Raw genomic sequence first — 128,526 nt, forward strand, 5'->3', positions numbered from 1 at the left:
TTTTTTTATTTATGTAAGTTTTGCACAATATTTTGGAAACAAAAAATAAATCATGTTATAGTGTCCCCATATTTTTTCTTTTTTTTTTCTTTGGGCCATTGTCTCATGTAGGGGCTCATTTTTTGCGGGATGAGGTGACGTTTTGATTGGTACTATTTCGGCGTACATGCGACTCTTTTGATCACTTTTATTACCTTTTTTGGGAAGTAAGGTGGGCAAAATTTTAATTTCCTGATTTATTTTTATGGCGTTCACCGTGCGGGAAAAGTAACATGACCGTTTTATAGATCAGGTCGTTACGGACGCGGCGATACCTAATGTGTAGTGTATTTTTTTTTTTTTTTTTTTTTTTTTATTCAGTGATAAATGTGATTTTATTATCTTTTTTTTTACATTTTTTGGACCCAGACCCACTTGGTTCTTGAAGATCCAGTGGGTCTGATGTCTGTATAATACAGTACAGTACAATATATATTGTACTGTACTGTATTTTACTTACACTGAACAGATCTATGCTTTTAGCATAGATCATTTCAGCACCATGGATAGCAGAACGCCTGAGAATGCGTCCTGTTGCCATGGGAACCTTCCCAGTCTGCCACAACTGAGCAGACGGGGAAGGAGGGGAGCTCCCTCCCTCTGTCCCCCCATCCATCTGGGGGCTGCAAAGGCACAGCAGCCCTCCGATGGCAGAGGGGGGAACTCCCTGACAACCCTTTCCATACCGCTGTCCGAGGGTGAAACGGCTGACATCGCAGCGATGTCAGCCGTTTATACCAGTGTCAGCAATGTGACACCAGAGTGACACCAATGAAAATTTAGCGGGAGGCGGGCGGGGGATTGCGATCCCGCCTGCCGCACCGCCCCCCCAAAAAACGCCCACAAACCGCCCCCCCTGCACCCCGCTGTCATAATTGCATTCAGGGGTGCAGGGGGGGTTAAAAAAAAATTAACTTTGGCCATTTTGAAGTTTCAGAAACTACATAAAGCGCTGCAAACCGCAGGTCTGAATTGACTTGCGGTTTGCAGCGATCGCCGATATGAGGGGGGTCACAGGACCCCCCTCGGCATTTAGCCTGAGTGCCTGGCTGTGTGTAACAGCCGTCACTCAGCGCTGTCACCATGTCTGCAGACATGGTGACAGTTTAATGCCAGGACGAGTATACTCATCCTGGAGCGCTAAGTACCCTTGCTCCAGGACGAGTATACTCGTCCAAGGTCCTGAAGGTGTTAAAGGTACATGTTAAATTTGGGTATAATTACTGTGTGGCGATCGGACAGAAGAAGCAGAATACAGAAAAGGACACCCACCATTAGTACCTTCACCTCCTAGCCATATACACACTCTGGGCACCTAATGTAACTGTTTACTTGATTTTTATTTATTTTTTCCCCCCACATGTTAGAGTTGCATACACTTACATATGAATGGCATGCCTCTTTCAGGTATACACCGTTGAGTCACGTTATTATGACCACCAGCTAATATCCAGCACGGAAAGCAGCTCGATGGCCTCAGAGTGACTTAATAAGGTCCTGGTAGGTTGTCACATGCTGCCTGCAGTGCATCCCACAGCTGCCGGAGGATCCATAGAGTGAACACAATGATCGAGGTGGTCCCACAGATACACATTTGGTTTCAACTCCAAGGAATTAGGAGGCTAGGTTAGTACTTGGAAGTCTTGGTCATGCACTTCCTAACAATGTTGAACATTTCTAGCCATGTGACATGTCGCATTGTCTTCCCTGGGGCAGATGGGATCTTCCAGCAAGACAATCTGCATGTATGGGAGCAATCTGCAAGGATGGATTCATACTCAAATCAGTTTTGAGTGCGATCCACATGGATAAGTGGCCCAGAGAATGCCACGAAAACATTCCCCAGCCCATAACACTGCCACCACCAGCTTATGTCCTTCCAGCAATGGTCAAAGGGTGTTTGTTCTCTGATGTTTCTCTCCTGACATGCCAACGTCCATCCATTTAATGAAGTAAAAAATGTGACTCATTGGAGAAGGCAACCTTTTGCCAATCAGAGGAGGTCCATTTCCGATACTGCTGCGAAAACTGAAGCCTTTTCTGCCGATGCAACTTCTTTAGCAGAGGTGCAGTGACCTTCCGTCTGCTTCGAACCCCCATACGTAGTAGGGTTCGCTGAACTGTTTTAGACACGTCTGGTAGCCACCTGGTTCATTTTGGTGGTGAGCGTCTCCATAGTAGCTGATGTTCAGTAGCAAGTGAACCATTCACAAACTACACCGTTTCAGAAATACCGCCACCCCTGACCTGAAAGCCAATAATCATCCCAAACTCCTATGATCACACGCCTTATCTACCCACCAAGCCAGCTCACGACAAGTGACTTCCTTACACGCTGCCAACGTCAAATGTAGCAAGGGGCCATAATAATGTGACTCCGGTGTGTTACTGTAAAGAAATTTCTGTGTCTTGGATTAGTAGTTGGATGATGCAGCACTATCCACTTCATCTCTCCCGTTCCGAGTTGTCTTGGGAGAAACCGTGTTAACCGCTTGCCGTCACACTAACGCCGAAAGGCGTCAGTGCGGAGGCTCTCTCAGGTCACACTAACTCCAAAAGGCGTAATCTCGTGAGACCCGAGATTTCCTGCGGCGCGCTGTTCGGAAGTTATACTACAGCCTGCCAGCGATGATCATTCGCTGGCAGGCTGTAGATGTTAAAATAATCACATCAGAAAGGTATATCAGACGCTGTTTTGTTAACAGCGTCTGATATACCTGCTACCTGGTCCTCTGGTGGTCCCTTTTGCTTGGATCGACCACCAGAGGACACAGGCAGCTCTGTAAGTAGCACCAAGCACTACACTACACCCCCCCCCCTGTCACTTATTAACCCCTGATCACCCCATATAGACTCCCTGATCACCCCCCTGTCATTGATCACCCCCCTGTAAGGCTCCATTCAGACGTCCGTATGTGTTTTGCGGATCCGCAAAACACGGACACCGGCAATGTGCTTTCGCACATTGCCAGAACTATATATAAAATGCCTTTTCTTGTCCGCAATTGCGGACAAGAATAGGACGTGTTCTATATTTATGCAGAACGGAAGTGCAGATCCGCAATTCCGGATCCGAGCGGGACAAAGTCTGTCCCCATAGAAAAAAATGGATCCGCAATTCCGTTCCGCAAAATGCGGAACAGAATTGTGGACGTGTGAATGGGGCCTAAGGGTCCCTCATCACCGCCAGTTAGTTAGCTACTTTTTTCCACAAGTTAGCGGAAATTATTATTATTATTTTTTTTCTTCTTACAGAGTCTCATATTCCACTAACTTGTGCCAAAAAATAAAATCTTACATGAACTCGCCATACCCCTCACGGAATCCAAATGCGTAAAAATGCCCTGTGAAATCCTAAAGGTACTCATTGGAATTTGAGCCCCTTTGCGCATCTTGGCTGCAAAAAAGTGTCACACATCTGGTATCGCCGTACTCGGGAGAAGTAGGGCAATGTGTTTTGGGGTGTATTTTTACATATACCCATGCTGGGTGAGAGAAATATCTCTGTAAATTGACAACTTTGTATAAAAAAAATTGAAAAAGTAGTCATTTACAGAGATATTTCTCACAAACAGGATGGGTATGTGTAAAAAGACACCCCAAAACACATTGCCCTACTTTTCCTGAGTATGGCGATACCCCGTCTGACACTTTTTGCAGCCTAGGTGCGCAAAGGGGCCCAAATTCCAATGAGTACCTTTTAGGAGGACATTGTTTGACATTTTGATTTGACATTTTGATTCCAGACTTCTTCTCAAGCTTTAGGGCCCCTAAAATGCCAGGGCAGTATAAATACCCCACAAGTGACCCCATTTTGTAAAGAAGACACCCCAAGGTATTCCGTGAGGGGCATGTAAAATTTTATTTTTTGTCACAAGTTGGTGGAATATGAGACTTTGTAAGGAAAAAAAAAATAAAATATCATTTTCTGCTAACTTGTGCCAAAAAAAATAAAAAATTCTATGAACTCGCCATGCCCCTCACTGAATACCTTGGGGTGTCATCTTTCCAAAATGGGGTCACTTGTGGGGTATTTTTACTGCCCTGGCATTTTAGGGTCCCTAAAGCGTGAGAAGCAGTTTGGAATCCAAATGCGTAAAAATGCCCTGTGAAATCCTAACCCTAAGTTCACACCTGAGCGTTTTACAGCGCGTTCAAACGCGCTGTAAAACGCTCAACACATGAAAACCAATGCTTCCCTATGGGAATGGTTCTCACCTGGGCGTTTTACAGCGCGTACGATCGCGCTGTAAAACGCCCGATGCATAATCAAGTACTTGAGCTTCTTTGGGGCGTTTTGACGCGCGTTTGTGGCCATAGGACACTGCAGTCAATCACACAAACGCGCGTTTACTATTACTAAAAACGCGCGACAAAAACGCGCATAAAACACGCGTTTGAGAAACGCTCAGGTGTGAAAGCAGGGTAAAGGTACTCATTGGAATTTGGGCCCCATTGCCCACCTAGGCTGCAAAAACGAAGGTTTAGTCTTACCGGTAAACGGTTTTCCAGGAGTCCGACATGACAGTACCCACTGGAGGATGTCCTATTGGATCTCTGTAGGGACAGGAAGCGTGAGAGGTTAAAAGGCCCCTCCCCTACCCTCCCACCAGTGTTCTTTCCAATTACTACACCAGATAGGATCCAACGTATTTATTAAACTTCCATGTTAGACACACATCGGAAAGATAATTTTAAGGATCCTGGCAATAACCGAAAAGAATTATGGGGGGGAAAATAACGGGTACTGTCATGTCGGACTCCTGGAAAACCGTTTACCGGTAAGACTAAACCTTCGTTTCCAGGACGTCCCTCCATGACAGTACCCACTGGAGAACTACCAGCTAAACAACTAGGGGGGGACCACAGCCTGAAGGACCTTGCGACCAAATGCCAGATCCTGGTTGGCCAGGGAATCTAATCTATAGTGCTTAATGAATGTAGAGAAACTGGACCAGGTTGCGGCCTTGCAAATCTGCTCTACAGAAGCATCTGCTTTCTCTGCCCACGATGATGCGACTGCTCTGGTGGAGTGGGCTCTTAAGGGAAACGGACAAGGAAGTCCTTTCTGTGAGTAAGTCTCTCGAATCAAGTCTCTGATCCAGCGGGCTAGAGTTTGTTTCGAGGCCTTGTTGCCTCTGTTCTTTCCCCCAAAGGAAACTAAGAGGTTCTGTGATCTTCTCCACGGCTCCGTCCTTTGGAGGTAAGCGAGAATGGTTCTTCTTACGTCGAGGCAATGGAACCTTTCTTCTTTCGCATTCTTAGGGGAGGTACAAAAGGAGGGAAGAATTATTTCCTGCTCTCTGTGAAACGGTGATACCACTTTTGGCAAGAAAGATGGGTCTAATTTCAGAATGACTCTGTCATCCAGAATCCTCAAGAATGGTTCTCTGATGGAGAGGGCCTGAATCTCCCCAATTCTACGAGCTGTGGTAATGGCTAGTAAGAAGACAGCTTTAAGGGAAAGCATTTTATCCGATAATTGGTCAATAGGTTCAAAGGGGGACCTACAAAGACTCTCTAAGACTACATTTAAGTCCCATGGGGGAACCGTCTGTCTAACAGTGGGTCTTAACCTGGAAATCGATTTAACAAACCTCCTAATCCACCTGTGGTCGGCCAGAGGGGTGTCAAGAAAACTACTCAAAGCCGAAATCTGGACCTTAAGGGTACTGGGCTTTAGGCCCAGGTCGAACCCTGCCTGTAAAAAGTCCAGAATGCAGCCTATAGATGGGACCGAGATTCCTGGATGAGTGTCTGCGAGCCATGATAAAAACCTTTTCCATATCTTTAAGTATATGGCAGAGGTTACCGGTTTTCGGCTCTGCTGCAAGGTTGAGATTACCTTATCCGAAAGGCCTTTACTTCTCAGGATCTGCCTTTCAGGATCCAGGCTGTTAGCTTTAACTTCTCGAGATTCGGGTGTTCCAGGGGCCCCTGAACGAGAAGGTCCTTCCTTGCTGGAAGGGTTATTGGGTCTTCTAGGAGTAAGTCCGTCAAGAGCGGAAACCAGGCTCTCTTTGGCCAGGCCGGGGCTATCAGGATAAGGGTCGCTGAGCAAGCCTTTAGTTTTTTCAGGACCAGCGGAATTAAAGGAAACGGAGGAAAGGCGTAAGCTAATTCCATGTCCCATTTCTGGGATAAGGCGTCTACCCCCCTCGGATTGTCTCTGGGGTTCAGGAGAAGAATTGATCTACCTGGGTGTTCCTTCTGGAGGCAAATAGGTCTATCTGTGGGAACCCCCATTGATGGCATATTTGAAGGAAAACTTCCCGGTTTAGACACCATTCGCCTGCATCGAGACAGTGTCTGCTCAGAAAGTCTGCCGCGGAGTTCTCTGCCCCCTTTAAGTGGACCGCTGTCACCGAGAGGACTTTCCTCTCTGCCCAGTGAAATATTTTTTCGGATAACTCCAGAAGTAGAGGGTTCCTGGTACCCCCCTGACGCTTCAGGTAACATACGGTGGTTATGTTGTCTGACAGCACTCTGATGTGGTGGTTGGAGAGAATATATTCGGCTGACATTAGTGTCTTCCATACCGCCTTCAGCTCCCTGTAGTTTGACGATCTGCGGCTGTCCAGGGTGGACCATTTGCCCTGGAAGACATGTCCTTCCAGATGGGCCCCCCAACCCCACTGGCTTGCATCCGTGGTGATGACTATAGAAGGAGAGAGGTTCCAGGCAACCCCCTTCTTTAGGTTTCCGGGATTGGTCCACCAGGATAGAGAATCTAGACACCGCTTTGTAAGTGTTACCTTCGAGTCTAAGGACTGATGATCCCTGTCCCAAGCTGCCAGCACTGCGGACTGTAGGCTCCTGGAATGGAACTGGGCCCACGGGATCACTGAGATGCATGAAGTCATTAGGCCAAGGATCTTCATTGCCTCCCTTAAAGTATGACCCTTCTGTTTCTGGAAGGCCAATATCTTTCTCCTTATCGTCTCCTGTTTGGATTCTGGAAGGAAGGAGAACTGACTTTCTGTGTCCAAGAGAACCCCTAAGAACTGTTTTTTGGTGTTTGGTACCAGGTCGGATTTGGGGTAATTTATCACCCAACCTAGATCCTTGAAGAGGGCTAAGGTCTGATGAATACTGCCCTCTAGATTTTGTTTCGTGTTGGCCATAAGAAGAAAATCGTCCAAGTATGGAACAATCCTTATTTGCTGCTTTCTCAAATGCGCCACAATTTCCGTGATGACTTTTGTAAAGATTCGAGGGGCTGAAGAGATTCCAAAGGGGAGACACTGGAATTGATAATGAAGGACCGTCCCCTCCTGAATGACTGCAAACCTGAGATATTTCTGGTGTAGGGGGTGAATCGGGATGTGGTAATACGCATCCTTCAGGTCCAAGGTGCATAGAAGGTCTCCCTCTGAAATCAACGGAATTGCCGACTTTATGGATTCCATCTTGAACTTGTGATAGGTTATTGATTTGTTCAGGGACTTCAAATTGATAATTGTCCTGTAGGATCCGTCTGGTTTCTTTATTAGAAAGAGACTTGAGTAATGACCCAGAAATTTCTGATTTTCCGGAACCTGGACGATAGCATTTAATTTTAGTAGCTTCTGCACGTCCAGACCTAATTGATTCTGCTGACTCACCGAATGGACTTTTGTAACCAGGAATCTTTCCGGGGGAGGACCACGGAAATCTAATTTTACCCCTTCTCGGATGGTTTTTAGGATCCACTGGTTTTGGGTAATCCGAGTCCAGGATTCCCAAAATAAGCGGAGCCTGCCCCCTACTGGCCTGATGTCATTGCTTACTTGGGCCTGAGTTGGGATTGAAGAGGAAACCCCTACCTCTCCCTCCTTTAGGGTAGCTCCATCTACCTGTTTTACCTTTCCCTCTCTCTGAGGGTGTATACTGTTTGGAGGTCTTACGAAAGGGCTGCACAGGCTTTTTTGCTTTTTCCTCCGGAAACCCTTTCTTTTTGTCGGCTGCGCTTTCCAAAATGGAATCGAGGACCTGGCCGAAAAGGTATGTTCCGGTGAAGGGAATTGCGCATAATTTGTTTTTAGAGGCAATGTCTCCTGTCCAGGATTTGAGCCAGAGGGCCCGTCTTGCAGTGTTCGTAAGAGCGTCGTTCCTGGCAGCGAAACGAATGGACTCTGCTGAGGCGTCCGCCATGAAGGATGCAGCAAATTTTAATAAGGGTAAGGACTCAAGAATTTCCTCCCTGGAGGTCTTCATCTTGAGATGCTCCTCCAGTTGCTCCAGCCATAAGCACATTGCTCGAGCTACTGAGGTTGCTGAAATGTTAGCATTAATAGTGGCCGCTGAGGATTCCCAGGCCTTCTTCAGGAGTCCATCCATTTTCCGGTCCATGGGGTCTTTTAATTGTGAAGAATCCTCGAATGGAATAGATGTCTTCTTCACCACCTTGGCCACCTGGATGTCGACTTTTGGAATTTCATCCCAAAGTTTAGTCTCCTCTGGATTGAAGGCCAGTCTGCTCTTGAATTCCCTGGGAATATAGAGTTTTTTGTCACCTTCTTCCCATTCCTCTTTGATCAGATCTTGAAGGTAAGAATTCACCGGGAAAATCTTTCTTTTCCTGGCCCTTAATCCGCCGAACATCTCGTCCTGTATAGAACGTTTCGGCTCCTCCTCCTCAACTGCCATGGTCTGCCTTACTGCAGTAAGGAGCGAGTCCAGCTGATCCGAGGAAAACAGGTATTTCCTAGGCTCCTCCGACACCGAAGGGGGGATCTGATCCTCCAGATCGTCTGAAGGGTACCCGGTTTCTTCCTCTGAATCCGATACTAAGTGTACCCTGGTACGCTTGGACGGAGGGGAAGCGGGAACTGGAAGAGAAGGGGGCTGATTCATTCCGGCCGCCTGTACTTCCTCCCTGACGATGGTTCTCAGCTCTTCCAGGAAGGATGGTTGTTCTTCCTTCAGGATCCTTGCTAAGCAATCCATGCAGAGGGCCTTTCTATACGACTCAGACAGCTTTTTTGTGCATGTCGCACACTTCTTAGCTTTTTTCTTGGTGTCTCCATGCGGTCTATGTCCCGCCTCCTTTTCCACCTTAATAGGGGGAGAAGGAGATATAAAAACCAGCCTAGGGGGAACTATACACCTGCCAGCCGGATACTACTTACATTACTCTGGACGAGGGGGTCAGCTACCGCATCTAGCTTGCTCACACCTTGGGCCTCCATGATGCAACCGCCACTTAAGCACACATCATAGCATTTAAATAAGGTTCCTACCTTACAGGCCCTCCCCTCATCGCCGCCGGGACCGCCTCCTCTTCTGGGGGACTCTTCCATAGAAAAATCAACCCCACATGCGAGGCCCCAAACCGAGGCCTCCAGCATGTATGCGCGCCGCCATCTTGGACGCGTCACTTCCGGGTCGCACAGGAAGTGACGCCGATCGCGTCATCGAGGAGGGCGGAGCCGCTGCTGAGCGCAGAGCTCCGTCGGAGAAGCCGCTCAGCGTCCAGGTACCTGCGGCCTGCTTCAGGAAAAAAAGGTACCGGACAAGCTAGGGGACCCCTTCCCAGAGGGGTGCTGGCTTTTAGGCCTCACGGAGGCTGAAGAGGAGAGGCAAGAGCCCCCCGACCAGCCTCGGCCTAGTGTTTGCTCCCTACATTTAGCAGGGATCCACTCACTGCTCCTATCCCTGTAGGGACAGGAAGAACACTGGTGGGAGGGTAGGGGAGGGGCCTTTTAACCTCTCACGCTTCCTGTCCCTACAGAGATCCAATAGGACATCCTCCAGTGGGTACTGTCATGGAGGGACGTCCTGGAAAAGTGTCACACGTGGTATTGCCGTACTCAGAAGAAGTAGGGCAATGTGTTTTGGGGTGTATTTTTACATATACCCATGCTGGGTGAGAGAAAGATCTCTGTAAATTGACAACTTTCTATAACATTTTTTAAAAAGTTGTCATTTACAGAGATATTTCTCACACACAGTATGGGTATATGTAAAAATACACCCCAAAACACATTGCCCTACTTCTTCTGAGTACGGCAATACCACATGTGTGACACTTTTTTGCAGCCTAGGTGCGTAAAGGGGCCGAAAGTCCAACGAGTACCTTTAGGCTTTATAGGGTTGCTCACAATTTAGCCCTGCCCAAAATGCCAGAACAGTAAACACACCCAACAAATGACCCTATTTCGGAAAGTAGACACCCGAAGGTATTCACTGAGGGGCATAGTGAGTCCGTGGGAGATTTTTATTTTTATTTTGCCAGAAGTTAGCAGAAATGAAAGTGTCATTTTCCGCTAACTTGTGAAAAAGAATAAAATCGTACATGAACTCACCATGCCCCTCCGCGAATACTTTGGGGTGTCTTCTGTCTAAAATGGGGTCATTTGGGGGGTATTTATACTATCCTGGCATTCTAGCACCTCAAGAAACATGACAGGTGCTCAGAAAGTCGGAGCTGCTTCAAAATGCGGAAATTCACATTTTTGTACCATAGTTTGTAAATGATATAACTTTTGCGCAAACCAATAAATATACACTTATTGGATTATTTTTTTTTATCAAAGACATGTAGCACAATAAATTCTGACACAAACTTGTATAGAAATGTAATTATATTTGAACAATTTTACCAGAAAAAGTTAAAAATACACTTTGTTTTTGAGAAAATTGCAGTCTATTTTGATTAATATCAGAAAAACTAAAAATGTCAGCAGCAATCAAAAACCACCAAAGGAAAGCTGTATTTGTGAGAAGAAAAGGAGGTAAAATTCATTTGGGTGCCAAGTTGCATGACCGAGCAATAAACCGTTAAAGTTGTGAAGTGCCGATTTGTAAAAAAGGGCCTGGTCACTAGGGGGGTATAAACCTGTGGTCCTTAAGTGGTTAAGCAATAAGGGTAAAAAATAAATAAAAAAAATGCAGCTTTTTTTAAATTTTATATGAAGGTAAAATACCCTTCTGACTTGAGCTAATGATAAATCTGGCCCATGGTCTGTACTGTACTCTGGTGCACATCGGGACCTTTGTACCCAATTATATGACAGAGTAGGAGAAATGTTTTGTTTCAGCTTTTATGGGTACTCCTAATCCTGGTAAGCAAATGACACACTTAAAGAAGCACTCCCACAAAAATGTTTATTCTCGGACCTGTTAGAAAGGTGCATGATGTAAACTGTAGTGAAGGTAATCTTCTTACCAGTAACTATTTGTGAGTCATCCCCTCCCTTCTGATCCTCAGCTGTGTCATGTGAACAACACTGATCTCCAACTGACATAGAACAGGAAGTCAGTTACTTCTCTATTCATTCCTGAGACTGACATTGAGGCTCCCTTAGGAATACATAGAGAAACTGTCTTCCTGTCCACACATAAGATGCTCTGGTTAGGTCATTAGTGTCTGATCAGTGGGGGTCCATAACCCGGGACCCCTGCCGATCAGCTGTGAGTGCCGCGGCCTTCTCTTTGCTTTTCCTAGGCCGTTCATGTGTCACGTGGCCTAGGAGCAGCTCAGCCCGATTCAAGAAATTGGGGCTCAGCGCGATACCAAGCACGGCATTATTTATATTGACTTATGATGCTATGTAACCCTTACAGTTCTGGAATGTATTAGATGTCACTGACATAAATCAATATAATGCTATAGTGCTGTGAGTCAGCAGCAAGACACTCGCTCTTCTGGAAGGGGCCTAAGTCAGAGTGCTGGTAACATGACACAGCTGAGGATCAGAATGGAGGGGATAACTCAAATACAGACACTGGTAAGAAGATTACATTTACTACAGTTTATATCTGGTACCTTTCTATTAGGTCAGAGAATAACTTTTTTGTGGAACTGCTACTGTAAGAATTGAATGTGGGGCTTGAAGGGAATATTAATAGAAAATAACCTATTTAAATCAAGTTTTTATGTCAATAGTTTTGGGATACGGCCTAATTTTGTTTCATTTTCAATTATGTTTTTCATTTTGTGTTTATATATTCGCCTACAGAGCTGCATCAGGGCTTGTTTTTTGCAGGTCCAACTGAAGTTTTTATAGGTATCTTTTTGGGGGCATGTACAACTTTTTGATCATGGTGGGGGATAAAGTGGCAAAAAATGGCAAATAGTGGATTTATTTTTACTATTATGGCGTTCACCGCACAGAAAAAATTATAGTTTGGATGTTTTGGGATGTGGCGATACCCATTGGGGGAGATTTATCAAAACAGGTGTAAAGGAAAACTGGCTTAATTGCCCATAGCAACCAATCAGATTGAGCCTTTCCTTTTTCCAAAGTGTGAAAAATTGTGGAATCTGATTTGTTGCTATGGGCAACTAAGCCAGTCTTTTGCACCAGTTTTGATAAATCTACCCCATTATGTATAAGGCTACTTTCACACTAGTGTTTTTGCTGGATCCGGCAGGGTTCAGCAAAAACACTTCCGTTACTGATAATACAACCGTCTGCATCCGTTATGAATGGATCCGGTTGTATTATCTTTAACATAGACAAGACGGATCCGTCATGAACTCCATTGAAAGTCAATGGGGGACGGATCAGTTTTCTATTGTGCATCCCATGACAGAAAGAAAACTGCGGTTTGCTCTCCGGTATGGGAATGCAACCAAACGGAAGGGAATGCTTTTTAGAGCGTTCTGTTCAGTTACGTTTTGTCCCCATTGACAATGAATAGGGGCAAAATGAAAGCGTTTTTCTCCAGGATTGAGGCCCTATGACTGATCTCAATACCGGAAAATAGAAACGCTAGTGTGAAAGTAGCCAAATTTTTTTATTGTTTATTTTTATGTCAACTAGGGAAAGGGGATCGATTTAGAATTTTTATCTTTTTTTGTTTTTAAGTTCCCCTGGGGGACTTGAACTTGTGATTATCTGATGGTAAACCATTCACAATTCAGTCACTATGGTTCTATGGAGCCCTGACACAGGGGTTCATAGGAACCTCACGGTGGTAAGCCTGGTACCCTCTAGCAGGCTCGAGGCTACCACCATCTCTGAGTAAGCGAGACATTTGGGCCGTGGGAGTGCAGCACTCCTGGGAAAACCCGCCTGAGATGCTGTGGTCACAATTGACCAGGATTGGCATCACAGCTGGTATTTCATTCAGCAGAATGTCAGGGGAAACAGCCTTAGACATTGTGATTTTAGATAAAAATGCAGACATAATGTGGCTGAGTTTTTTTTTTTTTTGCTTTTGTGGGTGGTGTGATGACAGGAGACGAAGATTCTCTTTCCATTAATAGCACTGTCTTCAGAGGTTAAAACAGAACATAAATCTGATGCTGATTCAAATTGGACAATATATCACAAGACCGAACAGATGAACTTCTGTTGGATCATTTCTATAGTTTGGGAAGAGTTAGAGGTTGTCCGGTCCCAAAATCAAAATTCACCATGCATACATATGCCCCCAAACCTCTTTTTTTTTATGTCTGAGCTCTCCTTCCCCCCTGGAAGACATCACATTATCCTGGCACTTCTGTTTACTTCCTCCACTTCTTGTTTTGTTGAATACATAACTTTATTGATACACAAGCCTGGCTGCACAGCACAGTGATGAGTCACAGGCTGGCCACGCCCCCCCCCCCCCCCCCCCCCCCACTGCTCTGTCTGCAGCAGCTCCTCCATCCATCACTCCTGTGTCCATCTTTCTACACCCAGACATGAATCTACTCATCCAGTGCCTAAATCCCTTCACTGACCGTCCACGGGCTCTGCCCTCACCATCTCCAGAGTGTAATAAACAGCTGGAAGCAGCAAGCACATCCAATCCTATCCTGTGTGATACAGCCTGCTGAGCGGTGTATCTAATCCCATCATTGACCGTCCACAGGCTTTGTGGCTTTATTCTGCGGAAAAACAGGTTTTACTAACCTGTCAATCATTAAGGTGCCCAAGCAGGGGAGGTCTGTGGATGCATGGTGCCCGGCCGCACGCATCGCCGTTCGTGCCCGGCGCCGCCTTCTACTCCTCAGTGCTGCCTCTCTCTCCCGCTTTGAGATCCCGCGCGTGCGCACAGGCTCAGCCTGATGTGCCGTTGCGGACTGCTGGCATCGGCTTCTTGCACTGTGCGCACGCGCCGAGAAGGGGACACTGCTACAGGTTGCCGGAAAGGTTTACTGCGGGATATATTGTTTCACATGCGGGCGTCAGGGAGCCGCTATCTAATAGCGGGAGACTCCCTGAACGTCCGGAAGACTTGAGATCCCTGAATTTTGAATGATCCTGCCTGCTGAGCTGTGTATCTAAACCCTTATGCACACGACCGTATCTATTTTGCTATCCACAATTTTGGCAGTCCCATTGAGTTCTATGGATTTGAGGTCCTCATTTTGAGGACCAGAACAGGACATGTTCTGTCTTTACTGGAACTGACATACAGATGTAAAAAACACACCGACGACGTCCATGTGCTTTGCACATCCGTATGTCAGTTCTGCGAAAGATAGAACATGTCCTATTCTGGTCCTCATAATGCAGATCTAAAACCCATAGAACTCAATGGGACTGCCAAAAAATGTGAATCGCACACGGACAGTACCCTTATTTAGTGGATCCGCGACTTGCAGATAGCAAAACAGATACGGTTCTGTGCACTATCACTTATACTCAGCGCCCATAACAATGACATCCACAGTGCCCCCATAACAGTGCCATCCATTACCCCACTTGTGCCATCCAGTTTCCCTATTGTGCTGACCATTGCCTCCTTGTGCCATCCAGTGCCCCCTGTACAGTGGCAACTCTAGGAACAATATATATATGAGATGACTGACTGGCACTATTTTGGGGTGCGTATGACTTTTTGATCGCTTGCTATTACACTTTTTGTGATGTAAGGTGACAAAAAAATGGCTTTACAATATTTCCTATGAGGTAAAACTGACCTATTTACTTTTATTTCGGGATCTGCTGCCCAGGAACAATGATTTTCTATGTAAATGCCACCCTCCTCGACGCTGACATTTGCCTGATATACCAGCCTGCGTAAAAGGACCTTTAAGGGGTTGTCTGGGAATACATCATTTCGAACCAGTTGCAGCAGCTTGCCTCCTCTACAGAGAGGATGATACTTACCTGCTCTCTGCCGCATTTTCATCTTCCAGTCCAGCATGGGCATGGTCATCCTCATCAGCGGTGATGTGTCCAGCAGGTGGCTGAAGAGGATCGGGTGATCCTGCCAGACCAGAAGTTGGAGATGGACGCCAGCAGGGAGGCAGGAGTGATGGGTAAATATGATCCTTTCTGTAGGGGAGGAAGGCTTCCGGCACCGGTTAGAAATTAAGTATTCCCGGAAACCTCTTTATGTCTTCTTAAACAAAAAAGGAGAAAAGGCATTTTTTACTGTTAGTTTCATGCACTTTGGAACATTTTTATTTATTTTTTTGTTCATGGTTGGGCCCGACACAGATGAGAGTTCAATGCGAGAAACTTGCAGCATGTGTCAGTGCGAGTTCCTGTTCTGAACTCTGCTCCTCTGACATGGCAATATGATTTATAACGCTGTGTGACCCTAGAATCAACTGAATTAGGCCTAGTTCACACGAACGTATGGCTTCTATAGTTTTTTGCGGTCTGTTTTTCACAGATCCATTCTTACGTTTTTGAGTTCCGTTGTGTTTTTCCGTTCCGTTTTTCAGTATGGCATATACAGTATACAGTAATTACATAGAAAAAACATTTTCAATAGATGGTTCCGCAAAAACGGAACGGATACGGAAGGCATACGGATGCAGTTCCATATGTGTTCCGTTTTTTTTTTGCAGACCCATTGACTTAAATGGAGCCACGGAACGTGATTTTGCGGGCAATAATAGGACATGTTCTATCTTTCAACGGAGCGGAAACGGAATGCTTACGCTCCAATTACACGTCCGCATCCGTTCCGCAATTTTCCAGAACTGGTGCGGACCCATTCATTCTCTATGGCGACGGAATGGATGCGGAGAGCACACAGTGTGCTGTCCGCATCCGCATTTGCGGAGCGCGGCCCCGATCTTCAGGTCCACAAAAAAGATAGAACATGTCCTATTCTTGTCCACAGCTGCGGACAAGAATAGGCATTTCTATAGGGGTGCCGGGCAGGTGTGTTGCGGATGCGCAACATACCACGGACGTGTGAATGGAGTCTTACGGAACACATTCCGTTTTTAATGCAGAACCATTGAAATGAATGGTTCCGTATACGGAACACAAAAAAACGGCCCGTTCATTCGCAAAAAAAAAAAAAAACGATCGTGTGAACTAGGCCTTACACTGACAGCATTAGGTCAGTGTAATTCAATAGATTCCAGGTCTCGCTGAGTAGAGGAATAGGTTCCTTTTTTTTTTTTCCTGTCCTTACTTGTTTTTCTCCTCTGGGCAAATCACTGAGGTGTGGAGTAGTTGTGAACATTTTTTTTTATCTCCTCAGATTTCCTGCCCTAGTTGGTGGGGGTGGGTCCTTCTCACATGGGTGCTGTCATGGGCTCCGGAAAAGTAATTATTGATAAGCATAATTGCTGTTTTTCGTTCAAGGCTGTAGAAGTCTTTATTGCATTAGAAGCATTCGGTTTGCACTTAATAAGTGACTTAATACCATTACATTAGCATGCTAGGAGAGAACTGACCAGCCATTTAAAATACAGGTGCACCTGGCAAGTAGTGGTAATCCTTATGCAGAACCCAAAGCTGGACTGCACTGTATATGGGCGCCCTTAGATAGTTAGGGAAGTGAGCCCTCTGCTCCCTTCTGTAATATTTTGGCTGAAATAAGAAGAGATCCCGGCAGGAGGAAGTAAATACTGGTTACCACTTCCTTCTGGTTAAACAGACACATTAACCCTTCTATTAGATCGGGTACAAGAGCGCCTGTCTTAGGCCCCTTTCACACGGGCGAGTATTCCGCGCGGGTGCAATGCATGATGTGAACGCATTGCACCCGCACTGAATTCGGACCCATTCATTTCTATGGGGCTGTGCACATGAGCGGTGATTTTCACGCATCACTTGCTAGGAGACGATCGGGATGGAGACCCGATCATTATTATTTCCCCTTATAACATGGTTATAAGGGAAAATAATAGCATTCTGAATACAGCATGCATAGTACAATAGGGCTGGAGGGGGTTAAAATAAATAATAATAATTTAACTCTCCTTAATCCACTTGATCGCGCAGCCCGTCTTCTCTTCTGTCTGCTTCTTTGCTGTGTGCAGGAAAAGGACCTGTGGTGACGTCACTCTGGTCATCACATGGTCCATCACCATGGTAAAAGATCATGTGACGGACCATGTGATGACCGGAGTGACGTCACCACAGGTCCTTTTCCTGCACACAGTAAAAGAAGACAGAAGAGAAGCCGGGCTGCGCGATCAAGTGGATTAAGGAGAGTTAAATTATATATTTATTTTTAACCCCTCCAGCGCTATTGTACTATGCATGCTGTATTCAATGCTATTATTTTCCCTTATAACCATGTTATAAGGGAAAATAATAATGATCGGGTCTCCATCCTGATAGTCTCCTAGCAACCGTGCGTGAAAATCGCACCGCATCCGCACTTGCTTGCGATTTTCACGCAGCCCTATTCACTTCTATGGGGCCTGCGTTAAATGGGAAAACGCACAAGAGATTTTCACGCAACGCACAAGTGATGTGTGAAAATCACCGCTCATGTGCACAGCCCCATAGAAATAAATGGGTCCGAATTCAGTGCGGGTGCAATGCGTTCATCTCACGCATTGCACCCGTGCGGAATACTCGCCGTGTGAAAGGGGCCTAAGACAGGCGCTCTTGTACCCGATCTAATAGAAGGGTTAATGTGTCTGTTTAACCAGAAGGAAGTGGTAACCAGTATTTACTTCCTCCTGCCGGGATCTCTTATTATTTCAGCCAAAATATTACAGAAGGGAGCAGAAGGCTTGGCTCCGTGTGCATTCCGCAATTTGTGGAAAGGCACGGACAGCCATTAACTGCCTATTCTTGTCCACAAAACGGACAAGAATAGGACAGGTTATATATTTCTTTTTTTGCAGACCACAGAATGGAGCAACGGATAGGGACAGCACACAGAGTGCTGTCCACATCTATTGCGGCCCCATTGAAGTGAATGGGTCCGCATCCAAGCCACAAAAACTGCAGCTAGGATGTGGACCAAAACAACGGTCGTGTGCATGTAGCCTTACACTGTAGGTGACCGTGCAATTCCTGCACAGAATATTAATGTACTTGGTGGCTGAAGCCATCTGTGTGGGTCCCAATGAGACTCTGCACTTTGAAAAGGTCAGCCATGATGACATTTACACTGCCTGGCCTTGTCAATTAAAGTGCAGAGGACCCCCGTTGCTCCTAGAGGCTCATTTGCATATATGGAAACCTCAGAATTTTTCTCAGCAATGAGGACACATGAACATGGGACTAACACAGATGCCTTCAGCTGCCAAGGGCACATGTAACAGGTCATCCAGGTTCATAGGTAAAAAGCTGCTGACAGACACCCTTTAAAAAAAAAACTGCATACAAAAAGCTGTGTGTGTCACCAGTCTTAGTCCAACTGAGCATCTCCAGACAACATTTAGACCACATCCTTCATACCAGCAGCAGTATCAGATGGTCCTCGCCTGCTTCTGATGAAGACCTTCCACTTTGGTCCCTTCAACCACACAGAACAATCTGATCCAGCAAGTCCATTGTGTCCAAGTGGCTGCTGTTTCTCCATCAGTTGGCCAGGCCTGTACCAGTATGGTTAATCCCCCCCTTCCCGTTCCCCAATAGTTTGTATCCTTAACATCAGGAGGAGCATTAGATGGCTCCACTATGCCTTGAGCCTTACTAAACTTCCCTCTTGTTGCCTTCTGAGGTCTCCAGGTAAACTTAAAAAAATGCTTTGACAACAATAATTGGGTCAGTGACTGTTCATTTATTTAGATCCCTCTGGTTCCGAGCTCACATTGGTTAAAAGTGAAGGGAAATAACATAAAAGAGCGGTGTACTGTCTGATTACAAATCATAAGGAAAGCCTTTATACTAAACGTGACGACTACCTGCACACAATGCCCATTTGCAAGCAGAGAAATCCATATAAAAACTGCACATGAATCTACACTATTGATCAGAGTTTTTGTCTGTTTTTCTGTTTATTTCAACAACCCCATTAAAGTCTATAGGGAAATCCATGCTACAGAAGTGCAGAATGGCACAAACAATTGACACGCTGCGGATTGTGAAACGTGCAATGTGTACATGAGATTTGACAACAATTCAATTTGTTGGAAGTGTATTATGCTGCGGTTTTTCTGCACAATTTTTTTTTTTTTTTTTTAAAGCACGTACTCTGCATTGTGTGCAGGTAGTCTCAAGATGTTATTCTCCACAAAGATAGAAAGAAAGAAAAAATAAAAATCTAAATAAACCTAAGTAGACATGAACAAGTCTCATTAATGACAGTTCACCACCTGCGAAGGGCTGTCCCCGCTGTGTAAGAAGCTACTCTGCTGCTCGACATCTTGTGCCTGCACTGCTGCTACCCAAGTAGCGACTGTTCATTTGCTGCTACCCAGAAGTGTAGTGACGTATGCAGTCGCTGCTCCGATGAGCAAGATGTCCAGCCCTGTCAATCAAGCAGCAAGGAGGTGATTCTTTAGCGGCAGGGACAGCCCCTTGTGGATGAAGAATGCTCATCTCTAAACCTAAGTCACCTGCAACTGTGAATCTTCAGCTGCTGCAAAACTACCATGCTCCGAGGGTGCTGATACACAGAGCAGCCCGGCTGCGGGATCAGCATGCGGAGTGCCGCAAATTGTCAGGCTGCTCCTGTATTTCCCTTTGAAACTATGGCTGGCACAGGCCAGACATTGGCAGTACTAGATACAAGCTGAGCGTTGTAGTTCCACAGTTTGCAGAGCGCGGTTCAAGGTGTCAGTACATGACCAGGCATTTAATGATTACATGCGGGTGATTGACAATATGACAGAGCAGCAACAAGTCTTAATGGTCATTTCTGGCTGGAGGGAGATTTGGACTAAACTGATTTCTAGATAAACCACATACGAATTCTGAACAAACCTCACCGGTTCTCTCTTATTCAAGCCACTTTATTCGAGCTGCAGCATTAGGTAATGTTTTCAAGATAAAAGACAAGTTTTACAGCATAATCGTAGCAATAAGTTACAGTGCATTGCTCGTCCACCACACAGTCCTCCTCAGAAGTGTACAAAGTCCTCATTTCTCATCTTAAAAAGTCTGGAAGATCAATATAAATATTGCTCCAGAAAAGTTGAAAAAAAAAAAAAAAAAAATTAATTAAACACTGTTTCCGCCTCGGACTCTGATGTTATCACAATGTTCTGTTCTAGAAATCGATTTTTTTCAGCGTTGCATCGGTTCTAGTTTTCGTAACTTCAGTGATGCGTTGTATATAGAGCCAGGCTGATTTTGTTGAGACTCCGTTTCTGGGGATTGGAACATTACTCGCCCCCGGTGGTTGAAAATATAGAATGACGGGTGGTTCCTTAATGTATCAAAGGTCCTTTGAATTAAAAAAAATATATATTATATTTGTATACAGCGCTCTATAGTCCACTGTCTAAACTAACTAGACTGCAATCTGAATGCTTCTGATTCTCAGGGCAACAGAGGACTAGGACATTCCCAACAACAGTATTATTGACAGCCCTTCTATTTTTATGGGGGAATACATGCCATAGACACTACTGAAACCTATTAGTGAACATCAGCAGAGTCTACAAACCATCACAGGGAATATGCAGGGAAGGTGCATAACAAATCCACAAACCAAGAGATTAAAAGGGGTTCTGTCTTCTGTACCAATATTTTTTTTTATCATCTATTGTATGGATAGATAATCAGATCGGGGGTCTGACACCCAGGACCCCCACTGATCAGCTGTTTGAGAAGGCACTGGCACTCCTGTGTGCGCCGCGGCCTTCTCGCCGTTTCCCGCAGGCCAGTGACGTCACAACTATCATCAGTGGCCTTGACACGGCTCAGCCCCGTTCACTTCAATATGATAATAGTTGTGACAACACGGCCTGAAGGAAACAGTGAGAAAGCCGTGGCGCTACTGCGCCAAAATATCTTTATGCATAGTGATGGTTGTCTCATATCTAAAACTTAAAGAGGCTGTCCTCTGAGACACTGGTGACATAACGTTAGGATACGCCACCAATGTAAGAGAGGTACGGGTCCCTATGTGTAGAACGGGGCAACCAAATTGAATGAGAGCGCACCATGCATGGGCTACGATGCTCTCCATTCACTTCTATAGCAAATTCCCAAAACAGCCAAGTGGCTATTTCTGGAAGTCCCATAGAGGTGAACAGAGAGGTGGCCATGCATGCACAGCAAAGTCTGATATGAGCCAGCTCTTCTTCACTTCGGAGGCCCCATTCTGGAGATAGGTGCGGGTCCCACCTATCCGACACTGGTGACATATCCTAGCGACAGGCCACAACCCCTTTAAGGCCATACACCTTAGATAGCAGTCAGCTGTGCTTGTTCAACAGGCAGCATTCCTCCCAATTCCCCCATGCACACGCATGCTGGGCTTGGCTGAGCATTAATTTGCTCTTAAAAGAGTATCTTCTAGTGGTGGCTTATCTGCTGAGAGAGCAAAGCACTAAGCATGTTGGAATCCAGCATGCCCACCCGCCACCTAATCTGTCTTTAGGGAAATGGACATTAGATCATACTGATTGAAGCAAACATGCTTACTTGTTCCTCAGCTCTGAAGTGGCGTCCATATCTTTAAACTCTCCAGCAATATGGACTATGCCGTAGCAGGCGACTACAAATGCCAGTAAGGTCTGTAGGACTATCTGCAAAAGAACCAAATTAGAAATTGTTAGTTCCATAGCAAACAAGAGCCTGTACAGGAACAACAAATAACGTAAATCAAGGGGGTCAGCACTCCAACTTTGGTGAAACTACGACTCCCAGCATGCACAGAACTCTCATAGAAGTGAATGCAGCATGCTGGGATCTGGAGTTTGCTGACCCCTGAGGTAGAGAATGACACCCCTTCCAGATACCTTTCCACAAGTTCCTCAAATCACAGCTAGTACATAAAAGTAAAGGGTCTGGCACATGAAGCAGGTCCTGTTGTGGTTACCGGCACTACTTACATCTATCGGTAATGTCTCATCTTCTTTTTCGGTCAATCTCATGTATGAGCGATCTAAAGGTAAAAACAGATTGGACAAAAATCAGACAATCTGACAAATGTGAGGGCCACGGTGAAGTAGCATTTATTGGGTTTTCCCAACATTGCATTTGGCGTGGTCCGGCAATGAGGACAACAGTGATGACAGGGCCAGAGCCTGCACTAAGTGCAATGAGATGTACCAGCATGGCCCCCTCTATTAAAGGGGGTTTCCAAGGTTTTAATATTGATGACCTATCCTGAGGATAGTATTAAATAAACTCCAGGAAAAAAAGGTCGAGAATTGTTTTATTTCTTATCTGCGGTGGTTTTGTTACGTTTCGGCCATTCAAGGCCTTTCTCAAGCGTGCTCATTTAGATAGAAGTGCGTCCTCACTGTAGGATACGATTCCTGAGTAGGCAGTTACGCTCTATCCTGAGGATAGGTCATCAATATCAGATTGGCGGGGGTCCGACATCCGGTACCCCTGACGATCAGCTGTATGAAGAGAAGACTGCACGCCGTGCACATGTGCCGTCTGTCTCTTCCTGCTCGCGGCTGCTGCTATGTCTATGGCAAGCAGGCAGAGACAAGACATGCCTTCTCTTCATACAGCTGATCGGCGGGGGGTGCCGGGTACCAGACTCCCGCCGATCTGATATCGATTACCTATCCTGAGGATAGGTCATCAATATTAAATGGCTAGAAAACCTCTAACAATATAATGAACATATCCATTGGGCAGCAGTACTTACCGATTCTGAGATGCAATCACAATTCCTAAAGCTTCAGCATTTCTTGTTGAATTTATGTCACAGCTAAGACTATAACCCGTCAGAGGGTAAAGTTACTATAGGCGGTATATATACTTTAGACAGTTCACAGGCTACCACCCAAAAAAAAACATAGCCTTTAATAAATATGCATTAAAAAGTAACCTCCCTGATGTTGGATGAAGGCTACAGCTGTAGAATTGTCGGAGTGGACGAGTACATGACATAGTACATAAGGCCGAAAAAAGACATTTGTCCATCCAGTTCGGCCTGTTATCCCGCAAGTTGATCCAGAGGAAGACCCCTCTCTAGTAGCTATAGCCTGTAATATTATTAAGCTCCAGAAATACGTCCATGGCCCTCTTGAATTCCTTTATTGTACTCACCATCACCACCTCCTCAGGCAGAGAGTTCCATATTCTCACTGCTCTTACCGTAAAGAATCCTTTTCTATGTTTGTGTACATGACGGTTCTTGGATTGTCTCAGAGTTGCTTTGAAGCCTTCGCATATAGCCCGAAGTTCCTTGTAGTTGGACGACCAAGTCCCCTGAAAGGAACTTGTGGCAGTAAGGGCACCCCAGCCCCAGGAACTGGCATCCAATGTCAACAATAGCACTTCCTCCTGGCTCCAGATTCTTGTCTCTGAGCCACCACTGTAAGGAGGTCTATACCTCCGATTACAGACATCCTCTAGTCTAGGGTTAACCGAGATCTGTTCCATTTCCCGAGAATGAGGTTCTGCAAAGGCCTCATGTGGAATTGGATCCAGGCGACAGCTAGAATACAAGAAGATAGGCGACCTAAAATCTTCATGGCCTGTCTGATCAAACAAAAGGGCTTTCTTAAGAATTGTTAGATCCCTAACTTTAGATCCTGGACCTTTGGGATGGAAGAAAGGAATTTTGGAGGACAGAATCCAGGAGGATGCCTAAAAATATTCTTTGATGGTTTGGGATAAGATTGGATTTCTCCCAGTTGACTGCTATAACTAACAGATCGTCCAGATATGGAATAATTAATATTCCCTTTTGGCTTAGGAAGGCCACTATTTCTGCCATAATCTTGGAGAAGATGCGAGGAGCAGAAGATATTCCAAAAGGGAGACCGTTGAATTGAAAGGGAAGAATCTTCTCTTTCAGCTTCACTGCAAACCTCAGATATTTTCTGGATAGGGGATGGATTGGAACATGAAAATAGGCGTCCTTGAGATCTATTGTGGCCATCATAGACGCCTTTTTGATGAGCTTCATGGCGGATCTGACAGTCTATTTTGAACTTGCGATACGTTATGTGTGTTTAGTGGCTTCAGATTTATAATGGTCTGGAATTTGCCGTTCTATTTACGAACTAGGAACAATTGGAAATAGTGACCCCTTTTTATTTTCCTGTTGGGAACACTCTCTACTGCCCCTAGGCATAATAATTTATTTATGCCTTCGGACAGAAAGGACCTCTGAGGCTAGGGGAGTTGGGTTATCATGAACTTTTGTGGGGGAAGAGAAACCAACTCTATAGCATAACCATTTTTTACAATACTGATTATATACGGGTCTGCGATGACTTGTTCCCAAGAATTTATGTAGGAACTGTCTTTCCCCAACACGAATGGCGTCATTGCTTGGAAGGGGATCTCCCTTATTGGGGTTAAAAAGAAAATTCCTTCCCTTACCGTCCTTGGCATAGCTCCACCTTCCCGATTTTCCTCTATCTGATCTGGTATCCTGCTGTTTACGAAAAAACTATTTTTGGATCTGTATTCAGAAAAACCTTTTTTGTAGTCTGTAGCATTTTCTAAGATCTTATCCAGATCGAGGCCGAACACATACTGTCCATAGAATGGTAAGGATATCAATTTGTTTTTAGATGTCATATCACCAGACCAGGCCTTCAACCCACAGGTCTCTTCTGATGGTGTTAGAGAGTACTGCTGTACGGGCAGAAAGTTTTACAGACTCAGCGGAGGAGTCTGCCAGGAAATTAGTGGCCTTTCTAAGCAGGGGAAGGCTGCCTAAGATTTTCTCTCTTTGGGGTCTTGTTAATTAAGGGGAGCTCTAATTACTCCAGCCACACATGTCGCCGCCACTCCGGGTTTTAAAAGAGCAGCCGTAGCTTCCCACGTTTCTTTAAGGAGGTTTTCTGCCTTTCTGTCCATAGGGTCCTTTAGCTGCGCAGCGTCTCCAAAAGAAAGGAACGTGCGCTTTGTGACTTTGGCCACCGACTCTGGGAATTGAGTCCCAGTCTGTACAATCTGCCTCATCAAAGGGGTACTGCCTTTTTATGCCATGGGGAATAAAGGAGCCTTTTTCAGGTTTATCCCATTCCGCTCTTATGATCTTCTGTATGTTATCCGAAACTGGGAATACAGATCTCTGCCTCTCCCCCAAACATTTCCTCCTGAACAGATCTGGGCTTCCTGGGAATCCCCATTCTGATTGTAGCTCTTATGACTTTGATTAGCTCCTCAATAGCCTCAGGATTAATAAGGGATCTTTTATATTAGTTATTTTGTGATCTTTCTAAGATCTCAGGATCCACAGAATTGGAATCACTTCCCACGTACATAAGATCTCTAGAAGAACCCGGTCTATGGGGAAAGGAGGCCTGGGGGAGGGTCCTGGGCGGCCAGGGCAGATTTAACTTCCACTCTAACCATGGACTTAATATCCTCCAGCAGACTAGATGATTCAGACTTGACAACAGACGCGGTACACTCCTTGCATAAAGGTAGGTAGTAGTTTAGAACACAGACCACACTTCCTGGGTTTAACCTTAGCAGAAGAGTTAGACTCCTTTTCCCCCTGTAACATACAAGGGAGAGCAGAGTCAACCACTACAGGGTAAGTATAACATAAGGTCTACTCACAGAACCCAGGGTAGTGGGGGGCTCAGATCCAGAGACAGTGGTGGTAGGGGCGCTATGTTGGGACCGGCGTTGCACTCTTTAACCGCCTCCGGACCGCCTAACGCAGATCCGCGGTCCGGAGGTGGCAGCTGCAGGCAGAGTGACGCATATACGCATCATCTCGCAAGATGGCGCGCTTAGCGGGCCCGCGCATGCGCAATGCGGGCCGGCATTTCTTCCAGGGGGGTCGCGTCATCAGCTTGCCAGCCAATGATCGTGGCTGGCAAGCTGATGATTTAAAAAAAAATCCAATGAGAAGCCAGATAACACATCATATTAGTAAATATGATTTGTTATATGGCTTCCCTGCTCCTCTGCTGGTCCTTTTGGTCGGTTGGATCCAGCAGAGGAGCAGGCTTCACAGTGAGTAGCACCAATACTACACTTTAGCCCCAGATCACCCCCTGCACCCCAATTAACCCTTTGATCGCCCCTGTCAATCACTAGTGAAAGGAAAAAAAGTGATCAGTGTAAACTGTCACTTTTTTTTCCCACTGGTATTGACTGTTAGGTTTTAGGGATAGTTTAGGCCCCTTGGTTAGGTAGTTTAGCGTATCGCTAATCAGCATTTGTACTTTTATAGTATCTGGAAGTGATCAAAACTGATCACAGTCAGATCTATAATTGTATTAGTGTCACCTTAGTTCGCCCTCCACCCAAAACGCAGTGTTTGCCCGATCAGGCCTGATCGGTCGCCCACACGTGCATTCGCCCACACCCGCCCCGCCGCAGTGACAAAAAATATATATTTTTTTGATCAATGCACATTCACTTTACACGCGCTGCGGCGATAAAAAAAAATCAGTTTTGATATTTTTTATCAACCGCAGCGGCCTCCGGTACTTCGCTAGCCTCCCATTTGTAAGACAGGCTTGCTTTTTTTCTTGGGTAGTCTCAGGGAATACCCCTAAATTTAGTTGCCCAAATGTCAAACAGGGGGTATTCTTCTGAAGAGGCCTACAGGCTTCTGACCCAGTCGGATGAGGAATGGGAACCCTCATCTGATGAATCTAGCGGGTCAGAATATGAACCTGTAGAAAGCAGTGGCACTCTGACCCAAAGTTCGGACGAGGAGGTTGAGGTCCCTGATAGCACCAGGCGTACCCGGCCCCATGTCGCTAGACCACAGGTTGCGCAGGATCCGCTTCAAGGGCAGAAGACTGGGGCTGGCGCTGTCGGATTACGTGGTGAGGCATACACCAGTAGCGCAGCCCTCCCTGGACCTAGTACCAGCACTGCCGTACAACATGGTGAAGTGGCGAGCACCAGAAGGGCAGTTGAAGCTGGTACGGTGGCACGTGCAGTAGTTACCCCGTCGCAGCCACCGCACAGACAGGCCCGTAGCCCCCCTAGAATCCCTGAGGTGCTGGCAAACCCTGATTGGCAGCCCCCAACTTCAGCCGCACCTGTAGTTCCCCCTTTCACCGCCCAGTCTGGAGTTCGGGTTGAGACAGCTCAGATCGGTTCGGCCCTGGGATTTTTTGAGCTGTTCTTGACTGCAGAGCTCTTGGACATAGTCGTGGCAGAAACAAACCGGTATGCCACAATTTATAACCGCCAACCCGGGAAGCTATTATGCCCAGCCTTTCCGGTGGAAACCAGTCCAAGTTTCCGAAATTAAAACTTTTCTGGGCCTTCTCCTCAACATCGGTCTAACCAAAAAGCATGAATTGCGGTCATATTGGTCCACGAACCCAATTCATCACATGCCTATGTTCTCTGCTGCTATGTCCAGGGCACGTTTTGAGGCCATCCTGCGTTTCCTGCACTTTAGCGACAACACCACCTCCCGTCCCAGAGGCCACCCTGCTTTTGACCGGCTCCACAAAATTCGGCCCCTCATAGACCACTTCAACCTGAAATTTGCAGATTTGTATACCCCAGAGCAAAACATCTGTGTAGACGAGTCCCTGATACATTTTACCGGGCACCTTGGCTTCAAACAATACATCCCAAGCAAGCGCGCCCGGTATGGGGTCAAATTGTATAAGCTCTGTGAAAGGGCCACAGGCTATACCCACAAATTTCGGATCTATGAGGGAAAAGATCAGACCCTGGAGCCGGTCGGTTGCCCTGACTACCTGGGGAGCAGTGGGAAGAGAGTCTGGGACTTGGCGTCACCCTTATTCGGCAAGGGGTACCATCTTTATGTGGACAATTTCTACACAAGTGTGGCCCTCTTCAGGCATTTGTTTCTAGAACAGATTGGCTGCTGTGGCGTCGCGCTGGCTTCCCCCCAACGGCTCGTTACCACCCGTCTTGCAAGGGGGGAGAGGGCTGCCTTGTGTAACGAAGAACTGCTCGCGGTGAAATGGAGAGACAAGCGTGACGTTTACATGCTCTCCTCCATTCACGCAGACACGACAATACAAATTGAGCGAGCAACCCGTGTCATTGAAAAGCCCCTCTCAGTCCACGACTATAACCTTCACATGGGAGGGGTGGACTTCAATGACCAGATGTTGTCTCCGTATTTAGTTTCCCGCAGAACCAGACGCTGGTATAAGAAGGTGTCTGTATATTTAATTCAATTGGCTCTGTACAATAGTTTTGTTCTCTACAGTAAGGCTGGGAGAACTGGATCCTTCCTCAAATTTCAGGAAGAGATCATTGCGAACCTCCTGTATCCAGGAGGTTCTGTGGCCCCATCCACCAGTGTAGTTAGCAGTCTATACGAGTGACATTTCCCCAATGTCGTTGCCGGTACCTCAACCCAACCGTCACCACGAAAAAGATGTCGTGTCTGTAGCAGGAGTGGAATAAGGCGTGACACCCTCTATTTCTGTCCTGACCACCCTGCCCTATGCTTTGGAGAGTGTTTCCGGAAATACCACACACAGGTACACCTAGCATAGGGCTCACATCTCACCAGGACAGGCACACAGGGCTTTTAGGGCCTATTCACACACAGCTGCTGCAAACCTCTCCTTTAACCCCTTACAGGCCAGAGACGCTTTGGAGACTATGATAATAGCAATCTAATGATTGCATGTTATAGTTTCCTATGGGAACTATAAAAAATAAATAAAGTTTTTAAAAATTAAATAAAAAAAAAAAATACACATCATGGGTGTCCCGGATGTGCGAAAACACCCATAGTATAAAAATATATTCCCCATACGGCAAACAGCGAAGTGGGAAAAAAAGCATCCAAATGGCCGATTCAACGTTTTTGGTCGCTTAATTTTCTACAAAATTATTAAATAAAATGTGATCAAAAAGTCACACCACAGAATAGTATCAATAAAAAGTTCAGATCGCCCCGCAAAAATTGAGCCCCCATACAGCTCCGTACACAATTACAAAAAAAGTTTTAGGGGTCAAAATATGGCGACAAAAAAATAAAACTGATTTTTTTTCCCACTTTTTTTTTTATCACCATCAAAACGCAACAAAAACTATACATATAAAAAGGTATCGCCGGATTCGTACTGACGTGTAGAATAAAAGTAACCGGTCAGTTTTACCGTACGTCATAAATAAAAAACCCGTAAAACTGTGGTGTAAGGAACTTATTTTTTATGTAATTTCACCCCATTTACAATTTTTTTCCCGCTTCCCACTACATCATATGCAATATTAAATGGTGGAGTTGGAAAGTATGACTTGTCCTGCAGAAAATCAAGCCCTCATACGGCTATGTGAACAGAAAAAAAAAAAAAAAAGTTATGGCTCTGGGAAAGCAGGGAGCGCAAAACGAAAAAAAAAAAAGTCCCTGAAAGAGTTAATCCCATGTGTGAGTATTACTTTGCAAAAAAAAAAAGGATCAGTTGCCCTTTATGTGAGGAAGTGCTTGATGAGGTCTGTTACTAATAATATGAGTGACATGGGAGTCTAAATTGCTACTTCCTCGCATAATGGACAACATGGGGTTAAAGGGGTTATCCAAGACCTACCACGCAACAACAACAAAAAAATACTTTGTCTGCTACTGGGCAAAAACCATTTGTCCTATGTCGAGTGTGCGGATTACAAATCCGAAGTCAGAATTGTTGTAACACGTGACATGCATAAGTATGCCTAAATGAATTAAGCAGTTGGAAAGTATTGAATAATTTTGAACAGAAGAAGAAGTTTTACTCCAACAATTACCTGATCTACATCAAAGTTTGCGTAGTAAAACAGTGTATGAAAATGTAATGTTATAACAAAATTTCAAAAAGTCTTGTTTTTTCAGTTTAAAAGTCTTACTTGAGCAAGGCCCAGCACTGTTAAAGGGAACCGGTCACCGGTACCAGCAGTACCTCAGGGTAGCCCGCAGTGTGATACTAATCATACTTTTCATCCTGCAGTCCGATGCTGCATAAGGTCAGAAAAATATCTTTTATCCTCCGTCCGCACTAATTTGCATGTCAGCTTGAAGTCAAGCATGGGATCGCGCAGTAAAATAGAGGGCACCGCGCATGCACGAGACTTCGGAAAGCAAAGCCGAATTGCGGGCTGTCACTCAAAGGCAAGAGGGGGCGTGGTTACCTTGACTTGAAGCAAAGAGGCTGCTGCCCCCCTTGACTTTAAGACAACATGCAAATTAGCGCGGACGTAGGATAAAAGATCATTTTCTGACCTTATGCAGCATCGGACTGTAGGATGAAAAGTATGATTAGTATCACAATGCGGGCTACCCCGAGGTACTGCTGGCGGGTTTACATGCATTTAGGAGGTGAACAGCTCCCTTTTAAAGTGCTTCAGGCATCTGCTTTTGCGTTTGTGAACGGTCATTTTTTCCCGTTGCAAAAACCAGCAGTAGTCCCCCATCATGTTGGGATTCCAGCGGCCTTAATACCTATTCTCTATTGTAGAAATATCTTTATGTAACCGCTCTCCATGCTCGTCACTTACATGTCCCAAATTGGGGGGAAAAGGTGAAGATTGGAATGTAAGAAATGCAGCCAAGTTGTTCATATGCTGTAAGCATGTTGTCTACTAATTCGGCATAGTTTGCAGCTCGTCCATTCCCAAGGAAGTTCTGCACTACTAGCACAAATGCATCCCAAGCTGCAAGTTCCAGAGGGTTGAGTTTTGTTTTGAATGTGTCATCATGCATTAGCTTGTTGATTTCAGGGCCAATAAAAAGTCTGACCTTTATTTTAGCATCAGTTTTCAGTGTGCTAAACTTCTCCTTCAAATACTGGAAACCATTTCCATCATGATAAAGTGCAATTACAAAGTTTTTCATTAAACCAAGTTTAATGTGTAGTGGTGGAAGATAAACTTTAAGTGGATCGACCCGTGATTTGTGTTGTACATTGTACTGACCAACTGTGTGCTCGACTCAGAGGCCACTGTCTTATTTCGTAATGATTGTTCCATAGGCACAAGAAACACATATGCTTTGTGTACCCTAACAGTAGGCCAAGCAGCAGTGCTACCACTTTCAGGTCAGCACAAGTTTTCCATTTATGTTCTGAGTATTTGATCATTTTCAAAATAACTCCACTTTCATTTCAACCGCATGAGCCAATGGAACAGATGGTTTTTTCATTACTATTGTGCAACAAGACAGCTTTCAAACTTGTTTTGCTAGAGTCTATGAATAGTCTCCATTCATCGGGAACACGTGTACCATCTAACTCCATCATAAGACCATTTACATCAGTACAGAATCAGACAGACATCGCTTTCCATTGCACAGTATGACTTGGCGTGTCGATGATGAAAGTGTGAAGTTGTGGTGCCTCGTTGTAGCAAATTCCATTCCTGAAGTCTAGAAGCTAGCAGTTCTGACTTTTCCTTAGATAATGGCAGATCTCTTATAGCGTTGTTGCGATACCAATTTTTTGATTCGGTTTCGATACCATGAAAAAGTATTGCGATACTCGATACCATGCGAAAAAAATAAACAAAAAAAGCCACGTGCATTCCTCATTTTTAAAAATGGCGAATCGCACAGTTTTTATTTTATTTTTTCTGTTCCGGCATTCACCACCTAGATTTTTTTAATATATTTTAATAGTTTGGACTTTTCTGACGTAGCGATGTAATATGTTTATTATTTATATATTTTATATGTGAAATTGGGAAAAGGGGGTGATTTATACTTCATATTTTAGTGTTTTTTTTTTTTTTTTTTTACACTTTTTATTTAATAACTATTTCCCCCTTAGGGGCTAGAACCTGGGATCTTTCATCCCTTTTCCTATTCAGCCTGATAGATCTCTATCAGGGTGAATAGGACTCCACACTGTCCCTGCTGCTCTGTGCTTTGTGCACACAGCATCAGGGATGTTACCATGGCAACCAGGGCTTCTGTAGCGTCCTGGCTGCCATGGTAACCGATTGGAGCCCCAGGCTTACACAGCTGGGGCTCCGATCAGAAGCTGCCACTGCACCACCAATGAGGGGGAGGGGAGAGGTCCCTGTGGCCACTGCCACCAATGATTTTAATACTGGGGGGTTGAGAGGGGCCGGCGCACTGTGCCACCAATGATTTTAATGGGATGGGGGGGTTGAGGGGGGGTGGGCGGCACACTGCACCACCAATGATAACTACCCCTTTATACAGGAGGCGGGTACTGGCAGATCAGCGGCAGTTAACTGCCGCTGATCGCAGCTCCCTGTCAGGGGCAGGGTGCCGGCAATGCGATTCTGATGCCGGCACCCGCCTCCTGTATGTGTTAAAGACTGACTACTGTATATGAGTCCAGACTTTCACTATCAGGCCACACAGAGCGGCGCCCAGCGATGTCTCAGCACTCACCATTAGTCCTGGGCGCCGCTCCGTTCGCCTGCAGTGCTCCATTACTGTCTCCTCTCCTGCTCCACATGCTGCTGATTACTATCGGAGCGATGGGAGGAGACATCAGATTCACTAGTGGGCGTTCCTTCTCCCTGGCTGTAGCGCTGTCCAATCGCAGCGCAGGGAGAAGGAACGCCCACTAGTGAAGCTGATGTCTCCTCCCATCGTTCCGATAGTAATCAGCAGCATGTGGAGCAGGAGAGGAGACAGTAATGGGGCACTGCAGGCGAACGGAGCGGCGCCCAGGACTAATGGTGAGTGCTGGGACATCGCTGGGCGCCGCTCTGTGTGGAAATAATCCTATCATTGGTGGCGCAGTGCGCCCGCCCCTCCTCCGCCCCTCGCTTCTCATTGCCGCCCCTCGCTTCTCATTGCCGCCCCTCGCTTCTCATTGCCGCCCCTCCTCCGCCCCTCGCTTCTCATTGGTGGCAGCGGCACAGGGGGAGGGAGGACAGCTTCCTTCTCCCCGTGCTGCTGAGAGAGAACATGAGCGCGCCGATAGCAGCGCGCTCATGTTCAGAGATACTAGACTGCGCAGAAGCGCAGCCCAGTATCGAAAAAACGGAAATCCTGGTATCGTATCGATACCGGGACAAAAGCATCGATTGGGTATCGAAATTTCGATACCCGCAACAACCCTAATCTCTTACCAGATCATCTAAATCCGATTGGCTCAGCAAGTGCAGCTGACCCTCCAGTTGTTCTGGATCAGGAAATACATTGTGACAATCAACATCATCTTCTTCATCAGGATGAGAACCCTCTGTTTTAATTGCCGTTCCTTCATTGCTGTGGGAGGGGCAGGCACTGGATTCTCTACATCGTATGGTACTGGTTTAAGAGCAGACTCCCAGTCAGGATACACAATGTGACTTGTTTCTCTTTGAATATCCGGCAATTTTAGTCATGCAAAAGCGAAAGTCTGAATGGTGATTTTTCTGCTCATGCCAAACCATAGGCACTGCAAAAGCCATCCTTTCCTTTTACGATTCAACCACTGTGTTGGCCCAGAGTAACACATGGTGCAACAAACATGAGGTGCCCAGCTTTTATCTTGATCTCCAATTTTACAATCAAAGTAATACTTGTAAGCAAGACGCACTCGCTTTGTCAAATTCTTGCGCTGGTCATAAGTAGTGTATTTGCCACATATGTAGCAGAAATTGTCTGGATCGTTAACACATTTGCGTTTTTCCATCTTAAGTTTCAAAACTGATAGCACTATAACAGATCACTTATCAAAATCTGTCCAGCTTGCCTTATATACTTACTGCTGACATCAGCCTGAACAGGTCTGGAGAGGTCCATTGGAATATCTCCAATAATGATGATTATACTTACCGGTAATCGGATTTTCCAGACCCTACGACAGCACCACAGAGGGACACAGAGAGAGGGATCCAACCCCAGGGATAGGATCCTATCCCTGGATATATATTTTTTTGTGCTCAGGAAGGAAAGAACCCAGAACTCAAGACAAGGAGGGAACAAGGAAGGGTGCTGTCGTGGGGACTGGAAAATCCGATTACCGGTAAGAGTAATCATGATTTTTTTCCCCTCCCCCATGACAGAACCACAGAGAGAATTACAGAGGAGAACACACTTTCCTTAGCGAGAGACCACCACTTGTAAAACCTTCCTACCAAAAGAAAGATCAGAGGAAGAGTTCAGATCCAAACGATAGAGTTGGAAAAAAGTACTGGGAGAAGACCAGATTGCAGCTCTACAGATTTGTTCTATGGAAGCACCCGACCTTTCAGCCCAAGAAGTGGAAACAGAAGGAGTGGAGTGAGCCTTCACAGAGATTGGAGGTGAAAGACCAGCCTCCAAGGAAGCTTGCAAAATACTAAGTCTAATCCATCTAGACAAGGTATTTTTGGTAGCCTTCTTACCCTTATTCGTTCCAGAGAAAAGAACGAACAAGGCAGAAGACTTTCTCCATTGTTCAGAAATTTTGACATAATGCAACAAGCATCTCCTAACATCAAGAGTATGAAACTCTTTCTCTTTAGAGTTTTTAGGATGGTCACAAAAAGAAGGAAGAATGATCTCCTGAGATCTATGAAATTTTGAGGAGACCTTAGGCAGGAAAGCCGGGTCAGGTTGAATGATGACTCTAGCCTCAAGAATCGTGGTAAAGAGAGGATTTATAGAAATAGCAGGTAGCTTGCTAATTCTCCTAGCCGTGTCAAGTGCTACCAGTAAAACCATTTTATAGGCAAGATATTTAACCGTAGCCGACTCAATGGGTTCAAATGAAGGCTGAGTTAAGGAATTAAAGGACCAGATTTAGATCCCATGGGGGGACTCTGAGACAAAACTGGAGTTATCCTATCCACTGCTTTTAAAAAAAAAAAAAAAAAAAAATCTAAGGACCCAAGGATCCGCAGCAAAAAAAAAACAAAAAAACAAAGCCAAGACCTGCACCTTTAACCACTTCAACCCCGCTAGCTGAAACCCCCTTAATGACCAGCCCACTTTTTACACTTCTGCACAACACTACTTTCACCGTTTATTGCTCGGTCATGCAACTTACCACCCAAATGAATTTTACCTCCTTTTCTTCTCACTAATAGAGCTTTCATTGGGTGGTATTTCATTGCTGCTGACATTTTTACTTTTTTTTTTATTAATCGAAATTTAACTATTTTTTTTGCAAAAAAAATGACATTTTTCACTTTCAGTTGTACAATTTTGCAAAAAAACGACATCCATATATAAATTTTTCGCTAAATTTATTGTTCTACATGTCTGATAAAAAAAAAATGTTTGGGTAAAAAAAAAAAATGGTTTGGGTAAAAGTTATAGCGTTTTTGTATGGTACAAAAATGTGAATTTCCACTTTTTGAAACCGCTCTGACTTTCTGAGCACCTGTCATGTTTCCTGAGGTTCTACAATGCCCAGACAGTACAAACACCCCACAAATGACCCCATTTCGGAAAGTAGACACCCTAAGGTATTCACTGATGGGCATAGTGAGTTCATAGAACTTTTTATTTTTTGTCACAAGTTAGCGGAAAATGATGATTTTTTTTTTCTTTTTCTTACAAAGTCTCATATTCCACTAACTTGTGACAAAAAATTCTATGAACTCGCCATGCCCCTCACGGAACACCCTGGGGTGTCTTCTTTCCAAAATGGGGTCACTTGTGGGGTAGTTATACTGCCCTGGCATTTTAGGGGCCCATATGCGTGAGAAGTAGTTAAATGACCGGTGAAATCAGAAAGGTGCTCTTTGGAATGTGTGCCCCTTTGCCCACCTAGGCTGCAAAAAAGTGTCTTTTCGAAATGGGGTCACATGTGGGGTATATATATACTGCCCTGGCATTTTAGGGGCCCTAAAGCGTGAGAAGAAGTCTGGAATATAAATGTCTAAAAAAATTTACGCATTTGGATTCCGTGAGGGGTATGGAGAGTTCATGTGAGATAATTTTTTTACACAAGTTAGTGGAATGAGACTTTGTAAGAAAAAATAAATAAAAAATTTCCGCTAACTTGGGCCAAAAAAAATGCCTGAATGGAGCCTTACAGGGGGGTGATCACCCATATAGACTCCCTGATCACCCCCCTGTCATTGATCACCCCCCTGTAAGGCTCCATTCAGACGTCCGTATGATTTTTACGGATCCATGGATCAGATCCGCAAAACGCATACGGACGTCTGAATGGAGCCTTACAGAGGGGTGATCAATGACAGGGGGGTGATCAGGGAGTCTATATGGGTGATCACTCCCTTGTCATTGATCACCCCCCTGTAAGGCTCCATTCAGACGTCCGTATGTGTTTTGCGGATCCGATCCATGTATCCGTGGATCCGTAAAAATCATACGGACATCTGAATGGAGCCTTACAGGGGGGTGATCAATGCCGGGGGTGATCAGGGAGTATATATGGGGTGATCAGGGGTTAATAAGTGACAGGGGGGGGGGGTGTAGTGTAGTGTAGGTGGTGTTTGGTGCTACTTTACACAGCTACCTGTGTCCTCTGGTGGTCGATCCAAACAAAAGGGACCACCAGAGGACCAGGTAGCAGGTATATTAGACGCTGTTATCAAAACAGCATCTAATGTACCTGCTAGGGGTTAAAAAAATCATATCTCCAGCCTGCCAGCGAACGATCGCCGCTGGCAGGCTGGAGATCCACTCGCTTACCTAACGATCCTGTGAACGCGTGCGCCTGTGTGCGCTCATTCACAGGAAATCTCGGCTCGCGCGAGATTATGCGTGACTCTGCGCAGGGCTGCCGCCTCCGGAACGCGAATCTGCGTTAGGCAGTCCAGAGGTGGTTAAGGTGCTCTTTGCCCAGCCCCATGGTCAGACTCTTCTGCAGAAATTCCAGAACATAAGAAATAGGGACTGAAAGAGGTAATTTTTCAGGGTTAAGTTTACAAAAATCTATAAGTTTTTTCCATGTTCTAGAATAAAGAGAGACTGTTACTGGCTTTCTACTTTTAAGCAGTGTGGAAATAAGTTCCTAAGAAAATCCCTTCCTGTCTAATAGGTTCCTTTCAAATTCCAAGCAGTTAGGTGTAGACCATCTACTGCTGGATGGAAGATTGGACCCTGGCATAGCAGATTGATAATCTCTGGAAGAATCTGCGGTTCTGACACTGACATTGTCCTGTGAAGAGTAAACCATGCCCTTCTCGGCCAAAAAGGAGCGATGACGATTACTCTCGCTCTGTCGTTCCTGATCTTCTTCAGAACTACTGGCAGTAATTGAAAGGGGGGAAGCATAAGCTAGAGAAAAGTCCTATTTCAGTAGGAGGGCGTCTACCCCAAAAGGGCACTCTCTTGGATTCAGTGAACAAAACAGATCTACCTTTTTGTTTTTGCTCGAGGCGAACAGGTCTATTAATGGCCTGCCCCACAATCTTGTGATCTTGGAAAATATTAAACTGTTCAAGGACCAGTCTCCCTGTCTTAGGGGACATCTGCCTGCACGTTTTTTTTCCCCTTTATATGGAGAGCTCAAACGTTACATGACAGATAGCCGACAATTTATACCGATATTCTGGGAATTTTCATTTTTGAAAAAAAAAAAAAATCCTATACAAATCTGCTGAAAATTAATGTTTATTGTTAACGTGTAGGTTTTTTTCTTAAACTTTCTTTTTCATTTATACTTAATATTTTGGCTTTTTTTTTTACTAACTTTTAGCCCCCTTAGGGACTAGAACCCTTGTCCTATTTACCCTGATAGAGATATATCAGGGTGAATAAGAGCTCACACTGTCCCTGCTGCTCTGTGCTTTGTGCACACAGCAGCAGGGAGCTTATCATGGCAGCCAGGGCTTCAATTGCGTCCTGGCTGCCATGGTAACCGATCGGAGCCCCAGGATTACACTGCTGAGAGGATCCTGTGGCCACTGCCACCAATGATTAATACTGGGGGGGTGCACTACGCCACCAATGTTTTTAATACTGGGGTGGGGGGCGCGCAAATCAATGAATAATACTGGGGGGCGCACTGTGCCACCAATGAAGAGAAATCTCTCATTCATTCATATACAGGAGGCGGGAGCTGCAGAATCACATAGCCGGCTCCCGACCTCTATGAGCAGTAGCTGCGATCCGCGGCACCTGAGGGGTTTATCTACCGCAGATCGCAGCTACAGCTCAGAGGTCGGGAGCCGGCTATGTGATACTGCAGCTCCCGCCTCCTGTATATGAATGAATGAGCGATTTCTCTTCATTGGTGGCGCAGTGGCCATAACCCCTTCCCTCCCTCTTGTCCTCCTTCCTCTCATTGGCGGCAGCAGCAGCTTTACAGGGGGAGGGAGACGCTGCTTCCTTCTCCCCTGTGCTGCTGAGGGAACATGGAGAGCGCCGACAGCAGCGCGATCTGTGTTCCCAATAAGTTATCAGAATATCGGCAAAATACATGCCGATACCGATAACTGTCAAAATCCTCAATATCGGCCGATAATATCGGTAAAACCGATAATCAGTCGATCCCTAGTAGAGAGGCTCCACCTTTTTATTCTGTAGGTTTCCTGTCCCTGGGGGTGGATCCCTCTCTCTGTGGAGCTGTCGTGGGGGGAGGGAAAAATAATGGATTAATATTTTAACTGAATAGGCTTTGCATGTATAACCTAAAATCTAGACGTGTCAGGCAAATTCCGAGTACATATTTGGAATCAGTATAAATCACATGTTTTTCTCTCAGTAGCAAAATCATTGTTGCGCGATGTAATGACCCACACACAAACCGTACTTGCCTCGCTCCCAGGCACCTGTGTTGCTTCTGATGCCGGCACGGCTGCATCTCCCTGGCGCGTGGATAAATACAACCGGCGTCGGGGGAGCACCAACAGCAGGCTGCGATGGGAACGAGCCTCCCTAGCATCGCAGGCGACACTAGGGAGGCTTGTTCCCGTTGCGGCCTGCTATTGCCTACCCCCCTGATGTCTTCATACATGCGCCAGGGAGATACAGCGGCACCCGCGCAGACATCAAAAGCAACACAGGTGCCAGGGAGCGAGGTAAGTAACATCTGTGTGAGGAGCCCGGGCACATGGGGGGGAGGCACATTATAGGTCTTGGATAACCCCTTTAACCGCATGTTGGAAAATACTTGATGGGGCTACTATTAATGTGCGGCACTGGGTTTTTAGCAATTTAGACTCCCATGTGCCTTGTGTCACATAAAGGGTAACTGATACTTTGCAAAAAAATTAAAATAAATAAACACACATGGGATTAAAGGGAACCTGTCATGTTGAGCATGGTGTTTGAGCTACAGCAACCATAATATAGAGCAAGAGGAGCTGAGCAGATTTATATATAGTTTGGTGAGAAAACAAATTCTGTATAAGGGCTCGTTCACACGACCGCAATGCACGCGCACCTTCAGTGGGGCAGGCGCATGGGGATCGCAGACCCATTCACTTGATACATGTTCTATCTTTTTGCGGTGCAGAGGCACAGAACGGAACCCCAGAAAGCACTCCGTAGTGTTCCGTATCTCCAGATTTGCGGACCCATTGAAATGAATGGGTCCGCATCCGTGATGTGGAATGAAAACAGAACGGTGCCCGTGTATTGCGGATGCACAAATGCAGTCCGCAATACGGGAACAGGACACCAACGGTCGTGTGAACGAGCCCTAACTTGTATTTTATAAATTTCAATTTCTGCTCATTCTGGGCTTTGACGTCCAGGAGACGGTCCTATCAGTGATTGACAGTTATCTATATATGCCCAGTCATAGAGGGTGGCTGCCAATCGCTGATCCTTGGCTTCAAAGCCCAGAATGAACAGGAATTTATATAAATTACAAGTTTTACTCAATCTTTTCCTGTAAAACTATGTATTATTCTGCTTACAGATCAGACACCATATTCAATGTCTGAGATTAGGGTTGTCAGGATACCAGAATTTTGATTTGATTTAGAAACCAAGAAAAGTATTGTGAACGTGGTCAATAGAAAATAGGGTGGGCTGCACTTCAGTGGAGTAAGAGAAGTACCACTGCGCACTCAAGGTTTTCATGCAAATAAAAAATTTTTTTTTTTTGACACATCCTCCATATACGGTAATATATAGGCAAAAAAAGGAAAGAAATGCCGCCTGTTCAATGTCACTATAGATCTTAATGTTTCAGTCAAATACGGACCTTGATCACAAAAGGAAAGATGATAGACTGAGGCGGACCCCCGTGGCACAGCATGTGGGCGCCGGGGGGGGGGGCATGAGTCACGCAGTGACCACATGCTGTGCCACAGGGGTCCTGCTCAGACTATCATCTCTCCTTTTGTGACCAGGGTCTGTATTTGACCGAAAACATCAAGATCTATAGTGACATTGAACAGGCGGCATTTCTTTCCTTTGCCTATATATTATATGGAGGATGTGTCATAATAAAATAATTTTTATTTGCACGAAAACCTTGAGTGTGCAGTGGTACTTCTCTTACTCCACTGAAGTGCATCCCATCCTATTGACCACGTTCACAATACTTTTCTTGGTTTCTAAATCAAATGAAAATTCTGGTATCCTGACAACTCTAATCTCAGACATATCACTAGAGTAAGGGCTCTTTCACACTTGCGTTGTTCTTTTCCGGCATAGAGTTCCGTCGTCAGGGCTCTATGCCGGAAGAATCCTGATCAGTTTTATCCTAATGCATTCTGAATGGAGAGAAATCCATTCAGGATGCATCAGGATCGGAACGTTTTTTGGCCGGAGAAAATACCGCAGCATGCTGCGCTTTTTGCTCTGGCCAAAAATCCTGAACACTTGCCACAAGGCCGGATCCGGAATGAATGCCCATTGAAAGGCATTGATCCGGATCCGGCCTTAAGCTAAACGTAGTTTCGGTGCATTGCCGGATCCGACGTTTAGCTTTTTCTGAATGGTTACCATGGCTGCCGGGACGCTAAAGTCCTGTTTGCCATGGTAAAGTGTAGTGGGGAGCAGTACACTTACCATCCGTGCGGCTCCCGGGGCGCTTCAGAGTGACGTCAGGGCGCCCCACGCGCATAGATGACGTGATCGCATGGATCACCTTATCCATGCGCATGGGGCGCCCTGACGTCATTCTGGAGCACCCAGGGAGCCGCACGAACAGTAAATATACCGCTCCCCCCTCTTACTATGGCAAACAGGACTTTAATAGCGTCCTGGTTGCCATAGTAACACTGAACGTATTTTGAAGACGGATCCGTCTTCAAATGCTTTCAGTTTTCTTGCGTTTTGCCGGATCCGGCATGTAATTACAGCAAATAGAGTACACGACGGATCCGGACAACGCAAGTGTGAAAGAGCCCTAAGTGTGGGTTACACTGCGCAGCGTGCTCCCCATTCATTGCTATGGCAGCTCCATACACAGCCGATGCAACCACCCTCTGTTCACCAATGACAGGGAATGGTGGCCGTGCTTGCTAGGCTTTTTCTGCCTATGCGCGGAGTGCTCTCCCTCACTTCGAGGGCCCGTTTTGGAGATAGGAGTGAGTCCCAGAGGTGGGAGCCGCACCTATCCTACCGATGACTGTCCGACATGATGGATGGACAGTACTCCACTCAAGCTCCTCACTCTGGTTGCACAGCGAGGGGGAACAGCGGGCTCAAGAACCCTGTTTTAGCAAACATGGGGGTCCCACCTGTGGTAACCATGGCAATGACCCATTGATCAACTCTAGATAATGCATTTCCAGTCTGTCTTTTAGCCATCGATGCATCTTTTTTTGACAGCAAGCAGAGGTCTTAAAAACGGTGATGAGCTGAATGAAAGTGTATTCGAAAATCGCATGCCTCTTCCTAACAGCTGGCACAGATGCCCCTGTGCCCTGGGGAAAGATCTGGCAGCCATAAGATGGCAGGAGGAGGGATCAGCAGTCACCGGTCACCCTCTGACCCCAGCAGAGCAGAAGACACCTCTCCAGAGCTGCCCTCCCGCACACACATCCCCTTCCTGTATAGGAGGCGGACATACCGCATCCTCCGGTGACCACAGCCGGGCTCCCCTCCCCCCGCGGCCTGTCTCGTTGCAGCCGCTTATCCCGTCCACCCGCTCCGTACTACGCTTCTCTCCCCGGGCCTGTGACTTACGCTGAGCCGCTGAAAAAGCCGCATGTGCCAATGCAAAGAGACCGACCCCGACCAGCCCTTTCCAGATTGAAGACGCCATGTCCCCGGAGCGCCTCCACTACAGCGAAGAGCCGGCGGTCGCTATCAGTGACGTCAAACTGCTGAGACGGCGTCCGCTTACGTCTGACGTGCTGCCGGCCAATCACCTACTGGCGTAGTAAAGAAATGGCGCCATGTTGTGGTTGGCTCGGTTAGATTTCTATAAGGCAGGAAGAAGAGGCGTTTTCAGTTAAATAAAACTGATTCTAATTAAATAATAAATGTCAGAATTGCTTATAAATATTTTCTTTATACACTATAGTTTCCAAAGTGTCCTATATAAGTCTTATGGCGGCATTATACTACTGCATGGGAGGCTCATACAGTGTGGGGGAAGCTTCTGGGGTCACCATACTACAGGATGGCACAGAGTAGCCTGCCTCCAATATCTCCAGATCAAACTGCATAATAGTAAATCAGTCTGAGTTGTCCATAGAAACCAATCAGAGCTCAGCTTTCATTTTTTTTAGAGCTCTGTGGGAACTGAAAGCTGAGCTCTGATTGGTTGCTATGGACAACTGAGCCCGATTTACTATTTAGGCAGTTTGATTTGGACATATTGGAGGCAGGCTGCTTTATGGTGGGCCTCCCTGTATGTCAGGGGCAGTAAAGGACAAGTGGGCATCATACTATGTTGGGACGGGAGTACTAAAAGTGCATGGTTACTGTCTGGGGGGCTCTAAAGGGGCATCACTATTGCGTGGGGGAGACTTAAAAGGCTTGTGCAGAAAAAAATTTGAGCGGATCGAAACGTTGCGTGTCTGGTGAATAAAGCCTGAATTTATTTTACGCTTTGGAGGTGCCGTGGAATTTTTTTCTGCTTATTATCTGAAGGGGGATCGCCTTCTCAGCCGCTGGCACTCCGTCTACATTCAATATACAGCGGTGCTGCCCCATTCTCTTTATTTTGTGCGTTGTGCAAGAATGGAGATTTTTGGCAACCCCCCTCCCTACCTGTAAAGGGAAGATGACTAAGGGCCCTTTCACACCTGCGTTCTTTTCTTCTGGCATAGAGTTCCGTCGTCGGGGCTCTATTCCGGAAGAATCCTGATCAGTTTTATCCTAATGCATTCTGAATGGAGAGAAATCCGTTCAGGATGCATCAGGATGTCTTCAGTCCTGGAACGGAATGTTTTTTGGCCGGAGAAAATACCGCAGCATGCTGCGCTTTTTGCTCCGGCCAAAAATCCTGAACACTTGCTGCAAGGCCGGATCCGGAATGAATGCCCATTGAAAGGCATTGATCTGGATCCGGCCTTAAGCTAAACGTCGTTTCGGCGCATTGCCGGATCCGACGTTTAGCTTTTTCTGAACGGTTACCATGGCTGCCGGAAGCTAAAGTCCTGTTTGCCATGGTAAAGTGTAGTGGGGAGCAGCATACTTACCGTCCGTGCGGCTCCCGGGGCGCTCCAGAGTGACGTCAGGGCGCCCCAGGCGCATGGATCACGTGATCGCATGGTAACGTCATCCATGCGCATGGGGCGCTCTGACGTCACTCTGGAGCGCCCCGGGAGCCGCGCGGACTGTAAGTATACTGCTCCCCCGCTCCCCACTACTACTATGGCAACCAGGACTTTAATAGCGTCCTGGCTGCCATAGTAACACTGAACGCATTTTGAAGACGGATCCGTCTTCAAATGCTTTCAGTTCACTTGCGTTTTTCCGGATCCGGTGTTCTGCCAAATCTCTATAGCTTGCCGAAAGTCTATAGCGGAAGGGATGTGGTGCGCTGCGCAAGTGCACAAGCATACTTCAGTGAAGCATTCCTGCAGCCTCCACTGCAGTAGTTCGCACACCGCGCGTGCCCAGACTTAAGGGTATAGATTTCTTAAAGTGACAGTCACCTCCATTAAAATACAGCTACATTAATCTACATTAATTTGTACCCTTGCGGGCTCGCTTCGCTCGCCACGCATCGGGCTCGGCCTCGCTGCGCTCAGCATTTAGTAAAACTAACTCTATGCCGCCATTGATAGTAAAGAAGCAAATGGATGGTAAAGAAAGAGATGGATAGTCTCTTTCTTTACCAACCATTTCCTTCTTTACTATCAATGGCGGCATAGAGTTAGTTTTACTAAATGCTGAGCGCAGCGAGGCCGAGCCCAATGCGTGCGAGCGAAGCGAGCCCGCAAGGGTACAAATTATTGTAGATTAATGTAGCTGTATTTTAATGGAGGTGACTGTCACTTTAAGACAATGATTCTGATGATTTGTAGAAGTGCGCTTGCGCAGCGCACCACGTCACTTCCGCTATAGACTTTCGGCAAGCTATAGACTTTCGGCAGAACACCGGCATGTAATTCCGGCAAGTGGAGTACACGCCGGATCCGGACAACGCAAGTGTGAAAGAGGCCTTAACTATTTCCCAGCATTGGCTCCTTCTCCCAGCCTGCAATGCTCTGCTGGGCTCCCTCAATGTCAACATCCGGTTTGACATCACCGCAGCCAATCACTGGTCATGGTGGCACGGCCGTATGCACCCCGCATCGCGGACCCATTCACTTCAATGGTCCGCAATCACGGAGATGCGGAACGGAGGCACGGATCGGAACCCCACGGAAGCACTACGGAGTGCTGCTGTGGTGTTTCTGGCCGTGCCTTCACACCAAAAAAAAAGTTGTGCATCGGTCCGCTATCCGCATGCGGCTGCCCCACTGTCGTGCCCATGAAAATTGGGGTCCGCAGCACTGACACGGAGCCCTTACGTTCGTGGGCATGAGCCCTTAAGAGCATTTATATGTGGTTTGTTCAGATTTCATGCAGATTATATGTCAGGTGTATATAGTAGTGTATATTGCAGGTGTATAGCATAGTGCACACTGTTGTGTACATGGCAGGTATATAGAGTAGTGCACACAGTAGTGTATATGGCAGGTGTATAGAGTAGTGCACACAGTAGTGTATATGGCAGGTGTATACAGTAGTGTATAGAGTAGTGCACACGGTAGTGTTGCGGCAGGAACACCACAGCCGGCGGGGCCCTCGTCACTCGGCCGGACGCCTCCCCCTCTTCTTGCCTCATTCCCTGGGAGGGCTTTCGCAGCAGACCGGCCCCTGTCATGGCGCCGTTGTGTACGGTAATGCCGGGCTCCCGGGGCGGGGGCCCCTGGGTGGCAGTGCCCTTCCTGCTGATTATCGCGACAGGCCTGTGCCGGGCAGAGGACAGCGCTATGGAGGAAATCGTGACAGAGAAGCAGGTGGAGGCCATCCACCGCCGGGACAGCACCAACCTGCTGATCTTCATCCTGCTCCTCACCCTCACCATCCTCACCATCTGGCTGTTCAAGCACCGCAGGTTCCGCTTCCTCCATGAGACCGGCCTGGCCATGATCTACGGTCAGTACCGGGGGGACTCAGCCTAAACTTTCTGTCCTGGTCCCATAAACGCAGGAGCATCTGCCGCTGCCGGGTCAGGTAACGCAGCTTGTGTCTGGGCTCTCAGTCATGATGCGGTTTCACTTCCACGACTTTCCTTTTCCCACCATACGAAACAGTGGGAATCAGACATGACTGCAGGGTCCACTGACTGCCATGGAGTGCAAGCTCCTCTGGCAAGTGTTGTCTGTGGCCGGGCCAAGCCTATATGTATGGAAATAGCTGCAGACCCCCAAAACCTCCTCGAAGCAAACATCCATGCCCCCGAGATATACATTCCAGCCGCAGGTGCCCACTTTATCTGACAGTAGCTGCCTTTGTAATATACATGCCAACACAGGTGCCCGCATGACCCAGTCCAGCCACAGCTGCCCCTATAATGTACATTCCAGCCGTAGGGTCCTGCTTGACATGACCACAGATGCCCTTGTAATATACATGCCAGCCGCAGGTACCCATTTGACCCAGCCCTGCCACAGATGCCCCTGTCATACATGCCAATCACAGGTGCCCACATAGCCCAGCCACAGATGCCCCTATAATAGTCATGCCAGCCATAGGGTCCTGCTTGCCTTAACCACAGATTCCCCTGTAATATACATGCCAGCTGCAGGTACCACTTGACCCAGCCACAGATGCCAGGTGTTCTTTAAAGGGATTGTCCAACACCAACATGTTTTATTAAATGCCACCCATCTGAACCTGTGAAGGGAAGCAGTTACCTGGTCCCTGGCTGTCTTCTCTGAGCTTCAGTCCCAGCACGGACAGGATCACGTGCGCTGCTGCAGCCAATGACTGGCTTCAGCAGTGACATGTCCCCAAGTGGTACGCCACTGCTTGGTCACACGCCACTGCTGATGCCAGTCATTGGCTGCAGCAGCACACGTGACCCCGTCCATGCCAGAAGTTTCCATGCAGGGAGCGGTGGACCCATGGAGCTGGGTCCGTGTGATGGGTTGCAGGTATGCATGGTTCTGGTCACAGGCCCAGCAGAATGGGTTAGCATTAGCGTTGAGCGAACTTGTGTTTTAAGTTCGGCGTCTAAAGTTCAGGTTATCGAAGAATCACGTTATGGATTCCGCTACCACGGACCATAATGGAATTTAAAATCCATAACGCGATTCTTCGATAACCCGGACTTTAGACGCCGAACTTAACACAAGTTCGCTCAACACTAACCCATTCTGCTGGACCTGTGACCAGAACCATGCATACCTGCAACCCACCACACGCCGATCCATGGACTATAATGGGCGTGATGGATCCGTCAACACGGACAAAATAGAGCATGCATCCGTGCTAAAAAAACGGATCTACAGACCGTGCTAAAACACTGATGTGTGAATACACACATTAAAATGAATGGGGACGTGTGCTGTCCGTGGAGAACACTTACAGCACACGTCCATGGAACACTGACGTGTGAATGAGGCCCGGAAAAGAGTCCCGGCCACCTGAGAAGAGTCCTGGTTATTCATGAAGTCCTGCTCTCCTGCCCACCTGCTGATGACTGGCCGTCTTCTACCTAGTTTTCACCCTTTCTCTCTAGGAGAGAACAGCCAACCATCAGCAGATGGGCGAGGAGAGCAGGAGATTATGAATAACCAGGACTCTTCTCAGGTAGATTTGACTCTTTTCAAGGCCTGGGCTGTAATGATTATGATGCTGGTTCTCAGCAACCACTTACTTTTAGCTCATTAGTGACACACCGCTGAAATCAGCATTTCTGTCACTAATTTATGCTGCCCTCAGTGAGATCAGCTTAACGTTGATGACGGGTTCCCTTTAAGAAAGTCAACACTACAATCTCTTGGGAGTTTCCATTGCATGTGATCACTTTTGATCTCCTCCTGGTCAGTTATTCAGCAGCAAGTTGTCTGTCCAGGAAATCAATGGTGTTCTCTCCATCTTTGTCAGTTTTTTAAGATCTCTGCTTGCAGTCATTCAGTAGAAATCTGGTCTGGTCCTCTAATGGGCACATGCTCGACTTGTTTAGAGTTTATTCACACAAAACTTCTGCAGTTTTGCAAAAATCCAGGGAAAAAGTGAGATTCAGGTCTATAAAGATACCAAGAGCCTAATGACAGCTGAAGAGTCATGGGGGCGGTACCGCCCTCCTGAAGAGTCATGCTGGCCGTTTTTTCTAACCACACCCCCTTTTGGTTTGATTGACATCACACAGCCTGGGATTCATCATCAGATTTGTACCTAGGACACTGGCTGACCTGTTACATGTGCCCTTGGCAGCTGAAGGCATCTGTGTTGGTCCCATGTTCATATGTGCCGCATTGCTGAGAAAAAGGATGTTTTAATATATGCAAATGAGCCTCTAGAAGCAATGGGGGCGTTTCCATTACACCTAGAGGCTCTGGTCTCTCTGTAGCTTCTGCGCCCTCTGCACTTTGATAGGACCAGGCCGTGAAAACATCATCACATCTGACCCTGACTTCTCCTAAAGTCAGTCGAAATGCATAAAGACTATGCTGCAGTCAGTTTGGGTCAGGGAAGCCATGATTGGTCTGGGAGATGCGGCCGACACAAGGACCGTGTTTCCTGGACCTAGCGCGGTCGTGTGAATAGGCCTCAAGGCTGAAGACTCACACAGTGACTTTGGGGCGCTTTTGCGGTTCTGGTGGTAGCGTTTTTTTACACCTGCAATTATTTTACAGTGTTGGCTGCCAAAACAGCAGCTTCAGATGGAAAATAGGAAAAGCGGAACACAAGCATTGATTGGCTAGTAAGAGTTTTTTCTAATTGGTTGCTTTTTCGTGTCTCATGTGTTTTTTCATTCCCTTCCTTAAAAAAAAAAGAGGTTGTACCAAAAACCCCATACACAAATTTGTTTTGTAAAACAACACTAAAACCCATAAAAATGGGAAAAAAAGTTTTGATAGCGTTTTTTAGTGCACAGAAGACGCAAGGCGAAAGCTGCGTGTGTAGCTTTTCAATGTGAATGCCTCGGGTTTCCCGCGCTTTCTTGGAGTGGTCCTCAGGATAGGTCATCATTAGGGATGAGTGAATCGACTTTGGATGAAACTTCCGTACAGGAGCTCTGTACAGTATTAGAATGTATTGGCTCAGATGAGCTCGTGAGATTTTGAGTAATAACTTCATAAATTAATTTGTACTGTAAAAAAAACATTTACAAATTTAATTTATGAAGTTATTACCCCAAATCTCACAAGACTTCGCGAAGCAATAGCTTCGGCTCATTTGAGCCAATACATTCTAGTACTGTACGGAGCTCCTGCTCCGTACAGTATTGGAACTTAGTTTTATGTGAATCGACATCGGATGTTTCATCCGGAGTCGATTCGCTCATCCCTAGTCATCCGTATCTGGTGGGAGGAGGTCCAACTCCCGGAACCCTTCCGATCAGCTGTTTAATAGAGCATATGGAGAGGGACTGTCATCAGCCCCTTTAATAAGTCTTGTAGCATGGCCGTTATCACATGATAGAAATCCAGCTCGCATGATAGTAATATGAAAAGCTATAGTAATCCAGCCAAATCTGAGCAGCGTTCAGTCCTGTCGCCAAACTCGCAGAAATCCCCTAAAGGTCAGAATGCAGAAAATGTAGTGGTGTGAGTACATCTACTGCTGTCCTGTCCTGTGCCGAGGGTGATCTGCAGTCGGAGATGTTCTGAGCAGTAAGCAGTGGATTGTGAAGACCACCCCTGTCCATAGGTCCTATTAGGAGACCCTTTCTATGGCCAGCTTCAAATTAATGTGTTCACTGTGTGGGAGCGTGAATTCCCATTAGTGAACGCTGCTCCTTTGATGAGACCTCACGGTATTAGAATGGCTTTTAATGCTGTGTGTCTCTTCCCAACCTCAACTGTAATGATTCGTACTGAAAGCATTATGTCAGTACAGTTCATTACAGCTGATGTTGGTAACACACAGCATTATAAATCATAACACTGCTAAGTGGTCTGGTCAAAGTAGCAGAGTTCAGGATGGGAAATCACGCTCCCACTCTGAGGTAATAGCCCGAAAACCTGGATATTCCCTCATTGTGTTCTGCATAATTCAGAATGGGAAATCACGCTCCCACTCAGAGGTAATGGTCCAAAATCCTGGAGATTCCCTCAGTGTTCTGCAGAGTTCAGGATGGGAAATCACGCTCCCACACAGAGGTAATAGTCCAAAATCCTGGAGATTCCCCCAGTGTGTTCTGCAGAGTTCAGGATGGGAAATCACGCTCCCACACAGAGGTAATAGTCCAAAATCCTGGAGATTCCCCCAGTGTGTTCTGCAGAGTTCAGGATGGGAAATCACGCTCTCACTCGGAGGTAATGGTCCAAAATCCTGGAGATTCCCCCATTGTGTTCTGTGGTTTCTTAAAGGGAACCTGTCACCTGGATTTTGGGTATAGAGCTGAGGACATGGGTTGCTAGATGGCCGCTAGCACATCCGCAATACCCAGTCCCCATAGCTCTGTATGCTTTTCTTGTGTAAATAAAAAAACGATTTGATACATATGCAAATTAACATAAGAGTCATATCTTACTTGTGTGACCAGAGAAGAGTCATATTTTCAAGCTCTGACTCATCTCAGGTTAATCTGCATATGTATCAAATCGGTTTTTTTACACAATAAAAGCACACAGAGCTATGGGGACTGGGTATTGCGGATGTGCTAGCAGCCCATGTCCTCAGCTCTATACACAAAATCCCGGTGACAGGTTCCCTTTAAATAACACTTTCCTTCCTTCTCAAAATGACAACAGTAAATGGTAGCCATACACCCTATAGTATGATAGAGGATGGTCCCCCACTTAAGCAAGGACAGAGAGCCATTCATCTGAACGACCGCCATGTCATATTACATTCCTCCCTTTGCAGAATCTTGGGTGTAGGACCTGATATCCTCAGCTGATTGCCCCAAGGGTTAAAATAAAAAAATAGTGTCTCTCTGATGAGACAACCCCTGCAAACCACAGTAATGCGTTGATAGTATAACGGACAGTTCAGATCCGTAATCGGTATCTTAATACTCTCTGCCGTTCCTCCGCTGTGCATGTGATGCATTGAGAAGACTAGTCCCGCAGTTCTCTCCATTAGGCCGCATGCACATGAACATATTTTTGGTCCGCATTCGATCCGCATTTTGCGGATCGGATGCGGACCCATTCATTTCAATAGGGCTGCAAAAAATTCAAACAGCATACCGTGTGCTGTCCGCATCCGTATGTCCGTTCCGTGGCCCCGCAAAAAAATAGAACACGGCCTATTCTTCGCCGTTTTGCGGACAAGGATGGGATATTTCTTCAGGAGTTTGAAAATAAAATAGAGCCATGCACTTGGTCTGGATCCGCGATTGGTGGATTGCAAAATGGATACGGACGTGGGCATGAGGATGTGCATATGCTCCCTCCCTTTGCATCGCACGGCCGGTTTGTGGACTGTATGAACAGTACCCAACGGCTTCCTATATTCTTGCCCCTATGTCTCTATATGGATACAGTACGACTTCCAATGTATTTTCTGCTTCTAAGTCTCAGATCAGGGGAGAAAGTCTGTACCCGTACACAGGTTTGTCCAGTGCTCTGTATACACAGATGCGATCAATATTCATTGTCTTCTAACGGGGAGAATTGGCACTCATACGGCATCTGATGGCGCATAATACATTGCAGCACATATACAGAAACCGCCATAGGATGACAATACCGCCATATGGTGCATAGGCAATTGATATTAGGTGCCAGTGCAGTGTCTGTTCCTTTCTCCAGTTTACTGTATGACGCCGGCTCCAGCACAGAGAACATGTGGTGGTCTTATCAGTGCAGCCTGTAATCATCACCACGAGGAACGGCTCATAATGAAGGGCGGAAGTCGCAGATTATATTTAGCAGAAATTACATTTTCTTTCCTTGCACTGGCTCATGCATCAGCAGATTTAGTGTTTGCCGTGTTCTTCTGGCGCTGAGACCTGAAGTGGAAATATCCTCGTTGGCTGCATTTGCGGAAACCGGTCTGATTGTGTTTTATCAACTGGTGGAACGGTGTTGTCTCGGGACAGGTTGTTTTTCCACCTGCCCCATCATCTGCTGTGCTCGTGTACTTTCCATTTCTACTAGTCCCAGTGAATGAGACTTGATGATGTGTATGAGAAATGTTCTTCTAGTAGGGAGTACTCGGCAATGTCTTCCCTGGCATCAGTCGGTGGTGCTGAGTTCCAGGAGTTGCACCCCCAACAATCAGATAGTAAGGAACTTTCCTGAGAATAGGGAAATTATAAAAAATGAATTTGTGAAACCAGACGTATCCTTGATCCCTGTTGCCTGCCTTGCAGCATTTAGAGGTTTTTCTGATGTGGCCATAGCTACCTTCAGGCCCTGCTTGCTGACATGCTCCGTTTTGAGAGACGCATGGTATACAGCTTGTCCCTCCATTAAATATCATGTGCTCGGTATAGATCCTATTACTTGAAGTATATTTGCTGTTTCTGTCCTGCTTTTATCATGGATGGAGCAGAGCCTATGACAATATAGCAGGGAAGGCTTCTTCTGCAGGGGTAGTAAGGGAAAGGTGACAGCGGCCGATCCACTGGTAGGACACAGGATCGGGCATGGTTTATAGTTGGGGAGCCTCATAAACATTTGATTATCAGAGGACTCCACCAACATGAATCCATACAAAGACAAAGAAATGACGTAGATCTGACCAAGGCAGGGGGGAATCGGATCAATTAAACATGCAGTTCGGTGATGTCCCCGGAGGCCCCCCTGCAAATCGTAAGGAAGAGGTTTGTCACTAAGGCAGTGGTCAGCAACCTCCGGCACTGTAGCTGTGGTGAAACTACAACTCCCAGCTTGCTCCATTCGCGTCTGTTCAAGTATGCATGCTTGGAGTAGTAGTTTGACCACAGCTGGAGTGCCAGACGTTGGTGATCCCTGCACTAAGCAGATGTTTGATCTCTAGATCGATTCCTCCTGAGATGATGTCTACCACTGCCATATAGGAAAAATATATTGGTGGCTCACTACCATCCACATGGACCTACCTAGACACTGAGTGCACAACCAGTGCTCCCAATGAAAAGCAATAAAATAAGAACAAGGTTGGCATTCAAGGTGAAAAGGATATAAAAATGATTAATAATTAAACCAGCGGTAAAATAAAATATTAAAAGCAAGTGCAAGTAGAATACAGTGATCCCTCAAGATACAATGGCCTCAGGATACAATATTTTCAACATACAGTGGTCTTTTCTGACCCAAGTTGAAACTAGACTCGACATACAATGTCTCAGACTCTGATCCAACCAATCAAGGTCACTTTTCTGGTAAAATATCTGTAGTAGTGGCCAGTTAGCAGCTATTCCTGACTGTTATATGTAAGGACTTGTTTCATCCGACTTAGTTATCTGCTTATTTTTCTTAAATCTTTATTTTCTCTTATCTTGGATGACATTTTGGGGCTTTGGAACGGATTGCTCAAGTTATAATATAACATACAATGGTCGTCCTGGGACCAATTCATATTGTATCTTGAGGGACCACTGTATAGCACCTTGCACTCCTTGTCTATATACCAGCATACTGTAATATAGTCCACACTATAAAAAAAAATATGAAATTATATTATTTAGTCAGGTCCCCCGAAACATGTTTAGTTTGGTATTTATTCTTGTGACCTTCAGCTTGTTATTATTTTTTTGCTTTTCATTGGCTCTTTAGTACTGGGAGCGCCGGTTGTTCCCTTGGTGTCTAGGTAGGTCCATGTGGATGGTAGTGAGCCACCTATAGTTTTTCCTTTCTACTTTTTGGATGTGGTAGACATCATCTCAAGAGAATTATATCTGGAGATCAAACATTTCCTTAGGCCTCGTTCACATTTCCGTCAAGCAGAACTCGCCGGATCCAACATTGCCGGATTCTCTAGTTCAGGGTTCCTAAACTCCAGTCCTCAGGGCCCACCTGCTGGTCATGTTTTCAGGATTTCCTTAGCATTTAGCAGGTCATATAATTAGTGTGAATGCATCAAGACTTACCACAGGTATTTATTCTGTGGGATATCCTCAAATCATGACCGGTAGGTGGGCGCTGAGGACTAGAGTTGAGGAACACTGCTCTAGTTCACTGCTGGATCCCCATTGACTGTAATGAGGCCGCTTTCTGGAATAAATGCCAGGTTTCGGCTGGACAAAAACCGTTTCGTGCAACGTTTTTCTGTCCAGCTACCAGACTGCATTTGTGCCGGATCTGCTTAACGGAGACCTTAGTGAGAAACCTCTTCCTTATGATTTTGCAGAGGGTCCTCCGTTGACATCACCAAACTCCATGTTGATTCCCCCCTGCCTTGGTCAGATCTATGCAATTTCTTTGTCTTGGTATGAATCCATGTTGGTGGAGTCCTCTGCCAATCAAATGTTTGAGTTATTATTTTATTGTTTCATTATTTCTACACTGTGGGTATATACTAGGGATCGACCGATTATCGGATTTACCGATATTATCGGCCGATATTCAGGATTTTGAACGCTATCGGTATCGGTATTTATTTTGCCGATATTCCGATAGCGTATGGGGAACACAGATCGCGCTGCTGACAGCGCTCTCCGTGTTCCCTCAGCAGCAGCACAGGGGAGAAGGAAGCAGTGTCTCCTCCCCCCCCCCCCCCCCCACCCCCTGTGCTGCTGCCGCCAATGGAAGGACAGGGGACAAGAGGAGGGGAGGAGCTATGGCCACTGCACCACCAATGAAGCTTAATCTCTCATTTATTCATATACAGGAGGCGGGAGCTGCAGGATCACATAGCCGGCTCCCGACCTCTATGAGCGGTAGCTGCGATCTGCGGTAGTTAACTCCTCAGGTGCCGCGGATCGCAGCTACTGCTCATAGAGGTCGGGAGCCGGCTATGTGATCCTGGAGCCAGCTCCCGCCTCCTGTATATGAATAAATTAGAGATTAAGCTTCATTGGTGGTGCAGTGCGCCCCCCCCCCCTCCCCCCCAGTATTAAGCATTGGTGGCGCAGTGCGCCTCCCCCCCAAGCCCCCCCAGTATTAAGCATTGGTGGCGCAGTGCGCCCCCCCAGTATTAAGCAGTGGTGGCGCATAGGGCCCCCCCACCCCAGTCGCAGTGCGCCCCCCCACAGGATCCCCTCTCCCCTGCTCCTCCGATCGGAGCCCCAGCAGTGTAATCCTGGGGCTCCGATCGGTTACCATGGCAGCCAGGACGCTATTGAAGCCCTGGCTGCCATGATAAGCTCCATGCTGCTGTGTGCACAAAGCACACAGCAGCAGGGACAGTGCGAGCTCCTATTCACCCTGATAGATCTCTATCAGGGTGAATAGGACAAGGGTTCTAGTCCCTAAGGGGGCTAAAAGTTAGTTTAAAAAAAAAAACAAAAAAAAAAAAACACCAAAATAATAAATATAAATGAAAAAGAAAGATTTACAAAAAAAAAATACACATTAACAATAAACATTAATTTTCAGCAGATTTGTGGGAATTTTTTATTTTTTTTCAAAAATGAAAATTCCCAGAATATCGGTATAAATTATCGGCTATCGGCCTGGAAGTTCACAAATTATCGGTATCGGCCCTAAAAAATCAATATCGGTCGATCCCTAGTATATACTCGCTGCTGGCACCGTTATTCCATGGCGTTCACTCTGGCCTTTGACCATAAATTCACTTAGATGGCTCCCAGGTTTTCCTCCATAACCACATGGCCCTATTTTCATATTGCATTTCCATAAAATGAATGAGCTCTAGATGTCTCCAGAGACCATTTTTAGCCATGTAAGGTCTGTGGACACATTTATCTGTCACCTGGTCACAAGAAAGGAACCTTCCTCTTCCCTCTGTCATAGGAAATCTGGTCTGGATAAGGAGGTGGTTTTTTGGAGAAGTTTCTTGAAGACCCCATTTGAGGCTGAGGTTCTGGCAGGAGCCTCCATGGCAGAATCCAGCAAAATGCTCATATTCATGCTGGAAGCCTGAGGGACCCAGGAAGGAAATGGGATCCATTGATAGAAGACACCAGTGCTAACCGTTGAGCCACCTGCAAAGGGAAGAATACTTACCTCCTTCCCAAAGCTGGGTCCTGGTTCCTTTGCTCGTGTCGTCCTCTGGCTTTAGCGGTGTCTAAACGGATGTTGACATTAGGGGACCTGAGTGAAGGAGCTGGGACTCTGCTGTGGGGAGCAGGTAAGTATGATTCCCTTTGCAGGTCTGCCCGGGAGGGAGAGGGGTTGCTAAAACTCCCCAAAAGGTGGCCTGTATGGGAGTACTTCTGATGCATTCTGGTTTATCATTATTTTTATTTTTTTGCCTGCTTTATGAATTTGTGGTGCAGTCTCTTCACGTCGGGTTCTTGTCTTGCAGGTGTCATTGTCGGTGTGGTGTTGCGATATGGCGTGCACATACCCCGGGATGCAGACAACGTGACTGTCAGCTGTGAGCAGCAGCTGACGCCTGCCACGCTGCTGGTCAATGTCAGCGGCACCTTCTACGAGTACACCCTTAATGGGGAAATCAGCGCCCAGGAACTCAACAGCCTGCAAGATAATGAAATGCTCAGGAAGGTGAGGATCGCCCTGTATAAATCGTATCCAGTCATCATCTAAATTGCAGGTTTATCAAGTCACGCCATCAGTTTTACAGCATGAGATGGGATTGAGTTAATAGACGAGCTCGCTCTGGCTGCCGCCGGCTCAGAGAGGTCCCACACGGGGACTGAAATAAGTTGCTGTTAAACCAAGGACAGTGTCTTGTCGAGCTAGTTCAGCTGAATGCAATGATACCTTTCACTTGGTGTTCTGTTGCTTCATTCTGGAGCAAAGTGACTTTTTATCCATATGCAAATAAGCAGTTAAGTGCACTGAGGGCGGGCCACCACATGCAACCTTCCTCCTCCTGCTTCCTCTACTAGGTAAGATGACTATGCAGCCCCTCAAGGGGGAGGGGCTGGCAGAGGAAGCAGGAGGAGCAAGGGTGCACAGATCAGCTTGGTCCTGCCCTCAGTGCACTTGGCTGCTCATTTGCATAATATATTCAAAGTACTGTTTCTCCAGAATGAAGCAACGGATTGCTAAATGAAAAGTATAATTCCATTCAGCTATACCTGCAAGGCATTGTGTCTGGTGACAGACTCCCTTTAACGTCTCTAACATCCCCTTTAAGCATTGACACATTATTAGTAGTTGTCACTATTGTGATTGTCCATGTTGTCTCCTTTGCTGACTTGAGTCATTATCTCTTGTATTATGTAGAGCTCGTATCCAGGGGCTATGGCCACCTTTGCAGAGCAGATACAAGATGGCTGGGACAGGGACTGCTGCACTTAAAGAGGTTATCCAGTCCTATAAAAAGCCCCCCATATACCAGGCCCCCCACACGGAATATACTTACCTGTGTCCCCGCTCCCTGCGCCGCTCCTAGTCCCCACACCGCCACTGCTGCTTCTCCCCGTGTGTGGATGAAAACATCCGGTGTCGGGGGGATGAGCAGCCAGTGGCAGACAGGGACGAGCCTCCCTAGCATCGCGGGTAACGCTAGGGAGGCTCGCCCCTTCCCCACCTTGCATTGGCTGCTCACCCCCCCCCCCCCCCCCCCCCGACACTAGATGTCTTCATCCGCACACGGGGAGAAGCAGCAGTGGCGGTGTGGGGACCAGAAGCGGCGCAGGGAGCGTGGAAACAGGTAAGTATATTCAGTGTGGGGGGCCTGGCATATAGGGGGGCTTTTTATAGAATTGGATAACCTCTTTAAGTGTCCATGTGTGCTCCTACACTCCCAGTCACTAGCGAGGCCGGTGCCTTTTCCTATAGTGTGCAATCACGACCACCACTGCTGGATTGTGGGGTGGTCATAACCCCTGGAAACGAGCAGTGTATAGTGTGATGGTAAAATGAACCAAGCCAGCAAAGGAGGCAACATGGACAATCACAATACATTAGTAAGTGGCTTTAATGAGCTTTGTCTACATGATAAATGTAATTTGCTGTAGACAACCCCTTTAATTAAGGCCCTGCCATTGTCTGGAGGAAACCTCTGTGTAGCCAGAGCTTCTTGTCGGTCATAGATGCCGCACGTGGTTTATATTGTCTTGTATAATCTGTGTCATTCTGCTTTTTTTGCAGGTTACATTTGACCCTGAAGTTTTCTTCAATATTCTTCTTCCCCCAATTATATTTTATGCCGGATACAGCTTAAAAAGAGTAAGTATCTGGCGCAGCCGTCCAGCTATATCTTCCCCACCTTCCTACCTGGCCCTGACCTGGACCACCTGGTCACACATGTGGGTTAATGGTGAGGCGTTTAGTTTGGCATCACCTCTTCTCATCCTGCCCCATCAGTTACATTTTAATTAAACATCCGTCAATAGTCTCCTGTATAAGAAACCATGTCATTTTTTTTAAAAGGGGTTTTCCAGGACTTGGGTATCGATGGCTTATCCTTAGGGTAGGCTATCAATATCAAGTTGGTATGGGGCCGACTACCAGGAGGTGCCGGGAGCTTGTGTGGGTGCAGTGTTTCCTTCATCGTTCACCAGGAACAGTGCTGCTCATTTTGGAGTGGATGTGCCAAGTATTGCAGCTCAGTCCCATTCAAGTAAACTGGTAAACAATTAAGGGGACACTGTGCTTATCGGAGAGCTGCAGATCCTTTAAACAGCTATTAGAGGTAGGTGCCGGGAGTTCCACTCATCTGATATTGATGGCCTATTCTGAGGATAGACACTCAATATGGAAGTCCTTAAAAGGGTTTTCCGACATTTTACTACTGCTGACCTATGCTCTGGATTGAGAAGGCACCAGCGCTCCTATGAGCACCGCAGCCTTCTGTCAGGTTTTCCTAGGCCAAGTGACGACACGTTCTTCGGTCACGTGGCCTAGGAGCAGCTCATCCCCATTGAAGTGAATGAGGCTGAGCTGTAATACCAAGCACGGCCACTATACAATATACGGCGCTGCGCTTGGTGATCTGAGATAAGGCTGCAGGACTCACAGGAGCACAGGTACCTTCTCAGAACAGCTGATCGGTGGGAGTACCGGGTGTCGGACCCCACCAATCAGATACTGATTGGTGGGATAAGTCAACAGTGGTAAAAGGTTGGAAAACCCTTTTAAAGACCCCTTCAACCTTACTGTAATTGTGGATAATGGCTGTCTGGTTAATCGGCTACATACATATTGTGACTTCTTATAGCAGCCTATAAAACCTTTCATGGTTTTGTATTCATTGTGATAAATACCTTTTACTTGCGGGGAGAAAAAAACAAAGCTCCCCTTCTCCCTGGTTGTGACGCTCTCCGATGTGATTGGATCGCGGGACAGCCAGGGAGAAGGAGACGTCCATTGAGCGCCCTGGCGTCTCCTCCTTCCTGTACCGATGCTCAGTATTAGCATACTGAGCGGGAAAACTACAGGGACACAGCGGGGCGTAGGAGCGATATTTTAAAAAATTAGGTTAAGGTGGCAGCATCAGCGGGATGTACCCCACAAGTAAAGGTATTTATCACAATTAATACAAAACCATGAAAGGTCTTCTTTAAAGGGGTTGTGCAGTTTTTTTTTATTTATTAATTAATTTAAACGCCATGTGCTGTCCGCATCCGTATATCCCTTTCGCAGCCCCACGAAAAAGCTAGAACATGTCCTATTCCTGTCTGTTTTGCAGGCAAGAATAGGCATTGTTACAATGGGTCTGCAAAAAACCTAAAACATGGACGTTATCTGTATTTTGCGGACCGCACAATACAAACGGTCCTGTGAATGCCCACCTAAGGAGTGCTTTGTGGCGCAAGGTTATGGGCATACGTCTAACACATTTCCGGGCCTGTCAACAACCACTCATTGTGAAAGTAGAACATATACAGTAACAGCGAGTAGCGGAGAGCATCTCTTACAAGGAAAGATGGCGTGGTCCCCCATGCCAAACGAGGACTTGTTGTTCGAATGTGCGGGCATTATGTGATTGGTGTAAGGGTAAGGGCTGCTTAAATTGTCGGCTATTTTTTCTCTCTGCACAGCCCCTCTCCTAACCATGACTGCTGGAACTGAAGCTCGGTCCTGTTTACTTGTTATGACTTTATGTTTAGTTCTAGAATATCTCAAAAGCGTGTGAATGAACCCTTGTTTTTTTTGTCTTATAGAGGCATTTCTTCAGAAATCTGGGCTCAATCCTTGCCTATGCCTTCCTAGGGACAGTGATCTCCTGTTTCATTATTGGGTAAGCACTCTTTCCTGCTTAGGCTACTTTCACACTAGCGTTTTAGTTTTCCGGTATTGAGATCCGTCATAGGGGCTCAATACCGGAAAAAAACGCTTCAGTTTTGTCCCCATTCGTTGTCAATGGGAACAAAACTGATCTGAACAGAACGGAATGCTCCAAAATGCATTCCATTCCATTTAGTTGCGTTCCCATACCGGAGAGCAAACCGCAACATGTTGTAGTTCGCTTTCCGTCCTGGGATGCGGAGCAAGACTGATCCGGCATGCAAGTCAATGGGGACAGATCCATTTTCTCTGCCACAATAGAAAACTGATCCGTCCTCCATTGACTTTCAGTGGAGTTCATGACGGATCCGTCTTGGCAATGTTACAGATAATACAACCGGATCCGTTCATAACGGATGCAGATGGTTGTATTATCAGTAACGGAAGCGTTTTTGCTGAACCCTGACGGATCCAGCAAAAACGCTAGTGTGAAAGTAGCCTTACTTGTAAACTACACCAGTGAAATTGTATCGAGCAGAACAGAGACAGAATAATGGAATGTTGGGGGGGGGGGGGGAAATATCAGTGTGTGTGTGTATATTATAAGTCGAAAAACGGGCAGCACTCCATAAAATAAAATTAGAAAAAAGTTTATTCACCCATGCAGGACATGCGACATTTCAGCTCTATGCTGGCAATGTGTGCAGACAAAGTGCTCAGTATATATAGCAAACCAAATTACTGTGCCTATTTACAAAAATCACAAGAAATCATAAAATATCATAGTAAAAAATGGACTGTGACATATACTCAATATATCATAAAGTTGCATCACAATATCAGTGATTACAATACATAATCATCTCATGTGGAAAAATGCATACAAATACATAATTAATATAAATACCATGATTAGTGCCATGTGCAATCAATAATGCTAAGTGCTTACTAAATGATGTATCTAACGAATAGTGAGGGAGAAGAGACAAGGAGAATTGCGGCTGCCAGCTACTTGGCGTGTATTCCGGCGTGCCTCCAGCGCAACTGCGCATGTCAGGGTGACGTGTGTTCTTGCATCATGATGGAGTTGCCCTCATTTCTGTGCGGCTGTGGCCTTGATGTATCGTCAGCCATTTTGGGTGAGGGAATATCGCATAAAGGACCCGGCGCATGCGTATTATGCATAATAGTAACTAATTCACATAGGTTGGGAGTCCTAATGCACAGCTCAATGAGCTTTGTGCTACAAGTGAGAGCGGATGGCTGTGTGGGACCAAATGGGGCAACCACAGCCTGATAGACAAGGAGCCCCCACCCGGGATCATGGACCACATCAATGCGGGGTCACACCGCATCCACGATCCAAACCCACATATCACCAACCGTTCAGAGGGATCTCCTCAAAGAACGGTCCACCATCCGTGTGTGAAACAATACATAGTAATTAACATTGGTTGCAGACATCATTTGCAAGTTGTTGTGATAACTGGACGTCAACACTTGACATCACCTCTGTCTTCTCCACTCCACATTCCGTGACACATCATCTATAATACATAACTATAGACAAAATAAATGTGAGAAAAATGATATGTTAAAAAAGTGAAAATTCATAAAGAACATGTACTTTGTCCAATACAAAAATCACTAAAATGCACAGGAACGGCATTGCGAATCATGATAGAACATAATGTTATGCCACCATCTACAATTTAAGAGCTATGGACACCTTTGGGACAATTTTTTATGATTACATGATTGCATTTTGGGCTAAAAACTTTTCAGACGTTTTTGAGAAACAAGGGTTAAAAATCTGTCTGTTTGCAGAGTATTACTTTTCAGTTCCATCAGCGTGTGGCTCTTATCTCTGATCTTCTGACCTCATAAACACTCATAAGCCATATTCTTATCAGTTTAAAAAGAGTTTACCATGAGTGCTCAGGAAATCAGAGATAAGAGCTACACATGAGCCGCCAGCTGACGGGACTGAGAAGTGATATTTTGCAAACAGACTGATTTTTTTTAACCCCTGTTTCTCAAAAACGGTTGACAATTTTTAATATTGACCTATTAAAAAAATATATTTTTAGCCCAAAATTGGTAAAATGCAATCATTAAAAAATTTTGCTCTGAACGTGTCCATAGCCTTTAAGGAATGTTGTCAGATAAAGTTTTTTTGTTAATTTTCCCAGGTCTCTGATGTATGGATGTGTAAAGTTAATGAAAGTGGTAGGAACGTTAGACGGTGACTTCTTCTTTACGGACTGCCTGTTTTATGGAGCCATTATTTCTGCAACTGATCCAGGTAAACCTATGTGCTGACTATACTGTCTGTGGTCTGTTCTTACCGTTTGCACGTGTATGCCGCTAACCATCAAGGTACGCGGAGTACAAGAATATTGTTACATTACGTGAAAATATGAAATAATTTATGTTTAGTTTCACGTAGAACAACTTTAAAGTGTTCCCGTCATTTCAGGTGACTTTTTAAAATAAGCCGCTGTGTGTTTGTACATGAGGAATAGCACTATATCCAGCCTTTATATGAATTGCTATGTGTATCTGTTAGCTCCATATGTAATTGTCAGGTTTTTTTCTGAGCTCACCTGTAACTTAGGTGCACACTAGCTGCTATGATGTCTCTCATACACAGCTCACATAGACGAGAGTAGATTCTGCTCCCTTATTTCTCTGTTACACACTCTTAGAAGCAGCAGCAGCACACAAAGGACAATGTACAGTAGTACTGAGCAGAGCAGCTGTGAATCCAGCACTGGGGTGAGATAGAAAGCATACAAGAACCAGCAGCTTCTGTCTATGCCTCAGTAGCTCGAGGGGAGTGTCTTTTCTGCTGCAGGTAAGGGGGCGTGTCCATGCTCTGCCTATCACAGCTCAGGAGGCAGTTGAAGGATGAAACTGGGCATGTGCGGCCATCTCGGTGAGCAGGTCAAAGAAATAGGAAGAAAATGAAACAGCAGGTGGTGCTATACAGATATATTTTATTGAATAACTCAGTGGCTATGCTAAATTTTTAATTACATGCAATTACAAAAGTATTCAGATCCAGATGCTGGTTTGAAAACTGTAGAATATTTTTCATGGGACAACCTCTTTAATTGATTTATGAAAAGTTTGTCGAAATGACAAAGGCTATTTAATGTTCCTAGTTTTTGACCTAGTCAGGAAGTTTAAATGATAATACAGCAAATAAAATGTTAGATTTTAAGCTGAAGGGAATATTTTTGAGCTGTGAGCAGTGATTGCAATATATTTCAGTACTCTGCTGCTGCACTTTCTAAATGGTTCATGTGTTTTCCCGGGATTAAAAGTGAATCTGTCACCAGCGACCTCCCTATCAAACCTTCTGCATAGACACAAAGCTATGGTTCACCTGATTAAAATTCAGTTTTTCCCCTCCCCTCCATAACGGCACCTTACTAGGAGATTATCCTCCTCCTCCAGCCAGGCAGGGACAGGAAGGTTCAAAAGGGCCCGCCTCCTCACTTATCTTCAGTGTCTTCCTGTCCCTGCCAGGCGGAGGATGGGAGCTATCTTTGCGCTCCGGTCGGGAGCTATTGCATGATGGCGGGTGCATTGCGCCAGCCACGGGCTTACCTTGGGCAAGTAAGTCCGTTCCATGGAGTGCCTGACGCAGTCTTTTCTGTTAAAACTAGCGTGTGCCAGCGCCGTTAAAACTAGCGCGTGCCAGCGTGTAGTGGCAGGCTGCGGCACCCGGACACTCAAAGGAGCACTTCCGGGTTCTAGGCTGTCCGCTGCCCGAGATTCTCGGCTTGAGAGTTGCCGGCCTGGATGACGTCGGAGGTCCTGGGGAAACTTCCGGCCATACGTTTTTAAAAAACTAGCGCCCTGGTCAAGTCGTATGTCGCCCTCTGACCAGAGAAGTTACAAGCATTTCTGCAGCCTCGGCCATCCACACACATGGATCCGGAGGAATCTATGGATCAACCTGTAGCAAGTGACAAAGACATTTCTGTTAAACCTAAAATAGCGCAAAAATCAAAAATTCTTAGATGTCGCGTATGTTCTGTTAAATTCCCCGAAAATCATGCTAAAAAACTTTGTGAAAAGTTCATTGATAACATTGTCAGGGAGGAAGTCCCGTCTTTAAGACAGAAACTGCAGGGTCTGATTAAGCAAGCAGTTCTGCAGCCGCTAGCGTACAATCAAAACGGGGGTCCAGGAAAAAAAATCGCCCTTAAAAACCGCTACATCTTCTTCTTCCGATGTCTGACGATATAAACGATCTATTAAAAGCGGTTAGGGATACCATGGAAATTAAAGAAGAAAAAATACATAGATCCGCCCAGGATAGAATGTTTTCAGTATTAGAAACCAAGAAAAAGAGAGTATTTCCGGTACACAAAAATCTGCAGTCTCTTATTTTGAGGGAGTGGAAAAATCCAGACAGGAAAGTTTTCCTACCCAGAACAATTAGGAAAAGGCTACCCTTCGACAAAGAAGAATTATCCCCGTTTTTAAATTGTCCTAAAATAGATGTATCGCTCTCCAAACTGGCTAAGGGTACTTCTTTACCGTTTGAAGATACGGGGTCATTACATGACCCTATGGATAAAAAGGTGGATGCTAACCTTAGGAGAACCTGGGACGCGGCCGCGGCTTTATTTAAACCTAATATCGCAGCCACATCCATAGCTAGATCCCTAAAAAGTTGGCTGGTACAGCTGGAAGCATTACTAAAATCCAATACCCCATACGAAAACTTTGCAGACTCCTTCCCTCTCTTATTAAAAGCCGTAGATTTTTTGTCAGACACAACAGCGGATTCCGTTAGGCTGAACGCAAGAAATACGGCCCTAGCTAACAACTCTAGAAGGGCACTTTGGTTAAAAGCTTGGCCTGGAGACACAGGCTCCAAGGCAAAATTATGCAACATCCCGTTTTGTGGTAATCTTCTCTTTGGTCAGGACTTAGATTAAATTCTAGAGAGAGCCTCTGATTCCAAAAAGAGTTTCCCGGAGGATAAAAAGAAAAGGAAAACTCCTTTTTTTCGTCCCCAAAAGAAGGTTCGTTTTCAAAACAAAAGGAGTAAAACAGAAAACTGGAGATCGGGAAAACAGAAAGGGAAGGGTTTTATGTTCTCTCCCCGTTCTGAGGAGTCTTCCAAAAAATGACGCTAGAGGCCCAGTAGGGGGGGAGACTTGGAAAATTCATGGAGCACTGGGAAAAATACTTATGCACCCCACGATGGGCACAGTATTCCCTTTTTCAAAAGTCCCCCCACTCTATTTGTTCAGACTCCAGTTCAAAGCTCGGAACATCTTCAGCTTTGTCTGGAGCAAGAAATCAAACTGCTAGTTCAGATTAACGTTCTTGTCCTGGTACCGAGGAATCAAGTCGGTCTGGGCTGGTATTCCAGGGTTTTTATGGTAAGCAAGCCAAATGGGAAAGTGCGTCTTATCATAAATATAAAAAAAATGCTGAACAAGTCCATAAAGTACGAAAAATTCAAGATGGAATCTATAAAAACCACGGTCAAAGTTTTACAAGAAGAGGCTTCCTAGCATCCATAGGCTTAAAAGATGCATATTTTACGTACCCATTCATCCAGAGTCACAACAATATTTGAGAATAGCGGTGTGGGTCCAAGGGCATCTAAAACATTTTCAGTTTCAAGCACTGCCGTTTGGGATAACAACTGCCTCCCAGGCTTTTTACGAAAATTATGCTAGAGATAATAACCCCTCTGAGAAAGGAGAAAGTAACGATGGTTCCATACCTGGACGACCTTTTGATAGTGGGGGACTCCCAGAAAGACCTAGAAACCAATCTATCCAAAACGATAGACAGACTGGAGGAACTGGGTTGGATTTTAAATCGGGAGAAGTCTCACTTAGTTCCCACGCAAAAAATAGTATTTTGGGGAATTCTCATATACTTAGTGAGTCAAAAATGTTTTTTACTAGTAGAGAAGGTCGCAAAAATCCAATCCCAAGTAAAACGATTCAGAAAACAAAAATCCCACACTATAAGACAAACGATGGCCCTGATAGGGTCTTTTACAGCTTGCATCCCGGCAGTGAAGTGGGCGCAAATGCATTCCCGTCCTCTTCAGAGATTTATGTTAAAAAATGGAACTGGAAACAGGATTCCCTAGACAGACTAATAGCGAATCCGGATCACATTCTGTCCTCACTAAAATGGTGGGAATTAAATTCAAACCTGCAGAAGAAAGTATCGTGGATGGCGAGAAATCTGTTGATCCTCACCACGGATGCCAGTCTCTGGGGCTGGGGAGCGCATCTCCAAGCATTGTCGGCCTAAGGGGAGTGGTCCCAATCCCAGAAAAAATACTCGTCAAATCACCGGGAACTTCTGGTGGTTTGGGGGGCTCTAAGTTACTTCTAAGAGGAGCTAAAACGTTCCAATTTACAAATAAGATCTGACAACAAGACTGTTGTAGCGTATATAAACCACCAGGGAGGAACAAAAAAAAAGCGAGCGACTACAAGCCTTAACAAATTTTTCTTGTGGGCAGAGGAGAAACTCCTCTCCCTACCAGCGTTTTTTTTTTAAAGGGGACACAAAATATCCAAGCAGATTTCCTCAGCCGCAGGAAATTAGATCCGGGGGAGTGGAGTTTAAAAGAGGACATTTTTCAAGCCTTAACACAAAAATTGGGTCTTCCCCAGATAGACTTATTTGCAAACAAGATGAATGCGAAATTGCCAGCTTATTTTTCCCTAGACCAAGGGATCCGAGGAGTGCAGGGACGGATGCACTGGCTCTTCCTTGGAAATTCCAACTGGCATATTGCTTCCCACCTCTGCCTCTGATTCCAAGGGTACTCAGAAAAATAAAAGAAGAGAGGACCAATGTAATTCTAATTGCACCCAATTGGCCGAGGAGATCTTGGTTTCCTCTCCTGGCAAAAATGTCCACGGAGGAACCATGGATTCTACCCTGGTCAGAAGACCTCATAAGTCAAGGGCCGATTCTAAACCCAAAGACGCAAAGTCTGCACCTCTCGGCTTGGATCCTGAAATGGCAATCTTAAAATCGAAGGGTCTATCTGACAGAGTAATCAATACCATGCTAGCCAGTAAAAAAGAAGTCACAAATAGAATTTACCGTAAAATCTGGAACAGATATGTTTCCTGGTGTGCAGAAAATCCTTCTAACTCAGCGGGAAGTATTTTGTCTATTCTAGACTTTCTCCAAGAAGGCTTTAATAAGGGTTAAAAACCTAGCACTCTTAGAGTACAAATTTCAGCATTAAGCGCCTATTTAGATGACAAAATAGCATCTAACCCGTGGATCATTCGCTTTATGAAGGGAACCAACAGGCTCAGACCCAGAAGTAGACCTCTGGTCGCTTTGTGGGATTTAAACACTGTTCTTTCCGGTCTCGCTAAACCCCCTTTTGAACCCTTAGAATCGGGAAATATCAGATATCTGACCCTTAAAACGGTATTCCTAGTTGCCATTACTTCTGCACGTAGGGTTAATGAGATGCAAGCCTTCTCGGTTAAAAAACCCTTCATGATTGTCAGGGATGATAGAATAGTCCTGAGATTTGACGATTCCTTTCTGCCTAAGGTGGTCTCGGAGTTCCATAGGATGGAGGAAGTGGTTCTTCCTTCATTTTGTGAAAATCCTAGATCTAAAAAATAAGTCTTTCACACTTTGGATGTCAGAAGGTGTGTTCTGATTTATATATCGGAAACTAAAGATTGGAGAAAATCTAATAACCTCTTTATCAAATTCTTAGGGGGTAGGAAAGGATTAAAAGCGTCCAAACCTTCTATTGCACGCTGGCTAAAATCGGCCATCTCAGAAGCCTACATAGCAATGGGAGAACGACCGGTAAATATCAAAGCTCATTCTACAAGGGCAGTATCGACTTCATGGGCTGAAGAAGCATCCGCTTCCTTGGATCAAATCTGTAGAGCAGCAACCTGGTCAAGTCCTCATACCTTTGTAAAATAGGATAGATATTGATTCCAAAAGAGACCTATCCTACGGTAGGAAAGTTTTACAAGCAGTAGTCCCACCCTAATTCATTAATCTGTTAGCTCTCCTAGTAAGGTGCCGTCATGGAGGGGAGGGGAGGGGAAAAGTTGAATTAGTCTTTCCGGTAATTCCTTTTTCGCGAATCCTCCATGACGGCACCGCTTATATCCCCCCCCCCCCCCCCCCAAAAAAAGACTAGTTATGAAATTAAATAATTGGTCTAGAGTTATATATATGCGATTTAATATGTATATCAAAGAATAGTTAAGTCACTGGTGAAGGTCATGAATGAGTGTGTAAGTTTAGGGCCTGTCAAGTCCAGAAGACACTGAAGATAAGTGAGGAGGCGGGCCCTTTTGAACCTTCCTGTCCCTGCCTGGCTGGAGGAGGATAATCTCCTAGTAAGGTGCCGTCATGGAGGATTCTCGAAAAAGGAATTACCGGTAAGACTAATTCAACTTTCCTTTTGTTGATCCGCGGCTCCGTTCTTAAGTTATGATACTTTTTCTTAATATGCAAATTAGGCCTTTGGTGCAACGAGGGCATCACCGTTGCTCTTGTCACACCCAAGCTCTGCTCCTTTCTGTGGTCAGCCCCTGCCTGACCCTGTCAATTAAAGTGGCCAGGGAGGGGCTGGCCACAGAACGGAACAGAGCTTGGGTGTGACAAGAGCAACGGTAAAGCTCTCGTTGCACCAAAGGCCTTATTTGCATATTAAGAAAGAGTATCCTAACTGAAGAACGGAACCTCGGATCAACAAAAGAAAAACTGCGTTTTAATCAGGTGAACCATAGCTATATGTCAATGCAAACAGCTAGTTAGGGACTGAGTCCCTTTTAAACAGCGATGGCCTATATTTAGTGTGGTCCATCAATCAATTTCTGGGACGCCCGCTTATCAGCAGACTGCAGGGTTGGGACACCTCAGTGAGCTGTGCGTCCCCTAGTCTAGCTGTTATATAGGCTCATTCTCATTCAAAGGAGTGTTGTGGCCTCTTAATTTTGCTGGTCGACTAGGTCCCTCGACCAGTCATATCTCTAATGGAGCAGGTTATACAATCGGCCAGCTTCCATGTAAGCTCAGAACCTGTCCTTGAGGGAATATGTAAAGCTATCCGAAATTATACACTGTAATGTCATAGGAACCCGAGGTTTAGACTTTAAGGTGCATGCCCTGGACTCTGCATAAGTAAACCGGTGACCATGGGGCATAGGCCTAAACTTGATGACTTTATATAAGTCTGCTGGAGGCATTGCCCTTTAATTTCTGTCTGGCTCATTCTTCCTTCTTATGAAAGGCCTTTTTATTCTTCCATCTCTTTTGCCAATCCTAATTATACGTTGTGTAAGCTCATGGTTTTGTCTCCCTATTTTTTTTTCAAATGCGCAGTTATGTGTCTGGTAAGTTTTGGTGATGCTTCCTGAGGACTTACTGAACGTGTGTTATTGTTTTCTTCTTTTAGTGACTGTCCTAGCTATATTTCACGAGCTGCAAGTCGATGTGGATCTCTATGCTCTTCTCTTTGGTGAAAGTGTCCTAAACGATGCCGTGGCCATAGTTCTGTCATCGTAAGTCTTCTACTTCCGGCCAGGATGCTTCCTTTTCTGACACATGACGTTCTCGGGAAGGGGTTTTCCACCAGAACTTTATGACTGGTCCGTCAGACTTGTGTTTAGTAGATCTACAAAACTGAGACCCCAGCAATGCCGAAAATGTTGGGGGTTTGTACATGTGCAGTCAGTCTCTATAGAAATTATATTTCTCTGGGGCTCCCAACTCTGACGTCAATGGCTCATGTATGATATAACAGATTTACTGTAGTAAAATGGTGACGTCCGGCTTCATCAAGCTCAGTGCAACCCACTGTGGCCCAGATTTGCCCTTTTAATACAAATCACTTACTAATGTATTGTTATTGTCCATATTGCTTCCTTTGCTGTCTGGATTCATTTTTCCATATAATTACACACTGCTTATATCCAGGGGTTATGATCACGTTGCACTGCAGATACGAGTTGGCCAGAATAAGGGCTGCTGCACATCTGTGCCTATGTACCTTTCAGAGAAGCCGGAGCTTTTTCCTATATGTGCAAGCATGGCCACCGCTGCTGGATTGCAGGGTGGTTGTAACCCAGGGATATAAGCAGTGTATAATGCGTTGGAAAAATGAATCCAGCCAGCAAAGGAGGTAATATGGACAATCACAATACATTGGTAAGTGCCTTGTATTAAAGGGGTTCTGCAGCCGATCAGCTATTTGAAAAGGCAGTGGTGCCGCGGCTTTCTCCCTGTTTCCAGCAGGTCGTCCCGAATAGTATCACTGGCCTGGGTGCAGCTAAGCCCCATTGATTTGAATAGGGCTTATCCACGCCCATGCCAGTGATGCTAGTCGTGAGGTCACTGGGCCTGAGGTATACAGCAAGTAGGCCGTGGCGCCACTGCCTTCTCAAACAGCTGATCTGTGGGGGTCTCGGGTGCTGGACCCCTGCCGATCAGATGCTAGTAAAGAATGCCATTTGCTGTAGTGAGACAACCCCTTTTAATGTGGCGCAGGGATAGACACAGAGCAGATGCTGTGATTACACTGCACTGATGCTGTCCAGGTAAACAGTGAAGAGGAAGCAGTGCTCGCGCAAGCACCGCGGCCTCCGAGTGCCGGGAGCCGGACCCCCACCGATCCTCAGGATACGTCATCGGTATTATGCCTCTCCACAACCCCTTTAATAATCCATTCCAGCTCCAGATAAATTCATATTCGCATTCCTTTTTCTTATTTTTCAGGTCAATCGTTGCGTATCAGCCGGCTGGAGACAACAGCCACACGTTTGACATCACTGCCATGTTAAAGTCTGTGGGAATGTTCTTGGGCGTTTTCAGCGGATCCTTTGCTATGGGCGCAGCCACCGGAGTACTCACAGCATTAATATCCTTAAAGGGCAGCTCCTCTACCAGGATGGGTGTTCCCCTACACTGTAGTATAACCTGAATAGTCAGTACAAGTATCGGTTCCAGTAATACAATTAATGTAGAGTGCACCTGGTATTCTGTATAAGCTATACCCCCTCCTCTAGGTCTTTTCCTTAACACTTTTCCACGTCACAAAGTTCACCAAGTTGCGGGAGTTTCCACTACTGGAGACCGGCTTGTTCTTCCTGATGTCTTGGAGCACATTCCTTCTCGCTGAGGCATGCGGTTACACAGGTTTGTTGGCCGATTTTTATATTGGTGTGGGTACTGCAATTACAAACATCCATCATCAATTAATCATGTTCAAGGGCATCTGTCAGCAGATTTGTACCTATGACACTGGCTGACCTGTTACATGTGCACTTGGCAGCTGAAGGCATCTGTGTTGGTCCCATGTTCCTATGTGTCCGCATTACTGAGAAAAATGAAGTTTTTATATATGCAAATGAGGCTCTAGGAGCAACGGGGGCGTTACCATTACACCTAGAGGCTCAGCTCTCTCTCTGCCACTGCCGCACCCTCTCCACTTTGATGACCTCTTAAGTGCCTGGCTATATCAATCAAAGTGGAGAGGGTGCGGCAGATGCAGAGAGAGCTGAGCCTTTAGGTGTAACGGCAACGCCCCCGTTGCTCCTAGAGCCTTATTTGCATATATTAAAACACATACACCTTGATCAGGATTTTATAACCTTCATGCATACGATGCAGGGCTGTAGGGAAGCCAAGTCTAAGTGCTTTGAATGTTAGAGCAGGGCTACTACACAATAGCTCCTGAGCGAGTCCATAGCTACTGCAGAAATGTAACGAGCATAAGACCGTATTTATACTGGAAAGCTCTGGGAAGCAGACGTCGCTCCCTTCTTCCCTAATGTGTTATTTTCTCATCCGATATTTTCATTGGTCTTAGCTGGTTAAGAGTAGGGATGAGCGAACCTGAAGTTTACAGGTTCAGGCAGAGAAAGAATCCCGTTATGGATTCCGTTTTTACGGAATTCGGAGACGGAATGCAAAACGGAAGCCCTTAATAGGCATTCCGTTTTGAACAGTCGTAATAGAAGTCTATGGGCAAACCTAACGGATCCGTCTGGTTTCCGTTATGCAGGAACATTGATTGCAACCAGACGGATCCGTTAGGTTTGCCCATAGACTTCTATTATGACGGATCAAAACTAAATGCCTCTTTAAAGGCTTCCGTTTTGCATCCCGTCTACGAATTCCGTTATAACGGGATCCATAACGGGATTCCTCCACTGACCTGTAAAGTTCGGGTTTGCTCATCCCTAGTTTACCAATGGCCTATGCTTCATGCTATAGACGTAATATACCATTTTGTTTTATTGCAGGGGTTGTGGCCGTGCTATTTTGTGGCATTACTCAGGCGCATTACACCTACAATAATCTCTCGACAGAGTCACAGATTCGTACAAAACAGGTATGGCATTATTCTTCTTTGTCAGATAGGGAATCTTTTTGTTCTTTGTATGTTCATTAGATGTATATAACTTATACATTACCTCCCCTTTGAAAAATACCTACACCTTATGCAAGACTTCCATGTAAAGACCCAAATGTTGCCTCCTTTGCTGGCTTGATTCATTTTCCCATCGCATTATGTGCTGCTCATATCCAGGGTGACTGTTCTTACCAACCTATGCATGCTCCCACAGTCCCAGCTTTTTATTTCCTATAATGTGCAAGCGTGTCCACCACTGCTGGATTGCAGGGTGGTCATAATTCCTGGAAAGAAGCAGTGTATAATATGATGGACAAATGAATCCAGCCAGCAAAGGAGGCAACATGGACAATCACAATAGATTAGTAAGTGGCTTGTATTAACTTTCTCTACATGATGAATGCCATTTGCTTTGGCGAGACAACCCTTTTAAAGTAGTTATCCGACAAAATAAAAAATCTTGGACATGCCCAGCAATAGTATGAAATAAAAAATGATCATATACCCAGGGCCGGCTCCAGGTTCATGTGGGCCCTTGGGTGATAAATCCCAGTGGGCCCCCATGAGGCATTTTTTTACATTGACATGTCCCCCTGTGGCTCCCACATGGTATAATGACTACTAGTGGCCCCTATACAGTATAATGACTACTAGTGGCCCTTCACACAGTATAATGACTACTAGTGGCCCTTCACACAGTATAATGAACCCCCAATCCCCCCCCCCCCCCCCACTGTATAATGACCACCTGTGGCCCTGCATTCAGAATATTAACCCCCAGTCGCCCCCATTCAGAATAATGACGCCCCAGTAGCCCCCACGCTGGGGGAATACTGAATGGAGGGGGCTCTGGGGGTCATTATACTGAATGGAGGGTCATTGGGGATCATTATACTAAATGGGGGACACTGGGGGTCATTATACTATGTAAAGGGCCCTCACAGTATAATGACCCCACAGTGACCCTCCATTCAGAATAATGACCCCCAGTTGCCCCCACACTGGGGGTTATACTGTCTGGAGGGGGCACGAGGGGTCATTATATTTAATAGGGGCTCTGGTGGTCATTATACTAAATGGAGGTTCAATGGGGATCATTATACTAAATGGGGGGCACTGGGAGTCATTATACTGTGTAGGGGGCCCTCACAGTGTGATGAATGACCTCCCAGTGGCCCCCTCACATACCTATCATTGCAGGGGAGCTGGCGGTCCTGTCATTCACTAACTGCAGCTCCCTGCGCTCCTTCTCTCCGGCGGCCCGCTGCAGCAGTGAGCCAGGCCTGGAGGAGAGAAGGAGATGTGCAGTGATGTAGCTAGAACTGACTGGGCCCCACAGCAAATTTTAGTACGCCCCCCTCCCCCCCATGTGTGTTCACATCACGTTTTTCCTATCGGTTTGATGTATACAAATGTGCAGCACTCCACGTTTTTGTATCCTGCAGAGTCAAGTAAAAAAATGCATACGTTAACGTATATGTTTTTTTACAATGGAACTGTATGGTGAACGGACGCCACTGTACGGCATCAGTCTAAGGCATCTGGTAACGCATATATTTTTGGTATACATTAAATGGATGGCACAAATGGGATGTGAACCCAGCCCTAGTGTCAGAATAAGCACCAGTACAGGAGAGGGGAGGCCGCCATGTGCTGACAGAGCGCTACCTGGTCCTGGTGGTCAGGGGTGAGGGCTATGCTTCCCAAGGATCATTTTCTACTAGGAGATACAGGGCACAGTATAGTACAGTAGAATCTATATAATATAAAGATATTAGCCCTACCCCCGAATAATAATACAATTAGGGGGGTCATTTATTATATAGAAATACGTCTATATTAGGCGTATTTCTGACACAGATTGTGGCGCAAAGGTCCTTAGCACCGCAATCTGCAACTTTTCCCGCTCATGCCAGGTCTAAAAAAAGTGGTGTGGGCATGGAAGGGGATACAGTTATGGCCAAGCAGTTATTGGATACCACTGCCATATAGTGATAACACCGCCATACAATGATAAAACCAGCATACAGTGACCAGATAAAAGGGTATAAGAGGGCACAGTACAGTGAATGACTATGGGCACTGCACAAGGTGTGGTAAGAGGGCACAATACAGGGTATAAAAGGGGTACAGTACAGGGTGGGGGGCACAGTCACATGACCTGTGACGTTAGAAGGTCCTTATGGTGAATGCTGTTCAGATGCCACCATAATGAGAGGCAGAGAAGTGAGACAGGGGCCCCGGATGGACAGGAGGGGTGGACACAGCAAGTAGGTGAAGGGGCTCTGAGGGGGATTCATACAAGAAGTAGGGGCAGGAGGTCTGTGCAGGGCAGCAATAGGAGATAGGAGGGTGAAACAGGAGCTCTGGATACATGAGGGAGGAAAGGAGACAGCAGGGGCCCCATGAGGATGAGATGGGTGGCAGGTGTCATGGAGGCAAACTGCTTAATGAAACGGTAAAACAACTAAATAGAATAAAGCAGCAGTAGATCGAAGAGTCCCCCCCCCCCTTCTGTCCCACAGACAAGAGACAGTCACAGTGCAGACTCACTCACAGACTGCCTCCACACTTCTCTGCTCCAGCCTCCAGCCCTGCGGTCTCTCTCCTCAGGCAGCATGTGTCCTGTGTAGAGGGGCGTGTCCTGTGTAGAGGGGGCGTGTCTGAGTCTCTGCAGCTCAGAGGGCCCACCAAAGGGGTACTGCGTAAGGGAAATGACAGCAGTGAGAGCTCCCATCTGTATTAATGGAAGTGCTCATAGCAGCTCAGTGGGCCCCCCCAGGAGCATTGGGCCCCGGGGATGCCGGGTTATGACGCCGGCCCTGTATATACCCAGATCCATTTCTCCAGTGCCGTTCTCTGTGGTGAACTTGCTGGTAGACAGTGCGTGACTGCTGCAGCCAGCCGCTGTCGTCACTGATCTATCTCTGCGGACAGTGATTGGCTGCACATTGAGGTTCAGGTGTACAGAACGCCCCCTGCCACCGAGCATTCGCTCTCTTCAGCGCTAGGCTGCTGAGAACAGTAATTGGCTGTATCGGTCATGTACCGTATATTCACACATTGCCGCTGCAGTTTGTAACCAGGAGCAGCAGGACTGGATCAGCGCTGCAGACAATGTCATTGGAGAACGGGGTATAACATGATTTTTTACTGACAAGACATATGTACTCGGCCAAACCGAGCATGTATATGTAAGAAGGAGTCGTCAGCGATTAAAGGTGTATGAGCATCTCGTGCAGTCCAGTCTGTCAGTCTCCCGACAGCCTCCATTGGGGCTTTCTAGCTGTCCTGTAGACATCAGATTGTCAGCAGATCCAACTAAAGTTGTTAAAATCTACATGACCCATCTACATTGTAATTTCAGGCTAGATGTAGGATAATTATACTTTCAGTAAGAAAATCCCACATCCTCCGAACAGTCGTAGGCCTGCTGTGTTTAACTAGACATTATGTGTAGAAGATTGTTGTTCCAAACTGATTGCTTTCTCTTGTTTCTCCTCCCAGCTGTTTGAGCTCTTAAATTTTTTGGCAGAAAACTTCATCTTCTCCTACATGGGTCTCGCTCTGTTCACGTTCCAGAATCATGTCTTCAATATTACATTTATAGTGGGAGCTTTTGTATCCTTTATATCAGTGCTGTACATTAAAGGGGCTGCTTCTACAGGGCTTGTGTTTAAAGGGGTTTTCTAGGCTCAGAGCTGAACCCAGACATATCCCCCTTTTCACCCAGGCAGCCCCTCTGAGTTGAGCATTGGACAAAAAAGAAAGTCGCGAGCTGGGGATACCGGTGGAGATCCTTGGTGACGTACGCTTTCTATATATTCTGGATAGCATGCCAACCAACCCTGAGGGTAGAGGTCCCTTCACAGATCTAAAAAACAAGAAGCGCTAAAATCCGCCCATTAGAGCCTGTGACGTCACCGGGAAGTGAACACTGCTAGACGGAAGCTTCTGCCTAGCAGAGACCGAGTACGTCACCGTATCTGCAGAAAACACCCTGCGCAGGGCAAGGGAGAGCTGCTCCGATGCTCATCTCAGAGGGGCTGCCTGGGCGAAGTAGGGAATATGTTCAGCTCTGAACCCAGGCAACCCCTTTAAATGCAGCAGCCATTCTGAACAAGGAGACCTGCAGTATAAACCGTGGATAGAGACGCAGACAAGAAAACTACCCTGATCTCATGAAAGTCTTTTTGAAAGCATTACCGAAAGGAAACCTATTAGTTGTCATATCTAAGACCGAAGCTGCACCTTACATTGAGCCCAGTATTTATGTCGACTCTAGCTCCAATTTCCTTAACGCTCATCATACAGGTTGCAGTCTTCATTGGAAGAGCCGCTAATATTTATCCACTTTCCTTCTTGCTGAACCTGGGGAGGAGGAACAAGATCGGCTACAACTTTCAACACATGATGATGTTTGCAGGTATGACAGCTTGTCAGGTCAGAGGCGATGAGGACGCACAAAAGTGCAAATCTTCTTTAGGGTGGGTTCACTTTTGCGTTAAATGGATCCGGCAGAAAACAGCCTGCCTGAGTTCGCTGGATGCCGCCCAGCCAGATACTCGCGTTCACTTCCGGACCTCATAGATTATAATGGAATCCGTCGGGGATCCGGACGCTTTCCAACATAAGTGCCGGTTTTCGCCCAGACTAAAAACATTGCATGCAACAGTATATGTCAAACCGAAAGCTGGCATTTCGTCAGAAAGTGTCCAGATCCGCGCCAGACCCTATTGTAGTCAATGGGGTCCAGCGTAGAATGGCAATATGCAAGTGGGAACCTACCCTCAGCCCCTTTTTCTTTAGCCAGTGTATTCTTGGTCGATCTGTCTGCTTCATTGTGGTAAAAAATATAGATCTAGACGTATATGGTACGGCCACAATTATCACAACCCGTATAACAAAGATAACGTTATTTAAACCACATAATTAACGAGGGAACTGCTTCCCCCCCCCCATATCTTCCACCCAAAAATAATAAATGTTAATCAATAAGTTCCATGAACCCAAAATGCTACCAGTAAAAGCTACATCTCTTTCCGCAAAAAACAAACCGCATACAGATACTTTGATGAAAAAATGAGCATGGCTGTTTAACTTGCAACAACATAAAACCCTTTTTTTTCCATTACTGCCCAAATGAGAGTTAATAAAAGTAAATCAATAAGTTATATGTGCCCCAAATAAAAAGACACAAGCCATAATGAAAGCTATCGAAAAATTTAAAAAGTTATGGCTGTCTGAATGCAGCAACACAAAAATAAAAAACTTCCTGTGGCCTTACAGGGGTTATCCAATCCTATAAACAGCCCCCCCACCGTATGCCGGGCCCCCCACAGTGAATATACTTACCTGTGTCCCCGCTCCCCGTGCCCGGGTGCAAACATCCGATGTCGGTGGGGAGCAGCCAATGGCAGGCGGGGACGAGCCTCCCTAGCATCGCGGGTGACGCTAGGGAGGCTCGTCCCCGCCTGCAATTTCCTCTAGCCACCCCCCACCCCCACCCCGAAAACAAATGTTTTCATCCGTGGGGGAGAAGCAGCAGCAGCAGTGCAGGGAGCGGGGACCTAAGTAAGTATATTAAGCAGAGGGGGCCCGGCATATGGGGGGGAGGGGACATTCTTATAGGATTGGATAACCCCTTTAATGCCAAAATAGTACTTTAGTTACTATAGAAATTAAAATAACCCCTATCTTCAGGATAGAAGATAACTAACTGATCGGCGAGAGTCCGACTGCTGAGACCCCCCCACTGATCCACACAATGGGTCCTGTTACTCTCTCATAATGGAGTGCTTTGTTGTTCTATTCATTCTCTGAGACTGGTGGAGATAATAAAAAACTAAGAGTTGAGATTAAAATCTATAGTCGGCCTAAATCTTTGGCAATATAAGCCAGCTCTATGTTAAATTCAAACTTCTTTAGCGAACCAAATAAATAGTTTTACTAATCCACTGGCGCTGATGCTCCCTATATTGTGTGCTGCAGTACCGCAATACCTGCTGCTCAGGAGGCTTTGCTACAATTGCTATTATACCCGATAGGGCGCACTACCCTCTCCACTACTAATCACAATCAGCCCTACCAGAGATGGACCACTATCGCATAGCAATACTTAAAACAAGATTACCTTGCTATTGATTTTTCTTTCGTGATCTCTATTCAACTCTTTGCAGGCTTGATAATGGGATTTTTGCGAGTCTGGTATTTTTTTAACAGGAGCGCGCCCCGGCCGGTGGCGTTGCTCCGTGCTAGTAAATTTGAAAGCTCGCGCTCACGTGGAGCGACCTAGTGACGTCACTATCCGAGCTACGGATCACTGCAAGTGCCAAACTTTCAACGCGTTTCGGACAATGCGTCGTCATTTGTCAGGGAATTAATCTGGCACTTCACGATACCTCCTTGGTATGCCTGCCTTAACCCTTCATGTACCACACCTTACTTTCAATCCTCCCTTTCTTACCATTAAAGGGGTTCTGCACTTTCAATTAACTGATGATCTATCCTCTGGATAGATCATCAGCTTCTGATCGGCGGGGGTCCGACACCCGGGACCCCCGCCGATCAGCTGTTTGAGAAGGCACCGGCGCTCCAGCAGCACCGCGGCCTTCTCACTGTTTACCGCCGGGCCGCCCGCCCACTGACGTCACGACTTGTATCAACTAGAGTGGGCGCGGCTGAGCTCTGTTCACTTGAATGGATTTTTCAGGTTTCAGGTTTTCAGGTTTCTTTTGAAGGATTCCACTGTAGATGAGAGTTTGATATGCTGTGGTAGCGAGTTCCAGAGTGTGGGGGATGCACAGGAGAAATCTTGGAGGCGACTGTTGGAAGAGGTGATAAGAGGCGAGAAGGAGGTCCTGTGAGGATCGGAGATTGCGTGTGGGGATGTATTGGGAAAGTAGCTCAGAGATGTAAGGCGGGGACAGGTTGTGGACGGCCTTGTATGTATTTGTTAGTACTTTGAACTGAATTCACTGGGCAATGGGGAGCCAGTGAAAGGATTGGCAGAGGGAAGAGGCAGAGGAGTAACAGGGTGAGAGGTGGATTAGTCGGACAGCAGAGTTGAGGATAGTTGGAGGGGTGCTAGATGGAAGGCCACAGAGGAGAATGTTGCAGTAGTCTAGGCGGCAGTTGATGAGGGCATGTACAAGCATTTTCACAGATTCAAAGTTAAGGAAAGCGCTGATGTGGGAGATGTTTTTGAGTTAGAGACAGCAGGTGGTGGAAAGGGCTTGGATGTGTGGTCAGAAGTAGAGTGCAGAAACCAAGGTCACTCCAAGGCAGCGGACTTGGTTGACCAGGGGGAGTGTGCAGCCATTGATCGTGATAGATAGGTCTGTTGGGGGGTTGAGCAAGATGGGGGAAAGATGATGAACTCTGTTTTATCAATGTTAAGTTTTAGAAAGTGAGAGGAGAAGGAGGATATAGAGGCTAGGCATTGTGGGATTATAGATAGTAAGGTGGTGATGTCTGGACCAGAGAGGTAGATCTGTGTGTCGTCAGCATAAAAGTGATACTGAAAGCCATGGGGGACTATGAGCTGTCCCAGGCCGAAAGTGTAGATGGAGAAGAGCAGGTGTCCTAGGACAGAGCCTTGTGGGACACCAACAGAGAGGGACTGAGACGAGGAGGTGGTGTGAGAGTGGGAGACGCTAAACGTCCGGTCTGTGAGGTATGATGTGATCCAGGAGAGGGCCAGGTCAGTGATGCCAAGAGATGAGAGTTTGCAACAGAAGGGAGTGGTCGACAGTGTCAAAGGCAGAGGACAGGTCAAGAAGAAGGAGGAGAGTAATGTTTTTTGGTTTTGGCTATTAGTAGGTCATTGGTGACTTTGGTAAGGGCAGTCTCAGTCGAGTGGTGGGGTCGGAAGCCAGATTGTAGCCGGTCAAAGAGTGAGCAGGAGGAGAGGTGAGAGGACAGTTCAGAATGGACATGTTCAGTTAGCTTTGAGGCATACGGAAGAAGTGATATGGGGCGATAACTGGACAAAGAAGATGGGTCAAGTGAAGGCTTTTTGAGGATGGGTGTAATGGTAGCATGTTTAAAAGCAGAGGGGAAGACACTAGAGGTTAGTGGTAGGTTGAAGAGATGAGTTAGGGCTGGGATGAACACTGTAGTGAGGTTAGGGATGAGGTGGGATGGGATTGGGTCAAGTGCACAGGTGGTGAGATGTGTAGCTGCAAATACAGTGGAGGAGTTTAAGCATGCATGGGATAGGCATAAGGCCATCCTTCATATAAGATAGGGCCAGGGGCTATCCATAGTATTTAGTATATTGGGCAGACTAGATGGGCCAAAAGGTTCTTATCTGCCGACACATTCTATGTTTCTATGATCTGGAGAGTAGAGTGGAGAGTTTTTCTTCTGTAATGGTGGAGAAGCGGGTTTTGGGAGAAGAGGACCGAGCAGTTGTGTAGAGGGACTGTGCACTGAAGCTTTCTCTGATGTTGACTATCTTTTGTTTGAAGTATTTGGCAAATTCCTCAGCTGAGAGGAGAGGGTGGGGGCACAGGGGGGCGGAGATGGGAGTTAAGTGTTAAAAATCCATTTTGTTTCTGCTCTTGACATGCTCTTAATATAATACATTTCCACTCCATAAAATATCAATCCTTCAAATTTCCCTCCATGTTTGTCTGCATAATGCCTAGATAATGGGTGCCCCTCAAACTTTCTCTGGATGTTATATATATATATATATATATATATATATATATATATATATATATATATATATATATATATATATATATGTTCTCCCATTCTCTTCTGTAATTGTCTCTTTGCACGTCCAATGTAGATCTTATTGCAGTGGCATATAATTGCATATATTATCCCCCGACTACTACATGTTATGTATTCTCTTTTATATTATATTATATATATGAACCGTCTTTATTCTGTATCTGAAATAGTTTTTTGTTTCTTTGGGATTTTTTACACCTCAGGCATTTTAGTTTTTTTTTGTTACCCACTGCTGTACATTCTCTTGTAGATGCCACCATATTCCCTATATTTTTTATTACTTTTTGATATACAAACCTAGGCACGTCTGGGATATAATCTCCAATTACTTTGTCCTCTTTTAGTATACCCCAATGTTTACTCACTATTTTTTTTTTTTATATTTTGTTTGACCATTATATGGTACTAGCAGAAGGACCCGGCTTCACACGGGTATATTTAATCTATTTCATTTAATGTTTCTGTGTGTCGTTAAAAGATATCGTGACAGTATCCCCCATAACAGTGACCTCTACATCACCCCACCCCCTTAACAATGAACTCCACAGCCCCTCGCCCCTTAACACTGCCCTGCCTCCTTAAAATGGGACCTCCACAGCAGCCCATCCCCTTAACTTTGACCTTCACAGCAGCCCGCCCCTTTAACGGTGAGTTTCACAGCACCCCACTCCCTTGACATTGACCTCCTCAGGGACCTGTCCCTTAACAGAGACCTCCACAGCACCTGTCCCTTCATAACAGTGACTGCCATAGTACCCTGCTCCCTTAACAGTGACTTCACAGTACCCTGCTGACTTAACAGTGACCTCCACAGCAGCTGCCCCTTTAATAGTGGTCCCTGCCCCCTTAATAGTGAACTCCACAGTGCCCGCCCCTTTAACAGTGACCTCCACAGCAGCCTGCCCGCTTAACAGTAACATCCACAGTGAACGCCCCTTTAACACTGACCTCCACAGTGCCCGCCCCTTTAACAGTGAGCTCCACAGCAGCTGCTATTTTAATAGTGGCCCCTGCCCCTTAACAGTTACCTCCACAGCGCCCTGCCCCTTTAAGGCTAAGGCTACACGACAACATGTGTTGCGCAAGATTTTGACGCACAACAATTTTTATAATAATAGGCTATGATGTCGCACTGCTAAATGCGACATACTGCGACACTCGCAAAAAATCCATCAAAGATGGATTTTTCTGTGACTGTTGTGTCACAGTCGCAGCATGTCACAGTGGAACACCATAGACTATCATTATAAAAATTGTTGTGCGACATCAATGTCACAGTGTAGGTGTGCCCTTTGTGTCGTGAGACACATATTGTCAAGCAACACATGTTGTCGTGTAGCCCTAGCCTAAAGCATTGACCTCCACAGTGCCCGCCCCTTTAACAGTGACAACCACAGTGCCTGCCCTACAGTGACCTTCACAGTGACCTCCACAGTCCCCGCCCTTTTAACAGTGCCCTCCACAGTGCCCGTTCCTTTAACATTGACCACCCCTTTAACAGGGACCTTCACAGTGGCCGCCCCTTTAACATTGACCACCCCTGTTAACAGGGACTTTCACAGTGCCCGCCCCTTATACAGTGCCCGCCCCTTATACAGTGCCCGCCCCTTATACAGTGCCCGCCCCTTATACAGTGCCCGCCCCTTATACAGTGCCCGCCCCTTATACAGTGCCCGTCCCTTATACAGTGCCCGTCCCTTATACAGTGCCCGACCCTTATACAGTGCCCGACCCTTATACAGTGCCCGTCCCTTATACAGTGCCCGACCCTTATACAGTGCCCGACCCTTATACAGTGCCCGACCCTTATACAGTGCCCGACCCTTATACAGTGCCCGACCCTTATACAGTGCCCGACCCTTATACAGTGCCCGACCCTTATACAGTGCCCGCCCCTTATACAGTGCCCGCCCCTTATACAGTGCCCGCCCCTTATACAGTGCCCGCCCCTTATACAGTGCCCGCCCCTTATACAGTGCCCGCCCCTTATACTGTGCCAGCCCCTTATACTGTGCCAGCCCCTTATACTGTGCCAGCCCCTTATACTGTGCCCGCCCCTTATACTGTGCCCGCCCCTTATACTGTGCCCGCCCCTTATACTGTGCCCGCCCCTTATACTGTGCCCGCCCCTTATACTGTGCCCGCCCCTTATACAGTGCCCGCCCCTTATACAGTGCCCGCCCCTTATACAGTGCCCGCCCCTTATACAGTGCCCGCCCCTTATACAGTGCCCGCTTCCCACCCCACATGCATGTAGCAGTGTAGTTGTGCTGTCATACGTCATATGACTGAATATTTAAGGACCTGTGAATTGCTAAAACCTGTGATCAGTTGTTATGGCAACCTGGAGTAAGACCTGTGAGCTTCTATTGGCTGATAAGGGACATGTGACCGTGTGTATGGCAGTTTGCATTTAAGTGAAAGGCTTGCTGGCTTCTACTGGCTAATGCATTAATGCATTGGAAAAGCTCAGGAACGGTAAGTCCTAGAGAGCTGAGACCCGGACTAAAACCTTCCTGGACACCTGATGTACCTGTGTGCCAAATTTGGTGAAGATCGATCTAGTCGTTTGGTCGCGCATAAAGAATGGCCAGACAGACAGATGTCTAGACAGACAGACAGAAACTCATTTTTATATATATATATATATATATATATATAAGGCCTCATGCACATGACCGTTCCGTTTTTTGCGGTCCGCAAAATGAGGATTCGCAAAAAACGGAAGCTGCCCTTGTGCCTTACACAATTTGCAGAACGGAACGGGCGGCCCATTGTAGAAGTTCCTATTCTTGTCCGTAAAATGGACAAGAATAGGACATGCTATATTTTTTTTGCGTGGCCACGGAGCGGTGCAACGGATGCGGACAGCACACAGAGTGCTGTCCGCATCTTTTGCGGCCCCATTGAAGTGAATAGGTCCCCATCCAAGCCACCAAAACTGCGGCTCGGATGCGGACCAAAACAACGGCCATGTGCATGAGGCTTAAGGCCTCTTTAACACCGGCGTCATGTTTTTGGCTCGGATAAGATGCAGGTGCGTTGGGGAAAAATACGCGATTTTTCTGCGCGAGTGCAAAACATTGTAATGCGTTTTGCACGCACGTGAGAAAAATCTGCATGTTTGGTACCCAGACCCGAACCCGGACTTCTTCACAGAAGTTCGGGTTTGGGTTAGGTGTTGTGTAGATTTTATTATTTTACCTTATAACATGGTTATAAGGGAAAATAATAGCATTCTGAATACAGAATGCATAGTAAACTAGCGCTGGAGGGGTTAAAAAAATATAAAAAATAATTTAACTCGCCTTAATCCACTTGTTCGCACAGCCCGGCTTCTCTTCTGTCTTCTTCTTTGCTGTGCAGTAGGAATAGGACCTTTGATGATGTCACTGCTCTTATCACATGGTCCATCACATGATCCATCACCATGGTAATGGATCATGTGACGGGCCATGTGATGAGCGCAGTGACGTCATCAAAAGTGCTTTTCCTGTGCACAGCAAAGATAAAGACAGAAGAGATGCCGGCTGCGCGAACAAGTGGATTAAGGGGAGTTAAATTATTTATTTTTTTAACCCCTCCAGCCCTATTGTACTATGCATTCTGTATTAAGAATGCTATTATTTTCCCTTATAACCATGTCATAAGGGAAAATAATAATGATCAGGTCCCCATCATCTCCTAGCAACCAAGCGGTGAAAATCGCACCGCATCTGCACTTGCTTGCGGATGCTTGCGATTTTCACGCAGCCCCATTCACTTCTATGGGGTGAAAAAATGCACACTATAGAGCATGCTGCGATTTTCACGCAACACACAAGTGATGCGTGAAAATCACCGCTCATGTGCACAGCCCCATAGAAATGAATGGGTCAGGATTCAGTGCGGGTGCAATGCGTTCACCTCACGCATTTCACCCGCGTGGAAATCTCGTCCGTGTGAAAGGGGCCTAAGAGAGAGCGATGGGTGGAATTTTTTTGTCACTTTTTTCAGCGGTTCATGTATTTTCTTATCAACCGGGTCTAAAGGTCCCAACTCGGAATCGATTTAGGACAGCAACGAGTGGGAAGAAATGGAGGGGGAGATGTTAGAAAATACGGTTCTAGAGGCATCGGTGAATGGTCTCGAAAATAGAGATAGTAAAATTGATAAACAAAAATATAATAAAAAGGGATTTGAAAAGAAAGTCAAAAAGGGAAAAGAAAAAGAGGAAGAAGAAAAAAAGAATAGTAGTGTAAATGATAACAGGAAAAAAACGGTGATAAAAAAAACTGTAAAACATGATTTTTATTTCTGGCCCGGGAAGTACAAGAGGGGAAGTAGAGGGGGGGAAAACTCACCAAAAAGAAAAAACAACAGCAAATAAGGAAGGAGAATGAAGAGGGGATTTTAGGACAAAATATTTTTAACAAAGGGGGAAAATCAGATCCTCAAAAAAGGCCTAAAACTAGTTTTTTTTAAACAAATTTGAGGCGTTTATAGGAGTAGGAAAATTTAAGAAGATTGGCCCTCAAAAAAAGGACTAGATAAGGAAAAAAGAACTCAAGATAGGCCTTGAAGATAATTACACACAAACTGATTTAAAACCTAAGCCTAAATATTATCCACTACAGGAATACTCTACATCCTTTAATACTTTTAAGAACCAAGTAACAAAGCATATAAGGGAAAAAAATTTAAAATCCCAAATATATGAGTAATATCACTAAAACGGAAAGAGAAGCTATTATTGCAATGCAAGAGAGCAATAAAATCATCATCCGCCCAGCAGATAAAGGTGAAGGCATAGTCAATGACGTGGTCGGCAGTGAAGATGCCGACACAGGGAGCGGTCCGACAGTCACTGCGCCTGCGCCGAATACAGAAGCACACGGCGCAGGTGCGAGAATTCGGCCAAGATGGAGAGAAGTAGGCTGTTAATCTAGAGGAGAGGGGCGGGCTGGAGGGAAGAGCTGGGCGGCAGAAATAGTGAGTAGATGGAGCCACTAGGTGCTGAAAAGACGCCCCTATAGCACCTAGAGGCTCATTTGCATATCAATAAAACTACATTTTTAAGCTTAACCGCTCCAGGCAAAGGTAATACATTCACATGGTTAGGTACAGCAGACACTAGCAGATCGCTAGTGTCTGACAGCTAAATAGGTGAAAATCTGGTGGTAGAAACCCTTTAAATAAAGAAGACTATGATAAAGAAGCGCAGAATATATTAAGTGATGAGAAAACATAAAAAGTTAAAAGGGGACCCCACAGAAGTGTTTAAAAAAGAACTAACAGGTAACAAAAAGGTAAGAGACAGGGGTTCCTTCATAAAAATGAGGCAGCCTTTATCGAGACCAAACATCCCAAAATAGCAGTTTTTTTTTAATCATAATCCAAAAATACATAAAAATGTTCAGCATCCCCCGGGGAGACTGGAATTGATTGTTTAACCAGTTCCCTCTCAAGATATGTTCAAGATAGATTAAGATCTACAACCATGTGCCCAATCCCTTCCGACATATTTAAAAGATACCAAACATACGCTGCAAATTTTAAGCAACATGAAATGGAAACCAGAATACATAATAGGTACATTAGATGTAAAATCGCTGTATACTGTAATTGAGAACAAAAAGGGATGCGAGGCAGCTAAATATTTTTTACATAAAAAAGTGAGATGCCAAAAATGCAGACAGAATATATAGGGGAATGCATTGTGTTTATTCTAAAGAAGAATTATTTTAAATACAAGAACAATTTTTATCTCCCGACGTAGGGTACCGCGATGAGGACGAGGTTCACACCGGGGATCGCTAAACTATATGTAGGGTGGTGGGAGCACATGACTAGACACCTAGATGGCGAGCTCCGGGCGGGCCCCTTCCTATGGCGGCGTTTTAAAGATGACATGCTATTTATATTGGGAGGGGGGAACATTGTTTGAATTTTTTAAAGCAATAAATAAAAATGATTTTTATCTAGAATTTACATCGAGTTAGGGTCCATTCACACGTCCACAACTTGAGTTCGAATCTGTTCCCCAATTTTGTAGAACGGGTGCGGACCCATTTATTTTCAATGAGGCCAGAACGGATGCGGACAGCACACTATGTGCTGTCCGCATTTCCAGATCCGCAATTCCGTTCCCCGAAAAAAAAATAGAACATGTCCTATTCTTGTCTGCAACTGCGGACAAGAAAAGGCATTTTCTATTAAAGTACCGGCGATGTGCGGTCCGCGAAATGCGGAACGCACAGTGCCGGTGTCCGTGTTTTGCGGATCCACAATTTGCGGACCGCAAAACACCTACGGACGTGTGAATGGACCCTTATAGTGTAAAAGAGATTAACTGTTTAGATCTCTTTATTTATATTGAAAAATGAAACACCTGTACGAAAACATTTAATAAACCTACAGATGCAAATAGTTTGATTTCTAAAGAAAGCCCACTAACGGATTACGAATATGAATATATCTACTACTTTACATGTTTGTAATATGTGGGGCATATAGCCCAATTGTATGTTGTCCTTTATACTAAGAAAATTGAATAAAGAGATTTATAAAAAAAAAAAAAGCAGAACATATGCAGAAAAAATTTGAATCAAAGGGGTACAATGAAGAAACCTTCATAAAACAAAAAATTGAAATAGAACAACTTAATAGACAAATTCTATTACAAAACCCAGTAGATAAGAAAATACATGAACAAAAAAGAAAATACCATATAATGGTCAGACAAATTATAAAAAAAATAAATTGTGAATAAACATTGCGGTATACTAAAAGAGGCAAAATAGTTGGAGATTATATCCCAGATGTCCCTAAGTTAGTATATATCGAAAAGCAAAAAATATAGGGAATATGGTGGCATCTACAAGAGAATGTACAGCAGTGGGTAACAAAACAACTGAAAATAAAAATCTACCAAATGCCTTTTTTTCCATGTAAAAAATCCCAAAGAAACAAAAAACTATTTCAGATACAGAATAAAGACGGTTCATATATATATATGATATTAGAGAATGCATAACGTGTAGTAGTCGGGGGGGGGGGGGGGGGTAATATACGCAATTATATGCCCCTGCAATAAGGTCTACATTGGAAGTACAGAGACAATTTGAAGAGAATGGGAGAACATGTCAAGAGCAGAAACAAAATGGATTTTTAATATGGATACATTAGCACCGAAGGGCTTGGCTTAAATATGGAGATAGAACTGTTTGCCTTTGAGTAAATGAGAGCTACGCATACTTAATGAGGGGAAAGGAAGGTGCAGTACATTAAGGGTTAAGGCAGGCATACCAAGGAGGTATCGTGAAGTGCCAGATTGATTCCCTGATCAAGGACAACGCGTTGTTCGAAACGTGTTGGTGGTTTGGCACTTGCAGTTTTCCGTAGCTCGGATAGTGACATCACTAGGCCGCTCCACGTGAGCGCGAGCTTTCAAATTTACTAGCACGGAGCAACGCCACTGGCCGGGGCGCGCTCCTGTGAAAAAGATACCAGACTCGCAAAAATCCCATTATCAAGCCTGCAAAGAGGAGTTGAATAGAGATCACGAAAGGAGAATCAACAGCAAGGTAATCTTGTTTTAAGTATTGCTATGCGATAGTGGTCCATCTCTGGCAGGGCTGATTGTGATTGGTAGTGGAGAGGGTAGTGCGCCCTATCGGGTATAATAGCGATTCTTTAGCGAACCCCTTTTCATATCAATGTAACATAGGGACCCAGAACAGAAAACATTTTACCCATGAATAAAAAAAAAAAAATTATTACCAAGAAATACAAGCTGCACAAATCACTCGCAATCACAAGTTGTCGGTATGGCTACCAAGGACTGTTTTTTCAGGGGTGTTGGGAGAGGATAACTGTGGCAGCTGCCGTATTCATTGTCTAAGAAACTGGATGCACGACTGTACAGATACTTACATTTACCTAATTTTAAAAGGAAATGCTCTTTAAACACTGCATACTATTATAATGATTTGCAAGCCGTTCTTTTATTTATTTTTTTATGCTCTTTTTCACCTTTCCTCAGGTTTACGTGGAGCAATGACCTTTGCCCTAGCTATTCGAGACACTGCCACCTATGCTAGACAGATGATGTTCTCAACCACCCTTCTAATAGTGTTCTTCACAGTGTGGGTATTTGGAGGAGGTACAACAGCAATGTTATCGTGTTTGCATATCAGGTATGGATCTTCAACAGACCTTTCTCTACCTTCCTGGCCTTTTGCCTTATAGAGCACCTCCAGTGATCCAAATAAATCTCAGCGTGTAAATTCAAATTTGTAATCTAGACTTGTTTAGAATGTTTATTGGTTTCATGCAGTTGCAGGCTACACACTGTATCCATTTCATTACAGGACAGACCTGGAGGAGAATTGCTCCAACCCTTTACTTTCTCCCTGCTGATGTTAGCTGCAGAAAGATTTAGAGAGTAACTGATTATCTTAGCCAAGCAGGGCATTATAAGCTGTCATTGTGCCTGTAGTGAGAACTTGCACGCTAACAAAGTCCTGTGGGTACAGCAGCCGGTGATCACCGGTGGGTTAGGAGGATAGAGGGAAAGTAATGTGAGCTAGCAGGCTTGTAGAAATATTGACTCTTCAATATATATAAACAAAACAAAGAAAAACAGCATTGATTCACTTGACCCGTTTAAAGGGATTCTGTCACCAGGATGTCACTTACTGAGCTGCTAACATGACCACATCAGTCTCCATGATTTATATTACAATACACTAGTATTACTGCGCTGTGTCTTGTAATTTGTCTATAAAATCGCTTTTATTAATATGCAAATTACCTAAATAAGGAGCCCAAAGGGCTGTCCCTCTGTCCGTTGGAGCCCAGCCGCACCCCTTCTCCTTGAGCCCAGCACCGCCCCACTGCTAATCTATTCACTCCTCATCTCCGACCTCATATGCCTGGTGCGCCGTAATCTCGCACATGTGCCGTGGAAAGACCAGTCAGCGCATGCGCAATGTGTTCTGAGATGCCGATGCCAGGACACCGCGCCGGTGCTGACAGGTCTATCCACAGCGCATGCGCGAGATTACTGCGCACCAGGCATATGAGGTCGGCAATGAGGAGATTTAGGATTCAAAATTATAGCCTCCATATTCATCAGTGAGCGGGACAGAGTAATTAGAAAAAGAGCAAACAGCAGATGGCGCTATACAGATACATTTTCAGTGAATAACTCAGTGGTGATTCTACGTTTTTAATTACATGCAATAAAAAAAAACTGCAGAATATTATTACAGGGACAACCCCTTTAACTATAGGCCGTGACTTACAGGCTCCATCCTTTTTGAATCACCCTGTATGGTGATCCAGATTCCAAATAGCCGTTTGTCTACTTTTTCAGCTTGCATTTTACCTATTGACCACTAGGTGTCGCTTCGCTATTTTTATCATTATATCCATATAAACCATGCTAAATCATGCCCTGGTCACCCCCGTAAAGGTGTCTTCACACCTGTTGCTCTGTGTGACCTGAGATTCTGTATGTGCCGCTTTATCTGACCATAGAGTGGGGTCGGCACGTGGTTAGTCATGATTTCTTATAACTAAACCTATCTATGGAGAGGGGGGGGGACATCCAGAGCCTATTTAATTGATTTTTATATTTTTTACATATAACTGTGTCTTTATATTACTCTAATTTCCAGAGTGGGCGTGGATGCGGACGGCGCCGACCAAGTGGTAAATATCAGTTTTATGTTATTAATGATACAAAGTTTTTATGTTTTTTGGATTGATCTGGTGCCATTATGTGTAGACACCTAGTAGTTGTATCATTTTAAAGGGAACCTGTCACCAGCGACCTCCCTATCCAGTTGTTTGCACAGACAGGTAGCTATGGTTCACCTGACTTTAAACCCAGTTTTTTTTTGTTTGTGTTTTTTTGTTGATCCGAGGCTCCGTTCCAGTGTTATGATACTTTTTCTTAATATGCAGATGAGGCCTTTGGTGCAATGAGGGAGTCACCCTTGCACTTGTTGCACCCAAGCTCCACTCCTTTCTGTGCGCCCCTTCCTTCGCTTCTTTACCACCGTTGGGCCCAAAGCCGCCAGGGAGGGGCTGGCCGCAGGAAGGAGCATGGGTGCAGCAAGAGTACTGGCGACTCCCCCATTGCACCATATGCCTAATTTGCATATTAATAAAAAAGGATCATTGCTCAGGAATGAAGCCTCGGATCAACAAAAGAAAAACAGCGTTTTAATCGGGTAAACCACAGCTATGTGTCTGTGCAGGCAGTTGGAGGTCACTGATGAGAGATTCCCTTTAAGTTATTGATTTTATTAATTATTTTCAGCATTTGATATCCAGGCCACAGCCGCACGTAATGAGAAACAAAATGGAAGTTTACCTTGTAAAGCACCCACTTTCCCTGACCAGCTGCTGTAGACTGGAGCGGTTAGGCAGAAAAACGTAGCGGTGTCTGTTAATATGGCTTCTCTGATGGCGGAGACATTTATTTGGTAAATGGCAAAGTCGGCTGTTCTGCTATATGCCTTTTACCAGATGGGTGTTAACAGTTGGGGATGTGTCCCTGCACAGTCTGAGACTATCTTCAGTGCTGCTGATGCAGGGAGTAGGGAACCCCCCGCCCCCAAACTGGTAACACCTATCTGGACCTTCATTGGAATCTGCTAGTAATTTATTCATTACTTCTAGCAGGAATAATAAGAGAATGGTACATCATAGGGTTGAAAGAAAGGGTCCTCTAGTTTTGCTATTACACGGGGAATGCAAGTAGGTACTAAACTGGACATGTCAGTAGAGGGGAGGGGTCCTCTTTAATGTATTCAAATGTCCAAATTTTTTGTCAAACTCTCGGACAGGAGGTTCATTTTAATGTGTTTTTCCACACTCGGTATCGTCGTTGTTTTTCTGCTCTTGTCTTATCTCAGGCAGAAATCAGTAGAAATGACTGAAGAGTTTTGATCTGTTTTTAGGGAAAATTAAAGGCAAGCAATCCAGCCCCCATTAGAGCTCCCAGAGGTTAGGCTTCTACGCAAGCATCTGCTGCAAGGGGCTTTCACGCTACTTTTTGCAGTGTCCATTGAAGGTATACACCATGAGGATTTCCCGACATATGTACCTATAGACATACAGAGGCATACATTTCACTTTGGCTCCAATGTTAGAAAAGAATATATATATATTTTATATATAATATATATTTTTCACCCTATAAGACGCACCTAGGTTTTAGAGGAGGACAATAAGAAAAAAATATTTTTCATTAGACCAGAAATCAGACCCTCAATGTTAATAAGACCCACAATAAGACTTCTGATCAGACCCACAATGTGAATGACCCCCATTCAGACCTCAGATCAGACCCCTCATAGCAGCCCCCAGCCTCATTGCAGCAGCCTCAGATCACAAAATAAAAAATCAACTTACCTCTCCTACTCCGGATGCTGCTGCTCCTCACCTCCAGCACTCTTCTTCTTCTTCCTGCCGTCGGCTGTGCTGTGATCTGACAGTCACAGAGCGCCGTCCCGCTGTGCGCAGCCACAGCACAGCCGACAGCAGAAGACCAGGAAGCGGTGAGTACAGAGCCTTCACCAGCTTCCCAGTCCTTCGGTACTAATGAACGCTTGCATAATGGAAACGCCCCATGGTGACATTTTTCCCCCACTTTGGAAGGAAAAAAAGTGCGTCTTATGGGGCGAAGAATACGGTATATTCCGTACAGCAGAAAAAAATGATTTTGACGTTTACAAGCCCGACAGAACCCAAAAAGACAAAGGGCCCTTGGATCCGTTTGACATATGTGCTGGGAGCTCTCCTGGTGCAAACGGACACATCAAAATGCAGCGTGAAAAACCGCATAATCACACAGCGATGCGTCTCCTGCTCAGATATCTAAGGAAAGATGAATCAGACTTATGGGAATCTTGATAACGGGCCTGATATTTGTCACCAAATCAAAAACCGGAAATGACCGATAAGAATTTGACAGTGGAGGACAGCTCACGAATACTGGCAAAGGACACTTATTATAATATACACTTTAACATGTGCCAAAGGAGAAGAAGATTTGCGCAAGATGTGGAAATTGACTGTAAAACAAGATTAGCATCTCTGGTGATGTAACGCAGCAGCAATGCAAACGGACTCGAGCATGGGCCTCAATGCGATGGCGTAGGTGGCTCTTAATTGACAGACATTGCGCCGCCATGTTCCTCGATGATCAAACAGCACAGAAGACGAAGAAAAGATGTGTAATGTGATAGGGATTACCAGTGTACACATCTGCGTATCAGCCGACTCCAGCTGTAGACAGGGGGGACGGGGGGCCCTTTCTGCGAGACATGGAAATATGTCTCTGAAGGAATCCTAAAAATGCTTGAGCTTTTAAACATAGAAATGTAAAACCGTAACATATCTTCTTGTATAATCACGTATAATATCATGTATTGCAATGCCGTTTGTCTAGATTCTGTGGTCTTCCCTCTATAGGGGCTCACATTGTAAAAGTTATTTTGGGTTAACTTAAAGGGATTAAATTAGGCTGTAAAACCCACAGTGTGAACAGGCCTCTGCGCATGTGATGGAGCATGCCCCGCGCGTCATGTGATGAAAGTCAGGCTTGCGTTGCATCAGGGCTAATTTCTGGCTTTCCGGGCTAAAATGACATCAGTTGCGTCAGATTTCACAGACCACTTTATTCTGCATAGAGAAATCGCTTGTCCCACAGCAGCATCCAAGTGTTGGTAGGTAATGTACTTGTGGGATTATTAACCCTTTGTCCCTACAGGGAATTCCAGAGAATGAGCGGAGGAGTACCAGAACAGAGAGCGCCTGGATTTTTAGACTCTGGTACAACTTTGACCACAAGTATCCTTTGATGAACATATTCTTTATATTTCCAAGTTCATATAAGCAGGTTTAGTAGAAGGATGATAACTAGTCACTACATGTGAAGGGGTTAATGTCATCATCCGATGTGGTAAAAGCGGGGAAACCCAAATGTCATTGTCATGTTGAACTTGTTTTGTACAATATATGCTTCAGTGTGAAGATCTTTGGAAGGAACCAAGGGTTTTTGTTCTGTTATAGGACTTACCTCATTGAATAATTCCTCTTTAACCCCTTAAGGCAGGCATGTCCAAACTGCGGCCCTCCAGCTGTTGCAAAACTACAACTCCCAGCATGCCCTAATAGCTGTAAGCTATCCAGGCATGCTGGGAGTTGTAGTTTTGCAACAGCTGGAGGGCCGCAGTTTGGACATGCCTGCCTTAAGGACTTTCGCCGTATATGTACTGCGGAAGTACGGTCCCTAAACATGGCGCCCACTTGCAGCGGGCACCATAGCCGCCGGGTTTCTGCTATTTTAAATAGCAGAGACCCGCGGCACATGTATACAATCAGCCATAAGGCTGATCGCATACATTTTACCCTTCAGATGCCGTGGTCAAATGTGACCACGGCATCTGATCAGTCCGGAAGCGGAAGTCGCGCGCTTCGGCTCCAGTAACAGCGTTCCCCAACTGAGATCGGGGAACCTGTTACATTGCTGAAATAGTCTGAAGCCTCAAGCAGGCTTCGGAGTCTATTTCAGGAATATACCAATACAGGAAACTAGGTGGCAGCATTGTATTGTTATATTACAATGAAGTGTTCAATGATGGCTATATAGCCATCAATGAACACAATGGGCAATCTAATGATTTAGTGACTTAAAAAAAAAGTAAAAAAAATAAAAAAATAAAGTTTCTACAAATATATAAAAAATATAAAAGTTCAAATCACCCCCCTTTCCTTAAAATCAAAATACTTAGCCAATAAAAAAAATAAACAACATGGGCATCGCCGTGTGCGAAAATGCCTATACAATTAAAATATAAGGCTACTTTCACACCTGTGTTAGGTGCGGATACGTCTGGTATCTGCACAGACGGATCCGCACCTATAATGCAAACACTTGTATCCGTTTAGAATGGATCCGTTTGCATTACCATGAACAAAATGCAAACGGTTACGTTTTGACTTACATTGAAAGTCAATGGGAGGCGGATCCGTTTTCAATTGCACCATATTGTATCATTGAAAATGGATCCGTTCCCATTGACTTGCATTGTAAGTCAGGACGGATCCGTTTGGCCCTGCATCGTCAGGCGGAGGCAAACTGATGCATTCTGAACGGATCCCTATCCATTCAGAATGCATTGGGGCTAAACTGATCCGTTTTGGGCCGCTTGTGAGAGCCTTGAAACGGATCTCACAGGCGGACCCAGAAACGCCAGTGTGAAAGTAGCCTAACAATTGCATACGGCAAATGGCGTAACGGTAAAAATTATAAAAACAGCCAATTTGGCATTTTTTTGTCATTTCAACTACCCAATAATTTTTTTACAAAAAGTTGCACACACTTCAAATTGGTATTACTGAAAAGAACAGATTGTCCCGCCAAAAATTAGCCCTCACACAGCCCCGTACACAAGTGTGGTATCATTGTAACTGTACTGACCTGGAGAGTGAAGATAGCAGGTCAATTTTACCGCATAGTGTACAGTGTAAAAAAAAAAAAAAAACCTTTATCAGAATTGCATTTTTTCCCAATTCTACCCCATTTGGAATTTTCTTCCTCGCTTCCTACTACATGTTATGCAATTGTAAATGGTGCCATTAGAAAGTACAACTTGTCCCGCAAAAAATACGCCCTCTTAAAGGGCTTCTGTCACCCCATTAAACAGTTTTTTTTCTTTACTAATAATCCCTACACTGCGATCTCATCATACATAAGCTAATTAATGATTTTCGTTCAGTAGAATTTGTTAAAAATTGATTTTTGAAATATGTAAATTACCTTGCTACCAGCAAGTAGGGCGGCTACTTGCTGGTAGCAGCCGCATCCTCCGATGGTAATGACGCCCCCTCTGCTTGTAGATTGACAGGGCCAGCGACGGGAATCTTTCTCTGCTGGCCCTGCCTGTTTTGATTCAATATCTGGCTCCTGCGCCGCAGCCGTACCTCTCTTCAATCTGCGCAGGCGCACTGAGAGGCGGCCGCTCCATCCTCAATGCGCCTGCGCCGATGACGTCACATGTACACCCGACGCAGGCGCATTGAGGAGCGAGCGGCCGAGTGAGTGGCCGCCTCTCAGTGCGCCTGCGCAGATTGAAGAGAGGTACGGCCGCGGCGCAGGCGCCAGATATTGAATCAAAACAGGCAGGGCCAGCAGAGAAAGATCCCGTCCGCTGGCCCTGTCAATCAACAAGCAGAGGGGGCGTCATTACCATCGGAGGATGCGGCTGCTACCAGCAAGTAGCCGCCCTACTTGCTGGTAGCAAGGTAATTTACATATTTCAAAAATCAATTTTTAACAAATTCTACTGAACGAAAATCATTAATTAGCTTATGTATGATGAGATCGCAGTGTAGGGATTATTAGTAAAGAAAAAAAAAAAACGGTTTAATGGGGTGACAGAAGCCCTTTAAGGCTATGTGAATGGAAAAAGAAAAAAGTTAGAACTATAGGAAGACGAAAATGCGAAAAAGGAAAATCTCAGGGTCCTCAAGGGGTTAAACTTCCTGTTGGTGTTTATAGTGTTAATAATATGGTGTTCTTCTATCAGCCAAAAGTGGAGATCCACTGGCCTCTGAGCGCCTTAGACATGGGGGTAGGGAGTTGCTTCTGGAGGACCTGCTGAGGATTCTACCATGTCTGGGACCCACCATAGAAAAATGCAGATTTTCAGTGGTGTTTTTTTATAAGTCTATGTTTCTGTAGTTTTTCTTAACATTTGTAGCTATCTGAAACCTCTCCTAACACACAGCGGACCTCCCCTCACCAGTACACTTCCCAATTGCTGTGGCCCGTTAGCGAGATGTCTAACAAGTCCTCAAGCCTACGAGGTAAGACGGTTCAAGCTTATGGTTAAATACATTGACATCGATTCTTTGAATAAAGGACATTTTCTTGCATAAAGCAATCACAATACATGTTCTGCATCCAGCAAACCAGTGATGATGGGTAGAATAGACAACATGGACTGTGGTCCTACAGACTTGCTGTTATAATAGAAGAGCTTTCCTTGCATAAAGGTGTTCCCCGGGACTTTAATATTTTGTAGGACAGTGATTTTAATGATTTTTCTAATATACCTTGTTGTTTATTTTCAAAAGAAAACTGCTTGTAAAGTGACTCTTTAGGTTCCATCTGAGTGTTTCTAAGGAGAGCCCCTCTTCTGCGTATACTGTATGCTAAAGATGGCTTTATGTAACAAAGCCTGCCTCTCATCTCCCTGCCCTGCCCCAGCCCCTGCCTCCGTACATATGCCCCAGGATATTTCCGACCTGTCCCTGCCTATCTCACTTGCTGCCAGAGCTGATCACTTGCAGCTCTGTGCTTTTCTTTCTTCCCTGTGCTTCTCTACTGGTGGGCACAGGGAAGAGAGAGAAGAGCGGGACTGTGGCGATCAGCGCTGACAGTAAGTGTCCTATATTTCTGTATACCTTCTCTCAGCATTGAAGAATAGAAATGTGTAGAGCTTCCAGTGATCAGCTTTGGCAGCAAGTCAGATTGGCGGAGAGAGGTCCGATATAGCCTTGGTCACAGGTGGGGAGGCTGGTGTAAGTAGATAAGAGGCAAGCTGAGAAGTGTATGTTACACAAAGCTTTCTTCAGTGTGCAGTATACGCCGAAAACGAGCTATCCTCAGTCATGCTACAGAGACACTTTTCATGCAGTTTTCTAGTAAAAAATAAACAAGTATATTACAAAAATGCTCAAAATCGTTGACTACACAATATTAAAAATACATGTAAATGATATTTACACTTTAAAGGGGTATTTTGGTTTCATGATATTGATGACCCATTCTCATAATAGGTCATCAATATTGAATCGTCGGGGGTCTGACTCCCGACACCTCCGCCGATCCATTGTCTGCAGGTGCTGTGTTGTGGGTTCGGGACGTTTTCTCTGGAGGGTGTTTGGCTTTATGGCCAGAGTGATTCTGTTTGGTGTTAACAACTTTCTGACCAGTTGATGTAGTATTGTGGTAGCATTGGTGTCCCCATTTCTTAGGCTACTTTCACACTAGCGTTTTGGTTTCCGTTTCTGAGGTCCGTCGTGGGCTCTCACAAGCGGTCCAAAACGCATCAGTTTTGCCCTTAATGCATTCTGAATGGAAAAGGATCCGCTCAGAATGCATCAGTTTGGCTCCGTTCCATCTCCATTCCTCTTTGGAGGCGGACACCAAAACGCTGCTTGCAGCATCTTGGTGTCCGTCTGACGAAACTGAGCCAAACGGATCCGTCCTGACACACAATGTAAGTCAATGGGGGCGGATCCGTTTTCACTGACACAATATGGCACAATAGAAAACGGATCCGTCCCCCATTGACTTTCAGTGGTGTTCAAGACGGATCCGTCTTGGCTATGTTACAGATGATACAAACTGATCGGTTCTGAACGGATGCAGACGGTCGTATTATCTGAACGGATGCGTTTGTGCAGATCAATGACGGATCTGCACCAAACGCGAGTGTGAAAGTAGCCTAACTCTGTCTTGTGCAATTTTACAGGTATTGTTCACCATCTACTATAGTAGCTGATGCGGTGGTCAGAGAGTGGCGCTGGTGTGTCTAATATATTTTATTTTGCGTACTCTGCCCTTAGTACTGAGGGAGTCCTTCTCCGTTTCAACTGCTTTATTCTGTATTTGGCCAAGAAGGCAAAAGAGACGCACCTGATATTGAAGAAGAGAGGTCTATGTATCGCCAGTATTATGTGCAAGGGGGTGGGCAAAGCAGGAAGTCAGGGTGGTGTGTTTTCACCCAATAGCTGCAGAGTAGGAAGTGATGTCGGCTAAGGGGCGTGGTTTGAGCAACTGAACATGTACTGCCCAGTAACATCTAGTGATTTCCTTTTGTTTTAAAGGCCTATAATGTACAGAGCAACTTGGAAATTTGTTTCTGAGGAACCAGAGTAAAATAATGATTGGCCATGACTCGTTAAATGAGCATAGTCATTTCCATTTTTACAAAATACGAGAATGTGCTAGGAATTTCATTTTTTAGCCATTCTCATAGTACACTTAAATGGCATCTGTCAGCAGATTTGTACCTAGGACACTGGCTGACCTGTTACATGTGTGCTTGGCAGCTGAAGGCATCTGTGTTGGTCCCATGTTCATATGTGTCCTCATTGCTCAGAAAAATTATGTTTTAATAAATGCAAATGAGCATTCTAGGAGCAACAGGGGCGTTACCATTACACCTAGAGGCTCAGCTCTCTCTGCAGCTGCAGTATCCTCTGCACTCTGATTGACACAACCAGGCATGATGAGGTTTTTAATGCCTGGCCCTTTCAATAACAGTGCAGAAGATATGGCAGTTGCAGAGAGAGCAGAGCCTCTAGGTGTAATGGCAACGCCCCCATTGCTCCTAGAGGCTCATTTGCATATACCAAAACATCACTTTTCTCAGCAATGCAGGCACATATGAACATGGGACCAACAGAGATGCCTTCAGCTGCCAGTGCACATGTAACAGGTCGGCCAGTGTCATAGGTACAAATCTGCTGACAGATGCCCTTTAATCTGTCATATCTTTCCTGTTTTAGAACCAGGAGCAGCTAAAGGATGACGATTCTGATCTGATATTAAATGACGGTGACATAAGCTTAACCTACGGGGACACGACTGTCAGTACGGAGCCTTCAATATCCAGGAGGGGAATAGGAAACAACTCTGAGGATGCCATTGATCAGGAGCTTACCTACGGGGATCACGAGTTTATTTTAAGAGGAACCCGTCTCGTCATGGATGAATGTGAGGCTCCAGGAAACCTGCAGATCTCCAGGAAGCCAAGCCCCATGTAGTTCCTGTTCGTATTGAAGGGGGGAAGAGGAGTTGTGTATTTTGCCAATAACATTTTGTGTGTTTTCTAATCCTGACGATATGTTGTACTACCTACTGCATGGCTCCTGTCGTCTGAGCTGTAGAAACGCTATTTATACGGCATCAGAAGGGACCGTTCTTCGTGGTGTTGCTTGTGAAGATCAAGTTCCATGTTTGTTTAATTGCACTTTAAGTGAAACCATCTAACGCGGCGCGGTGGTTACACAATCCCGTATGGCGGTACAGCGCCCCAGATCCTTGCCAATGTTTTTTCTTTGTTACTTGAAATATTAGGGGGAGGTGGATTTTTTTGGTGGTCATTTTGGATCATCGCCGCTGAACTGCCAATACGAGGAATTTTGTTGTATCATAGAATCTCACGTCCTGCTGGCAGCAAATGGTGAGCTCTGAATTCGAGCCCCAATTGTGTTTTTCAGCACCCTCCTTTTTTTTTCTCAGTGGCCTAAACACATTAATTGTAGCTTGGCTTCTCCTGTAAGAACTTTTCAACCAGAATAATCTCTCTCTCGATCGTTTTCTTTCCTTTTTGCGTTTAGTTTTGTTCTGTGGAGGTTAAAAGAGCTAAATTTCAGCTTTTCCAGCCAAAACGTGTTTTAAGAAGAAAAAAAAAAAAAAAAAGGTTTTCCAAACCAAAGTTTGTTTTTAAGTGCACATTCCACAGGCGACTGTTGAAACACAGCACAACCATTATGAAACCCTGTACGTCTCTGTTGTGCCGCTAGACAGTCCTGTCAAAGAAACCGCAGCCTTTTATGTAAGAGGAACGTTTAAAGGGCCACCAAACCCAAAGTACGCCACGTACAAAAAGTGCCACCAACTTAAAGGGCATCTGTCAGCAGATTTGTACCTATGACACTGCCTGACCTGTTACATGTGCACTTGGCAGCTGAAGGCATCTGTGTTGGTCCCATGTTCATATGTGTCCGCATTGCTGAGAAAACTGATGTTTTGATTTATGCAAATTAGCCTCTAGGAGCAACGGGGGCGTTGTCATTACACCTAGAGGCACTGCTCTCTCTGCCACTGCCCCACCCTCTGCTCTTTGAATGACAGGACCAGGCGTTATGATATTTTCACTGCCTGTCCATGTCAAAGTGGAAAGGACGCGGCAGTTGCAGAGAGAGCAGAGCCTCTAGGTGTAATGGTAACGCCCCCGTTGCCCCTAGAGGCTCATTTGCATATATTAAAACATCATTTTTCTCGCCAATGCGGACACATAGGAACATGGGACCAACACAGATGCCTTCAACTGCCAACGGCACATGTAACAGGTGCCTTCAGCTGGTTTTAGAGGTACAAAGCTGCTGACAGATGCCCTTTAAGTAACCCAGAAGGAGACATATGCCAAAGCAGTGATCACAGGGACAGATTTTCAGGACACCTTCTGAGGAATCTCTAGTCCAACCTGACACCTACCAATCACAACTAGTCAGCAAATGTGGACAAAGTACACTTTGTGGTTGGTGTTCCTTTAATTGTGGGGCTTTCTGGATGCCCGTAGGAAAGTTGAAGCTCTGATTGTGTTTTTTTTCTTTTATTTTCTGCATTTTGTTTCTTAAATGTCTGTTCTTTATTGTTTACAGTAATAACATTTTATGCATTGAACCTCTTTGCTGTAAAATGTATTGTTGGCATTATGTGTAGTGAAGAACCAGCACCTATAGTATTGTTACCAGTTTCTCCCGGTGTGTTAGCTAGGCTGGTACGCCTACCGCTTATCTGATGAAAGGTGGCGGTATTCGTATTATCTGCCCTTGAAAAGACAGTGTTGCTGTACCGGCATAGCTTCTATAATTTCCCTTAGACCCCGTGCACCGAAGCGCATAGGAGATCCCTGCGGCTCCGTATCGCAGAGCATCCGATGGAACATGGCATCGTTTTCTGTTAGACCTCAATATGAAATCGGGGGCCTAGAGAGGCACGTTAGGTTCCCACAGACTTCCATGTGTACAGCGCTGAGGTTACACGGAGTCATGGCGTGGATGTGTGCATGGGCCCTAGCTCTGATTTATGCTAAGTGGGTGCTATCTTTTGATTGGTTTTAAAGGGATTGTCCAGTCTATGGGTATTGACAAACTATCCTCAGGATTGGTCATCAATTCAGTTTGGTGGGGCCTGACACCCTGTATCTCCACTGATCAGTCCTTTACAGCAGCCACAGTGTTGAAAACTGTACGGAGCGGAAAGCGGAAGGCTCTGAATGCTGGGTAGTTTTTGGCGCCGGCGTTCAGCTGAGCTGCAGTACCCGGGTATGGCCACTAGACGGTGTATGGTGCTGTCTGCCTCCCATTCATACACCTGGCTGCTTGAAGCAGCTGATTGTGGGGGTATCGGGTGTTAAGGACCTTTCCTAAGGATACATCATCAGGATCTATAGCCCAGATGACCCCTTTAAACACGTCACAACATAGTTAAAGGTACACATGCTTAACCTTTAAGGGGTTTCCATGATTTTGGCAGGGAAAAAAATAATATTTTTTTTTTTCAAAGCAGCGCCACGTCTGAATATGAGGCGAGTCTTGTATTATGGGTTAGCCCCTTTCACTCCAATATGAAAGCGCTGCAGTACCAGACACATGATATATGTAGATTTTTTTTCAGGTGTGGTGCTTTTTTTGCGGGGTAATTTTTTATTTTATTTTTTATTTTTTCTCCCCTAAGCCTGGATACCCCTTTAAAGGTATATATATATATATATATATATATATATATATATATATATATATATATATATATATATATATATCCAACAAATGGTTGGAGATGGATATTGATTTTACAGTGGCATATTTTGGATCCAGGCAACACGATCAACCTAAACTTCTAAAGGAAGGAAGGCGCTAACATAATGTGAACAGAGCCTTACGGTACTATTGTATTTAGTATCCATTTAATGCACTAATGTATTAGACTGGAAACTGACCAGGAAGCAAATATAGTCACCTCTATTTAATGGTATTTAAAACATGATCTGATTTTTACATGATCAGCTTTACTTCCAGGAACAGCAGGTACAGAAGACAAGTACTGTAGATGCAGGTACAGTGTATAGTCCTATTAGCGGTATTTTGGCGTATTCTGCTGCTCGCAGGCCGCACTTACTGTAGCCTTTGCCTCTGATTCTTTATATTTCTCCGTATAGCCACGTTTATAACGGAGATGCACAGAAGTTCTCTATATGGTGTCAATGTTCGTGTAGTCACAGCCGACAATATGTAATGGTGGGTTCACACGGGTTGTAAATGCTGGGGATTTGCCGCACGTAAGCCCGAAAATCTGCACATGTGAACCCGCCATTACTGCTAGAATCTCATGTGCAGTAAGTGATGAGACTTTAGAAATCTCCATCGCATTCTATGGAGAAAACCCGCTGCGTAAATTGACTCGCCCTGTGGATTTTCAGCCTTCAGCCCGTCACTTGCGGCTCTCGGTCTTCGCAGCCCATTTCAGGCTCTGAACGGATCCGATCATATTAATGCAGACGGAGGCTCCGTTCAGTACGGATCCGTCTGCATTAATAACTTAGAAAAAATTCTAAGTGTGAAAGCAGCCTGAGCGGATCCGTTCAGACTTTCAATGTAAAGTCAATGGGGGACGGATCCGCTTGAAGATTGAGCCATAGGGTGACATCTTCAAGCGGATCCGTTCCCATTGACTTACATTGTAAGTCTGAACGGATCCGCTCGCCTCCGCGCGGACAGCTGAACGCTGCAAGCAGCGTTCAGCTGTCCGCCTGGCCGTGCGGAGGCGAGCGGAGCGGAGGCTGAACGCCGCCAGACTGATGCAGTCTGAGCGGATCCGCATCCATTCAGACTGCATCAGGGCTGGACGGAGGCGTTTGGGTCCGCTCGTGAGCCCCTTCAAACGGAGCTCACGAACGGACCCATGAACGCTAGTGTGAAAGTAGCCTTAGATGGTTTCTGTTGTGGCATTTTCCTCCTGATCCAGTACGTGCTCTCCGTGTTTGGCCGTACCCTACAGGTTATGTACGGATAGAGGGAAAAACTCCCCCGCCGATCTGATGTTGATGACCTATATTAAAATTATTTATTAATATATTAAAAGCCTTTAAATATTAGAAATGTGTTGCCCTTGAAATCTCTAGATCTAGTGCTCACTGCTAGGGGTGACACTGAATTTGGAGCTTAAAGGGGGTGTCCGAGTGTGCAAATTAATTCCCATGCACAGTATAACATTTAAAGGTCATCTGTCAGTAGATTTCTACTTATGAATTTGACCTGTTGCATGTGCACTTGGCAGCTGATGACATCTGTGTTAGTCCCATGTTCCTATGTTCCCGCATTGCAGAGAAAAATTATGTTTTAATATGTGCAAATGAGCCTTTAGGAGCAACGGGGGTGTTACCATTACACCTAGAGGCTCAGCTCTCTCTGCAACTGCTGTGTCCTTTGCACTTTGACGGGGCCAGGCAGTGTTAATGTCATCATGCCCGGCACTGACTTCTCCTGAAATCAATAAAACTGCACAGTGCCTTTAGGTGTAATGGTAACGCCCCCGTTGCTCCTAGAGGCTGATTTGCATATATTAAAACTTAATTTTTCTCAGCAATGCAGGGCACATATGAACATGGGACCAACACAGATGTCTTCAGCTGCCAAGTGCACATGTAACAGGTCATTTAGTGTCATACTGTAGGTACAAAACTGCTGACAGATGCCCTTTAAAAATAAATCCACTCACCGGTTCAAAGTTTTCCAGGTCCCTCGATGAGATCTCATCTCCAACGCTTCCAGTCGCTGTCGGACGTATGACATTTCATCGTCACATGTCACTGCTGGGTGCCAGTCAATACTCTCGCTGAGGCTGGAGAACCCCTGTAATATTGGTAGACATATTCTATGTTGTCTTGTGTTGAAGATTTGCGCACAAGACGTATTACCGGTTGTTTTTTGTGTCTGTCACTGGTTACCCTGAAGTTGTCGGACAATGTCCGATTACCCACCGCCGCTTGTAGGCGTGCTGTAAGGGGTATATACCTATGGTTTACTTGGTTTGAGCCATATTTTATTTACTGTATATTCATTTAGCGAACAAATAATTTTCCTTTGCAGGTTTTATAACCTACTGAATAGATACGCAGTAAGTAGCGAGCACGGAATTCATTATGAAGCTTGTATTCTATGTCCTTTGTGCAGAAGACGAGTGCGCGGCTCTAACAGTATAATAGTATAACATCTCTGGTGTAAATTAAGCTTCATTCACAAGTCCATGTCCGTGCTTAAATCCGTGAAAGGGTGGTCAGTGGTGCCTCCGTGAAGATGTCCGTGAAGGATCTGTGTTGGGTTCATGTGTCCGTTTTTTGCTGTCCGTGTGTCATCCGTGTTTCACTGACATTGAACAGCTGAAAAATAATTTTCAAAGCATCTCTTCCTAATGATCCGTGAAACAAAGATGGCATTTGTGTTGCATCCGTGGTTATAACAGACCCATAGACTATAATGGGCGTGATGGATCTGTGAACACTGACAAAACGGAGCATGCATCTGTGCTTAAAACACGGACCCATGGACTGTGCCAAAAAACTGATGTGTGAATACACACATTAAAATGAATGGGGACGTGTGCCGTCCATGAAGAACACGTACGTGAAACACTCAGGTGTGAATGAGGCTTTAGAGAGGAGCCGTCACCTTTCCTGACGTGTCTGTTATAGTAACTACCATGTTCACCATGAAATAATAATCCTGAGCTTCTTTCCTTACAACTCTGTGTTGTGCCATTCCTCTGTTATTCCTCCTAGAAACCTATGACTGGTGTTACAGCCGGATACTGTCGGCACTGATTAGATTCTGTTAGGGCTGATTCACAAGACCACGTTCAGTCTGAGAAACAGTCGGTCTGCTGGCCTCATCTACTGGACCGTCCACAGCTCTTTTGGAAGGAATGGTCGGGGTGGGTCCAGGACATGCAGCCAACTCTTAGACCCTGTTTCGCAGACCGAACCTGGTCAGTTGACTCGGCCCTTAGGGTGCAGCTTGAGTCACAAGGCCATGCAAGCATCGGCAGTATTAAGTACTAGTACTAAGGATCCATTCGGACGTCCATAGTTCTGGGTCCGCATCAGTTTCACAATTTTTTTGGATGGGTGCAGACCCATTCATTTCAATGGGGCCACAAAGGATAGGGACAACACACTGTGTGCTATCCACATTCGTAGTTACGTTCCGCGGCCCCACAAAAAATATAGAACAAGTCCTATTCTTGCCTGCAATCGTGGACAAGAATAGGCATTTCTATCACAGGGCCGGCCATATGCGGTCCACAGAATGCACATGGCCAGCATCCATGTTTTGCGGACCGCGAAACACTGAATGGACCCTGTCATTACTACAAGCTTATGTGTTGTTGTTTTTTTTTTTAGAAAAGCTGAACAGTGTAATAAGTCAGTTGAATACCGCCATGATTTGCCTGACTACGTGGTTCAAGCTGTACCATGGACGTGCAGTGGCTGAGAGGCGGTGTAGCTTGAACCATATGGCTGCACCTTTTATATTGTGCAAGGACACCCCTCTCAGGTAACACAGAGTTTTCAATTTATTCATCCATTTTTAGGAGGAATAACAAAGGAACAGCACGACACATTTTTACTCCAACTTTTTTCACACACCAAAGAATACAAGTATTTACTACAATAGTCATGTCAGGAGGGCTGACGGGTCCTCTGACGGGCTGGCTGCCAATAAAAGCCCTGGGTCCTCTATGGCAAAAGGAGAGATAAGTGGCTGCTTGGACATCTCTGCCACTGCTCATCTCTGTGGGTGGGGAACGCAGAAGAAGATGTCTTTTTTAAAATTTTTTTTTTTAGAAATGAGCAATGCCTTAAGAACAAAACAGCTGAAGAGCTCTGTCAGCCTCCTTAGACAGACGTCTTTCAGCGGATTCCATCCAGTTCTGTGTACTTTACGTCCATCCTAATCTGTTCTCTGACGGCATTTGCCAGGTTTTTTATATATTGCCACAGTCAGTGCTCATAGTGTGCGCCAAGTAACATTGCTTGCTTCCGAGAAGGTCACGTGTGGGAGTGTTTAGTCCACTTATATAGAGGTTATGTGTGGAAGCATCGTCTTCAGATATTATGCTTGTTTTGTGCTTTCATTTTCATACTGAATTGTAGACTGACTTTTACTATTTGAGAGGGGGGGGGGGGGTCCTATGTTTTTAGGAAATAGCACTCAGAATGCTAAACTTGGTCATGATATATAATGATATATAGATATAGTATACAAACGCATACTATAATGTCGTCAAAGGTGTCTGTGGGACACAAGTCTGCTCTATATGAACTTGCATTTTATTTCAATCTATGGCATAAATCTGTCAACAGCAACTTCTCCATCAAACTGTCTGCATAGACACATAGCTGTGGTCCTCCTGATTAAAACACCGTTTTTTCTATCGTTGATCGAGGCTCCGTCCCCGAGTGATGATACTTTTTCCAAATATGCAAATTAGGGCTTAGGTGCAAAGAGGGCATCACCTTTGCACTTGTTGCACCCATGCTCTGCTCCTTTTTTGCAGCCAGCCCCTCCCTGACTGCTTTACCACTACTTGGCCCTGTCAATCAAAGCGGGCAGGGAGGGGCTGGCCACAGAAGCAAGCGGAGCTTGAGTGCATCTAGAGCAATGTTGACGCCCTCTTTGCACCAAAGGCCTAATTTGCATATTTGGGGAAAGTATCATAGCGCGGGAACAGATCCTTGGATCAATAAGAGAAAAACAGCGCAATAATTAGGTAAACCACAGCTTTGTGGATCGGGAGATCGCTGGTGACAGATGGTGCAGATCTCTTCCCCGCCAGATTCGTGTTGTTTAAAAGGTTTATCTTGTACCGTTAGCATTTTAAAGGGATTTTCTGTGTAAGCTGCAGGTCATATGCATATATGTTATAATGTTAAGTGCAATTGTCTGTATTATGTATGTATACCCCTTTTCATGTGTACAGCGCCATGGAAGAATGGCGCTTTAATAATAAATTATAATAATAATCTGGTATCTAGGTACTGATCTCATTGATGCCGTTTATGGAGAGGACTGTGGGATAACACCAAAGGCACCTACTTCTCGCCCATAAATTCACTTCTATTCCTTGTTATAGTCCCTGAGATCTCCAGTGGAGGACTCAAAACACAGATGACGTCCATGTTGCCTCTGGGTTTGTTTTTCAATGTGTCCGAGGTCCACATTTTGCAACCAGGTATAGGACATGTTCTATCTGTTTGTGGAACGGACATACGGACGTGGAAAGCACACAGATAATTTGTGTGCTGCATGTGTATGTATTTTAAAAAGGTCAAATATATTCGCAAAATGCAGACCACAGACCCATTGAAGTAAATGGATCCTCAAAACATGGATGCAACACAGACATCATCCATATCTTGCGAATTCGCGTTTTGCAGACCGCGAAATACACAGGGCCGTGTGCATAAGGTCTGAAAAGAACACAATGTTAGCATTTGTCCAGTCTCCGGTTGCAAATTAAATTATCCTCATCAGAGACTCGGCGCGCTCTTATTTTTATCTGCCGTTACAAGACAAATATAATTACTTGGACGCCGTGTGTTGAACCTAGACGACTTGATGCCAAAGCATTCGGACAACCACCGTAGCATGAACGTCAGAGCATTAGGCATTAAAGCTAGGGCTCATGCACACAACTGTATGTATTTCGCTGTCTGCAAAACACAGATCCGCAAAAAATAAAAGGATGACGTCTGTTGCATCCGTTTTTTTTTTTTTGTTTTTTTTCCTGGATCCATTGTAACAATGACTGTCCTTGTCCGTAAATCAGACCAGAATAGGTCATGTTCTATCTGTTTTGCGGAACGGACACGGGAATGCACATGGAGTCATTTCCGGTTTTTTTCAAGCCTTATTGAAATAAATGGTTTTGTCTACGGACGTGTAAACAAAACAGGACAGAAACGGAAGAAAAATACTTTCATGTGCATGAGACCTTAACTGGAGATTAAAAAACTGGACGGAAAACGTTGTTTCAGGAGAGATCAATAAACCAAATAAAGTCGCATGAAGGTGAAATTCTCAGTGGTTTTTGTGATATCCATATTCCAGCAATGTAATACTTCCAGTAGTCGCACCAATAATCCCTGATGTGTAACTGCGCTTTAAATACTGTAGAGCATATGTGAACATTGGGAAAGTAAATGGCTTGTCCAGGATCAGGAAAACGGGGCTGCTTTCTTCCTAAAACAGCTCCACCTTTGTCCACAGTTTGTGATATTGCAGCTCTGCCCCGTTGACTGCTGTAGAGCTGAGCTGCAATACCAGACACAACCCATGGACAGGGGTGGTGCTGTTTTTGATAGAAACCAGCAATGTTTTTCTAATCTTGGACTTCCCCTTTGAAGAACTGATAGTGGCCTAATCTCTACATCCATGAGATACTAAGGCATCCGGTATTTCAGGTAAGCCTGGCCATACTGTCATAGGTTATGTGTATCTAGGTAAGTCCACGCCAGCCCTATAACGCGGAACGCGGAGCTTCATCTTCTCTTGTAGTAGTGTAGCACGCTGACATAATGAATGCTGCCGCCTTCGGCCCCGCTCTCATTTGTTTTGTTACGGGTGTAGAATTTTCCGCTGTACTCGCCGTCCCTTCAGCTTTTTCTGTTTTTCTCACCTGTCCATGTCTCACTATGCAGGAAATCTCAGTCCTTTCTAATGCCCATATATCACATTTTGTAAACTTTTTGTAAATGCCGACCCTTGCATTAACGTTATTGCCAAGCGCTTGTTCGCCATATTGTGTCCGCTTTTTTTTAGTCTTTATCACCTGTGTTCTTTTCTAAGAGTTTTTGCAGATGTATAAAGTCGTGTGTGTGGTTGTATCGTGTACAGTGATAGTTACTGGTCCTTATGCCACTTGCTGCATTTGTGTGTTTTTGTAATAAATGTGCTCTTACAGAAAAGCGTCCTGGTGTGTTCTGTACCCGACCTCATCACATCTTCCCCCTGGTGCTGCATCTAAGGCTACATGTGCACCACAGTGAAAAAATTTCATTTTTATTTTTTTTATTATTATTTATTATTTTTTTTAACGGCCGTCACGCTCCTCTCTTGACTCTGAAGGACCTGTGCTCAATCATGATTATGTGACCACGCGATCATGCTGGGAGCACGTGGTGACATCATCGCACTTGAGCGCAGGTAATTCGGCAGGTCCTTCAGAATCGAGAAAGGAGCTACTGTCTCTGCGCGCGCAAGTGGATGAGGTGAGTGATTATTTTTATTTTTTTGGGGGGGGGGGGGTAAAAGCAACTTTTTTCTTTGCATCACCATATTCTTACCCCCATAACTTTTTTTATTTTTATGTGTACGGAGCTGTGTTAGGGCTCATTTTTTGCGGAGCGATCTGTACTTTTCATTGATATCATTATGGAGTGTGTATGACTTTTTAATCACTTTTTTTAAATCTATTTTTTGTGGGTGGTGAAATGACCAAAAAACAACGAATCGGCCATTTTAGCTGTTGTATGGAATATTTGTTTAGATATCCTAATAGTACGGGCGTTTACGCACACAGCAATACCCATGTTTATTTTTTTAATTGTTTATGTACTTTTATTTTCTTATTGGGGAAAGGGGGGTGATTAGAATTTTTATACATATATTTTATTTTTTTTATATTTAAAAAAATAAAAATAAACTATAAAACTTTTTTTTTATAGTTTCCCCTAGGGAAACTATAACAAGCAATCATTAGATTGCTTTTCTCCTAGACTCCAAAGCATTAGCATTGGAGTCTATAAGCAATACACTATGGGGGACATTTAGACACCAGTCTTAGCCCATGTCCACTGGCGCTTGACGCGCCTTAGTTAGGTAGAGGCACCTTTGCTGGCTTAGATTGAAGTCATTTTCTATGCCAAAAACAGGCATAGAAAATGATGAAAGAGATGTGCCGAATGGCCCTCTCCCTTCCCTGCCCACGCCATGCCCCCTTTTTTCCCGCCATGTCGGGAAAGTGGCATGAGCGGGGAAAAGTAACAGATTCGGTTGCAAAGTTAGCCAAAAAGTGACTCCCTATGTTCCTATGGAATCCTGCCACTAATGTGTTGCAGATTCATGCCACTCAGCAGGACAGGGGCTGCCACATACACTCCAGCTCCCCCGATCCTCGACTCTTTGCTTGTAGTATTAATTTGTGCCGGAATTTGAAAGAAAAAAATGGAAGAAACTGGTGTTGTAATACTTAAATGCATATCAGTTAGGTTAAAGGGGTTGTCTCACCTCAGCAAATGGCATGAATCATGTAGAGAAAGTTCATACAAGACACTTACAAATGTATTGTGATTGTCCATGTTGCCTCTTTGCTGTCTGGATTCATTTTTCCAACACATTATACACTGCTCATTTACAGGGGTTACGGCCATTGCTGCAGCACAGATAAGAGGCCGGCGCTTTCTCCTATAGTGTGCAAGCACGGCCACCTTAGCTGGATTGCAGGGGGGGATCATAACGCCTAGATATGAGCATTGTATAATGTGATTGGAAAATGAACCAAGCCAGCAAAGAAGGCAATCTGGCTTGCCGGGTGCAATGCCTTGAATGTGGCTTAGACAGGGTGGTGAATCTTCTTAAGGACACCAGTCCTTTTATGGAAACTACCGCACTGGTCTCTTTAAGGAGATTCCGCACCTTGCATAAGCCGCATTCAAGGCTTTGCACCCAGCCGGCCAGAATCCTGTTCCGTACTGACGAGGGTCAAACACCCTGAAATAACTGTCTACGGATGGAGATTTGGCTTGGCTATTTTCCATTGTCAAATCCCAAAGCTTGTTGGAAAGTCATATCTTGACTCATGGGGAGCCTCTCTCAATAGGAGGCGCTGGTGAGATGGTTCTATTCCTTGGGTGATACCTCTTTGCCTATTCGTTTCCCATGGAGCATTGCCAATAAGTCTCCATACCAGGGGGTACTTCCAGTAAGTCTCCATACAGGGCTGGTCTCTTTAAGAAGCGCCGGTACCTAAGCTGTGAATGCATATCAATAATTTATGATCCACCTCAGCCTCCTGCTGTTTGGCATGTCTCTTGCTTTACACTGCAGCTCAACTTTTTTACATTTTTTGGCTGCTGTGCAGATATAGAAGTGCAGGGAGAGGGGTGAGGAAAAGATTATGTCGCGCCTGGCATACATAAAGAGATGCAAATAACCCTGTAAACTCAGGAAATTTGTCTTAACTTTCCTGGGGACTAAACTGCAGCTCTTCATCGAGCCCTGCTTGTTTGACATTTTCTGTAGATGAATGTTGATCAGCTCGGTTTATACTTCACATTTCCCCATAGAGTAGGAATATTTTCTGTTTTGTGATTGCGACATTTTTGCAAAGGGAAAAATAGCCATTAAAGATGGATGGAGAGTCTGGTATTTTATTATGTGATGCAGCCAAGAAAAGTATTATTTGTACTTTATGTGCTGTGTTCCCTTCAGGCTGCATTGTGTCATTCTGCTTCTTGCAACGTCTGTATCGCATCTTGGAGTCGTCTTGGAATTCTACAGCGTGTCCCTATTCTCAGCTGTAACAGTGAGATATAGGGGGCAGGATAAGCGCTGAATGAGCTGTTTACGACAGGGTGAGAGGAAAGCAGTGCTCCTGGAGCATAGGGACCCAGAGAATAAAGCGCTGCCATCAGGGGTCCCACGGGAGAACAAGGACAACTATTGTTGGGGGGTGTTGTATATCTGGGAGCTAGACACTCGGGGCTCAAGCACACCACCGTGTGCTGAAGATAGACCATTAATATAAAAGGAGTGGACAATCCCTTTAAAGGGGTTTTCTGGGACTTAAATATTGATGGCCTATCCTTAGGATCATCAATATGAGATTGGTGGGGATCCGACTTATGGCACCCCCACCGATCTGCTGTACAAAGAGCCATCGGAACTCCATAAGCACTTAGGTCTCTTCCTAGGTCATGTGACATGACTTTCATCGGTCACATGGCCTAGGCACAGCTCAGTCCCATTCAAGAGAGTGGGGCTGAGCTGCGATACCAAGCACAGCCGCTATCAAAAGGATGGAGCTGTGAGGAGGGAGCGATGGTCACCAGAGCTCCAGTTAGCGCTGTGACTTCCTCAAACAGCCTATTGGCGGAGGTGCCGGGGTTCGGACCCCCGTCTGATCTCCTATTGATGACCTATCATGAGGATAGGTCATCAATATGAAAATCCAAGAGAACCCCTTTAAAACAGAGTACAGTTGCAATAATCATCTAGCAGGATAGTAAGTAGTAGCTGCAGGTTTTGACCATCATATTCTACAGTCCAACTTTCAGGAGATAGGTATGGTTTAGGCCTCATGCACACGACCGTTTTTTTTTAAGGTCCGCAAAAACGGGGTCTGTGACCGTTTTTTCATCTGTGGGTCTTCCTTGATTTTTGGAGGATCCACGGACATGAGAAAAAAGTTTTTTTGGTGTCCGCCTGGCCGTGCAGAGCCAAACGGATCCGTCCTGAATTACAATGCAAGTCAATGGGGACAGATCCGTTTGATGTTGACACAATATGGTGCAATTGCAAACGGATCCTACCCCCATTGACTTTCAATGTAAAGTCAGGAGTCCCTTTTATACCATCGGATCTGAGTTTTCTCCAATCCGATGGTATATTTTAACTTGAAGCGTCCCCATCACCATGGGAACGCCTATATGTTAGAATATACCATCGGATTTGAGTTAGATCGTGAAACTCAGATCCGACAGTATATTCTAACACAGAGGCGTTCCCATGGAGATGGGAACGCTTCAGGTTAGAATATACTCAAAGAACTGTGTACATGACTGCCCCCTGCTGCCTGGCAGGTGCTGCCAGGCAGCAGGGGGCAGACCCCCCCCTCCCTGTATTTAACACATTGGTGGCCAGTGCAGCCGGCCCCCCCTCACTCCCCTGTAGTACTGTAGATTCATTGGTGGCCAGTGGGCCCCCACCCCTGTAGTACTGTAGATTCATTGGTGGCCAGTGGGCCCCCCCTCCCTCCCCCATCTAATAAAAATCTCCCCCCCATCATTGGTGGCAGCGGAGAGTACCGATCGGAGTCCCAGTTTAATCGCTGGGGCTCCGATCGGTAACCATGGCAACCAGTTACTTAGCAATTTGTAGAAGCATTATACTTACCTGCGAGCTGCGATGTCTGTGACCGGCCGGGAGCTCCTCCTACTGGTAAGTGACAGGTCTGTGCTATAAGCAATGCGCCGCACAGACCTGTCACTTACCAGTAGGAGGAGCTCCCGGCCGGTCACAGACATCGCAGCTCGCAGGTAAGTATGATGCTTCTACAAATTGCTAAGTAACCATGGCAACCGGGACTGCAGCGGCGTCCTGGTTTCCATGGTTACCGATCGGAGCCCCATCGATTAAACTGGGACTCCGATCGGTACTCTCCGCTGCCACCAATGATGGGGGGGAGATTTTTATTAGATGGGGGAGGGAGGGGGGGCCCACTGGCCACCAATGAATCTACAGTACTACAGGGGAGGGGGGGGGCCCACTGGCCCCCAATGAATCTACAGTACTACAGGGGAGGGAGGGGGGCCCACTGGCCCCCAATGAATCTACAGTACTACAGGGGTGGGAGGGGGGGCCCCACTGGCCCCCAATGAATCTACAGTACTACAGGGGTGGGAGGGGGGGCCCCACTGGCCCCCAATGAATCTACAGTACTACAGGGGAGGGAGGGGGGGCCGGCCGCACTGGCCACCAATGTGTTAACTACAGGGGAGGGGGGGGGGGGTCTGCCCTGCAGTCATGTACACAGTTCTTTTAGTATATTCTAACCCGAAGCGTCCCCATCACCATGGGAACCCCTCTGTGTTAGAATATACTGTCGGATCTGAGTTTTCACGTCTGCGGATCCGTCTGTGTAAAAGTAGCCTACGGCCACGGACGCGGATGCCAATCTTGTGTGCATCCGTGTTTTTTCACGGACCCATTGACTTGAATGGGTCCGTGAACCGTTGTCTGTCAAAAAAATAGGACCGGTCCTATTTTTTTGACGGACAGGAAACACGGATAACGGATGCGGCTGCAAAACGGTGCATTTTCCAATTTTTCCACGGACCCATTGAAAGTCAATGGGTCCGCGAAAAAACGGAAAACGGCACAACGTCCACAGATGCACACAACGGTCGTGTGCATGAGGCCTAAGGCTAAGCACTTGGGAAAACAAGGGTGAAACGGTTATCAGATCCCAGATGTTTCCTAACTGGCAGAGATCCCTCATTTGGGGATTTATAAACCTTGCTTTGTTCGCTGTGTTATCCAACAACTGACGCAAGTAAAAGGTGTTGTGGGACCAGCACAAAGCAAAAGAATGAACCAGTAGTGTCCTATTGCCCTTAAAATGATCTAGTCAATGTATTAATGTCTCACGGCTTCTTACTGATTCCTCCCTGTGATGAGGTAAAATGTTAGCCCCGTTGTTGGGTGACACGGTGGTTCTCTGCCTCGGTTATCTGGTCACAGCCAACATGGGAAGTTATTGTAGTGAAACACATGGAATAGTGGTGACAACAGAACTGAATTTGGTATGGAGAAAGTTGATGGTTAATGAAACTGTAGGCAGGTCATAAGAAGCAGAGGACAACGTCGGACTGAAGTCACTTGGGCCCACCCTCTGTGTATACAGGGCCCTCTTTTTATTAGGGATGCATTATTGTCGGAGCTTGGGCTCACTGGAGGATCCTCTGGTACTGTGGTGGGCCAGTCCGAACCTGGAAAAGGCAATCTTATCAGACAACATAGGGTTCAGAGACTAGAGGTGATTTGTCCCCATTGGAGTGTGATCTGCCCCAGTATTGCCAAGAACCAGGGCATAAGCAGGCCACAATGATGGAGAATGGGTCCTCCTTACTTTGTGCAGGCAGTGTTGTAGGTGTGGTGGGTAGTTTTTTTTGCAGTAGATGAAAGGGAAGGCCTGCCGGTCTAGGTGGCAGGGCTTTATAGGCCTCACCGGTTCTACAAACCATCCTTCCCTAGTTCACATCAACCTTTACTTAAACCTCATTTTTACCTTCTTTGTAAACACACGTGACACCAGCACATTGGCATCAACTGCAGTCCCATGGAAATGAATGGGATCTAGCACACGGATACTGTCCCAACTCCTTCTCTCCACCTCCTCCTGGTACAGCTGCTTACTTTAGCAGGCGGTTTTTCCATTTGATTACACTGAAATGTTGCATCCTAAATCTTGACTGACCCATCTCTCCTGGCGGGCCCACAGATTCATTTTTGGCCAGAACTCTCTGTAAAATATTTTATCCATTTTTATTTAAATAAAGTAACCAGAAACCAGTGGGAATGTAAATGGACAGATCTGCAAGTGGTGGTAGTATTCGGTGTGCATTCTTCGGCTGTTAAAGGGGTTGTCTCATCTTAGACATTGGTGGCATATCGCTAGGATATGCCACCAATGTCACATAGGTGTGGGTCCCACCTCTGCGCAGCTGCCCTTCATTCATTTCTAGGGATCTGCCGAAAATAGCCAAGCGCTGGCTCTGTTATCTCCGGCCAGGGGCTGACTGGCAACTTTTGGCCCAGGGGGCAAGTAACACCCAGAGGCCCGCTGAGCCCCCCCTCCTGCTTACCCATTTCCCCCGCCTCCTCCTGACCCCCCCCTTGACACTTTCGTCAGCCATGTAAATTACAACACAGGAAAACAAAATAAACTAAGGATGCTCCGATATATCAGCCGCCGAAACATATCAGCCGAAAATGGCATTTTTGGTATAATGCCGAAAGTGTCATTTTCTGGCTGATACAGTGTAGCATCCGTGTATTCTCTCCTCCCCGCTGGGCGCTGCTCTGTGTCCCCCCTCCCAATGACACCTGATGACTTTTGCAGAAGAAACTGTATATTGTGGGGCACGGTATATGCTATGTGTGTATAACATAAACATATTTCATATGAAAACTTACAATTACTTGGCTTGACCCTTGGGGATCTCGGACACCTCCACACTTTGGCCGGGGGCTCGGCGGAGCTGATGTGTTTTATCCTAATGAGAAAAATATCATAATAAGGATTTGGAGAAGGGGCAGAGAGATAGCAGAGCAGGGAGAGGCTGGTGCTGCTACTAGGGGCTCATACCATGGGGGAGTAATAAAGCCCACCATAATGCCCCCTTCCCAGTAGTAATAATTCTCCTTATAATAGACAGTGCCAAAAATACACCCTTGTAATGTCCCCAGTTGAGCCAATGTCCCCATAGTGCCCCCTATAATGTGCCAGTAGCCAATAGGCCCCCCTATAATGTGCCAGTAGCCATAGGCCCCCCTATAATGTGCCAGTAGCCATAGGCCCCCCATATAATGTGCCAGTAGCTATAGCCTCCCCCATATAATGTGCCAGTACCCATAGCCCCCATATAATGTGCCAGTAGCCATAGGCCCCCCTATAATGTGCCAGTAGCCATAGCCCCCCCCCATATAATGTGCCAGTAGCCATACCCCCCCATAATGTGCCAGTAGCCATAGCCCCCCTATAATGTGCCAGTAGCCATATAGAGACCCCCCTATATTGTGACAGTAGCCATATAGGGCCCCCCTATAATGTGCCAGTAGCCATATAGGGCCCCCCTATAATGTGCCAGTAGCCATAGCCCCCCTATAATGTGCCAGTAGCCATAGCCCCCCTATAATGTGCCAGTAGCCATATAGGGCCCCCCTATAATGTGCCAGTAGCCAGAGAGGTCCCCCCTATAATGTGCCAGTAGCCAGATCGGGCCCCCCTATAATGTGCCAGTAGCCAGATAGGGCCCCCCCATAAAGTGCCAGTAGCCAGATAGGGCCCCCCCCCTATAATGTGCCAGTAGCCAGATAGGGCCCCCTATCAGTGACAGAAATAAGAAGAAGAAGAAAAAAAAGCCAGTCAGACTTATATACTTACCTCCTACCTCCAGCACCTTCACTGAAATACTCCCGTCCCGCCTCCAGCGCTGCTGTCGATGTCCTTACTTTACGGCCGCGCAGCGGCTCAGTCAGGCGGCGCGATGATGTCATTGCGTCGCCTGCGCCGGTCCAGCGGCCTCTCTGATAGGCTGCCGGCCGCACGCCTCCCCTGCTCCCCGTCTCCCTCCGCAGGCTGCAGAGACTCAGTCACATATCATTCCGGCCCAGCCGGCCGGGACAATGAGCTAACAGAGAGGCCCGGGGGGCAATTGCCGGTCTCAGAGGCGGGACCCCCACCTAACTGACTTTGAATAGCCTATCCTTGTGTTATGCCATTAAAGTCTAAGATGACACAACTCCTTCAAATATATATTCATTACTGGGAACCTGTCAGCAGTTTTATGCTCTAAGTATGAAATATCCATCCATTGTGTCATTACAATGAAATTAGTTTTCCTCTGAAATGTTGCAGCTTCTCCCCGGCTCTGCTTGATTGACAGGTTTCTCCCTATGCACAAATACTGTAAGAAGAGACTTGTCAATCAAGCAGGGAGAAGCTGGAGCGGAGCCCAGTAAGGCTCCATTCACAAGTCCGTGTGTGTTTTACGGATCCGTGGATGCACAAAACACGGACATTGGCGATGTGCGTTCAACATTTTGCGGACCGCACATTGTCGGCACATGCCTATTCTTGTCCGCAATTGTGGACAAGAATAGGACATGTTCTATTTTTTTCGGGAACGGAATTACGGACCCGCAATTCTGGATCCCCCCCCCCCCCCCCGAACTTCCAGGTGCATAAATCTAGCAGCGCAACTAGATTCCTGTGAGGTACAGGGCTGGTTCTAGCTTTGTTAGAAAGAGGTTGTTATGTACTATATGATGTCTGATTTTTATCTGTTACATGTGATAACCCCTTTATTGTTAGTAACTGAATAGAAGAAAAAAGTTGGTAGATGTTATTCTGAGGAGTCAGAAATGAATTTGCTGTTCCTTCATTTATGTCAGGGGCAGACAATTGCATGATTTTCCTATTCTATGACGTAAAGTCATGATTTTATTAAAGACACGGAGGCGAGTATTGCATAACTCTTTCTTTACTCAAAACCACAGCAGCAAAGAATTTACATAAAAAATTAAGGACAACCCCCAGTAGAACCCCTCCCATTGGATAGTCCATAAATAGGCTCTCCTCATCCATATCATCCTCTTTCTTTGATGTGATCAGCCGAACCATACACGAACACTGGAACCAACTCCCACCATCACGGAACAAACTCCAAACCGGAACCACGAACCGGACTCTAGAACCCGAGCTCAACCGGAGCAGATGACAACCGAAAACGAAAAGGCATGGGAAGGACACCTCCAACCTAGAGTGCATTCAGGAACACCGGACCAGGAATCAACCTACGAGAAGAGAAAACAGGAGAGTACGGGTAATACATAGGACTCGAAAACCATCAAAGTAGCTGAAAATAGGAAAGAACAAATTCAGCAAGCATAAATATTATCATATAATGCGGAAGCAACATATACAAATCAACATATATACACTCGAGTACCTAGAACTGGTCAATAAAAGGGAGGGAGAAGAAAAAACGGGGGGGCAATACTCGCCTCCGTGTCTTTAATAAAATCATGACTTTACGTCATAGAATAGGAAAATCATGCAATTTTATAACAAGACACGGAGGCTTCGTATTGCAAGTTTAAAGTGACGAAATAACTGAAGAAAAAGCATGACGGGGAGGTCTGAAATAAAACTCCCTAAAAGTGGAGGCTCTAGACCAATCAGCTAACCGCAGCACATCCTCCAGGCGGGCCCCTGCGACAGTCATGGAGGTAGCGGAAGCTCCCCTAACCGAATGCGCCGTGAATACCGAAGTATCCACACCGGCCAAGGACAGAACCCACTTCACCCAACGGGATAAGGTGACAGCAGCAACCGGAAGAAACGGCCTGCGGAAGGAAATGAACAATTGAAAAGCCGAAGCGGAACGCAGAGAGGACGTACGTTCCAAATATTCTTTCAAACATTCCACCGGGCAAAGAGCCGGATTATCTGGGAATGCTGGATAGGACACCGACCGGATACTAGTCTTCGTGCGGCGAGAGATGTTAAAGGACACACCATCTGGGGTAAAAGATAGTGCATCAAAATCCAAGGCTCGAACATCTGAAACCCTCTTGCAGGATATCAGACACAGCAAGGTGACCAGCTTAGCAGAAAGCTGGCGCAGAGACAAGTCCGAATTACGAGGCCAACCAGAGAAAAACTGCAGAACCAAAAGCACGTCCCAAGTGCTAGTAAAACGGGGTCTCGGAGGACGAGACAAACGTGACCCCTTGAGAAGTCGACACACCAGGGGATGCTGGCCCGCTGGACAGCCCGCAAAACCCAAGTGACGAGAAGAGATGGCTGACCTAAAAAGGTTTATAGACCGATAAGCCTTGCCCTCATCAAACAGAGAGGACAAGAAATCGAGCAGGTCGTTCACAGGAGCCGAAAGGGGATCCAAACCCCGTCCCACGCACCAGTCAGCCCAACGTCGCCAGGCTGAAAGGTATGCTCTCCTGGTGCCGGGGGCCCATGCGCTCTCCAAGAGGACACGAGTCGTACACGATACGCCTGCGACATCCCAGCGTTCCCCGAGATTCTGCACGCCAATAGGCGGAGCGAACCATCTGTTACCAGCGGATGACGCTGGCCCATTGGTCCGCCGAGGAGGTCCGGAAAAGTTGGAAGGAGACGGGGATCGTCCATAAGGAGTTCCAGAAGATGAGGGAACCATGATTGGGCTTGCCAAAACGGAACCACCAGAACCAACTCTGCCACCTGTAGGCGAACTTGAGACAGCACCCGAGGTATGAGTGAAAAAGGAGGAAAAGCATAGGCCAGCTGACCCGACCAGTCCTGAAGTAGGGCGTCCACAGCCTCCGACAGAGGGTCCGGCCTCCAACTGTAAAAACGTGGAAGCTGGGTGTTCCAACGGGAGGCGAAGAGATCCATAGAGAGGGAACCCCAGATCGATGCGATGGAAGAGAAAACCGCCGGATCTAACTTCCAATCGCTGAAGTCCGAAGAGTGACGAGAACTCCAATCTGCGAATGTGTTGCGGAGGCCCGGAAGATATTCCGCAACCACCGTGAAACCCCTGTCCAAGCAGAAGGACCAAAACTCCTTCGCTAAGTGGGAGAGGACCGAAGAGTGAGTGCCGCCCATGGCGTTGACATACCGCACGGCTGCCACATTGTCCATCCGGAGCTTGATACACGCCGATATCCTGTGGCTGGTGAAGCTGCGGATGGCGAAGGATCCTGCCAGTAATTCCAGGGCGTTTATGTGGAGATGAGATTCGCCGTCTGACCAGGGTCCTCCGGTGGAAATCCCGTCGCAGTAAGCGCCCCAACCGAGGAGGCTGGCATCCGACTCCACGATCAGGTCCGGTTGGGGTCCCACGATGGCCTTGCCATTCCATGCGTCGAGGTTGGCGATCCACCACAATATCTCGTCTCTCGTCTCGAGATCCAGATCCACCTCGTCCGCGTAGGACGCTCCCGCTTGAAGGTGTGCGATCTTCAACCGTTGCAACGCCCGATAATGAAGAGGTGCAGGAAAAATCGCTTGTATGGAGGAAGAGAGGAGACCGATGATGCGTGCCAGGTGACGCAAAGAAATCCGAGGGAGCCTCAGGACCTGACGCAACTCTTTGCGGATGGCTTTGATCTTGGAGCCCGGAAGGTACAGGGTCTGATCTATGGAGTTCACCACAAACCCCAGGAATTCCATCGATCTTGAAGGTTGAAGACATGACTTCTCGGCGTTGATGACAAACCCGAGCCCGGTAAGAAGGCACAACGCCGATCGCAGGTGGAGAAGAAGCTCCGACGGAGAGCGAGCCATGAAGAGGATATCGTCCAGATAGATCACCAGACGAATACCCTGGCAGCGAAGCCACGCTACTACGGGCCTCAACAACTTGGTAAAACACCAAGGGGCAGATGAGAGGCCAAACGGCAGGCACGTGAATTGCCAAAGATGGCCGTGCCAACGAAACTGGAGGAGGCGTCGGGACTGGGGAGCTACAGGCACCGTCAGGTAGGCATCCTTCAGGTCCAACTTTACCATCCAGTCCCCCGGGAGCAGAAGGTCTCGCAGTAAATGGATACCCTCCATTTTGAAATGACGGTATCGAACGAACCTGTTTAGGTTCCTCAAATTTATCACTGGTCGGAACTGGCCTCCTTTCTTTTCCACCAGGAATATGTTGCTGACCACTCCCAGTGAGAGTGGGGGGGCCCTCTCTATTGCCTCCTTGACCAAAAGGGACCGAAGTTCCAGGTTCATACAGGCCCGGGCAGGCCCTGACAGCACTAAGGGCGGGGCCTCCGGCAGGGATAGACGGGCGTCCGTCAGATCTATCTGAAAGCCTTGAACCGTGGCCAGCACCCACGGATCGGAGGTGACTCGATTCCAAGCAGATAAAAAATGTCGGAGTCTGCCCCCTATGCAAAGGTTGGAAGAAGACAGTGGATTTATGAGACTTACCAAGGGGACGCCTAGATCCCGAGTTGCCTCTGAATCCCCTGGAGCGAAAAGGTGTGCCTCTGGACGGGAAGAAAGAGGACTGTTGTCTCTGGTCCTGGAACGAGGAGTGTTGATGAAAGGGACCTCGACCGTTTCCACGGGTCTGGAATTGGGCACGGCCGGACAGACGGCCCCTGAAGCTGCCGGCCCTAGAAGAGACACGCCCTCGGAACACTTTGCGCATCGATGACTGGGCTTTGTCCAGCGCAGTAAAGGCTCCTACGAATTTGCCTAAATCCTTTATAAAACCGTCCCCAAAAAGGAGACCCTGGGCCTCTTTACCCATCTCAGTCAGCGCCATGTTTGACAGCTTGGGTTCTATTTTCATGAGGAGCGCCTTCCTCCGTTCGATAGAGAGGGAGGAATTGACATTCCCCACTAGGCAAATAGCGCGCTGGGCCCAGCCGCTGAGCTCCTCCGGGTCAATGGACGTGCCCTCCGTCCTGGCTGACTCAGCCAATTCAAAAATTTTTGTAAGAGGCCCCAGACTGTCTAACAGCTTGTCTTGACAAGCCCGTAGTGCGGAATCTAGGCCCTTGCGGGGGTTAAACCCCGTCTTAGATAAGAATTGCACCATCTTGGGGTCTACATTAGGCGTTTCACATACCTTATTTGGTATCAAGGGGCGGGGACATTCCGCCTTCAATTTGTTCCGGGTCTCTTTAGACAGTGGCTTCCTGACCCTATCCTCTAGATAGCGGGCCACATGCGGAATGGGGAGCCACTCAGCCGACCGAGGATGGTGCAGGCTGTCTGGGTCAAACAGGGGGTCGCCCTGTGGGTCAACAAGGGAGCTAGGTCCCGGGGCATTGGTCTCCTGAGCCGCAGAAGAAGCGGGTTGGGAGACCCCTTCCAACGCATCAGCTACTTGGATCCCATCCAGATCCACCTCTGAATCATAGTGACCCTCATCAAAAACCTCCTCATTAGACTCTATATCTGAGTCAGACCTGGGCTCGGGCTGAGCTCGAGCGGATTTCCAGGAGCGCGATTTTTCCGCCTGGCGCTGACAGGCTCTTTTGCGTGACCTTGGCACGCCGTCTTTTGATAGAACTATGCTATCCGCATTAAGTGTTCTGGAGGTATCAGAGACCGGAATTGCAGCCGGAGTAGTAACCGGGGCTTGCGCTCTGAGCGCTTGGGTGATAGACTGGCTAATCATAGATGACATATTGCCCATGGCATTAGCAATAGCCGTCGAGATTGACAGTTGCAGATCCCCAACTTGGGGCTCATTCAGGCATTGAGCAACAGGGACTGGAGCAGAGCTAGTGGTGGGGTCAGAAGGGGCATCGCTAGGCAGGGACATAGTTGCAGGAGTAGTCACTCCAGAGCAAGCAGGGTCAGATCGGACTGAAAAACTGTAACTTAGCTGGGAAGCTGGCAGTCAGGTACCGCTGTCCGGCGAAGAGAAAAGGCGCCGACAGTGACCGGAAGGGGCGGGGCAAGCTAAGACGCCCCTCTCCCCAACAGGTGTACCAAGATGGCGCCCGAGATCCCAGTCTCAGGCGCTTACATTCCCCGCATTAGAAAACAAAATGGCGCCCGAGATTCTCGCACCGGGCCGAAATCCCGCGAATCACGAGACTTCGGCCGGCACAGAGCGCGCGAAAACAGATAGGGGAAGACGCGAAGGTGGCGCCGGTCTAAAGATAAGGTAAGGGGTAGGGAGAGAGCGGACCGGACGGCGGAGGGGGACGCAACCAATATAAGTATATATAACAGGGACCGGGACAATCGCAGGCAGGCTGACTCAATGGCAAGGGACAATAGAATGAGTGACCCCAACAACGCGGAAAATTAACAATTATAATAATATCTCAAGAACCGGTCAAAACGAAAGACATGCGAAAAAATAATATATATATCGAATATTCATAAACTGGACAGTAAAATAAGCCCCACAAGGAAAATACTAATTGTACAAGAACACTGCACAATGTAAATACAAGTACTTATCTGCTGGGCAGCAGCAAAGAAAGAGGATGATATGGATGAGGAGAGCCTATTTATGGACTATCCAATGGGAGGGGTTCTACTGGGGGTTGTCCTTAATTTTTTATGTAAATTCTTTGCTGCTGTGGTTTTGAGTAAAGAAAGAGTTATGCAATACTACGCCTCCGTGTCTTGTTATAAAATTGTAGAGCTTCATAACTTCTCTGACCCATCAAAGCCTTTACCCCTCTTCTGCTTACATATTGAGGGGTTGTACGGGATAAAAAAAACATGGCTGCTATCTTCCGAAAGCAATGTCCTTATAGACATGTCTAAGTATCTAACTGAACAAATACTCATAAACAGGAAAATGTCTGAAATGTCATGCTTCTAGAAGATTACCTTTACCAAAATGCGACTTTGTTTCATCAGACCAGAGTACCTTGTTTCTCTCGTCCTTTTAGATGCTTTTTTTTTTTAACAAACTTTTATACAGTGGGATGCGAAAGTTTGGGCAACCTTGTTAATCGTCATGATTTTCCTGTATAAATCGTTGGTTGTTACGATAAAAAATGTCAGTTAAATATATCATACAGGAGACACACACAGTGAGATTTGAGAAGTGAAATGAAATTTATTGGATTTACAGAAAGTGTGCTATAATTGTTTAAACAAAATTAGGCAGGTGCATAAATTTGGGCACCACAAAAAAGAAATGAAATCAATATTTATTACTGGGGATTGATTCTCCGTCAAACTCCTGTTCACGCATGAAGGAAAACAGCAAGTCTGCAGCTCTCCTCAAGAGGCAGCACAAAGGCTGCATAGCTGGGGTCTGTTCCCTAATCCTCTTCAACTGAACAAGGAAGCCATTCCCAGACCCGATCGCCCCGGACTGGGAGAATGTCTGAGTTTAGTAATGTTCTCTAAGCCCGTATGATGCCTGGTTGTCTGATATACATCCCCCCACATAGTCTGCTCAGTCTTCTGGAGGTGATAACCCCCCGCCCCCCAAACAGACATCTTGATATACCCGACCCTCTACATTACGCTATGTTGGACCCTGATTACTGCGTTTTTTGTGCATCGTGATCATTTTTTGGGCCCCGTCAGCTTTGTTTCTTTTTTTGTCTTTTCTATGTATCACTTTCTATGCAGGTGTCTTTGGGCCTAAAAATTCTGAGTATTTCTCTGACTGTCGACACGCTACACATGCTTACAGTAGTTTCTATATAATATGTCTTATTCTTTCTCAATATGGGGTTAAAGATTTATTCCAATAATGTGAGAGGTTAGAACTCGCCGTTCAGATGGTCTCAACTTTGGTCTGACTTGCTGAGGTCTGAATGTGATGTATCCATGATACAGGAGTCCCATCTGCTAGAATCTGACCAGCACAGGTGTGTACACTGCCGCTTCCCAAACATTTTCCACTCTCCATCTGTTAGACTGCCACACAAGTAAAAACTCCTGCCGTGAAGATTTACAGAACTCGCTTAAAGATACGTCACTCCACGATATATGGAGATATCAACACGGAGGTGAACGAGATTATGCGCATATCTCATCATCCCATTCTTCACAGTCCCGTATTGACTATTTTTTTGTTTCTGGAGAAATCTTACATAAGGTGGTCAGGTCGGACATTGGGTGTGCTACTTGGTCTGACCATGCGCATATTTCACTTGAAATCGATAATGGTCTTCCTAACCAGTTGCCGTCGGATTGGAGGCTTAATCCATATTTGCTTAAGAGTGCAGAGAGAGTGGAGGAGTATAGTACCCATCTACGAGCGTTCTTTAGCTTTAATAATACTCCGGAGGTGTTCACCTCCACCTTGTGGCTCGCACACAAGGCGTATATGAGGGGAATCCTGCTGCAATCAGCTGCACGAGAACTATCAGAACCCCTCAGAAAACGGAAGAAGCGAATACTATATATAAGTCCCACTCCTCCCCATCCCACTTAGCAGAACTTCAGCAGATATGACTGCATTTAAGGTCCCTCCTTCTATATAAAATGAATGAGTACTAAGCCGACTGAAGATATCCTTTTATCATATGGGAGATAGAGCAGGAGCGCTACTTGCATGCAGACTCAAGCGCAGGGCAGCAGAATCTAGAATAGAGAAACTTTATTACAATGGTTCAGTGATCACCCATCCACAAGAAATGGCAAACACGTTCGCCTCCTATTATGCTAGCTTATATAATCTTCGAGATGATGCCACCACCCCCAACACCCACTCAAGAGGGCATTAAAGCTTTCTTAGACCCATTTACTCTCCCCATCTTGACTAGGGAACAATTACTATCGTTAAACGCACCAACAACTGAGGGTGAGATCCTTTTAGCACTCAGAGCCACACCAGCAGGCAAAGCCCCAGGCCCAGATGGCTTTATCTCCAATTATTATAAAACCTTTCATACACAATTAGCCCCTCATTTGGCCGCTCTGTATAACAGTTTTCTTTCCTCAGGCATAGTTCCTTCAGATATGCTAATGCCTACTGTTATCACACTCCCAAAACCAGGTAAACCACCGGTTGAACCCGAAAACTTCCATCCTATATCACTTTTAAAAACGGACTTAAAACTATATGCCCAAATTTTGGCCTCTTGCATTATTGTTTTTTTTTACCCTCTTTAGTAGATCTTGACCAAGTTGGTTTTGTACCTGGAAGACAGTGTAGGGATGGTACTAGGCGCACGGTCAACCTTATTCAACTAGTGGATAGATCCAGGGTCCCCACAGTGTTTACTTCTTTAGATGCCGATAAAGCATATGACAGGGTGCACTGGGGGTTCCTGGATCAGGTCCTCCAAAAGTTTGGCTTTTGTGGTCCCATACTCTCAGCTATTATGGGTTTATACACCAAACCTTTTGCTAAAGTGCTGGCCTCTGGTTATCTCTCAGACTCCTTCCAAATCAGAAATGGAACTGGGCAGGGCTGCCCGCTGTCACCTCTAATCTTTTCACTGGTCATGGAGCCCTTAGCGGTAACGATTAAGACCTGTCCACAAATTACAGGACTTTCGGCAGGGGATTTCTCTCATGTCATTGGCCTCTATGCTGATGATGTAATCCTTGTCCTGACTAACACAGAGGAATCTTTAAATGCAGTGATTTGCGTTCTTAACGCATATTCACACTGCTCATATTATAAGCTAAATGTTAAAAAAAAAAAAAAGCATTTTACATGTCAGAAGATGCTAGAGGCCGGATACAACAGAAACACTCATTCCAATGGGCTGATTCTTCTATTACTTATTTAGGGGTAGAACTAGCTCATTCTGTAGCAGAAACCATGTCTATAAATCTGAATAATTTAATGGCTGAATTATAACGGGATTATGCTAAAATGTCTCAAGTACATTTATCTTGGATAGCTCGCATTAATGTGGCTAAAATGTTATCCCTCCCTAAAATACTGTATTATTTTAGATGTCTTCCACTCCAGATATCTAAAGGATTGATTGCACGGCTTCAGTCTGATCTGTAAAGGTTTATATGGGGCAATAAATGCCCCAGAGTAGCAAAAACAGCTCTGCACCTCCCAATAAAATTCGGGGGACTGTGAGTTCCTAATATTTATAAATATTACTTAGCCAACCTAGCAGAACAGGCGCTAGAATGGTGGTCACCAGCTGCCCCAAAGAGATGGCTTCAAATTGAGGAGACATACGTCAGAGGCCAGTCTCTGGAGGCCGTTACTCACCATGCAGGCTACAATGTTTATTTGGGCTTATCTTATACTGGAACATTGCACTGGAATATCATATTCCTACTACGGTATATCTTTCGCAGCATGGGTAAGCCAAGGCATTCACTCCATCGGTTGCCTGTATGACAAATCTGTTCTGGTAAATTTTGAAATGTTACATACTAGATTCCTACTCTCAAATAGATTGTTCTATCAATTTCTCCAGATCCGACATCTATTGAATTCCCTGCCGCCATCGTCTTTATATTAGGAAACTGAACCTCTCAATGTCTTTCTTGTTGACAGTAAGGCCCCTCGCCCCAAGTTATCTGCCTTTTACTCTAACATCATTTTATCTGACATGAAGTGTAAGCAATCATTTATGCTGAAATGGGAACGGGAACTTGGGAAACCCTTCTCTATTTTGCAATGGCGGAAAGCCCTCTTTTGGTCCTTTAACTGCTCGAAATGTGTTAATCATATAGAGCAGGCAAAGAAGGTCCAGCTTTGTTGGTACCTGACCCCTAATAGATTGGCTCACTTAGTCCCCAACTACTGTGCTCCCCCTTATGTTGGAGGGGATGTGGTGATAGAGGTACCCCTCTTC

General features: G+C 45.8%; 2 protein-coding genes across 2 annotated transcripts; one reads left to right on the forward strand and one right to left on the reverse strand.

Moving 5' to 3' along the window:
* Window positions 1-20,044: 20,044 nt before the first annotated feature.
* On the reverse strand, window positions 20,045-42,244 carry MMGT1 (membrane magnesium transporter 1). Its single transcript, XM_044305793.1, has 4 exons — window positions 42,097-42,244; window positions 22,115-22,167; window positions 21,705-21,808; window positions 20,045-20,499 (listed from the first exon to the last, which is right to left on the reverse strand). Exons 1-4 carry the CDS (start codon window positions 42,173-42,175, stop codon window positions 20,340-20,342), a joined length of 396 nt encoding a protein of 131 aa, XP_044161728.1. The 5' UTR covers window positions 42,176-42,244; the 3' UTR covers window positions 20,045-20,339.
* A 2,979-nt stretch (window positions 42,245-45,223) lies between these two features.
* Window positions 45,224-100,902, forward strand: SLC9A6 (solute carrier family 9 member A6). Its single transcript, XM_044305514.1, is given in 17 exon segments — window positions 45,224-45,510; window positions 55,891-56,090; window positions 57,648-57,725; window positions 59,663-59,739; window positions 61,919-62,031; window positions 69,181-69,286; window positions 70,500-70,641; window positions 70,814-70,919; window positions 72,029-72,117; window positions 75,646-75,759; window positions 76,453-76,564; window positions 88,907-89,060; window positions 90,546-90,579; window positions 93,650-93,729; window positions 96,645-96,750; window positions 99,463-99,578; window positions 99,580-100,902. Coding segments are annotated over 17 exon segments (1,968 nt in total). The 5' UTR covers window positions 45,224-45,233; the 3' UTR covers window positions 99,644-100,902.
* The last annotated feature ends 27,624 nt before the right edge of the window (window positions 100,903-128,526 follow it).

Source organism: Bufo gargarizans, chromosome 9, assembly GCF_014858855.1.
Source record: "Bufo gargarizans isolate SCDJY-AF-19 chromosome 9, ASM1485885v1, whole genome shotgun sequence".
NCBI lineage: Eukaryota > Metazoa > Chordata > Amphibia > Anura > Bufonidae > Bufo > Bufo gargarizans.

What these genes read in the sequence shown, in the direction of transcription:
- MMGT1 (XM_044305793.1), bottom strand. Translation starts at nt 42,175, where the DNA reads ATGGCGTCTTCAATCTGGAAAGGGCTGGTCGGGGTCGGTCTCTTTGCA. An exon ending in GGCTTTTTCAGCGGCTCAGC is followed by an intron (nt 22,168 to 42,096) that starts GTAAGTCACAGG and finishes TTTTACCTTTAG; the next exon opens with ATCGCTCATACATGAGATTG. An exon ending in ACTTCAGAGCTGAGGAACAA is followed by an intron (nt 20,500 to 21,704) that starts GTAAGCATGTTT and finishes TTTAATTCAAAG; the next exon opens with GACCTTTGATACATTAAGGA.